Source organism: Drosophila navojoa, chromosome 2 (genome assembly GCF_054131105.1).
Source record: "Drosophila navojoa isolate 15081-1374.11 chromosome 2, UAZ_NAV_1.0, whole genome shotgun sequence".
NCBI classification, from domain to species: Eukaryota; Metazoa; Arthropoda; class Insecta; order Diptera; family Drosophilidae; genus Drosophila; species Drosophila navojoa.
Genome location: NC_142890.1, coordinates 14,884,802 through 15,009,202, shown reverse-complemented (window position 1 = coordinate 15,009,202; position 124,401 = coordinate 14,884,802). Strand labels below are relative to the sequence as shown.

General features: G+C 41.4%; 9 protein-coding genes across 22 annotated transcripts; 5 read left to right on the top strand and 4 right to left on the bottom strand.

Annotated features, from left to right (window-relative positions):
* Positions 1 to 6,292: 6,292 nt before the first annotated feature.
* Octbeta2R (Octopamine beta2 receptor) lies at positions 6,293 to 53,442 on the top strand. Its single transcript, XM_018113653.3, has 7 exons — positions 6,293 to 6,591; positions 40,980 to 42,592; positions 46,852 to 46,950; positions 49,567 to 49,665; positions 49,784 to 50,142; positions 50,275 to 50,452; positions 50,627 to 53,442. The coding sequence occupies exons 2-7, from the start codon at positions 41,961 to 41,963 to the stop codon at positions 50,946 to 50,948; spliced, it is 1,689 nt and encodes a 562-aa protein (XP_017969142.1). The 5' UTR covers positions 6,293 to 6,591; positions 40,980 to 41,960; the 3' UTR covers positions 50,949 to 53,442.
* Positions 53,443 to 57,040: 3,598 nt separating this feature from the next.
* Positions 57,041 to 101,549, top strand: Octbeta3R (Octopamine beta3 receptor). Of its 6 annotated transcripts, XM_030383220.2 has the most exons (9): positions 57,043 to 58,148; positions 87,298 to 88,239; positions 90,263 to 90,463; positions 91,564 to 91,839; positions 91,918 to 92,095; positions 92,872 to 94,717; positions 96,940 to 97,413; positions 99,586 to 99,694; positions 99,791 to 101,549. In XM_030383220.2, exons 2-9 carry the CDS (start codon positions 87,650 to 87,652, stop codon positions 99,999 to 100,001), a joined length of 3,885 nt encoding a protein of 1,294 aa, XP_030239080.2. In that variant the 5' UTR covers positions 57,043 to 58,148; positions 87,298 to 87,649; the 3' UTR covers positions 100,002 to 101,549. The 6 variants fall into 6 exon arrangements, with proteins under 6 accessions (XP_089119711.1, XP_030239080.2, XP_017968504.2 ...); XM_089263585.1 differs by lacking the exons at positions 99,586 to 99,694; positions 99,791 to 101,549 and having other exon boundaries at positions 57,041 to 57,140; positions 57,667 to 58,148; positions 96,940 to 97,856; XM_018113015.3 differs by lacking the exon at positions 96,940 to 97,413.
* On the bottom strand, positions 77,812 to 81,121 carry Hug (protein hugin). The gene is made up of 3 exons (XM_018098090.3): positions 80,866 to 81,121; positions 78,713 to 78,977; positions 77,812 to 78,335 (listed from the first exon to the last, which is right to left on the bottom strand). The coding sequence occupies exons 1-3, from the start codon at positions 80,947 to 80,949 to the stop codon at positions 78,133 to 78,135; spliced, it is 552 nt and encodes a 183-aa protein (XP_017953579.1). The 5' UTR covers positions 80,950 to 81,121; the 3' UTR covers positions 77,812 to 78,132.
* A 124-nt stretch (positions 101,550 to 101,673) lies between the features above and the next one.
* LOC108659878 (uncharacterized) lies at positions 101,674 to 102,745 on the top strand. Its single transcript, XM_018113024.3, has 3 exons — positions 101,674 to 101,832; positions 101,903 to 102,451; positions 102,509 to 102,745. Exons 1-3 carry the CDS (start codon positions 101,719 to 101,721, stop codon positions 102,734 to 102,736), a joined length of 891 nt encoding a protein of 296 aa, XP_017968513.3. The 5' UTR covers positions 101,674 to 101,718; the 3' UTR covers positions 102,737 to 102,745.
* Positions 102,746 to 102,922: 177 nt separating this feature from the next.
* Positions 102,923 to 104,074, top strand: LOC108659877 (tRNA-uridine aminocarboxypropyltransferase 1). The gene has a single exon (XM_018113022.3). It carries the CDS (start codon positions 103,035 to 103,037, stop codon positions 103,998 to 104,000), a length of 966 nt encoding a protein of 321 aa, XP_017968511.1. The 5' UTR covers positions 102,923 to 103,034; the 3' UTR covers positions 104,001 to 104,074.
* Positions 104,060 to 104,656, bottom strand: Spase12 (Signal peptidase complex subunit Spase12). Its single transcript, XM_018113028.3, has 3 exons — positions 104,501 to 104,656; positions 104,298 to 104,444; positions 104,060 to 104,233 (listed from the first exon to the last, which is right to left on the bottom strand). Exons 1-3 carry the CDS (start codon positions 104,522 to 104,524, stop codon positions 104,111 to 104,113), a joined length of 294 nt encoding a protein of 97 aa, XP_017968517.1. The 5' UTR covers positions 104,525 to 104,656; the 3' UTR covers positions 104,060 to 104,110.
* A 249-nt stretch (positions 104,657 to 104,905) lies between these two features.
* On the bottom strand, positions 104,906 to 106,726 carry LOC108659879 (uncharacterized). Of its 4 annotated transcripts, none has more exons than XM_018113025.3 (4): positions 106,569 to 106,726; positions 105,803 to 106,150; positions 105,511 to 105,578; positions 104,906 to 105,452 (listed from the first exon to the last, which is right to left on the bottom strand). In XM_018113025.3, the coding sequence occupies exons 2-4, from the start codon at positions 106,126 to 106,128 to the stop codon at positions 105,091 to 105,093; spliced, it is 756 nt and encodes a 251-aa protein (XP_017968514.1). In that variant the 5' UTR covers positions 106,129 to 106,150; positions 106,569 to 106,726; the 3' UTR covers positions 104,906 to 105,090. The 4 variants fall into 4 exon arrangements, with proteins under 4 accessions (XP_017968514.1, XP_017968516.1, XP_017968515.1 ...); XM_018113027.3 differs by having other exon boundaries at positions 105,803 to 106,153; positions 106,569 to 106,712; XM_018113026.3 differs by having other exon boundaries at positions 106,563 to 106,707.
* A 362-nt stretch (positions 106,727 to 107,088) lies between these two features.
* FipoQ (F-box/LRR-repeat protein FipoQ) lies at positions 107,089 to 113,219 on the top strand. Of its 4 annotated transcripts, none has more exons than XM_089265658.1 (7): positions 107,089 to 107,218; positions 108,303 to 108,520; positions 109,234 to 109,558; positions 109,614 to 110,232; positions 110,289 to 110,456; positions 110,524 to 110,727; positions 110,784 to 113,219. In XM_089265658.1, exons 2-7 carry the CDS (start codon positions 108,440 to 108,442, stop codon positions 110,917 to 110,919), a joined length of 1,533 nt encoding a protein of 510 aa, XP_089121784.1. In that variant the 5' UTR covers positions 107,089 to 107,218; positions 108,303 to 108,439; the 3' UTR covers positions 110,920 to 113,219. The 4 variants fall into 4 exon arrangements, with proteins under 4 accessions (XP_089121784.1, XP_017968510.1, XP_089121786.1 ...); XM_018113021.3 differs by having other exon boundaries at positions 107,113 to 107,418; XM_089265660.1 differs by lacking the exon at positions 107,089 to 107,218 and adding an exon at positions 107,617 to 107,635.
* Trc8 (TRC8 ring finger protein) lies at positions 111,389 to 115,993 on the bottom strand. 3 transcript variants are annotated; one of them, XM_018113017.3, is made up of 8 exons: positions 115,723 to 115,993; positions 114,860 to 115,579; positions 114,195 to 114,765; positions 113,334 to 113,874; positions 113,092 to 113,266; positions 112,658 to 112,854; positions 112,396 to 112,596; positions 111,389 to 112,311 (listed from the first exon to the last, which is right to left on the bottom strand). In XM_018113017.3, exons 2-8 carry the CDS (start codon positions 115,287 to 115,289, stop codon positions 111,991 to 111,993), a joined length of 2,436 nt encoding a protein of 811 aa, XP_017968506.1. In that variant the 5' UTR covers positions 115,290 to 115,579; positions 115,723 to 115,993; the 3' UTR covers positions 111,389 to 111,990. The 3 variants fall into 3 exon arrangements, with proteins under 3 accessions (XP_017968506.1, XP_017968507.1, XP_017968508.1); XM_018113018.3 differs by having other exon boundaries at positions 114,860 to 115,520; XM_018113019.3 differs by having other exon boundaries at positions 112,658 to 112,839; positions 114,860 to 115,992.
* Positions 115,994 to 124,401: the final 8,408 nt, after the last annotated feature.

Here is a 124,401-nt window from a genome sequence, read left to right as displayed (position 1 = left end):
CACAGGCAAACATAATTGTGAGCTCTTTATGTGGCGTTGCCGACAACAGCATTTTCTCTGGCTGTCATTTTGGCATTACATGGATTGTAAGCTGCCATCCAGTTGGCCCAGCCAGCCCCAGCCCCCGACTCGTGCTCCCACTCAGCCTCCACTCGACGCACAGCTGAGCATTTTTATTTTATTATGCTGCCTGCATATTGGCACACCCACCACGGTCCACTCGCAGACGGAGCCCAGTTTTATCTGCTGGCTCATAAAAATAAAGCGCTGCGCATTCTTTCACGCCATTTGCAGTTACTCTGATAAGAGCTAGTCACTTTTTTGTCTCTTTGTGCGCCAAGCAAGGCAGCTGGCAAAACAGAGCAGGGCGGGGCAGGTTCAAAGGTCAGAACGCAAATGCCTTTGTTTTGATATGTGGCTGTCAATGCCACTGTATCTGGCTATGCTCTCGATGCTCTCGATGCTCCCGATGCGTCATTATCAAGAGCAAATAATAAATCATGACGAGCTCTGGGCGTATTAAGCAAACTCATGCACAATAGGGCAAAGGGGGAACGGGGTACAGGAAGCACTTTGGCCCAAGCAGCCCTACATATAATGTAATGCCATTGTCTGACACATACATTTGCATAAATATAAGTATGTGCGTGTGCCCCTAGCTACAATGTGCCATAATTAATCACAATTTGTGTGAGTTTTGCGGCAATTAATAATTTATACGGCATTTATGCGCTGCGATTATATTCGAGTTAAAAGTTGTCACATAGTTTGGCATCCTCGTCACGTGCTTAAAAATTGCCAATCGAGTTATTCGAGTCTCCAATTAGTTGACCATTAATTAATAACAACAACAGAGCTAACGAGCAATTACTGAGGCGTGCTCGACGCTCAATCAGGAAGCAGCCAGCAGAGACCTGAGAGTCGCATGTGAGGTGCTTCTGCCAAGTGCCCGAACTTTCGAGGAGTTGCGTATCAAAGCGTTTTACCCATAATTAGTTCAGAATGTATGAAATTTGTGTTGAGTAGGCTTCTGCTGGGGTGCAACTTGGTTAGGCACATCAAAAAGGCGAGTAAGAGGCGCAGTGCCCTAATTACATTTGTTGTTGGCTGAGTTTTGAATGAATGCGGTGCTCGAGTGTAGCTTGTGCGAGGATTAAAGATATTTATGCTTGCAAGTCAAATCAAATCACTTAGCTTAAGTATATCTCGTAGCTAAATCATATTTCGCCTGCTCTCGAATGGCAAATGGCATTCGGTTTCAGGCTTGTGGAAATTAGCTTTCGGTATTCGGTATCGTGGCAACCATCTCGCAAGTTCAGTGCTGATTAACGACGGGCCCCCGGCAAATCTGAGGGCCGCAGCAGATGCTCGTGTCTGTGCACGCATGTGTCTATGTGGCAGAGGAATTCCGTATTTGCAGAGCTCTCAGATTGCTGGCAATATGAGAGCTGTCAGGTGACACGTCGGCAAAGGAAGTGCTTGACAAAGTTTATTAATTAATTTTATTGATTTTGTCACGTGCTGGTAGCTTCGAGAGAGAATCCGCAAAATCACATAGACTCACACTGCCAGCCACAATGATTATTGGACAGGAAGGAGTCCAGCTGAGCTGGGCGGCACCACACGGGCCGACGTTGATGTGTAAATCTAAACCAAAGTCGTGGCTAAGAGTTACTGAAAGCCAACCAGAGTCTCAAACAGCCGCAAACTTGGTCCTCAGACAAGGCAGCTCAAATGGACAGTTACAGCCGCAGCAGGAGGAGGAGGAACAACAGCAGCAGCATCCATTAGTCAAATGGCTTCGTGTTCGGCCCAGTCGGCGAGGTGTCCTGGCCATGGCCCACCCGCAGCTGTATTGTGTTTATGTTTATGGCGATTATTGTTATTATTTGATTTTCCTCCGCACACGCAGCTCGAGCTTCGCAGATGTTTAGCACAAAAGTCAATAAAACGCCTTTGTGGCCCACATTTGCTCTTAATTGGATTGTGGGACCGTTTCCGTGCAGAGCCGAGCGACATATGCGTCAACTTAATGCAACTATCAAATATTTACCATTTACTTGCCATCCGAGTGCTGGCAGACAATAAGCAGCTTATGCCACAGCTGCATTTGTCAATTGTTATAGACTGGCTTTTATTTTAATTTCAATTAATAATCAATACGTTTCATAATTAGTAATTTAAATTGTTGTCCTTATACAGTAAATATAAATGGCTAAATATTGAATGTATTTAAAGCCAAGCTTTGGTTCTGAATAGGCAGATATGAATGTGTAGATGAGAGAGTGAGAGAGAGAGAGAGAGGGAGAGATGGATTATATATTATCTTTTCTGAATAAATTATGAATTATGTGGAATGTTAATTTCGGTTTAGCTGATTCTATATGCATTAAATTCTGGCTTTTAAAATGTTGCAAATTATGCTGAAATTATATTTGTTAATAATAACTGTGAATATAGATCAAGGAAAACAACTCTTACGACTATAATTTCTATGCGGCTGCCAGCTCAACTTTCTGAACTCATCTTACTATATAGGTTATCGAGTATTGCAGCTGATGCTATACCATTTCTATTATTATTCACATTCTTCCTTCAAATTTCGCCCACCAGGGTATCAAGAGTGCTGGCAAACTCAGTTTGTCTCACTTTCAGCTTAACTTGAAATCATTTTGTTGACTCGCTGGCACATTGTTGGATCAATGCTGTGTGCATTGGCCGGCGATGCTGTTTAACTAATGGACTGTAGTCATCATTAGCGAGCCTGTGGCAGGGCCTGGCAAACACTTTGTTGACATCAATTGGTGAATGATGTCGTTTGGCCAATGCCGAATTGCGGGCTGCCCTTAGTATTGCAATCGCGTGGCCATTGAACTGTGCAAATGTGCGCTGTTATGTATACATATATAAATATGTGTGTGTGTGTGTGTGGTTGAATTGAAGCTGGGGCACTTTGGTACTTTTGTGTATTTTGTATTTCGTGGGTTGATGTCCTCAGAGCAGCAGCCCAGGCAACTGTTGCAGGCATGCGCATGACTGCGGCAGGAGTCTGCCAAGCGAACAATGGCATAATCAACCGCAAATACTGAGAACAAACGAATAAATTCCTTGCCAGCTCCAGCCAAGAAAACTGCAAGCTCCTCACATTTTTCCCCTTCGCTACTCCTCAGAGCAAATAACGGTATTATAAGCACAGCACACATGCTGTGCTGCAGCACTCTTGTCATTTAAACAAACTCGAAAATTATGCTGACTCATTTAAATTGCAATAAAAATGAACGCCCACGCATGTGTGTGTGTGTGTGTGTGTGTGGGTGTGTGTGTGTGAGTGAAGCAATTTATGCTTGTCGTGCAGAATGTCAAACATGTCAATCAAAAGTCATTTGCGAGCAAAACCGCGTACCACGGGGCGTATGAATTGGCTGCGCAGCTTCGCTTTCGCGCTTCACGCGTTGCCACAGATCGCAATGCATATGCACGCGGACGACACACGGACGACAGACGACTGACGACTGACTGCAGTGTCTGTGGCAGCTGCAGCCAAAGGATGCTGCTGCGATTCGAACTGTGCCACGGGCTGTGCCACCGGGGAACGCCTGACAGCAGCCGTCAATTGCATAGCAATTTCGACCAACGCCTCGTTGGCTCTCTAATAGTAATCCGCTTTGCGCCTTGCTATTTGCTGTCGGGCTGTCTCCGCTTCTAGCTGGCATACTCGATATCTGGACTTTCGATTTGTTCAGCCAGCCTATCACTGACTGATGCATGCCAACTGAATCGGCTGGCTGCTGTTGCAATTTATGCAGCTCTCATTCAACAAACAAGTTGATGCGTGCAGCCGAATTACTGGTTTCAGCTCAGCTCCACACGAGTACATGGCATTATAATATTTAATGAAAATATTAAATATATATATGGGCATCAATAAAATTAATAAGTACTTATTAAGTGGAAAAGAACTACTAATTGCCGAAGGGCTTAACAAATATAAAAAAAAGGGCGATAAATCAATTTTCAATTTAATTTTATAAACGAATAATAAAAGATGAACAAATAAACAAAAAATAAATAAAATAAAGTGAAAATTATTTCTGTAGATTTCCATGAAAATTGTGTTAATAGCCAGTTCATTGGAATGATTTTTTCTGCAATATTAAAGTCAAATTGGCATTACAATGAACATTCTAAGCATATAAAACACTTCTTATCAATGCTCCAATTACATGCAATGGGACATATATAGATGTATGTTATATTTATTTAGAGCAAAACAGTATAAATCGTCCCCCTTTAGAAGGCGATGAGCTCTAATAAAAATGTAATTCACATAAGTAAACATTTTTTAAATTTATATTTATGTTTCAGAATGTTTTAGATTTTCTTAATAATCTAGTTCTTTATATGAACAGTTTCTACCTAAATGAGATGGTAAGGGATATAAATTAATAAAAAAGTTTTTATTTTATTTTGTAAATTTTTTTTTAGAGTTTTAAAATGAATTTATAATTTTTATTGATTTATTTATTTATTATTTTATACACAGAATATAACTTTTTTATTTATTTTATTTATTATTTATTTATTTCTATTAATATTATATCAGTGAACTCAATGCCTTAAGAGTAAACTGTTGTAAGAGAATATAAGCAGAAAAATATAAAAGATTGAAATATATATTTTTAGATTTATTTTGCTATCTAATTTATTGTCTACAACTAAATAAAACACTAAAATATTAAATAAATATATTACAATATGTATGTATATGAATATACTTATAAATATTATCATATTCAGTTGATTTAAATTTGTTCTCTAATTATTAAATTGTCAATAATAAACATTTCATTAAAATATATATTGTATCATATTTTTTAAATAATATTAAAATTATTTTCTACTACTAATGAGTATTACAAGTATCACATTCATGGAATATTTCACAGCATTAATTTAATTTAAATATAAAACAAGGAAACCTTTTCGAGCTTCCCTTAGCTCCTTCAAGAGTATCAACTCGTCGGCGTATGCACAGTCGTTCCTTTTTTTTTTATTTCCTTGACTTTAATACGTATCTTGTTTGATTTGTTTGTGGATGCAAGTTGCGTATGCTGCGGGCGTAACATTTCTTTATTTCGGGGGCTGGGCGAGTTGTGGGATTTGAAATTTGTGCAAATTCAATTTATTGAAGTCTAATAGTCCCATGTGTAGCCGCTATTGGTTCGAAACGCCCATCATGGCTGACAGTCGCAAGTGTGTGCGTGTGGATGTAGGTGTGTGTGTGAGTCGTTGACGTTTGATGTCAAAATTGCTTGTTTTAGAGTTGGGTGAAGGCGGCGATTCGAATATTTGTGTGGGTGTGTGTGTGCGTGTGTGTGTGTGTGTGTGTGCTTATCAATTTGTACAATGCATGCTGCCTGGTTTGCCAGTGTGCTGGAATATTTATGGTATCCTTAAAGGATTCCGCAGCGTGAGCTTCAAGACAATTCCAGTACCTTGACAGCCAAGACTCACCCGGAGTCGGTGTCGGAGTTGGAATCCGATTCGGACAAGGCATCCTCTTGAACATTTCGTTGGCAGCGCTGTCTGTCTGACAGGATTTGTGAGCGACCGTGCGCGTCAGCTAAAAGCAAACATTGCGACACAAAGCCAAAGAGGGTTATTGTGCGCTTTATGTTTGTAAATGTGTGTTTGTGTGTGTGCAGTAGGTGGGTATGTGCGAGTGTGTGGGTGTTGACAGGCAGCACACCGCAACCGCAGCAGGAAAAACGCTGCCGACAGACGGCACCGCTGCCAACGCGGACGACTTCATTACGCATAATTTACATTTTGTGGCATTTACGTTGAAATTTTAATTGGAATTTACTTTTGGGCAACTTTTTTAAGGGGCTCGTTGTGAAAAGTTTTTGCTGTTTTCCGCCTGTTGACAGCCAAATTTGCCATGTATTTAATGGCTTAGACAGAAGGCTTATTTGTCTGATAATATTTGGCAACGATGCCATAAAAAGTTCCCACCCAATTCGCCCCGCCAGCCCGCGCGACGTCCCACGCCTCGTATGCGCAAACAGACTGTAAAGGTGAGCGTTCATGTAAATGTAAATGCAAATGTAAATTACATTGCGAGCGCTGTTAGGCGTTAACAGAGCAGGCAGAGCACGCCATTCATTGAGTGACTGAGCGAACTTTGAGTGAAACCTGCGCGCCATTCTAAAACGACTCTCAACCGATGCCGATGCCGTTGCCCATGCCGAGGCCGAGGCAGCTCGTCACTCAACTCGCTTGGTTCTGTGCACATTCTGAGCGCGAGTGGCCCTGTTCCGGGCTTCGTGCGGCGCTCACACAAATTCGGCAGTTCATTCGTCTGTTAACCGTCTGCAGTGCTGCCACGTCGTTGTCGTTGTCGTAGTTACGTTCTCATTCGCTTTCGTATGTTGAGAGGAACTGGGCGCGCGACAGCGGCAGCAGCAACAGCATCAACAGCAACATCAGCAATAGCAACAGCAGCAATAGCAGCAGCAGCAGCGTCGACACCCACATTATCGACAGTTAGGCTAAACGAATGCACATTGTTGCATTTGACACACTGCAACGGTAAATCGACGCTATATTTACGTATGTATAAGACGCGCGCGCGTGCCGTTGCGTATACGCAGCGACGGTCATCGGGCGACGCTTGGCTTTCGCGTTCCGCTTCCGCTGCGGGGCCCTGAATTCACGGCGATTCACGGCGCGCCGATTCGCTAAGTGCAATAAGAAAACGCAGCTAGTATGCGGTGCAAATCAAATGCAATGAATACAGCCGAAGAGCAGCCGCCGCGAGCAGCCTTCAAAAGAGGAAACAACAACAACAACAAAAGCGAAACAGAAAAAATACGAGTGAAATAAGTACGCTAGTTTTAATGGCATACAAAACGTACATAGAAACAAACATGTGCAATTGTTGTGCTGTGTGTGTGTGTGTGTGAGTGTGTGCGTGTGTGTGAATATTTTATATTTTGTGCAATTGCATTTTTGTTGTCATTTAGTTTTGAATAATTTCTGTGTGTGAATTCGACATAAAATGTGTTTGCATGTTTTTGTCGCGTAAATATCGAAAAAGCGCACGTTCGAACGATCGCAAAGTTCTAATTACCTAATACTGAATATATGTGTGTGTATGTGTGTGTATGTGTGTATATGTCAAATACAACAGAATGTGGTAGAAGCGCAAGTGTTTAAGTGATTGCAACAAACAAGCTCACACACACACACACCGACACACACACACACACACTGTCATCAACACCCACTGATGGCATCAGGTCCAAGCTGCCAGCCAAATATCAGCGACGCGTCGGTAACTGAGCCAACTCATAAAGCCGAGCCACGACGACTGCCATGAAAGCCATAAGGCACTCAGGCCTGCTCTAGTCATAAGCCAAGTCACATTGCTCTGCACACATTTGTAACGCCGAGCGCCCCGGGCGATGCAATCAAAGTTGCTTCGACTAAACGACAAAGCGGAAGTGTTGATATTGCCGCTGCCTCAGCCTGGCAGCGACTGCGACTGCGACTGAGGCTGAGGCAGCGCCGTTCAAACTGTTGTCGCATAACGACTTAAGCTGTTCAGCACGCAGCGTCAGCGATTCCGGCTGCTTTGCTTTGTACGCCTGGGGCCACACTTCAAGTCACACACACGCACACGCGCGCACACTCGCACACACACACACTCGCAGCCTTAAAGGTCCTTCGCCTTGGTCTTGCTGCTGCCTGTGTGTGTGCCTCGAAAGACTTTGTTTACTTATGCTTTCTATTTATTTTCTATTTATTCGATTTGCATTTCAATCTGGCAGCGTCTGCGCTTTGAAGCGTGGCCAAAGCTCTGAAGATTTCACATTCAAATTTGTCATCCATTTTGTGTATGTGTGTGTGCGTTTGCTGGTGTATTTGCTCACAATTCCATTAAAGCTTTTTCAGCTCGCCTGTCATTTAAAATGGGCTTGTGTGTGTGAATATTATGGCAATCAAATGATTTGTCAGCTCTTGACTTGGCTTAAGGCGACGCGCTGTGACAGCGCCACAAAAGTCGGCAGCATCGCGAACCAGAATCCGACTCAATGGTAAGCAATATAAACTAAAAATAAGTGCTCGATTTTATACTATTTATAAGCCGACTGCAGAGGTCATTCCATCAACTCTTTTCAATTGGCATTAATGTACTCTTTGATATCATTGAATAATTCACTGAATTGAATCAATTGATAAGGCTTGACCAATTGAAATAGATTCCTAGACCAGTTATATTATATACAGCTAAATCATTTAACCTTTTCGTGTATGTATGTGAGAAACACATTTTTAATTCAGAGTTTGTAGAATCAAAAACGTTGCGTTGATGAGGAAGCCGAGTGAAGCTAAACATTTTTAGCTCTTCAGAAATCAATTTTATTTTTATTTTATATTATTATTATTTTTTTTTTTAATTATTATTAATTATACTCTGCTGAATTTGATTCGCTGCCTGATAAGATGCTCCAGAGAGCATTTAACATTTTAGAGAGTGTAAATTGAATTGAATTTAATAATGTATGTGAACACCATTTGAAAGCACTTGGGAATTATTATCTGGATAGAGCACTGGTAGGGGAGCTTTAGGATATAATGGTTTGATTGAAATGTATGTAACAGGAAGCAGAAGGCGTGGCAGACTGGCTAGAGTAAATATATATATATTCCCGTCTAGGATGACTGGTGGAGTCTTTAGAGCTACGTCCATCCATATGACTTCATTTAGAGATTGGAAATTTATATATTAAAAACTTAGTTTCACTTGAATACCTTAGATTAAGCAGCTGCAGATTTTAGATTTATTGCATTGGCTGTCAGCTCTTGATAGTGTGCGGGGTATCTCATTGTCGAGCAGTTGTGTAAAGCTACAACATAATGATAAAACAAATGATTAGAGTCTCTTATATATATGAGCATAATATTATTATTATATAGTACTCATATATCGCATTATATAGTACTCTATGCTCAGTCATGACCTTCTCTCCATGCAGCTATATTTATATATTTTAAAAAAGTATTTTGTTTTAGAGAAACCATTTAAAATTTCAGCAGCTGCATAGCCACAAGCTGAATCGTAAAATGTATTCCTAATTTCATGGCAGTGAGATATAAAATGTTGTGCAGCCATTGCCATTGGCATTGGGCGGGCGGAAACGGAAGTACGCACGGCTCAGTTCGCATAAAATGTCGTCAGCATGGAATAAGCGCAATTAATGCAATTGATTTTTCAGCATAGTAATTTGCATTTTGTGCAATGCGACAGAAAGAGAGAGAGAGAGAGAGAGAGAGAGAGAGAGAGAGAGTGAATGAGAGAGCTCGTAAACTTTTATTGGAAATGCAATTTAAATGGGATTACGAGCACGCAGCGCCACGCCCCCACACGCACCGTTTACAGCTAGGCCAGACCGCATTGTTGGCTCATTAATTATGTTAGTTTGAGTCGCCGTGAGCTAAGTTGTGGCGACCGGGGGCGGGGTGGGCGTCGGGTGTGAGCTGTGGCGTGGCGACATGCATGTATCGGAAATTGAAGCTAAAACAGATCCAGCCACAAGCCGCACGCGCCTCAAGCTGCCGACGAGACGGCGACAAGTGTTGAGCAACGCTTTAAAATGCACGCACGGCACATTGGTGAGCCGGAGCCGGAGCTGGAGCCGGAGAGCGGCAGCACGGGCCAGCGTCTGCCAGGGCGTTGTCGGCAATTTCTTGCTCAATCAACATCAATGGCCCAGGAATTTCCAATGTAATTTACGAGTACGTTCTCAAAGCAATGCCGCCGTAGACACAGAGGATGTCGTCGTCGTTGACATTGTTGTTGTTGTTGGTTGTTTTTCACCGCTGCTGCTTCTGTTGTCGTCAAAGCCAGCTATCAAATGTGTAGTAAGGCAGAAAATTGTCGACAAAAAACCACAGGCGAAGGCGGGCATTGCTCACCGAAATGAGGTTGAGCTTGAAAATCCAGCGGCAGGGCGAGCATTTTCCTTCCACTTGATTTCGTGGCCCTCGGGCAGCCTTTGCACAACTTCAAGACACTCAGAGCCAAAGGAAATGCCCCGACAAAAGCCTCGTTCGCCCGCTTGTTCGCTTGATTAGAAAAGCTGCAAGCGATAAGAACGAACGAACGAAGGCGAATCGCACAAAATAGAATTCTAATTGAATTCGATGTACCGTCGTTGTCTTATGCGCTCCACATGCCACGCGCTGTGCTTTCATTTTCAGTTCACACTCTTTCCATGGCCGGCAGCCAATTGCCTGTCCTCTGTTCCGCTCTGGCCATTTGATGTCCTTGTCCTGTCGGCCAGCGCTGATTTATTGGCCGACTTCAGGGCGGCTCTTTTGGGGGCCACTGCGTCTTATGCTTTTAATTGCCTGTCATCTGAGCAGCCCACCCCAGCACCCGGCTGCTCAGCATATGAAACATAGTCGCCCCCACTGAAGCTCTTCCTCTTCGTGCTTTTCGAAATATTTGGCGCTAACTTCGGTTACAACGTTTTCGAAACTTGTCAATGACAATTATGCTAAGCTAAGCTGTGTGCGTATACATACAGCACTCAGTGTGGTGGCCCGTTGTGTGGTGCTGTTTCAGATTACACAGCAGGCAACCGCAGAAACCGTAGACAGACCCTGCCCCGCCTAAAGAGAGTATATTGCTATGCGTGTGTGTGTGTGTGTGGGTGTATATGTGAAAAACAAATCAAATATTTAAAGCTCAATGAAGCGCACACTTTGACACATGTTAAAGGCGGACGAGGCGGCATTTCAAGTGGATGTCAGGGCCAAGCGCTTGCAGCAGTTGTTTAGAAAAACTTTCATTGATTTGGCTTATCGAAGCAGCTGGCAGCTGGCATGTGGCATGTGGCATGTGGCAAATGCGGTTTCTTTGCAACAGACACCGCATAGATAAGATCGATGAGATATTTCACATAGCTGCATTCGCCTTTGAGTCGCTTGCGGTTTGCATCTGCAGTGCAATTAATTGAATTGAATTAGTTTTAGTTTTGGAATTTTCCATTCAGCTGCCTTATTGCTCGTGTCGAAATTTATGGGATTAATTGAACGTTAATTGGGCCGCACAATTGTCGCATCTAGCGCAGTGAAGCCTCAGCTGAATGGCACTCGCACTGGCCTTGAATGCAGATAGGCAAATCATCATCGATTGGCAAGCGACTGCATTAATTATTCAATTCATAATGCGCAGCCCGCCCGCATAGGTCAAAGGTCGCATGGTAATTGAAACCAGCCAGCTAAAGACTACACACATATTGTTAGCACTGTGACACTAGGAATTCATTAAATCCAATCGAAACGGCGGGAATAAAAGTGTTTGCCTTAATGGGAACGTTGTCAATAGGCAGATAAGCCGCTTAATGTGCTTGATTTCATTGGCTTTCATATGCGATGCAAGTTTTACAAGCCGGTTAGAACGGCCCTAGCGAGTAGCGGACGACCTGAAGATACCCTGTAGCGGTAAGGCCATAAATGGAATGGGAGTCGGTGTTGCTTTTATTTGCTCATTATTGACTTCCAACTTTTGTTTACAGTCAAAGTTTATGTCTGTTACCTAAAAGCCCAGAAGCAATGAGTGTAAATAGTTATGGCCTATAAAACAGTTATGCAAGTTTACTGCTTATAGAGCTAGAGTAAGTTATAAACAAATACTAAAAATTGAACCAGTTTGGCTATAAACAACAGCCGAGATACAACTCGAATACCCTTTAAATTAGAGTTGCATTGCACTCACATTAAAGCTCTCCAAGTTTAGACTCTCCTTGCGAATACTGAGCTGCCATAAGAAGCAAGAAATTTAATTCGGAAAACTATATCTTTGGATGCGGTTGTGGTCTCTGCAGCAGCGTCGAGCGTTTGTTGTGGTTTGTCTGTCCCATTTTGTGGTTCGCATTGAATGCATTGCAAACAATATTAAAGTGGGTCGCCTCGCCGCGTAGACGAGGGTTGGCCTCAGATACGGGCCTGGGCGATTGCTCGCTTATGCCGAGAGTCTGTTGGAGCGTGGCATTTAACCCTTTTTATGAGGCTCATCCAAAATTCGAAAATTCGGGCTGCCAGCACTCAGTGGGAGATAAACAGAAGCAGCGCCTCACTAAAAATTGAATGAAAAACAGAAAAAAAAACCCGTAAAAAAATGCAAAATAGTTGAAAAGTATGCAAATGAGAAAAAGCTGCCAGGCGGCTGAAAGAGTCCTTTGCTATATCTGTTGTTCTGGCCGGGCCAGGAAGGGTGTGAACAAAAAATAAAACAAGAACTAACTGAGTGAGTTTAACACCTGAGCATTGAGCAGAAAATGCGCTTTGCCTGCCGAAAAAAAAGAAGATGAAGAAGATGTGAAAACACAGAAAGAGCTGCAAAGCATAATATAAAAAGCCAAGTTGAAAACACTCTGCAGCAAAGGATTTGGAAATGAAAAGCAAACAAAAGGCCACAAACTTTGCAGAGTGACTTCTGCCAAAGCCAGATTAAAGGCAGATGGACAGATTTCGGAAAATGCGTAACAGGTTTGCAGCTTACGGCTCAAAGCCAGCCAGCCAGCGGCCTGATTAATCGAGAAAACGAAAACAGCGACAAGCAGTGCTAACTGTTCCGGCTATTCCATATTTCGCACACTTGCCACTGCAGCATTTAAATTAAAATAACTTCCCAGGCCACCCAAGCGTGCAGCGCATTAAAAACATACAGAAGCAAGCTGAACTGAAAAATAAAATAAGAAAGAAAACAAAATCTGACAACAACAAGTGCTGAAAACAAATCGCGCAGTGCCACAGCGAAATGAAAATTTAAAGCCCAGACTGCAGCAGAACTTGGCAATGCAAATGAATTAAAAAACTTTAATGAAACCTATCTGCAGTCAAAGAAAATCGCTCAACTTTTAATTAGTTTGCCATGCAACCAGCGAGCCTCAGCCGGGTCGGCTGAAAGGTGAGCTGAGGGCTGTGGCCGGGGGCAGGTGGGATTGGGTCACTTGCTAGACAGGCTTATAGCTTAAGGTTCTGCTTCAAATTACCCCACTCTCTCTCTCACTCTCTCTCTCTCTCACTCTCTATTGCTCTCTCTCGATTCGAGTCTGCTCTTGCCAGCACAATTCGACGCAGCTGCTGTCAAAGTTCAAGAAGCCAGCCGAGTAGCACAACAAATTTGAGTTTGTTTTCACAGTGAGCACATCGAACACAAGTACAGAAACAAAAGCAAATACAAAAGTGAATATGAATATCCGACTCTTAATTGACTTTGCCCAGCAGCTGTGCGGCTGCAACAGCCAAAACACGACAGAACACGATAAACGCCAAGTCAAATTAATTGAATATTGTGCAAACGTCATTCTCGCAATGCAATGCAACAAAAAGAAAAAAAAAAAAAACAAAAATCTCCTAGATGGAAGGGATGCAAGTTGTAAAGTGAGAAGCCAGGAGGAGGGGGGAATAATCAATAATGAACATAATACCTTCTCGCAAATCAGTTAAATTACTCTTGCTCATTAGCAAAAAATAAATAAGAAAAGGCTTGATTACTTGCAAGCGAGACTTTCAATTTAAATTTATTTAATAGACAGGGAATGTGATTTACGGTAGAGAGTATAAATATATCTCTTGATTTTAAGCTTTTTCTCAGAGAATAATCTTGAAAATCTGCCTTTTAATTTGCACTGAAATTAAAAGTATTAGCTGATAATTTCGATTTAATCACACTTAATTGAACTTAATTTTGAATAATTGTGATTGGCATGCATGAGATGATAGCGCTGCAACTTAACAATTCCACTCCATCATCAGAGCATATTTCACATCGATTTGTGTAAGTTTTCCCATTTTAATTATCATTCATGATTTGTTCACCCCACAGCCACAGGCCGGCATATCAGCTGTGAAAAATCTTCTTATCAAACTTGTTTGACAGGTATTATTCGGCTGGCTCGTACAAGATCTGATAGGGGCAGCTGAGCTGCAGTCGCTCCCAGCTCATTCAATTGCCTTGCTCGCCCCTCCGATACCCTGTAATTGTCATGCGCATGCCAAATAGCATGTTCATAGATAAGAGAACTCGCTGGGTAGCTGGCAGTCGAGCTGCCTGTGTATTCTCGCACTTGTGTATTCATTCACATGCTCGAACATTGTTGTTGGCCTCACGTTTATCTGGCCCGACATGGGCTTCATTCATGCTAAGCCGCATTGTGTTTATTTGTTTTCATTAAGCCGCAATGCGTTGCCAAAACGCCTGAGCACAGCACAACAACTCATTAGAAGCACTGGCGCGGCTCGTACGAGTGTGTAGCAAATGGTTCAGCTGTTGTTGTTGTTGTTGTGGCAATCGCCGCAAACAAATATAGCCTCGCAAACGAATATGACATCGCCTTTGGCAGCGGCAAACCATATTTTAATATGCCTGGCCAGCTGCAGCCGTAGACGAGCTTTATGGCCAATTATCTATTCTATGGGCCCATTAATGGCTGAATCGAATTTTGAATGGTTTCTGGGAAAAGACGAGCCAGCGACAGGGCGACGACTATCGGAGGTTTGGCTGGCCGTGTCAAGTGCTTTGGGGAATACATTGTAAAGTTGGGCGTGCGCATCGTAATGCGTAGATAATACGCCACTTCCAGGCCCCTATATCCCGCATAGTTATCGGCCGTAATTGGCCGACTGTGCAGTTGTGGATGGAGGTCCCTCCTTCCTGGTCAGCCAGCCAGACCGAACACTTTGCCTCTTTACGACGACAACATATTACATTTAATTGACAATGGCGGCAGCTGAAGCCAGCGCCAAGTTTATGGAGCTCAAATGTCCCCTGGGCACTTCCAATGAGAGTTGCCGCGCATAATATTTGGCAATAATGCTGGAAATATACCTGAAACACAGCCGAAAAGCATTTGACATCTGTTGCAGATGATTTTTTATGCACTCGTAATTGAAACAGTTGTTGCCCAGCCTTTAGCATTGCGAGTTTATTCACACAAACCGCAAATATTTTTGAAATTGACTCTGCACAATAAACAACTGTTAATAGTGTTGATAAACAATTAAGAAGGCTTGAATTTTGCGTGCCCAGCTCCGAGATACCTTGTACTTTACGTTTGAATATTTTGCCAACATTTTTGAAAATTTTTAATTTTTTTTTTATATAGCATCCCATCTCCCATAAGTAAAAAGTTTATTTTCTATTTTGTATTTTTTTTTTCTTAATTTTCAATTTAATACAGAAAAAACAGGGTATTTTCTTTGAATACTTAAATAATCTTAATATGTAAAATAACAATTTACGTCTACATTAAAGAATTCATTTTTATTATTCAATAAAATATTGTGCAAGTGCTTTATATTATTTATTATTATTATGAATTCAAGTGTAAGGTAACTTGATAGCTGGGAATTTGTTGTTCTGTTTGACCATGTGTTAAGTAATGCAGTTCTACATAGATAATATATACATATATAGATAATATATGCATGAGCAGAAATTGTATGCAATTGCAGCTAAGGTCAAGTTTTTACGACACTTTTTCCTAATAATAATAAATTTGTTATGTGTATTTAATAATCAACTCAATCACAGATAGCTGCCATATATAAACCTATAAATATATATATTTATATATATTTATTTATTTCTGCTGATGCGCTCTGGCTACACATGATTTCATATGCCGTTCGCCAAATCGCAGCGACTTGTTGTTGTCATTATTGTCATCATTATTGCTGTCGTTGTTGTTGTTACTGTTGTTGTTGCTGCTGTTGTTGCTTTAGCTGTTGCCATCGGAGCGCGCCCTGGGTGTCGTTTTGCATCAAGTGCAACGGCGATGGCCGCCGGCAGCCTCCGTGTTTGCTGCTGTTGCTTTCCGTTTGACTGGCTGCAAATGTAATTAAGACGTGATGGAATTTTCATCAATTAATTTTATTTTAATTGCCGTGCCACATGAGTCATTTGCAACGCCCTATTAACCGGGCGTTTATACATTCAAATATTTGCCGCCATCCGAGCGGCATTTATGAATTGTCCAAGCAAGAAGCTGAACAATATTGAATTCAATTTGAGCTACGCATGTTAACTTATTTAATGAAATTATGCATACGCCCTGTGGCCAATTGGCTGCAAAACTCCTCATTCGATCCGACATTACACGCTTGTTCTTGCAGTGTGTGACATCAATAGCCGCTGCATCAGACCTTCATCTGCTGCCAGAGCTTCTTGCATGCGGCATTCATTCACAAAAGCAATTGCTGACTGCGGGCTTAGCTTATTATGAGTGATGTATGGGCGCCGCAGCTTGAATTTCCGAGTCGCTCTATTTATAAGTGCATGTGTAATCAGCAGACATTGACAGCAACTGAGACTCTGACGGCGACTGCGACTGCGACTGCGACAGCGACTACGTGCGGTCCGTCGAACGCGAGCCACATATGAACACGTACCGCAATTGAAATTCATAGATGCCAGTCTCATACACACACACACACACATACGTGTGTGCAGATGTAGATATACATACATTATTTTATTCACTCATCGCATATAATAAGTATATAATAATGCTTTTGTGTTCGTTTTATACAAATTTATACATATTAAGTTCTTAAGCATTTGGTATGCAAAGTGCGAGTGCGTTTCATTACTAGTTTCATAGTATATATGTGTGTGTGTGTGTGTGTGTTTGTGGGTGTGAGAGCGTAACGAAATGCTTAACCGACATCTCTATTATCAACGCAACAGAAATCGAGGCTGCTGCTGTTATCAGCTCTCACTCAGTCAACTTTTGTAGTTCGACAACTATTTCTGGTTCGAGCTTGATTTAGTTTTGCTTTGCTCGGCTGAGCAGCAGCGAATTGTTTCGAGGATAGTTTCAGATATATAAAGCGTGCTAACTGCTCTTCAGCTTGTCTGCACTTATAAAACTTGAGACTTGGCAATAAGTGCTTCAAGTCTAAGAGCAGTTGCTTAAAGTGTTTGATAAACAATTGGATAACAAGTTTGTTTTTTGTTTTCATTAGTGAATAAACAATTTTTATATGAAATTAAATGTTTTCATATATTGATCATAATTTAATGTATTTTTGATTTCCCCTCTAATTGAACATTTTATATTTGAATTCGATTTAAAAGTTTTGCTTGATTTCACTCAAAAAATTCAAACTAAATTTATATTTTTACAGAAAAGAAAAATACCATTAGATTGGATTGGTTTGAAAAGTTTTTGATACTCTTATTTCTTATTTCTTATGCATATTTCATATGTAGATATATTTTCCGATTTATTTTGTTATGTATTTTTAAAAAAAAATTTTATTTAATTTTATGTATTCTAATCCATAATAAATTAATAAATTTACCCATTTTGGCATTCCTTTATGCAGTGCATTCGGCAGTCGTTGTGCGGCTGTACGCGCAGCTCTTCAATGATTTATTCGAGACAAAATGCACATGAAAATGCCAGAAGAGGTCTCTGCCAGCGGCGCAGTCGACGCTGCACTAAAAATACTCAGTGGCGTTCACTTACGTTTGGTATTTTTATTTGATTTCATTTAATTGCTCTGCTCAGTTGTTGTTGTTGTTATTGTTGCTGTTGTTGTTGTTGACTGCTGCCGTTGCTGCCTTGTTAAAGTGTTTTCATTTAATTTTGTGTGGCTCAAGTTCATGGCCCCAAACACATATAAAGCGCTTCCTCAGTTGAACGGGGCAGCAAGCGTTGCCGTTGTTGTCATTATGCTGCGTTCAATTAACCAAAAATGTATTTCGGCTCTTGGGCTTTACGTCACATTGGCAACAATAATTCAAAACAGAAACATAAACAGAAGCTGAAGCAGAAGCAGAAGCAGTAACAATGCCATCAATTTGCTGGCCCATTTATTGAGCACTGTGCGTTCGGCTTGGTAATTGATTTTGACTGCCCTTTGTTAATGCGATAAGCGGCCCACAAAGCTCGATGAGAAATTGATTGCACCTTCAGGCTGAAATGAAGCGCTCATATGTCGCTCGTTTCTGAATCTGGCTCGGGCTCTGACATTGAGACTGCAGCGGCATGTGCAATGCGGCGTATGAGCGATGCCAATGCTCGCTCTCTCTCACCCTCTCTCTCTTTGTGTGTCTGTAAATTTGACTGACGATTGTGCATCATTTAGTCATGATGTCCATGTAAATCTGACGCCACTAGTGCCCATCCTCCTCTCCGCCCCCTCTCCCACAATTGAATGCACCCACGTGCCAGTGTGCAAGCGCTGCTCGATTCATGCCAGCACAGTTCACATGCTGGCGATTGCCCAGGAGCACGGCGACACGATTATCTTTCCTCTTTTGTGGCTCATCAGTCAGCCAATCAATTCTGTTGCCGCAAACAAGTCAAGCCCCTCTCTCAGTCAGCGGCAAACATTCGCTGACTGCTACGTCATCAGCAACAACAACAACAACAACAACAAGAGGAAGAGCGACTGACCGACAGTCGCTGCTCTTGGCAGTTGCAGTGATTTTTATGTCTCCGGTTCTAATTAGAAATTGTACATTGGCTGACATTGAGCGTTGATTTATATGAAATGCGAACAGATTTTTTGCCTGGGTTCCCACAGACAATCTCACAGTCTCTCCCCCCCCCCCCTCTCTCTCTCTGTGTGTGTAGACGTGTATTAGGGGCTGGTTTATCATTCGTCAAGCCAATGACTGATGACTGCTTTCCTAATTGTTCGCAGCGTAATTTTTGCTACGTTCGTTAGACCTGCAATGCAATTAGCATACAAAGCACGTAGCGTATTCAGAGTGAAATGAAATTTGTATTAACACAATTGTCGTTGTTGTTGTTGCCAGATTTAGTAACTGTTTTTGCCTTACGCCATTTAGTGTCAGCAGTTAACTCTCGGTGTTTTTGTCACTTCCACCACCACCCACCAGCCATCCATTGTCTAGCAGCGAGAGATTCACATTTAGTCGCCGGCTTCGACTCCACGCTGCTGTCTTTCCAAATGAGTCGAGGGGCTTTTTACAGCCGAGGCGAACCTTTTTATGGCCATTAAATGCGATTCATCAGCGATGTGGCTAAATTTTCACAGTCAATGCCCAGGCCACACGGCATCAATTGACAGCTTATGAGCTTCCCGACTGGCCTCAGCAGCAGCGGGGGCAGCAGCAGCGGCAGTTGTTCACGTTCATTGCTTTCGATATAAATAACAAAATATAATCAAAATAAACATGTACAAAATATACGGAAAATATTTTCAATTTAGCTTAAAGCTTCATTTTATAAATATATATAGAAATAGATGTACTATGCATATGATGCATATATGAAAAATAAACCTATATTTGTATTTCAGCTCAATTTAAGCCACTCATTACAGGTGAATGCGATTCAAGAGAATATGGCTCGATTGATTTTTAATAATTCAAATTTAATCCAGCTGCAACAATTGCTTTTTGCTGCAAATCAAATGTTGGGAGTCATAGCTGGATGCCTCAAATATGAATCAAATCTAAGCCGTTATTGCAAAGATAGATCATGCATTCATATTTAAATTTTATTTAAAATGGATTGATTAGTCGGCATGAGATGGTTGTCAGGATTGCCTTGAGTCATCTTCATAGGATTGAAATGCTTGGATAAGCCTTCTTTGAACCTAGGGCATTAAACGGCCTTCGTCTGCTTGTACTTAGGAGATTAGGTTTTTAATATTTGTATAGATAATATTAATATAATAATAAAATAATATATATGTATATTAATTTATATAATAATTAATACAAATTTCGACTAGATATACTAGATTCTTACTCAATAACGAAAGTTTTCCGCCTTCAATAAATGCAGACAATCAATATACTCTATTCATTTGCCTATTGAGCATTCATATATTTAAGATTACTTTTCAAATTTCACTTGTTAATAAGCATTACTGAGCAATGAATTACAAAGCGAAATACACTTCAATTACCGAGCACAGTTTGCTTTGTAGCGGGAGTTGAAAATGAAATGAATTTGCATATGTTTATATATGTTTATACGTATTTAATGGGACTTGCCTGCTTTGTCTGGAGCTGTTTAGTAAAAGTAGTTTCTTGTGAGCCTTAAGGTTCCAGCTATCACACTAGGGCCTAACAGCTGCTGTTGTCGACCTCTGACACGAAAAACTCATTAGGAATGTGACCCGTGCCGTTGCGGCCCTGGATGGCGAAATGCTCACAGATGTAAATTATGAAAATTGTGCAAATTTGACAAGTCGTAAATGTTGGCCTGCCAGCTGACAGATTCTCGCCAGCAGCCGCAAGTGTGGGCGTGTGTGTGGCTTAATCAAATTATAGTTGCATTGCTCCAATCACTTGAATAGACAAAGGCAGCAAATTGCGAAATGAATATTGAATTATGTTCTGCTTTTCATATTATGTACTTTGCTGCATTATAAAGTCGACACCAATGAGGCCCATTTAAGTTTAATTATGGCATTAACATGCACACATTGTGTGGGCATTGACACGGCGCTTACAGTCTCCAATTAATGAGGTTTCCCATTCAGATCAATTGAATTAGTGTCGAAAAGAAAAATAAAGGAGGAAAACTATTGCACGTCAGCTGGTTGATGCGTAACAGGGCAGACCGCAAACGAAAATTAAATGTGAGCAAACAGAAGCCTCTTTGACCGCAGGCCAGACAGCCAGACCCTCTCCATATGCTGCAGGATATCAAATTAATTCAATAAAGCAAACAATCTGGCAACAAAAACTGTAATTTCATTAGGTAAACATTGCAATGCATTTGTTCGAGTCCCCTGCGCCAATTTACCTGATCCAAATGCTAGCTAGCCCCAGTTCAAAAGGTTCCAAAGTTCAAGTTTGCTAATTAATGTTACGCCTCTGGCTACACACTATATATACATATATATATACATGTATGTATATACACATGTTCAGCTATGCATAACATTTATATTTCGTGATGCGGCCTCCATTGCAAATGTGCCGAAAACCAAAATCAATAAATATTATTGCCCGACTCGAAAACGTTCGGGCGTTGAGCACAAATGCGATTTTAAAGATAGCCAAAATTAATAAAAATCGCATCCAATTGGGTAGCCAAAGGCGCGTAAACATGTCCAAATACGTGTAATTTATGTTCAAATATATATTTTTTGATTTTTCTGTATTTATGCTTAAGAGAGCATATATCAGAGCTAAATGAATTGCCTGAGAGACTTTTGTTCCTATGCAGTTAATGGAACTACGACTCTCTGTACCCTAAATTTTTTTGCAATTGAATATACAGAGTATAAATATGTTGTATTTATATACAGAATAGTATAGAAATAAAATCCTTATAGCTATAGCTCGCAAACTATGGGTATTTCCGACTGAATAATACTCATTCATGGCTCAAACATACAAATCGTCAGTTAATGACGCTTCATTTTATGCTTTATGTCTATAGATTGTATACTATATTATATAATATCATCATATAACAATTTACACAGCATTTTGCTATGCTATTTTCCCAGGCTTTGTAATGTATGTTCGTTTAAAGAAACAAAAGTTACATGTATAATATATATATGTATGTATATAACAACTTTTCGACCTCGGCTCAAACGCTATTCGGAAAATCGTATCGCTATTGTGATGAATGCTCATTATTATTCATGCGCTATTATAACTCAAGCGGCTATTCAAAATATTCTATTTCACACGTACTATAAATAATTTATTATATTTTTATGTCGTAAATACAGCTTGCTTAATTTAATATAAGACGTAAAATATATTATGCGTACATTATATTATATTATAAAGTTAAAAATAAACACAGTACAAGCACATTCCATATATGTATATATATAAAAGTAAAACCGACTTTTTAGCTAGTTTTTAATAAAAGCTGTCATAAAACAAAAATCCATAAATTACATGAATATTTTTGACAGCTCTGAATTGAAGCTTTTATTACATGCATTTAAATTTTCAAATTGTTGTTGTAGCTGCCTTTTTTTTTTTTGCTTATCGTGGTTTTTAATATCGTAGACTAAATTTGACACATTAAATTATCGCATAAGCGTTTTGTGGTCGCATAATTAACGCCCACAAATTTCGGGCCAAATGCAATTAGCTCTGCTGCTCGACAATATCGAGTTTGACACTTTTGTCGGCTGGCCGCAGCGTGCGAAAACTGTGTCGCGATATTTAGCGATGATAAATTGTTTGATATTATGATGGCCCATTGCTCTCTGACTGTTACACAGTTCAACTGCCGCTGCGGCAGCTGCTGTTGACCTGTTTATTTGCAGTAGGGGTGTTCACAGCAAATATGAAAAGCGGAATTGTGTGTTCCATTCCTTCACTTAAATATATGATTTATATATATTGAGCTGCGTCAGTCGGTGCCTGGACATATCAATTTCTTCCCAAAGAGAGAATACTCTCAATTTGCGCATTGTTCGAGCAGCTGAAATGGAAAATGCAGAGTATATACATATATGTTGATTTAAATTGGGTTCCACAGCCATTACAGCTGCTTGTGCTGCCCTGCATATTTGTCTGCCCTTAGCTGATGCATTTACTCAACGTTGCATGACGCAGTCGACGACTGCCAACAGGTATTTTCCTGCCCGATTGCAGTCACCCTGAGCACTTTGCTCAAATTGAAAAGAAATTAAAAGCAAATAAAACGCAGCACAGCTACAGCTACCAAGCGACTATTTGTTGGCTGTCTGAGCTGTCCATAAATAGGAGCTGGCTTGCAACGAGCTGAGTGAGTGATGGAAGAAACAAAATGCTTTAAGTCAGAGCCTTCAGAATGCCAACGATAGCCAGGCAGAACAGGTGGGGCTGGGTCGGCCGATGTTGATGCTCTTTTATGAATGTTATCTACTTTGTTTCTTACCCATTTCTCTGCCACCTGTCTCGCCTCCTCTCTCTCTCTCTCTCTCCCTCTCTCTCTCCCTCTCTCTCTCTCGCTGAGGACTTGGACGCTTGACTTTTATTTTTTTTCATCATCCAGCCTGTCTGAGCTGGCGTCAGCTCGAAACGCCACTTGCGTCAACTTTACTGTTAACTGCTCTAGCAACACCCACAGCACCCATAAAAGCCACAAAACAACAGCAGCAACACCAGCAACACCAGCAACAACAACAACATTGCTGCATCTAATACACGGAGATTGTCTGTCACTTGCGGCTTGACGTCGCATTTCACGCGCTTTTCACTTGAGCATCGCGCAGCAGCCAAGCATTAGACTAGAACTATTTCGCTTGGTAAATGCGGTTTTGTTCAGATGGCAGATATTTTCGCGAATGCCACCATAGACCATAGACTGTAGCCATATATCCTAAGTCTAAGCCTAAGCTCAGGCAGTTATTTCATACATTTTACGCTCAAAGAAATATGAATGCAGCTTGCTTGGCTTCATTTCTGATAGGGCTGGCTAAAAGGAAGCTCTAACAAGAAGAAGGATAAGTTTGTATTATATTTTAGAGCATATTGAAAACATTTAAAGACATTTGAATTTAAGCTCAAATTAATATTTGTCTGCCTGAAAGACTTAATGATCAAAATAATTCCATTTTAATGTTAAAAATTTGTCTTTGCGTTTTACAGACGCAACTAGATGAAATTGATGTGAACAGCATTTGATTTGATGGGAAAGTGTTTAAATGAATTTGTGACAAATTCCCACATTGGATAAATCCATTTCTTAAATGCTCTGCCAGTCTGCAACGTAACCAAACCGCATTCATTTGTGTCGCCGCAATAGTCGAGATGAGAGACATTTTCCAAAGCCGAGCTAGGCGAATGCAAGGCGCAGCCATTGAATGTGCAACGCTTTTCACTGAAATTGAATGCAGCTATTGCCAGCTCGCTCACTCTCTCTCTCTCTCTCTCTCTCTCTCTCTCTCCCTCTCTCTCTTCTTTGCAAAGGAGAACCCAACTGACAACGTCCATGTGGCTGGGTAGGGGAGGGAGCATCGACTGTATCTTTTTGTGCATAAATTGTAAAGCGGCAAAATGTGAATACACGTGCAGCTGTACCTGTCCCACTGTAACTGGTTCCACTGTACGGCTCTATCTCACAGCGAGGTGTTGCTGAATGCGTAATGCTGTCGCTTCACGTTTCGGCTCCTGCACACTTTTATGTGCAACACGGCGTGCTCGACAACATTTTATGTTTGTGGCACAAATTCCCAGCACTACTCTCGGCAACAGCACTCAAATGCCTCGCGGTCTTTCTAACTGGGCGTGGTCCATGGCAGGTGTGTGGTGCGTGATGTGTGCGCCGGAGTACGCTTTAATCGCATGCGCCCTGTTCTCTCGCACTGTACTTAGCCTCGTTTGGGTCTAATTAAAATTAAAATTTGTTCCTTTAATGAAAAACTTGTGTGCAGCAAGCCTCAGATACCATTTGGAATAACTCGGGCGCCGCGACTCTGTTATGCGGCATCTCGCCCGACTCGCTTGACAAATGGCACAGGCGAAAAAGTCACGTAGCCGCACTGTGTGCTCGTGATAGCAGCGATATTCGCAATTCTGGCCTTAGTCACAACATCAGTCGACTAACCGATTTTCCACGCGCACACCAAAAGCTGTTTGGGTATTTAAGGGTTCTAGAAATTTCACAGATTTCTAAAAGCTTCCAAGAATGCAACGGTAGTAGATATAAATATTTATAATATAAAATATATAAAAATATATAATATATAAATATTTATAATATTAAAAAAAATAGTACTAAATAAAAAGAAGACAAAAATATAAAATATATATTAAAAATTTAGGAATTTTACAAAAAATATTTTCATTGAATTTTTTATATAAAATAAATAATATATAAAAAGAAAAAAAAAAAAATAATTTTAATTATTTATAATATTAATATTATTATTATACAAATTGAATAAAATATTAATATAATGATATATTTCTTTCTTATATTTTTATTATTTTCTGCTAATTTTATACAACATAATCAATGAGTAACACACCTAGAAATTTTACAACATATGTTCAGCAATATTCCCAGCTCTGCTGCTTAGCTGGGCCCATCTACGTCAACTGCTGGCCATTTTGGCTTTGCCAACATTTTGTGCTGTCGCATGTCCTTTTCGCTTGTTGATAGCGCCTGCCAAATATGAGCGCAAGGCTGACAGCCGTCGCACTGTTTAAGGCACAAATCAGCGAAACGAGTTTCCTCAATAAACTCGAAACATTGCTCGGCAAACAGGCTGAAGGCAAGGGTACCATGACAGGCGACAGCCATAACGGTGACAGCGATAAATTAAATGTTAATTTGAATTTACCGTTCAGTGACACGAACAGGCAACACACACACACACACACACACACCCATAGTTAGACAAAAACTCAGACTCAGACTGATGGGGCGCAAAGAGCGCCAACTGCCAGGCTAAATGAAACGTACAAGAATCGAAATCGAAACCGAAACGAGAATAAAACTTTATGCACGAAAATTGCCGTTAACGCGACAATAAACAGCAACAAGAACGAAACTAAAGGGAAAACAAAACGAACATAAACTCGTAAGGACATTGAGCACATGGCCTTCAGAGGATATGTGCTCGGATATACATACATACATACATACATATATGGAGGGCTGTCTGTGTCAGTGTGCAGAATGGCGGTGCCTTCAAATTTAAGTTAGTTGCTCGAAATTTCATTGTTAATGCGTCCGGCGGGCTCCCTCGAGTCGGGCAAAAGGGGCGACAGTCACTCTTGTGCCGCGCTGCACAATGGCCAACCCGAAAAAGTTTCGGCCAGACCTAGACTTAAAATTTATTGCCAAAGTTGGCCCAAGAAAATATATGCAGCTTGTAAACTTGGCCACATTGCCGCCATTGGCGGCCCATTTGAAATGCTAAATGTGCTCCAAAGTGTTACACTGACCGCATTCCAGGAGCCCGAAACGCCGCATATTTGTCAAACGGTGCCGTCGCCCCGATAAACAGGAAATGATACCCAAAAGCCAAAGCCAAAGCCAAAGCCAAAGCGAAAGCGAAAGTGGCCCAACGATCGCATCATAAAGCCTGCGAAATTGCCTTACCCTGTCCTGGCTGTCCGGGCTGAAAAGTTCAACGCAGACAGACAAAAAGCAAATAAAGCTAGCCGAATCTGACAAAAGCCGGGCCAAAAAACTTGTAAGCCCCTGTAATAAATACCGAGGCTCAAACGTCACCAGCAACTCGTCCTGTTTCGTCCTGCGCTCGCACAGCCCGGGCTGAAGTTTGGCTTGTTCATGTTGGACCTACGATTTCAGTTGAAATCTGTTGTTGTTTCTCTCTCTCTCTCTCTCTCTCTCTCTCTCTGTGTCTTTCTATCTCCCTCCTTTTTTTTTGCTAAAGCTTGCCTTGATCTACTTTGCTGCTGCAGGGCCGTCAGACGGCACTCAGCGTTCCAACTCAGCAAGCAAATGGGCCGATTTCGCTTTGGCCTGACTTTCGCAAGGATACACACAAATTAATAAATGTGCTTGTGTGTGTGGGCGTGTGCTTAACTTTGATGTGAAACGATTTGTTGGCTTGTGCTGAAATTAAAAATTGCCCAGCTGGCAATTGTAATCACAATAGATGAATTAATGAAATACCAAAAAAAGAAAGAACAAAAAAAAATTGTTTTTAATCAATATTCAGAACTAAAAAGCCTTTGTTAGTTTCGAGCATGTCAAACATTTGGTATGCAGACGAAAATTGAATTTTCCACAGGCTTCCGGCTAGCAGAAAAAGTCCCTTTGAATTCATAATCATATGCAAACAAGGCTTGACCAGCGCTCGGCGCTTGGCGCTCTGCGGCAATTGTCAGGGGAGCTGCCGCAGGCCATTGCATATTTGATTTTTTGGTTTGCAACAATTTTTGCACCTTTTGGGCTTTGTGGCAGCAGCAAATGGCATTAGCCAGTTGTCGAGCTGTGTTGGCTATCCATTAGCCGCAGTCGGGCGAACAAATGCAAATGCCACACTGATTGACAGAAGGCAGCAGCAGCAGCAGCAGGAGCAGCAGTTCGTATTGATACATCAGTTATTTTTGTTGTTTCCTGCGTCAGTTACTCTGTCAGTGATTCTCTTTGTGTATGTGTGTGTGTGTGTGTGTGTGTACGTGCGTCTGTCAATTCAACTAGAATACGCCGTCGCCTTTTTTCGGAACATCTAACTTACTTGCGCTGCCAAAATCGGCTCTGACAACTGAAATAGACTCTTGTGGAGCATGAAATATGGTAATAGCCTGGCACACACACACACACACGCAGCTAGAGAGTGAGAGTGAGAGTGAAACACATTTTGGTGCTTACTGAATGAGACTTCAGGCATCTTGAAGTCACAAACGAAGCGTGAAAGTTCATACATATGCAGCAGCAGCGGGAGCAGGAGCAGGAGCAGGAGCGGGAGCTGAAGGTGCGTGCGAAACTGTTCAAGTGGATGGGTGGAAAGGGCTGCCAGCCTATAAGATCTGACATTTAATGCACACACCCACATAAAACATACCCGCACACACACACACACACACACATAGCTAGAGAGATATATGTAAGCATGCACTTACAAAAATATCTTGCGCACAAAAGTAGGCAAAGGCTTTGGGTATCTGCTGCTGTCTGAGGCAATCTGCCCACGCCGCATGCCCATTAGCACTTTTATTGTTGTAGTGGCTGCTGCCTCCTGCCTCTAATGCTGCTATATACATGTGTGTATATATTATATGTCTATATGTCTGTCTCTTCAGCTAAGCAATATGCTTGATTAAGTTGAGCGACAGAGCAGCTTGTTCGCTTAAATGCCTTGTATGCTATTCAAATTGAATTTAATTGACAACTGGACAATGAACTCTCCGTTTTAGGTCACTTGGCCAGCATTTGCACTTATAATTGCAGCTCGGCATTCGCCTCAGTTATCACGCCTCAGTGGCTCTGCCTCGCGCTGTAATTAATGCACATAATAAACTAACAATTAAATAACTGTGGCAAATAGACAAACAGTCTACAAACTCACTTGAAGTTCGCCGATGTGTGTGTGTGTGTGTGTGTGCGTGTGATTGCTGGTGGCAGGAGGCGGGCAGGCTGCCTGCTGCAGGTGCTCAACTTAACCACGACCGCAACACTGGCATCCAGCCGACGTCCAACCAGGGGGCTTATCGATTCTAAGCCGCTTAACGTGCACTAAGTGCGCAATTAATGTGTCAGCCAGCTAGCCAGCCTGAGCTTCAATGCGATTCCTTTTCTGCTCCATGCAATTCCATTTCCATAATCTTTCTGGATTCGCTCGATTATGATATATCGCTGATGTAAACTCTTATCCAGCTAAATAGTTCGTTTCTCTGTTTTTTGCTTTACTTTTTACTCTGTCTTTTCTCTCTGGCTTTGCTCCGCTTTAAGCTGCGGATTTTTGGCAGCTAATTTGTCAAAAGTCTCGTCGTGTGCTCAGCGAAGATAAGCCCTGCAGGGCGGCTACTTGAGGCAGCTTCGGAAGCTGCTCCAATGGCTCATAAACATTTATGGTCAAGATCTTAAACTGAAGGTGGATGGAACATAAAAGATGCCGCAGCGGATCTTAGTATAACAATTATGGTCCTTCGCATGTGAAGCCCATGAAATTCGCTTTTGGCATGCACGAAACAATAAGCCAACATTGTTGGCCAATAGTCGAGTATCACATAAGTCCCATTTCGTGCCTACATTTTTGGCCTAGGCTTCTGGCCAAGAGAGCAACCCGGGCAACCCAAGCAACCCTTGCTGAGTCAGCAGGCCGCATAAAAAACTGGAGTGCTGCTGCTGTTTTGCTTGGCTGCAGTAGTCGGGCACATACGTTGTCCATTTGGCAGACGTGCCTCCGCCTGATAAGGCTCTGTGCAGTGTTGCCATAAAAAAGTGGCCACAGTGGCAGCTTAAAGTGGGTGCCCCACATGAGCAGCATCCGCAGCAGGATCCGCATCAGCATCACAAGTTGCGGTAGCGGCCAAATTGAATAAGCACATAACGAGCCCGTTGCACAGAACAAGGAGCGAAGCGGTGATAAAACTCTTAGCCAGCCAGGCGGCAGAAGGCAAAGCAAAGCAGAACAAAATACGAAATGAACAAAAAAGGAAGAAAAAAAAAACAGAAAAGGAGAATTTAACTGATCTAAGTTCGTTATTCGCTTGCCACATATTCGCATATTACATGTGTGGCCGGGAGGCCAATAAAATGTTTTGGGGCAGGGCCAGGAGCAAGGTGCTCGACGCCAATAAGTATGCTACGCTTTCTATGTGCGTGCATCAGGTTTTGGGCTCTTTCGAATTGTTTCGCCAAATGAATTTAAATGTGCTGACGGCAGCAGGAGACGGCATCGAGCGTTTATATGTTTTCCGATATGTTTGCTCCTTTATTGTTGAGCATCGCACGTGTGTGTGTGTTTGTGTGTGTGTGTGTGTGCCATGCTGATTGCTCCCCTAAGCCACATACATTTTATTCCCCGAATTTCTCCAAATTGCAATTCGAGAATGGAATGGAGAATCGAATTCTGTTGCGGGCATTTTTGATTTGCTGCCCGTTTTATGGTCCAGCCTGATTATGTGACGGCATTTGATGGCTTTGGAATAAGCTGATTATCCACAGTTTGCCGGCGACACAATCAATTGTGGCCTAATTGGAATTTACTGATGATTGTGCTGCAGCGCTGTCAATTAGTGTTTAGAGTATGTTAAATCATCAATAAGAGCTTTTGGCCAACCCTGCCAGCCCCGACATTGCCCCGACACATCGTCAGCGTCGCTTCCGTTTTTGGCACATGGCCAAAAGGCCAGAGACCACATAAGCCGCCACGTTCGCCAACAGCATTAGGCCAGGTGAGCGAGAGGCGGCGAGCCTTTGTGTTGTTCCATTTCCATTTGCATTCGTTTGCCGCGTGTGTCGGCCTGCTGCAACGTTGTTTAACTTTTCATTTGCAATATTGCGTTCGAAAAAAGAATGAACAGGAGAATGGGAGAATGGGAGAATAGGAAATGGCAAATGGCAAATAGTTGACACGCATTTCGTTTACAGCCCCGCAGGGGCACTGTTATGAGGAGATGACGAGATGAAAGTGTGCAAACTGCACTCGAAATCACTTTTAGCCACGTGTTGTACACGAATTCAGGCTGTTGTTTTAGCCATCTCGCTGCATAGGCTCAGGGACATGTCGTGTGCATGTGTGTGTGTGTGTGTATGTGCAGATTTGAGAGTGCAATAGGGGGCCCAGATAAAGTCATCATTCAAGGGACTCGACTACAGTGCTTTACCCTCGCGTGGGTAAACACGAGTTGCTTTCACTGCCAGCAAATTCAAGTTTAAAGAACTGTCTGCTGTGGTTCTATTTGTATGTACAGCAACATTGTGTGCAGCTGCAGCATCCCCGTTGCTCAGCCAAGGCATTTTCTCGCTTCACTTCGCATTGCATTCTGTTGAAATACTTTTAAAATGATTTGTCGGCCAACAACGCTTAGCAGCGTCTCTCTCTGTGTGTGTGTGATGGCTAATGCCTGTCTGCTGTTTCACTGTAATTGGAATGTCCCTTTGTGGCTTCGTCATTGTCCTTCGCTCTGTCTGCCGCAGCACAAGACCTTAAACTAATTTTGTGGCATGTCTATTAGATAATTGTTTAAGCTTTTAATTTACTGTCCTTTCGCTTCACATAACGCGCATATAAAATGCACACACACACACACGCATGCCTCCATGAAAGTTTAGCAACAGCTTAACTTTTAAATTGAGTTTCAGTCAATTCTCATTAGCCCCATTCGAGTTATTTGCTCGCCCGTTTGCCAACAATGTGAATGGAGTAACTGTTCTCTATTTTAAGCTGATTTGGCCAACGTTCACCTTGCCAAGGCTCTGGCTGGCTGGTTACAGTAATATTTTGGTATTTATGAGCCGAAGCTAAGCTCTGCCCGCCTTCAATCAGCTTCGTTTGTATGCAGCCCGTGCCTCGGCTGCCTATATTATTGTTTGGCTCCAACCAATCCGCTTAAGGGGAAACTATGACTACCTCGGCTTCAGAAGAAGTTCGCAAGCAACTTTAACAAAGTAAGCCGAGCTATGCACACGCACACGCACACACACATATATATATATATATATATATATATATATATATATATATATATTTCAGTTGACTGTGTATTTGTGCTCTTGTGGTCCGCAGTTTTAAGCTGCTTAAAATTCAAAGTTCTCGGTGATTACAATCACTCAGCTGTGCCGAAAACACTCCTGGTCCATTAACAAACCCTAAGCGCTTCGAGGAACGCTCTGGGATGCAAAGCAAAACAAGTTGAAACTTTTCTGGGGTTAGGATTAAATATTATAAAACTCCATCATTAAATTGAAAACTGTATGATGTGCCATCACACCATATACCATATATATGGCATGAGATAAGTTGAAGAAGGAGAAACATATATGTAATGGATTGTAATGTGAATTCGTCACAGAAGCTGACGGCATTAGTTGAAATTATTATCATGATTCAACATGAACCTAAGCATCATTCGATCGTCTTTAAGAGGGGTTGAAGAGTTTCATCTGTATGTTGCTGAAATAGAGCTTTAATACATCTATCGAAATGTTAAATACTTCAATATATATTCCACAAATATTGATTTATTTAAAAACTCAAGAGCCGACCAATATTAATAACAACGCTGGCTGCAGCTGGTGGGGCCATGACGGCCCTCAGTTGAAATTAAAAAGTTGTATTATGCCAACTCCATATTGTATATATTTTATATATACATAAGTATATTTATTGAAATATTTTTCACATTTCATTTTCATTTTCATTTTCATACTTATTTCTATATACGTATATTATTCTACATTATTCCTTTCACAAACTACAATAAATAATTCATGTAAAAAACTTTAAAATACTTTCATTTAAAATTTTTACTAGAAGTTTAATCACAAACTGAAAAAACTCATAATTCAAAATTTGCTTGTATTACAGCTTTTGCTACATATTTGTAGCTCGTTAAATTTACTGAATGCATTTCATTTTTTAGAACAGTTTTTCTATTGTGATCGATTGAGTCTGAGCGAATACAATGAATATTCAATTTGAGTCCCAAATACGCATCTGAATGTGCGATGGCCACCCGCTGCTGCAGCATGAGCCGGGCGACCCACCAAAGAGAAGAGAAAAAACTGTGTTTATGTGCTTCTGGTTAAATATAAAACCGAACTCGATTCAAAGCCCGCTGCCAGCTCAGGGTTTGTCAACAGCAGGAGGCTGGGCTGTGCAAGGCCGCCAGCGCTAAGCTATTTGTATGCCAGTTCTTTTTTATGATACGAACAAAATTGGACAGCGAAATGCCAAAATAAAACAGAGTGAGAGAGGGATAGTGACAGAGAGAGAGAGAGAGAGAGAGAGAGAGAGTGGGATAAACAACGACCCAATGAACGCAATGAAAATGCCAGCGCAAACAAATTTTAATAATCAAACATTGAGCGAGGCGGCAGCCACGCGTGGAATGTGAAAAGCCGGCGTGTCTATATGTGTGTGTGTGTGTGTGTGTGTGTATGGGTGTGTGCGTGCGTGTTGTGTGGCCTTCGCTGACGAGGCGACTGGTGCTGGCCCAGAGCTTTAGCGAAAATACCCGCCATAAATTATAAAGTCTAAAACAAAAATTCATTGCATTTGATATACATATTTACGATGACGAATTTATTTGATATCTGTTTTTTATTTTTATTGCGCTGCGCGGCCGCTTACGAGTGCCTCGAGATTTGTTTGACTACTGTTTTAGTGTTCCTGATCTGCATAAGAACTCACTAAAACTGGCCGTAACTAGGACAAGAAACGTTTATGTTGTCGTCGTTGTTGTTGTTGTTCTCTCACTGGAGGAAGCAAAACCAAAACAAGAGAACAAAAAAGAGAAGAAGAAACCAAATGCCAGCCATACTTTGAGGCCGTTTAGGCAACTCCTTGGCCTGGCCTATTCAGGCATTCCTCAAGTTGATGAACTTTTTGTGGAGCGCGTTATTCGGCTGCCCTCACTGCCATGGCTCATAATTTAATGGCATCACATCGACATTCGCATCCTGATGTCAAGGCTCAAGAATTTCGAGCAGCTCAACGATGTTTCATATTTGCGTTTTCATTTCACTTACATGCCCAAAGTCGACAGCAAGACTGACAGCCAACAGCCTCGACCTGGTCGCCTCTCCACCGACTGCAGCCAACTGCCAGACTGGGCTTGTCATATGCTTTTCCCTTTCAGTGCGGCTCTTGCGAAACTTTTGCCACTTTGCGCTGAGTGCAATTTGGTGCAACCGAAAACTCAAGCCTCAGCGCTGCATGCCCAAAAATCGAATCGAAATTGTTTCAATTTTCGCAAAATGGCGTACAATTTAAGCGGGCCATGTGTAATGCATGAAGACCGCACACACTCTGGCTGCAATAGGAGCAGGTGCTGGCCGGAAGCGGATTTTACACAGAGAGACAGAGAGAGGGAGAGAGAGAGAGAGAGAGACGCACACACTCGCACACGGGTTAGCTGCATGAATATGCATGAGCAACAACTGCAGATCCCTTCAAGAAATGCAAGCACAGAGTCCTGCATACGATGTACGTGCACGAAGGATGAAGCATATGCCTCCCTCTCGCTCCCCTCGCTCCATCTGGCCCTCTCCAGGTGCCATTAAGCACAGCTGGTGCATCTGTAGCCGTTGTTACCAACGACTGCCGCTGCATACGTAAACTATAAAATGCTTTCTCCGGGGTTTATTAATTTGTTGTGCATAAATGCTCGCTCTCTTTATCTCTCTCTCTCTCTCTCTCTCTCTCTCTCTAGGCTTTTATGCGAGACCATCATCAATTTCTCTGATATCGGCCAGCACACATGCCATACACGAGGGCTTTAGACTCCACTCTAGCTCCCTTGGGCCACCTGGGCACCTGGCCAGCTGTTGCTGCTAATGGCACCGCCTCCTTGCCGTGCGCACGGCCCAGATTAATGGCCGTTCGAGCGAGTTTATGGCTTGCAGCGATTGCCAGCCACTTTGCCGAACAATTGACATTTAGCTGAATGCCCAGTAATTTTCAATGGATGCAGGAAACTTTCGAACAATCTTGAATCACATCTCGTGTAATTGATACTTAAGTCAGTGTGGGCTATAAAATGAAAGCCAAAACAGCTGCAGCTCATAGATTGCGGAAAAGTGAGTTGGTCTCGCAGGTATAGCTAAATAAATATCTATAAATATCAAGCATGGATAAATAGCACACATATAAGCGACCCAAATGAGATTCAGCAAGAGCTTATAGAAAATGTTATATATAAAGACAAATCTAATCTAGCGACTCCATAATCCATTTCCATGTGAGATCTACTTTTTATGGAAGACAAAACCGAACTAATCGCTTTCTTTTAATGTCAACTAAAATTATTTACTTTCTTCAAAGTATTCAGGATGAGTGGAAAAGAGAAAATCGATTAAGTGCTGCTGACTCAGTCAACACAGAATTTTGAGCAGATTTTAGCAGGACTTAGGAATGCTCGACTGACCTGTGGCAGGAAATTGTATAGACAGGGCATGGAAAATCAATTTCATGCCCTCTTTGGAATGATACAAATGAATTAGAGCCAAAGCCAACAAATGAAAACGACTTAGCTCGGCTGTCACTGCTAGACAAGCGCTCATTAAGCTTTGAACCATGGCATTCGAGTGATAAGGACAGAGTGCCAAGTGCCGGCAAACACATTGAATCATCTTGGGCGGCGAAGGGGTGTACACATCTTCCTAGTGGCTTCAAGTCAAGCGTGCGTTCGTCAATCAGGTTGGCGCGCTCGCCAAACTTCTGGCAGCTGGCTGTCAGAAGCAGCAAATGCTCAAATGACAAACGGAATCGGGCCAAGTGGCAGCTCTTTCCTGGCAACAGATGTTGCTGTCTCTGCCAGGGGCTGGGCTAGCTTGGCTTGCTTGGCTTGCTGTCACTGTTTGCGCTTTCATTTTACTCCACTGATTGCCAGACACACACACACACAGAGCCATAAGAGCTCCCCTGATGCCGCGCAGTCTGCGCTAATCAATTAGCAGTATATCTATGTGAGTGTGCGTGTGTGTGTGTGGGTGTATTGTGTGCCCATCACTTGGGACGATCAACTCTTTTGTTGTTTGGTGGAAGAAGAACAAAGCCAACAAACGGCGACTTTGTTGGACTTGGCAGCAGTAAATGCTACAAAGGCCACAACAACAACAACAGCAGCAACAGCAACGGCAAGAGAAGGAACAATATTGTCCCTAAGCTCGTACACTTCGGGTTTCTCTAAATAATTTAATGCCAGCGAGAAGATAATAATGCTGATTAAGCAATTTTCATTAATCGTTGCGCTACTTGGCGTTCATTACAATCTCAAGCAGTTGCCCAGCAACGAAGCTGAGGCTAGTCCAATGTCAAGAGCAGCAGCAGCAACAGCAACAACAGCAGCAACAGCAATAAAAATCTTTGACAGACTTTGTATACCCTTCAAGGCTTTAGATACATGGGACAGCTGATCTGTAGGCAAGCAGGTGACAGTTGAGCATTTCAATGGAAATAGGGAGGGGCTCAACAAATGTAAGGGAAATACTTGATGAGATTGCGGCATTCGTGGAAAAGTTCAGAGGAATACAAATTTAAGAATAAAGACAAAGTATGGGTTAGATAATAAGTATATATTACTAAGGAGCAACAGCTGAATATACATATATTAATAGAATACAAACGAATGTGGTCTGATCTTAAGCTGAAATTCAAATGAAATCGTAAGCAGAGATTTAAATGTTTTATAAAATGAAATTAAATTATTTTCCATATTCTCTTGTTAGATTTTAATGTGTTATTTATGTGTATTTATTTATTTTATTATTATAATTTATTCACAAAATAATGAGAAATATAAATGTATAAAATAATTATAAATAATACATTCAATTAAATATTTATTTTTTTAAATTATTTTTACATTTCTCATAACTTATTAAATAATATACAATAAATATAAAAAATATTTTAAAACAAATAATTTATTCACAAAATTATGCGAAATATACAAATATAAATAATTATAAATAATACATTTATTTCAAAAAATTTTTTAAATTAATTTTTATTTTTATAAATCATTTTTACATTTCTCATAACTTATTAAATAATATATAAAAAATAATTTAAAACAAATATATTTTATTAAATATTTTTGTAAATTAGTTTTTATTATTTATTAAATTTTTTAAAATTAGTTTTTATTTTTAAAAATAATTATTATATTTATCGTAATTTTTTTTTTAGTTTTTTATTTCTAATATATATTTTATATTTATATATTTTAATCGCGTTCATTTTGGAGGGTAATATCTGCCCAGAGCTCAGCTGACCGCAATAATCGAACCGTACATCCTTACTAACTATGACTAGGCACACACACATCCCCACGCACACACACACACAAACACATACATGATTGTACTCAATACGTGCTCTTCCTTTATTGCTTTTTATGCTTATTCTGTCGTGTTTTTCAGACAGCAGCTTAAGTGTCTGCCCATGTAGTTCTCTCATTCTCTCTATAATAGATATTACTTGCCTCGCTCTCACTTGCCTCGCTCTCACTTGCCTCGCTCTCACTTGCCTCGCTCTCTCTCTCTCTCACTCTGCCTCTCTGCCTCTGTCTCGTTCTCATTGTGGTTTGGGTGTTGACTTTGACATTTGTTTTGTGCGGCTTATCCTTCACACTGTGCACCACAATAGCATCAATCGCCGCGTATTTTTTGTCATCTGTTTAGCCAAGTTTTCGCTTTCATTGTGTCTGCCAGCACAATGGCTTTTAAATGGACGCTTCCGCTGCTGGTCCTGCTGCTGAGGCTGATGCTGGTGTTGGTTGGGCTTCAGCGTCTCAGCGTCTGGCTTTCGACTGCTACTCCGATTTCATGGCCGTCTACTTTACGGCCAATAAAATCTGAACGCCTTAGGCATACGCTCCACTTTCAATTCGCCCCCCACCCCTTCTCCCCTCGCCCCCCTCGCTCGCACCACTTACGTGCCGCCCAAATCTCTTGCCCTAATCGTTTACAGTTGGCAGCCCGGCATCTTTATCTATGCTGTTGAAATTGAAAAGCTCTCTGGATCTCTCCGGCTGGCCTTTGTGTGTGTCTGTGCGCTGGGCTTGCAGTCGAGAAAGCGAAAATTAAATACAATCATATCTAAATATACATGTACACAGATACATACATATATATATATTTATAGAAAGAGATGTACATATATATATATATATATGTTGTATATATAGCATGGAAGGAGATATGGCACAGTCTGTCTGTAAGCGCCTTTAGTCGGGTGATTTATTTGCAGACTCCGTGCGTAAATTGAACTGGGAATCGATTTAAAGTTCAAGTGTGCCATTGCATCTAGCAGACGGCTGCCGTTGATGATGCTCCCTCCCCTCGTCAATTGACATGTATGAAATAACAATAAAAATAAATTGATATTATTCGCGCCGCAATTTGTGTGTTTAAAAAGAGAAAATCCAACAAAAATTCTGCCGCCGGCAAATTTACTGTGACACATCAATGTTTGTTCGGTATTCTTTTATTTTATTTTTTATATTTACTAAGCTCTTAATGCCCAGCAGTAGGAGGGGTGAGAGAAAATTATATGAATTCGTTTGATATATGCAGAAGTGCTCTCTCATGTAGAAATTCTAAACGGGCTTAAAGTGAACAGATTTTTATTAAAGATATTCTCAAAAATATGAAATATTAATTTAATCTATAAATAAAAAATAAAATATTAATTCAATAAACAATTCAAGAAATTCCAACTATAGAAAATCTAATAAATTGCTATAAATTTACTCAAATTCCGCTTTAAGATGTTTTCAAAAATTTCATGAATGTGCTTGAAGAATCGAAGGCAAAGAATAGAGAATTTTTTGTTGTTGAAATAACAGAAATTTTATCGTCAGAAATAATATTTGGTAGCAACTGCTTGGGGGTGGAAATTCACAGAGATAGGCTGAGAATTTGTGAATTCAAATTGCAGAGAGTGAAATTTAATGAATGAAGCTTTCACAGCAGTTTGCAAAGAAACACAAAACCAATTTAGTTGAGCTGAGAGCTCAGGTGTAATGCCTGGCATACGGTCGGGGCGGGGCGGGGCGGTGCGGTGCTGGAGTGAACACAAACACCGTTACCGAAACGAACTTCAGCAGGCATCCATACAAGTGCAGAGGGGATCGGGGAGCAGCATGCGGGCTGCGGCAATGTTTCTCTGTTGAATTAAAAGTTTTGTTTATTAAATAAAAATAAATGCTAGTTAATTAATTTAAAACTGAAGCAAGATAAAGCATGCACAATGCTTGCATGCAGATGTGGGCGTGGCAGCAGTATACATACGCCCCTTGGGTGCCCTGGAAAGTATGTTAAGCTTAATTAGCAGCGTCTCCAGCCGCCGCATAGCATATCTCAGCCAAGTGCAGCTGTTCCACTCAGACTCGCCGCTGAGGGCCTGAATACGCCCAGTCTTGCCATCTTGCCTATCCGGGCCATAAGTTGCTCTGCCTCTGCCGCTGCTGCTGCTGCTGCTGCTGCTGCTGCTTCAGCTCTTACTATCGCCTTTTTGTTTTCTCGTTTCTGTTTTGGCATGTGCGCCATAATTTGGCAACAAGACGAGACAGAGGCAACAAACTAAATACAAAAACCGCCAACGAGGACGCACAATGCCAAGAGCAAAAACGTCGTCCACGTCAACAGCCAAAACGAGGGCAACAGCAACAACAACAACAAAGCACTACAAATGTGCACGGTGAAATTGAATTTGAAACAGCAACAACAAAACTTATATATATAAATATGTATATATAAATAAATATATATATATATATATATATATATATATGTGCGTGTATGTATGCAGATATATAATAATTTTCATGACATTAACATTGGAATCTGCGTATTCAAAGGCGTTGACTGAACGATGGAAGCAAGCAAACACAAGTGCATAACCACACACACACACACACACACACACACACACACACACATGCCAAAGCAATTGGCAGCTGACTGTTTTGTAGATTTTGGAGGTCTGCTTTTGGTGGATCCATGTTTGAGTCTTCCGCTTTCTGGCCTGTCGACAATTGTCAGTCAAGGGGGCTTCGCTCATGGATTTCCGCTAAGAGCCAAAGCAATCAGCAATCAGCAATCGAAATGTGAGGCGTGGCAGCTTCTCTTGTCTTCTGTTGTTCGCTTTTACAATTTGAGTTCAGATTAATGGAAATTAGCTTGGCCACAAAAATTAATCAAACACCCACGACTCGAGCCGCATGGCGAAAGGCGTCGCCCGTTGGGTGCAAAATTATAAATTTGAAAATTAATAAAAATATAAATTTCAAAATGCCGCTGAGGCAGAGCGCTTTGATCGCCGCTGACAAACATCTATAAGAAGCGCATGTATATATATATTTTGAAAATTATTATACCCCTTTCATTCGAGTGTGTGTGTGTGTGTGTGTGTGTGTTTGTGTCGGGTTGGTTTTCGAATATTTATGCGCACTTAATTTATATTTTATAGAATTTAATATAAATTTATTTATATAACTTTGGCTGAATTTCTATTTCCATTTCATTGCAGTTGCTTGATTTGGACTTGCGCCAGGGCGTGGCGACATCGCCAACGGCAACGGCAACGGCAACAGAAGAATCTTTTTGGCCATATGCTGCGGCTCAATGCGAGCAACTTCCTTTGCTGACAGTTGCCTTAATTAACAGTATTCTCGCTGCTCTGCGCTAAAAGCCAACCAGTAGAAAATAATATACGAAACGCAAAGTGCTCAAAAATGTGTCATGCAAACGAGTAAATCCAAAACGAAATAAACCTACGCAACTGGGCGTCTAATTTAAAGCTCGTGGCCGCCAAAATGCGAGTGGCCAATTTGTTGTGGGCTACAACAGCAACAACAACAACAACAACAACAACAACATACACATACAATAACATCAAAAAGGCGGCCACGTTGCCAGAGCTAAAAGCGTGTGCGAACATGAAAATAAAACATCATCAGGAAATTAATTCAGAAAAAAAAAAAATGAGAGAATATTTTAAATAGAAATACACAGAACATACAAGAGTCGCATACAGTTATAGCCTAGACTATACTTAGTATATATACACGTACATCTACATAAATATAGATAAAGTGACTAAAAGCAACAGAACTCGAAGAGCACAATAATAATAGCATTAGGATTTCATTTTATGTTGTTTATTTTCTTTTAACTTTTTTTTTTTTTTTTGCAACAAAGTTGCTAGAACGCTGCAAAGGGAGCATAGAAGTGGGCTAACGAAAATATCTTTGGAGCGAGCAGCAAAAAGCGTCAAGAGAGTGACATTCCTAGGCGCAGCTGTCGTCACATAAATCATTTGCAGCATACAGGGTGTTCGAAGGGATGAGTTAACTATGATGGTTAGTTATAGTTAGTTATATAGCAGTTATGTTAGACAAGTTATTAGATATATTGCGATGCGCAATTTGTGCTGCTTCAATATTTCCATTCAGCTTGCCTTGGGTGGGGCACCCTGTATTTGCCAAAAACTCAAAGTTTGATATTTGGCATAGAAATAGAACAGCAATTATTTAAGAGCTGCAGGCAATGAAAAGAAAAATAATATAAATAATATCTGGCATGTCGTGTTAGCTGTTTAACAGGCACCCTGTATGCCCCACGCCACTCAAGCAAAAAACCAAATCCATTTCAAATCATATTTCTACGTCAGCGAATAAACAAATATTGACTAAAATCAATACAAATGCGATAGCAAATTATACAACTTAATTCCAATACACGAAAAGCATAAGTACAACAACAACAACAACAACAACAACAATTATGAATAGCAAACGCATGAGATTTTTATGTATTTCCAACAATATTTTCTTTCTTTTTGTTTTATGGCAGAACGGCGAAAGCGTGGAAACTTTGCGAGTTGGTGCACTATATGTATGTAAATGTGAAAACCACTTGCACGAACAGTGCTGAAAATAGATGGAAGACAAGAAATGTTAAAAATAAATACAACAAATATTAAATCTAGTGGCAGTAGCCGCACTACCAGCGGCAGCAGCAGCTAAGCGACACGCTCGCCGCAGCAATCAAAACGAAAAAAAAAAAACATATATAATAATATATATTCCTACATATATATAAAAAAGAAAAATAAATTTTAGAAAAAGAAAGAACGAACAAAAAAATGAACAAAATTAAAACGCAGTCGCTTGAAGCAAGCAAAAACCAATCAGCGAGCAGAGGCTGCTACAACAACAAATAGAATCAAGTAAAGTGAAAACAGAAGCCGCATAGCCAAAACGCGAGCGAGTCCAGCAGCAACAGCGACGTCTCCATAATAATATTATCTTTAACAACAACAACAGCAACAACAACAACAGTCGAGCTGAGTGGGCGTCGGCTGGCGTTGGCAAGGACAGCCACCAAGAGCGACACGAACGCTGAACGCTGAACGTTGGCGTTGACGTTGACGTCTCCCTCTCCCTCTCCCTCGCCATCTGCGTCTCTCTGTCCCCGCTGCCGTGTGCGTCGCCTCTGCCATCGCACGGTCCGCGAATCAATTTCCGTTGCGGTGGCCGTTTCAGTTTTGATTTCAACGTCGCTAGCGCCACGCGTGTCGCGAATCCCTAATGGCGCAGCTGCTCGCCCAGCGAATTAACGCAAGTGCAAGAGATTGAGACCAAGAACAAGACCAAGTCCGAGTCCCAGTTCGAGTCCGAGCAGCCGCAACAGCTGCAAGTGAAACCAAACAAAAAGTGACAAAAGGAATATTTGAGAAAGCGAGTGAAAAAAGCACAAGCAGCCGCACGGTTCCGTATTCCTGACCGTGCCGTATCCGTGTCTGTGTCTGTGACTGTGACTGTGTCTGTGTCTATGCTAAACTCAAGTGAAATGCCAGCTAGTCCGTGCCTGGAGCTGGGCCACCTGCCCGCGCCATCCAGCGCAGCGGCGACAACAACAACAACGACGATGCGGCATAGAAGCAGCGCCACAAGGATACGCAAAAGACTTTGCCGCTGCAGTGGCCAGCGGCCAGAGCTGAAACCAGAGCCGGCGGCACAGCTCGAGCTGCCACTGGCAACGGCAACAGCAACAGCAACAGCAACAACAGCTGCAACCACAATACGACGCACCACAACGAGCCCAAGGAGCAGCGCCGGCCTCAGTCTGGGGCTGATCGGCGCCGCCGTGCTGCACACAACGAACGCGCTGACCGCCACGGTTGGCGCCCTCGATGCCGTCGCACTGCCGCTGCAAGGCACTGCCACGCCCCTGCCCGCCACACACGACCTGAACGCCACGCTGCTGAGCAGCACGTCCGGCGCGCTCTACAACGACAGCAGAGCCACGCTGGATGCGGGCCTTGCCGCAGCCGAGGGGGCCGAGGACTGGTTCGACGATCTGTTCTGGCTGCTGAAGGCATCCGTCATGCTGTTAATCATCATTGCGGCCATCTGCGGCAATCTGCTTGTTATTATTTCTGTGATGCGTGTTAGAAAATTAAGGTGCGTATACGCAATGTGCTCAGCTCGTGCCGAGCCCAGCTCCGCGCTCATTCCATTCTAATTATCTGTGAAAAGCAATTAGCGTTACATTCCCTTTCTCTCTCTCATTCTCTCTTCTTCTCTCTGCGTTTTTCTTTTACTTATTTTGTAATTGCGTAAAATTTACACAAAGCTGCGCCGCCCTCCGCCCTCCCCCCTGGAGCTGCCTTGATTGCCAATTTGCGCCCAGCCTCTGACTCTGCCTCGCCCACTCGCCCGCACCTGCACACGCTGCCTTAACACTTTCTAATTATTCCGTTCTCTCTGCTCAATTTTTGTCAGCTTCGCATAAAATTCATGCACGTCCAAAACTCGTTCCCCACGTCCGCCTCCGCCTCCGCCACCCCCACACTTTGCTACTCCCATTTTTTCTGCCCGACATTTCAGGAATTGTCCGCTTGTGCTTTATGTAGCCATTTGCTGTCCTTATTTATTTAGCTAATAATTAAGCAAGTCCCGACTAGCATCCATTTGCATTTCTCTTCCCCCACTGCCCCGAATTAGATTGGAATAGCTGTGCTGAGACCAGTGGACCGGCACATAGTTACTGTATCAGCACAAATATTAATTAGCAGATTCACGTTCTTTGATTAGAGCATATCTGGCATTCAAGACAGCAAACTCATCTCTCATATTAAATGCCAAGTTAGATGTCTTTAACTGCATAAATGTTTGCTTATTGCATTATTTAATTAGTTTACTCGCTTTTCGCCTACTCAGAAACATTTCTTCATTATGAATTAGGAGATTCGCGCTTTTGTATTAGAATATATGATGTATATGGCATATAAGAGGGAAAATTTTCATTGTTTATACAGGACAGTTCATATTCTATGTCTACGTCTGGCAACACTACAAGGTTGCCCATATTCGACAGGCCCATATTATTATTATTATTTTTATTTAATCAAAGATATACAGAAGTTTTTATGTTGAAAATTCAAGTAGATATTTTTACATCACTTTTTGAATATTATATCTCTCAAACAGGAGCCTTAAACCTGTACGGCGTATTGGGGCTGCCAGATGGGCCGTTGTCGAGTAACGACAACCCTGTATACAGTCCTCATAAAGGCCAACTCCTCCAGCTCTTTACCTGTTATATTAGCTTTAATGAACTACAGAAATGATTTTTCATGAAGTATTTACTAAATTATCTTAATTTTCGCCCACTCATAAATATTTCTGGCATCATGCACATCTATGCAATAATTATTGATCATTATAATCTATATAATTATTGATCTCTAGATTAAACAAACAGTATGATCTGACAAGCACAATAGACCTAATGGATATTTCTCCAGCTCGCAGTGAACTGCATAAACAATGAATGCATTCAAATGTTGTTTATAGTTCTCATTTGTTTTGGCTATTCATAGTCGTGCATACAAATTGACGGCGAGCGCATCATTTGTCCCCAATGGCAAGCCAATAAACCTTCGCATTATCAATTTGCAACGGAAATAGAAATATGGCGACACACACACACGCACACACACACAGACACTAAGGCGCACACATACACACATGTGTGAGAATTGATACTTGTCAACATCTCAGCGAGACGACCTCGTTAGATGCGCTGTCAACTCATGGCACGGAGAATGGCGGTGTCGCCGTCCTTCGCTCAACATTTATATAGAGAGAGACAGAGACAGGGGCGGTGACAGTAAGAGAGACAGAGTGCGCGACATTACCATAAAAAAGTTTTCTAGTGATAAATGATGGGTCGTCAGCTTGGCTCGGTTCGTTAATATTTTTAGTTATGCCTTAATAACAGGCAGGCAAATCAATTTAGCGCATCATAAAATCCACGGGCTCTCCCAGGCCCGGTCCGACGGGTTCACATAATCAAAGTTAACGTCGTCGCCTCGTCCTACGGGCGTGTAATCAAAAGTTGTACTCTAACCACCAAGATTTTGCCACACCCCCTTTGGGTACTCTATTTTTCGCTCGCTCTCCCTCTCTAGTTTTCTTTTCTTTTATTTTTGTTTCCGCGCACGCTTTTCTTAATGCAAATTTCTTCGGTGTAATGAAAACTTTAAGTGGAGCTCGAGAAAGGACACTGAAAATGAGGCAAACAAACTTTGGCAAAGAGAAAGAATAACAAGAGGTCCAAATCGAGCTGGCCTTGGCAAGAGGTTGGCGTAATTAAGGTTGAACGTCGCTTAATTTCTCCCTCTCTCTACCACTCTCTCTCTATGTCTCTCTCTCTCTCTTTCTCTCTCTGACTTGCCTAATGAGCAGCATTTTATTTTTTAAGTGACTAGCTGCCCGAGTCTCAGTCGCAGTCCCAAGGCCCAACTAATAATGTGCCGATGATGATGATGTTGCTGCTGCTGATGATGATGCTGAGGTTGCTTGGGCTCTTGTGTGTGAATTTAGTCGTGGTTTAGCCAGGAGCATGTGCCTCTCTCGCATATAATTCTTATATCTCTATCCAAAATAATTGCCAGTCAGGCGCAAAAGATTAGAAAAAAGAATCCAAACGTGTGCCTGATAAATCGGCAGCTGCTGCTGCCCACCAGCTGCAAATCCATCTATTGTTCTATTTTTTCCAAATGGAACGCATGGATGCGGCGCTCCTTGAAACAATGCCACAAAGAATGGAATGTGAAACTGACAAAAAAAAAAAAAAAACGAGAATATTGGATATAGCGGCAAGAATGAAAAGAGAGAAAAAATAATAATAAAGCGTGACAGTTAAACTTTTCAAAAATTCAACAAAAAACACCATGCAGTCCACAAAATTGCGAGCAAATAATTTGTATTCAATGGGTATACGCGACTAGTAGATACCCAGCATATGAATATTTATATAAATGCTACAAATATTTAAATAAATCCATAGGCATAATTAAGAGTTGAATATATATTTATTTCAATTAAATTCGCGGGCAAACAAAAGACCAAAATTTTCATAGTAACAACAGCAAGAGTGTCATGCTCAATGCCAGTCATTTTGCAGGGTATCTGAGCAACCTAGGTGACACCACAGACACAGAAGCCCCTCGACCAAAACTTTGGCAATTAAGGCGGCTTATGGTTTTTATGGCTGCATAAATTTTAAATTTTCTATGCGACGCACAATAAAAACGTTTGCCGCGCTGTCTGAATTTATTTTCACATTTTTTGCTCTCTTAAAGATGAGCCACGAGCCGCGGCTCTAGTCTACGAGTGCTCTTTGTGCGTATGCGTGTGCGTGTGTGTGTGTGAGTGTGAGTGGCATCCAATATGTCGCATCCATTTGGCATTACATGGAGGCTACTAATTAACGTCGCGGCGCCGCCTTCAGCTGAAGGATGCTTGGCAACTGCTTCCGGCTTTTAGCAGCGCCGGCCGCCAAAGTGTTGAAATGAGATTTTCTTTATTTTGCTAGCTGTTGGAAAATTTAACGCTGCCAGCAGCAGATTAAAGTGTGCGAGCGAGGCAGGAAGCAGCTAGAGAGAGGGAGAGGGAGAGGGAGAGCGCTGACTGAATAATGGCAACGCATTTACAAAATGGCGGCTATTTGTTGCAATTAACGGCTTCAGCTACGGACAGTTATTCAAGAGCAGCGCTAGAGAATAGACAAAAGTCTCTGCTGCTGACAGCTGAGGCATAAACATTGGATTTGCATAAAAGCTCAATCATAATCAGAAACTGCTTTAGGCTGCATAAATTACGTATACGTCACGTAAACTGTTTAACAAGAATTGAATAGCTTCGATTACTCAACAGTTCCACATGCGGCATGCCGCATGCCGCATGCCGCATGCCGCATGCCACACGCCGCATTGCCAGTCACTCATTATGCAGTAGAGATTAAATGCCATATGCGAGAGCCAGGCGGCCGGGTAAGCCTGGTTAAGCCAAAAGACCACATTTTCCATCACGATGCCGGGCTTGGCTTTCAATTACGTCCCATGCTGACAGCAGAATGCAGGCAGAAGTCATTTGCCGTCCCTCACTGAGACCCATCAGTACAGTAGTAACAGTTCGCCCCTCGGGGGCAATGGCACACACACACACACACACACACCACAAGCATGTGCAAGATGGAGAGGTGCAGCAAATACTGATTAGTCATCTAAGGATATGCCATATCGCACAGCCCGTTACAGCCATTGTTCATATTGTTGTTATTGTTGCTGGGCTGCTGTCATGATTTGTAATATTTTCGTTTACTGATTGTGCTCTCACTCACTCACTCACTCTCTCTCTCTTTCTCTTTGCAGAGTTATAACGAATTACTTTGTAGTTTCCTTAGCCATGGCTGATATAATGGTCGCTATTATGGCCATGACATTTAACTTTAGTGTGCAAGTAACTGGGCGGTAAGTACAACAACAACAAAAACAAAAACCATACAAACACACTCTCACACACACACACACATAGATACATTACAACTGCAACTGAGCGCTGTAGCAACTAAAATGTCAGTCTACCGTAAAGGGGCGGCTGCAGCTCTGTTGGGGCAGTGAAAGTGTCCGAGCAAACAGCCAAACAAGTCCCTGAAAAGTGAAGGTAACATTTATTCTAGCTACCTCTATCTCTCTCTCTCTCTCTCTATCTCTCTCTCTCCCGCTGCGTGGGTGGCTTTGCATATGTGATTGTATGTGCGAATGCAAATGCACAAAGTCATCTCGCTTTGTGTTTCAGCTCATGTGCGTGCGCCTCTGTTTGAGTATTAAAATGTGCGAATAAAAAAACTAAAAAATTCCCCTGCATATACACATATTTTATTTTATGTGAATTAAATACACGCTGCCAGCGAATTCCCCAACAAATGAAATAAAAATGAATATACATGCATTTAGCTCCACAGCAATGAAAATAAATATATATATATGTGTTTAGTTCTTTTTTAAGTAAAAAAAAAAAAAAAAAAAAAAATCATACAAAAATATAAAAGTTCATTGAAGCAAATCCTGTTTTTAATGAAATACATTTAATTAAAAACTTGTAGTTAAAATATGAAAAAACAAGCTTTATTTGAAGTTCAAGTAAATAAAAAAATTGCTAGAGAGTAGATCAAAATTTCGCTTGTAAAATATTTGAATAGCATTTTTTTTTTTTTTAATATTAAAAAAAAACCTTGTAATGCAGAATTAAAAAAAAAAAAGAGAAAATAATTATTACTTTATTAGAACTACAAACAACTGCTAGAGTTTAGGTCATAATTTGGTTAGTCTATCATTTGGAAAATAATTAAAAAAATAATTCATTCCATTTTATATTTTACCAAAAAATGTTTAATTGAAAACGAAACGAAAAAATTGTTTTATTGGAGCTTCAAGACAGTGCACATCTAACTTATATAGTAAAAAGTCTAAAAATAAAATAAGTAAATTGATAGTTTACTTAAAACAACAATAGTAATAGAAAAAAAATTTAACATAAATAAAATATATAAAAATATAACTCCCACTCTCTCATTCTCTCTATAAGCTTTTTCACATATATAAAAGTAGCAAACGGCATCCCTTAGTTGTGTGTCTTCCAGTGGGTGAGGGTGTGCAGGCATAACAGAGAATGACGGCACACACAAACACGCTCTTTCAACTGCTATTCTTGGGCACAAAAACCCGTCAGAGTGTGACATGGTCACATCCTTCACACAGCTGTCCATGTGTGCATGCGTGTGTGTGTGTGTGCGTGTTTGTGCAATTGTAATGCGATGTGTGCATGTGATGCCAAGCGCAGAGACATAGCCCAGTTAATTATGCACAGGCTGCAGCTGGAGCTGCCGCTGTAGACTTGAGGCTCGCCGGCTTTAAGCTCGACTCGGGGCCAAGGATCAGCGAAAATGTTTGCAATGTCATCGCCAGCCACATCGCTTCATTGCTCCCACGAGAGTGCGGCGCATAATGTCGCAGCTTGCACTCTGTGTGGGCTGCTGCTGGGGATCGGAGTTGGAAACGGAATTGGAATTGGGCCAGGCCTTTCGGAAAACTTTCGACCAGCCACTTGTCCACGAAAGTTGCATATAAATTGGCAGCTGAGCTCGTTACCAGCCAGAGCCCACTTGGCATTCATTAGCAATTTTACCTTCACTGTCGCTGGCTGCATAATTGACACTGGCCCGCGGCGTCGACATCGCAATCGAGCCACCGAGCCACCGAGCCACCTTCTGTGTGGGCCGGCTTAAGCGCCAATTCATGGCAGCGCATAACGGAACAAGGCGAAAACAAAAATGTGGGAGGAAAAAACAAAAAAAAAGAAACTTGCAAAACGCTGAAAAGGCAAACACGAGCAGGGCCACGCCTACGCCCAAGCCCATGCCCATGGCCACATCTACGCCTGTGCCTATGCCTTCATTCCCCGATCCTGGCATTACTGCAGGCGTGCGCACACACAGTTTCTGAATAGTCGAAAAGTTTTTGAAACTGATGCCAAGCCGGTCGTCTGATAATAAATTTTCCTGCCCGTTGGCGAAACCAAGCAGAGAGAGCGAGAGAGAGAGAGAAAGAGAGAGAGCGAACAAATGGGTCGGGTCGATTGGGGGACGATTAGGGCGGAGTAGGCGCTACTCAGCAGGGACAACAGCGCGACTTTTAATGAGTTTTTCATGCAACCAGCTCATTCGCGTGTAGAAGTTCCTCTTTCTCTCTGTGTGTGTGTGTGTGTGTGCCTACGGCAACATCACAGCTATTGTAACTGGCCGAGCAGTGCATTAAAGCAAAGTGGCTGGCAAAGTGTGCCAGTTCATGGGCAATGTCACCTGCCAGCCGGCCAAAACTAACGGGAGATGAAATCGATAAACACATAAATCAGACACGCTGATAAGAGGAGACAGGCACAGCCTTTGCAGTTCGGACGGGGAACTTTAAGCTTTTCATAGCATACTTTGTGGGGCAAATATTTGCACATCGAGCCGTTGTTACATAATATTCAGTTAATAGCTCAATTACTGACCCGCCCTCATTTTTGCTCTCTCACATATTCAGCTGGAACTTCAGCCCCTTCCTGTGCGACCTGTGGAACAGCTTGGACGTCTACTTCTCAACTGCAAGCATTTTGCATTTATGCTGCATATCAGTGGATAGGTACGTACTTCACATGATATATGTATATGTATGTATGTGTGTGCGGGCTCACTTGAAATACTAATAACCATGGCACTCTGCTTCTGCTGCCTCTGCTTCTGCTTTTTTATTTTTGCAGATACTATGCCATTGTGAAGCCGCTCAAGTATCCGATTAGCATGACAAAACGCGTGGTTGGCATTATGCTGTTGAACACATGGATATCGCCGGCGCTGCTCTCGTTCCTGCCCATTTTCATCGGCTGGTATACGACAGACAAGCACAAGGTATTCGTGAAGGAGCATCCCGAGCAGTGCTCGTTTGTGGTGAACACTTACTATGCCATCATATCGAGCTCGATTTCATTCTGGATACCCTGCACCATCATGATTTTCACTTATCTGGCCATTTTCCGTGAGGCCAACCGGCAGGAGAAGCAGCTGATGATGCGCCACGGCAATGCGATGCTCATGCATCGCCCATCGATGCAGCCATCAGGTGAGAGCTGAGAGCCAAAGGCTTGAATTACCAAACGGCTGGATGAACTGTCCAACACACACACACACACACACTTAGTCGGACTAGAGCTGATGCTAATCCTTGCGCATTTATCATGTCCCCCTTTGGCAGGCGAGGCGCTGAGCGGCTCGGGCTCATCGAAAACGTTGACACTGCATGAGGTCGAGCAGGAGCACACCCCGACTAAGGACAAACATTTAATCAAAATGAAGCGGGAGCACAAGGCCGCACGCACTCTGGGCATCATCATGGGCACCTTCATCCTCTGCTGGCTGCCATTTTTCGTGTGGTAAGTGAGCGATGCGACCCGCTGGCAGCCGGCTCAAGTATAATTTATTTAATGTCGCGCATGCATAATTAAATATTACTCATACGCCACGGTGGCTCTTTGGGCTTTTGTCGCAGCAAACATTTCGCATTTCTTTTGTTATGAATGTGGCTTGAATTGTTCGTGCATTCGCAGGTACACGCTCTCCATGACCTGCGACGCGTGCCAGGTGCCAGACATTGTGGTCTCGATACTCTTCTGGATTGGCTACTTCAACTCCACGCTCAATCCGCTGATCTACGCGTACTTCAATCGCGACTTCCGGGAGGCTTTCCGCAACACGCTGCTCTGCCTGTTCTGCAACTGGTGGAAGGACCGGCACATGCCGCTGGACATTGACATACGGCGCTCGAGCCTGCGCTACGATCAGCGCGCGAAGAGCGTCTACTCGGAGAGCTATCTCAACTCGAACACGCCCTCGCATCGCCGTCAGTCCCAGATGGTGGACAACTTATAATACAGGGACGAGGCGCTGCTGACGCCCATTGCCCAGCAGCAGCAGCGGCTGGCGGCCGGCGCCGCGCCTGGCTCCCGGCTGGACAACCCCAGGCCCAAGCCCAGCCTGGGCAACCTGTCGGCCGAGGATGTGCAGGAGATACAGATCGAGATACCCATGGAGTATATCAACAAATGGAACAAGAACAACAATGCAGCAGCCGCCACGGCCTCCAGTCATGTGTAAGAGACTGACGGACAACACCAGCAGCAGCAGCAGCAGCATTACCATCAGCAACAACAACGACAACAACAACAACAGCAACAGCAGCAACCGTAGCCAAACAATGGCCCAGTTGCGTCATTCGAACAAATGCAATTACAATTTTCCATTAATTTTTAAAATTAATATGCTGCTTGCATTCGCACTGTAAATATTTAAGTCAACATTTACGGATTCATCCGTGTACGAGGTGCACTCCATAGGCGCGTTGTCTGTTCGTTTTCATTTCGTTTTTATCTGCTTTAAAAATTCGCTGCACTGATGGAGCTTCAATATGGCCGAGAATGAGTAAAGAAGAGCAAGAGTGATTTATATATGATTTTTTTTTTTTTTTTTTAATTTTCTTTGTGTATGTAAATAGTTATTTGTTCCGCCTGAGCAAAATTAAGCGCAGGTTGTAAGCCCGGCGAAAACAAAGCAGAAGTAAAACTAAACTAAATACGAAACCGGCAATCAGAAACCCAAAGCTAAGCAGCAATATATATGTATAAATGTATCGTCATATAAGCGAGCAGAAGATGAGGCAATAGAGAACAACAAATTATATATATATATATATATATATATATATATATATATATATATATCTATATATAGAGAGTTTAACTAAAATTTAAACTGTGCCAATTAACCAAATGACAAGTTATGAACTACTAAAATTAAACATTGTATTTAAATCAAGTTGAACAAATTATGGCACAATTCAATTGAACCGAGAAATTATACCCAAATATACATACATACATACATACATATATGTAAGTACACATACTAAAAATATGCATAGAATTAAAATGTTATGTTATATATATTATTGAACGACAATCGCATGCAATAAGAATGCTCAAAAAAATATGAAGAAGAAGAAAAAAATATATATATTATATAATAATACAAGTAAATAGAGAAATTTCATAGTTTAACGAATGCATAAATTAAATGGAAATTAACGAGTGTGGCAGTCAAAATCAAAAGTAATCTAGTGCAACCTAAATAAAGCCCTACTATAAATAGATCAAGTATATACAACGATATCGCTAGTTAAATTCAACTCGACGTGCAAAGTGTTCAAAGAGTGCGCGTGTGTGTGTGTGTGTGTGTGTGTGTGTGTGTATTAATTGCGTTGCAGTTCCTGGAATAAAGTTGACTGTGTCGCCTGTAAGGGGAAGGCTTTTGCATTGCTTACAAAGTCAGCAACTTGATTCCAGCAATTGCGGCCCAAGTTCAACGTGGGACTAACTCAACCGAAAGTGAAACCGAAACCGAATCAGAACTTCCATAAAAGCAACAAAAATAAAATTAAAAAAAATAAACTATGAATATGAATTTTGTTCGATGTCTTGACTATGAAAAGAGCAGTTCGTATCGCTCGCAGAGCAAACGAAGGTCCTCTGTTATTATTCAAAATAAAATAACAGTTTGCCATTGTGTTTAGTTTTCTTCCCTTGAACTGTGTGCATCCAAATGCAAACCAAGAAGCTTTTTATTTTTAGAAAACATAATAATAATAATAATATGGAAATAAGTAAAAATAACTTAAATATAATGAATGCAAAAAGAAAACAAATGCTAAAAGCCACGATTCTAGTCAGCCGATAGAAAGCAAAGCAAAAATATAAAAAATAAAATAAATTAATAAACCACAGAAATGCAAGGCAAATCAATTATGAGGAGTGCGAGCTCTTTATGTTAATATTGTATAAAATGTCATTCAAATCTGATTTTCCTTATCAATGAACGAATGATGGAAGCAAACTCCAAAGAACTTGTTATATTTTTATAAACAAAAATCAATAGCTAAACTAATTTATATGTCTAACGATGTTTATATACCTAGTATATGTATATGTAACTGTATTTGTATTTGTATTTGTATTTATATTTGTATTTGTATTTGTACTTGTACTTGTATATGGATATTAACATGTAAAACGTGAGTGTTATTTATTTTTGTGCTTAACTACAGCATTGCTATGCCGAGATCTAGAGCTAAACCAACAGAAACTGAAACTGAAACAGAAACTGAAACTAACAGAGAAACAAACAGCCTCGAGGCGTTCAGACAGCAACTAAAACCAAAAAGAAACCACAGAATCATAAGATATGATGTGAACTATTGTAAAAGCTATAGCGAAATTATTGAAATTCAATTGGACAAATTAAGTAATTTAACAAAACACAACAACAAAAGGCAAATATATGAGAATAAATATTTGAAAATACATAAACATAATGAACGCTGTTCGTTGATTGAATTGAACGAAGGGGCGGGCGTAGGGCGGGGGCGGTTGACACTTGTCAAAGTTCGCGCCACGACGAAGCTGGAAAGTAAACAAGGCCAAGACGCTGGCCAGACGCCGCACTTCAAGTACATTAACGGCATATTATCAGGCAGAGAAATAAAGCTGATTACGAGCGGCGACAGTTGTAAACATCCAAATGGCAGCTGAGATCTCGACGCGGTTGACAAGCGACGAGATTCGTTCCCTCGCACTGGCGCACACGGCGTATGAGTGATTTTTATTTGGCATATAATTTAACCGGCGTCATGGCAACGATGCCCGCCTTCCGCACCCGGGCAGCATTACTTGCGACTGAGCGAGTAATTTATCATCTTATTGCGTCGCCAATAAGCGAAAAGTTTCGACCGAATGAAGCAGCCAAAATGTGACATGGAATCAAATACTTAAATACTTTCAAACCGAAACCGTTGGCTGCTGGGTCAAAGTTCGTGTTTCACGTTAAAAATTAAATTCGTTTCCCCATACAGCTGCAACCTGTCCCAACAAAAACTTTGCCCAACCTCCTGAGCCCAAGTGCCAAGTGGAAGAACTTTTATACTTATTTTTCATCTTTATTTGTTTTTTTGTTTTTTTTTTAGCATCTTAAAAACTCATAAAACATAATATTGTAGCTATGCAAATGTGTGTAGTGTGTGTGTGTGTGTTGGAGCTATATTGGAAATGCCAAAGGAAATTATGTACCAAAAATAAACTTAAATATTTCCACGCGTGAAACGAGCACAGCTAGCCGAAAGTTGTGCACACATATATTTATATACATAGATAATTTATATATAAATATTATAAATATATACAGCTGAATGAACTCGAAGAAATTAAATGAATGCCGAGCACAGAAATGATAGAAATGCTGAGCTAATTTAGTCTACGAGATCCATCAATTTAATAATAATTTAAGCATGTAAAAGTTTTTAGCGCTGCGCCGCTGCACACTGAGAGCAACAACAACAACAATAAAAGGAAAAATAAAAAAGTAATGGACATCACAAATATGAGGGAAAATCAATGTACATTCATCAAAGTCAAAATTAAATCTTGTCACGTTTGACTTCTGCCACTTAACATGCCGCTCGAGTCAGAGTTGCCCAGATGCCGTTGCCTCTGGTTGGCGCTGGTTGTCCCTGGTTGCCTCTAGGTGCTCGGTGCATCGCCCACACTGGTAATCCATAATATCCGCCAGGCAATCATCGCTCATGAGATGCGCCAATTTGGCCATGACAAGTGACATTGACAACATCGCCCGCGTAGGTGTCAAAAGCCGAGCGCCATTTGCACGATGCCATTTCCAATACCTAGATATGTATATATATATACCTGCCTATGCCCTGCAAATGGGCATGCCCATTTGATCAATCAATTTAACTACATATTTCTTATTGATGAGCCTCCATTTGCAAGGCAGAGCAGAGATCTCTGATTGATGTAGATTTCGAATTGCATTAAAAATTGGTAATTTTTATATAAGTAATCCATTTGGTTTTCCTTAGTTAATGTTTCTTAATATGTTTACGTTTTCAAGTGGTAAGCCTATTCACGGGAACTTTTACATTTTCAGCTAAATAAGTGAGATTATATCCAAAGCGCTTTAGTTGATGCAGACTAAGAGCTTGAAATATTTATATTTGGGACAGCTTAGAGCAGCTCTGCAGAATATGCTCTTAACTAGGGCTGCTGCTACAAGGTCAAGGGCATATAGCTCTTTTTCTGTGTATATATAATTCTGTGTAATATATAAAAGTAAGTATAACTTAGTCTTAGGTCTTGGTAAATTGGAAATAATACATAATTATTATTATTATTATTATTATTATTATTATTATTATTATTATTATTATTATTATTATTATTATTATTATTATTATTATTATTATTATTATTATTATTATTATTATTATTATTATTATTATTATTATTATTATTATTATTATTATTATTATTATTATTATTAAAATATTATTTTTATATATTACTATTATTTAATTATTATTATTTTTTATATATTTTATTGTTATTATTGCAGCCTTAATATTATATCATTCAGGTAAAATGACTTGGTTGATGTCTCCCAATGACATTTATATATAATATTTATATATATTCATTTTTAGCTCTCATATAAATATGTCTACCACTATAAGTAGCCTAAGTTCTCACTCTGTGGAAGAAAGAGCGAGGGAGAGAGAGAGGGAGGCTGTTCAGTAAATACAAGAGACAATAAATCAATGATATATCAAGATCATTTTGAATTGATTGATGATTTCCATTGAATTGATGTTAACAGATAGAAGAAATAATAATTATAATAGATAAATAAATACAAAAGAATATATAAAAGAAAAGATAAGAATATAACTAAAAGATATGAATCGATCGCTGTTGTTGATATGAGTATAATCTGATGCATGATTAGTTAAAGTTATTGCTATGTATATTATTTGTAATAAAAACTATTTTTTGTCAACTCTAGTCTAACTCCTCTACAACTAAAGCCCTTTAATTGTCAGAGCATAAAAGTTTTCATTTTGTGAGATGGCTGACTAAATATTTAAATGCAAAAGAGATGTCAAATAGGACGGGGAAGCTGCATATTTTCAATCAGCAAGACAGACAGAGAAAGAGACAGTGAGAAGGAAGGAGGGGGAATGGGTAGTCGGGACAGAGGATTGACAACTGTCAGTGACATGGGACTCGGGCGACAATCGAGAAATCAGATGTGTTGTCGTTTCATATATGTGCAGCTTTTTCATATTTTATGAAATTTTAATAACTTCCAGAGAGAGCGACATCAAGCTGCCCAAGCTGACTCCGGCATGTTGCCATCGAGTGTTGCTAGTGTTGTTGTTGCTGTTGTTGTATCTATGCTGCTTTGCCCTTCAACGATTGTTGTGTAGCCGCGCAAACATGGAACACGGAACGGAACAGCACGGAGCGTAACGCAGCGCAACACAAACTCGAGCCAGCAATAACAAATCTTTTTTAGATTTACGCACACATTTGGGGTATGCCATCAAAATATTGTTATTACAAATGCAAATATTGACGCCCTGCACACCGATGGGGGCGTACGGCATGTGGCATGCGGCTGTCAGACAGCAGCAGGCAACTGAGTAGAGAAATGGATATGTAAATTCGCAAGTAGCATTGGCTCTGCCTCCGGCTGCCCTGGGCGAAAGCTTGGCAACTTGATTATGCGGCTCGACTCAGGGGAGACTCCAGCCCAAGCTCGACTCCACGGCAATCAAATTGGTATTTCTCTACAAGTAAACTTATTAAAAGCAATGCAGGAGACAGTTCGACTTGCTGCTTGCAAGTTCAACTTATTTCGCTTAGCCTCGCTCAGCTCGAGTCTTAACCCACTGAAACTCTGCTTTCTACTCCGCTTTTGCATCTGCTACGTTCGCATGCGACTCTGCGCCCATTTCAAATTCGCCCAGCGCGCCAAAAGTGAGTGCGCCGACGCGCTCTCGCCGCCCCAATTCGCCGCAGCTGCTGTTGTCTGTTTGACCGGCAAAGGATTTAACCTGCCGTGGCCGGATTCAGTTGCTGTTCAGTACTCGACGCAGGCACCAGCTACAGCGCAGCAGCGGCCCATGCGACGGCCCGTTGGTCAAATAAAAACAATAACATCGCCAGCATCATCATCAGCATCATTATCAGCGCAGCAGCAGCGCCGTAGCAGCGCAGCAGCAGCAGCAACAATAATTGAAACCTGTGACCACTTGTCACACACGTTGCTACAAAAAGGGAACTAAAGTGGCACTGACAGTTGCCGGCACCGTTATCGTTGCTGTTGCTGTTGCCGTTGTCGATGTTGCCGTTGTCGATGTGAGTGTCGGCCGCGTCTAGCTCAAGTGCCACTTGAGCTTCAGGCGACAGGACATCGGCCATATATTAAGCGCCAACATGTGCGTGCGTGTTTCGATTTTGGCCCGCAAAGCCCGCTAAACAACAAAAGCCCGATACAGAAGAAGTCTATCGTGAGTTGTGTGCAAGTGTTTGTGTCTCTATCCGTGTATCCGTGTGCGTGTGTGTGTGTGTGCGTGTGTTTATATTGCTTTGCTTGCCAAAACGTGCCGCGTGCGGCGGACAGTCGTGTGAATCAAATAGAAATATCGTTCGAACAAATCGATTTCGCGTTTTTTGTTTGTGCACAGCAATAAAAATAACACAAACTTTGCTCTAATGACAAATTAAATATAGCACAAAGAGAGTGAGTGAAAGAGAAAGAGAGAGAGAGAGAGGAAGAGTAAGCAGTAAAAATCGTTAAAGACCAAATGGTGAGCCGCATGTAAGAAGTTTCTGCCCGATAGCAGCAACAACAACAACAACAATCACAACAACAACAATAATAACAACAATCAGAACAACAACAACAACAACAGTAATCAAGAGCGATAAAAGCAACAGTCAAAGAAAAAGTTTCATTGCTCGTGTTGCAAACGCCGCAAGCAACAGCCCCGCCCACAGCACCGAAGCCATCGACGCTCAGCCGGCCCCTGTCCCCGACGCGAGACCAAAAGGCAGCATAGCCAAACGCAAATCAACAACGACAATGACGGCGTCAAGACCTTCAGGCTCATCCAGATCCCTCGCCACCTCCAGCACCCGAATCGGACAGCCGACACGCGTTCAGCAAGTAAGCGAACAATAAAAAAACTTTTCTGCCCACCTACCCGAATCCACGCAAACAAAAAGTAATGGGAAAAGCACACAAACAAAAAAACCAATTCGACTGGTTACGTAAATTACAACGGCAGACTGGCCAATCGCTGCTGTGTGAGTCCTGGCTAAGCTTAGGATTTTTCGGGTTTCCATTTAATAAACTTTAAAATGCTAGTGGTTATATATTCCAAATATGCCTGTGACCCCTGTTGGCCTGCGACAAAACCACACACACACACACACACACAGACACACACACACACAGCTGGGATTGGCCATTGGCAGCAAAAGGTGTTCAGCATACCTTGGTTATAGGTGCGCCAACATGCTATGAAAATATAGTCCCAGCTTGAGGCTGAGAGTGTGGGAGGGAGAGGGAGAGAAAGAGTGAGAGAGAGAGAGAGAGCAAGTGATTTAGACAAGCCAACATGCTTGCAAAACGCTTTACAAATATTTCAGAGGAAGGCAAAAATGCATAAAAAAATGTGCCACAAATATTTAAGATGAAGAGAGAGAGAGGGAGAGAGAGAGAGGGAGAGAGAGAGAGATATGTGTATATACAAGAAACAAGCAACAAATGCTGCAAAAATATTTAGAATTTATATGTTATGTTCTATATACTACTACTGGCATTCTAAAAGAATTTTACGGAAAAGAGAATTAGAGTTGGAATTTTACACATAAAAAGTTTATTAAAAAAAAAAAAAAAAAAACAATAAAATGCCAGAATATTTAGATTTATTTCACAATAAATTATAATATTTGAGAGTGAGATAAATAAAAATAAAATTAAATAAAATTTAACTTGATTTACAACTCTCTCTCACGAGAGTGAGAGCTCTTTCTCTCTCTCTCTCTCTCTCTCTCTCTCTCTCTCTCATTCATAACTCCCCATCAATCATAATTGTTACTTCTCCTGCTTAGTCTCGCCATTGGCACCACTGTGCAGGTTCAGTGGACCCACCCTCTGGCCTTCGCTGTAGGCTCTGCTCGCTGCGCCTGAACATAGCATTTGCCAGGGGATTCTCTATGGAGAACACTCACTGCCACACCTCTGCACCTCGCTTAGCACTCACAGCCGTGCGAGTCGCCTCAGCCTCCTGACATTTGCTTTTACTCTGTTGCTGAGGTTTTTTTTTCTCCTTTATAATAATTTTTCTTTTTTTTTTTTTTTTGCTTTTTTAATAGAGCCTTCTGTGCTGAGTGAGCACTGGGGGAAATCGATTTTGTTGGCATAGGACATTGGGGGTGAATTGCAACTACCTTTCAATAAACTGGGTTTATTTGTCTGGCTTTTAGAATCAAATTTACCATAAGCTCAGGAACTACACACACACGCACACAGCACTATTTGGAATTCATTGAAAGTCTGTGCCCAAGCAGTGCAAACTTTTTGCATAAATTGCAGAGCTGCATCGTCAACAGAATAGTCAAGCACGCACCTAAATAAACACACGCACACACCCACACACACCCACCAACACACATACACTCAAACACATTTTATAGAAAATTCCATGTACGAATTGAAACTTTTGGAGCTGCGCTCGAAAAAGTTTGTATCTGTGAGATACAGTTAGGATTTAGCTAGTTAGAACTGTCAATGTTGCATTTGTCAAGCTGTGTAAAGTTGCGACAATCAGAAAGTTCATTGTGCGCCGTTAGCCGATAGTAAAATATCTATACACATATATTCCTTATACAGCTTAGAAATAATAGAAATCCAGTTATTTTCAGTGGCTAATGCCAGCTAATGCTTGAAGCGAGCAAATATTTGCACAGAAATGTTTCCAGTGTAAATGGCATTATTCATTCCGGCGATACTTCAGGCAGCGTCTCGGATGTCTTTCGATAAATGGCTGGATAAATGATAAATAGAATAAATGCCTTTAGGCATTTTTGGTTGCTATTCTCATAGCTGTCGCTGTGCGGGTGTCTGCAGTGGGTGTTAGCTGGGTTGGGGGGCGATGGTGGGGTTTAGCTTGATTGGCGTCTCCGTTTTGGATTTAGCTGTAAGCTTATCAGATTCATTGCCAGCATAATGATGCGATGCTGCTGGAAATCGTTGAGGATGCCAGCGCCAATTCCATAGCTCAGATTGAAAATTAAATTAATGAACTTGTCATGCTTGGCCCAGTCTGAAGAGGCCCAAAGAAAGAGTTTTTAAAGCACTGATTTATTTATTAAACAAAATATTACAGAGCAAACTCGAGCATGCTTTACTTTATATGAGAAACTTTATTTAAGATCATGCATTTGGCTGTCATATGTATAAATTAGCTCTGCATAGTAATTGGCATATACAAATCATTCATCATATTTCCCACAATAATCGATTGCTTGTCCAAGCATAAGAATCATAAGTTTCAGAGTTTTATACAAATCCATTTTCATATACTTCATGCAGGATTTTCATCAATCAATTCAATTGCTATCTCAATTTATGTAGGAAAATATTTTTGAGCATTTCCACACAATTCTGTATATGCTTTAATTGAGGCTCTTACGCATAGTGCGCATGATTCTCGATATCAATGCACAATGCCGAGGTACGCAGAATGGGAATCAAAGCCTCAAGTGCTACATGAAATCGATTTTAATTGCCAAAAATCGTTTGCTCTCTTGGCTGCACTTCGCAATAATTACAGATCCGGAAAAGCATTTGAAGCAGTTTTGCATTTTCATTGCGCACTCAAGTGCGAATGGAAACGCCTTTTGCTGTTCACGTTTTATTGGCCAATAAATAGCTGAAATAACTTGGCTATATAAATGTTTATTTACACACTTCAGTGTGAAGCTGACAGGCAGACGGACAGACGGACGAAACAAAAGCAGATATGCAAATGAATATTCCGCGCATCTGACATATTTGAGCAGAGCTAAGGCGACGCGAATAACGCAAACAATCATTGGGTGGCTCTCATTATAATGACTTCCGCTTCCGGCTCAGTCGTTTGCGTTGACTATATCATTAACTGGAGCTCAAGTCATTCACAGTAAATAAATAATAAATGATTTATACTCCCGTTACACAAGTTCCCTAAGCACACAATTATAAAACAAATAGAAACTTACCTTCCGCGCTGTAACAATCGAAAGCGACGCGAAAGGATTCAGTGTGCTTTGGATATGATCGACTACGAGATACTCTGAGACTTAAAAAATATGAATTGTAATTACCCCAAAGAAGAGGAGGAAAATAAATATAGGTAATATTTACTTTATGTGATAAAAATAGAAAAAAAAATATAAATTAAAAATTTCTTTATGAATATTAAATTTAAGTTATTAATATATAATATAATATAATATAATATAATATAATATATATAATAAAATATAATACAATAAATTAAAACAAAATAGATAATTAAAAAATAAATAAAATAATACAAAATGTATAATTTGTTGGGCTGCTTAAAAAAACAACTTGAACTGGTTTTTAAATTAAATATAAAATGTAAATTTAATTGAAATGCTCAGCCTTGACGAGGAAACTTTTACACGAACTTCAGGTCAATTGAATAACAATTTCAATTTTCAGCCGAACTAAATAATTCCCCTAACTTAAGTTGAGAGTAGATCAAAAACATTTGCCATCCGTGCGCATTTATCTCCACCGTCTGCAGTTCAATTTATATGCAAATAAAAACTCAACGATGAAATATTTATATAGAGTACAAGAAATTTGCGCTCAGCCGAGGAGGCGCGCGGCCTTTGACGCTGTCAAGGTGGCAGCGCGACAGCCATTACTGCTGAGGCAGCCCTCGCAGGCCGTCTGACATCTCAGCATCCTTCAGCCCAGTTCTGTTTGCTTTGCACTCGTCGCATTGTGGTCCGGCGTTGCTTAGTTTCAAACTTTAGAAGCCATTGAGCTATTCTATTGTGTGCTGGTTAACTGTCCGCCGAGCGTGTCTCTCTCTCCCTCTCTCTCTCTCTGCCTCTCTCTCTCTCTTTGCCCAGCAAACACACATATTCATTTCACATTCATATATATGTGTGCTTCTTTTTTTTTGGGATCAGTGTTGTTTCAGTCCGATGCGAGCATGGTAGATGAGCCCCTGTGTTTTCCTTTGTCCTTTCGCTCACCCATGGGCCTATGCTATTGTCTCTACGCTCGCGTTTTTTCTGTATATTTTGTTACGGTATGCGAGCCTTGCTACCGGCGTCGTGTATGCATTATTTATGCTATTATTGATTTTGTGTAGCCCAGCCCCCCCGCACCAGAGGGGCCATTCCGAAGCCCGGCGTCAAAGTATCCGTCGCCTGTCGAAATTAAATCATTCTTCACAACGAAGTTTCTCAGCTCATCAGCATTAATTTGAGGCTTAGCATTTGTCTGGCAGCAGCAGCAGCAGCAGCGACAGCTACAGCTTATGCCTACCTGCTTCTCTTTGCATTTGACGGTCCACGCTGCGTATACGCAACGGAAACTTAGTTAAGCCGGCAAAGGGCCACAATGTGGTCGACACTTCTGACTTTCTGGCTGATTTTCATTTTGGACTTTTTAACAAAGTTAACCAAATGCTCGGAATTGAATTTCGGGACAATGTCAATGTCACAAATGACCAAGCGACCAGCGCACTCCTAAGTACACAAAACTCTGTTCGTGTTCGCTGGACCCGGCTTGAGTTGACTTTCTTGCACTTGCCCAATCTGCTTCTGGGTCCGGCTGATTTTGTTTATTTACATGGCCCAAGCCCAAATTAAATTTTAAGCTGTTGATTAGCATTTTCAGCCAGTTCGCAGAAGGTTCGGATACGCTGTTTATTGAACTCTCATTGGATTCAGCGACCGCCGCGACCGAAGCCGAACTTTGAATAAAACGAGCCCGAAACAAAATCAAGTGAAGGCTCATTAGAGAAACTTTATTTACAGGACGAGCTGCGATGCGATGCGATGCGATGCGATGAAAGCGGCTCTTAATTAAGCAACTCAGACTGACGCATCTGTGCTTTATATACATACATACAGAGTATACATAAGTATGTTTGCTAGGAACTGGGGCTTTTAAAAGAAAAAAAAGGTTAAGGTTCATAAAAGTTTTAAAATGAGTTGGGCTTCCAGTTGCGACTTATTTTTATTCCATTAATTTTGTTGTTCTTGCAAAATCTGTTAAACATATAAATTTTTGCCTGGGCTTTTAATGAAATTAGTCGATGGCGCGATGGGCGTGTCGAAGGAGGCCGGCTGCTACATCACTCGGCATTGCCATGTCGCGGCCTGGCTGAAATGAAATTAACCGTCCTCAACAAAAAACCATAATCAAATTTTTTTAGTACAAAGCAAATGAAAAATAAGCATGGTGTACGTACGCAAACGGGGAGCACTTGAAATTGTGTTGCCAGTGCCACTCGCATATAGGAATGGGCTGACTCTGCACACTGGAGTGACGTCTTTCAATGCCGGCTGCTTAATTTACGCGACGAAGTAATTGGATGCGAACGCAGCACTGCCTCAGTCAACAGCAACAGCAACAACAACAATCGGAAAATGTGCCTGAATGACAGCTATGACAGCAGCAGCAGCAGCAGCGAGCAACCGAAGAGAGAATTGACTTGAAGCCAAATACCCAAGCATTTCGTTGCGAAAAACCAATTTGCAAAGAAGTCAACAATGCCAGTCTCTGGAATAGCAAAGCTCGCACAGTTAATAAGGCAAAGTGCAGACTCGACTAACAAACATACATGCATACGTACATACACACATAAATACCACAGCTGCATACCCAATAATACCATATAAAGCATATAGTCAAGGAGATCCGCCACGACCAAGGAGCTTAACTTCACTTGAAATACATATATCAAACATATTGAATTTGAGCATCTGTCGTACTCATTTAGAGTGTATGAAAAATAACTGTATTTATTATTTCATAATCTAACTTCACCTTGTATACCTCAAGCAAATATTCCTTGAATATACTCAATCAATCAAAGGTATCTCCTACTTTTTTAGACATTGCTAGTGCAAGCCTTATATATCTTTCTAGTATATCTAATACATGTTTTATCAAAATAGTTTACGCACATATATCCCTTAATTATTAGTACCCGATCAATCAGATGGCTCTTATTGCTACATGATATATTATATTATATTAAATATATATACGTGGTACAATTTTTTATTTACTTATTTCATATATATATCTTTCGTTAAATCGGTTTAAGCACTTTCGATACATGTATATATACAACTCTATTACTATATAAATTAGAATCCAGCTATGGCAACGCTCAAGGAACCGCCGTAATATGCGTAATACCATATAACCTTAAAAGTTTACTCATAAATGTTTGCCTAGAGTACGTATAAACGGCAACGCTATAAGCGGATTATACTCTGACTCCAATTCCATTTGCATATACATATATTCTGCGCCCACTCATCATATTTAGACTAACTGCAATCGATAACTTCGCATACATATCTAAGCTAACCATATTGGTGCACGTATATACCCCTATAAGCTCCCATCAATTGGTAAATTTGATTGCAAATGCTTAAGATCTAAATATATATTTCTATATAAGCACAACCATCGCATATGCCACACCCATCAGCTTGATCTGCTTAGCTTGTTTGGGGCATTGCAAATGCCCCTAAACATAAAATATTCATGCTACGCACACACGCACACACACACAGACACACTCATACAGTCACACATCAAACAATTAACACTGTTATTTGAGCTCATTAAATTTTAATGAATCTCATTGGACTAAATGCCATTGATTCAAGAGTTTTGCTAGCATCCAGACGAACTTATTTCTGACAGCCAAACAACATAAACAACGAGCAACATAAACAAAGCAATTAGTCAATTGAATTAGTTTAGTAAACCGAATCAAGTCTTAATTGCTTTGCCAAGTGACTTTAAGTTAAACACCCTCAAATGCTTGCAATGCAATTAGAAAAGGTTTCGCAAAGGATGCCCAATTACACTTGCTGTGCTGCGTTAATTCAAGTCACTTACCACTCGCTGCTAGTCACAGTTATAATTGCTCGAAATGCGTTCAACGAGATATTTCACACTTCCGGTTGCCCGGGACAACAAATTGAGTCTATTCGAGTTCAGCGTAAAACATTTTGCTGCGGAAATTACATATAAGCTCTACAAAATATTATAAAATAAAAACACACACAACAAAGTTGAGCCAACAAAAAAAAAATACAGAAAGGATTTAGTCGAGTTGCGCAAATATATTTTAAAATATATTTTTATTATTTTTGCCTGTCAATATATACAATTTTTAATGGAGAGCCTTCGCTCTCTGCAGGGTAAAATTGAAGCTGGTTTTAATTATACATATGAAATTTCTTATAAATGATATCAAGCTAAACAGGTGTTTAAACGAAATGTTCTACATTGTGGATGGCAGCTAATTTGTTGGTAAATATTTACTTATAATTTGGCCGACAGAGCTTTTGTTCAACATGCTCGCAATAGCACTTTACTTTAATTGAGAAACAACATGTAGCTGCGCAGCCAGGAGGCGTGGCTGCTGTGGCCGCCCCAGCCCGTTCGCTTGTAAGCCAAGAGTTGGATGCGAGCGCACACACTTACGTTAATAGCCATTTGTTGTTACTGCTTACTGCTTACCGGTGTTGCTGCTGCTGCTGCTGTTGGCGCAATTGTTTGCACAAATCGTTAAAACGTTAATCAAACAGTAAAGAGCGCAAATGATGCGCCTGCGGCTGCTGCGGCCGTCACTGCCGGCGCCGCCCGCGCACCTGCTGCTGCTCTAGCTGCGGCAAACAAAGACCACACCTGAGCCAGCCGTTGTTGACGTGTTGTGTTCTCTGCTGGTTACCTAAAGCCGACAAGCAAACACACACACACACACACGCACACACGCACAGTACAGTGCCATCAACAACTGCAATTCTGGAGAGAAATGGCAACAATAGCTGCCGCGCGATTTTCCACATTTCATTTCATCACTCGTTTTACGCGTCTCGTTTCCTTTTTTTTTTCCCTTTCGCCACAGTCCCACAGAGCAAATGGTAGGGCAACAGCAGAAAGTTTTGCTCACGTGTTGGGCAGGGTAAAAATAGCTGGATATTCGGACATGCAAAGTCACTCAATTGATTTTTAGCTCGTTCACAATGGCCAGAGAGAACTAGAACTAGAGCCGGCCTGGCTCGGGCTGGGTTAGACAAACAACCCCAAGCCCAAAAACCCGAGTCAGCCCCCCACCCCACACGTTTGGTAGTGCCTAATGACATTGCCCGACTATAACGAGCCTTAGTATAGCTGGCGACCTTCGATGCGGCCTGGACACACAAATGCACAATGAGACACTTGGCGCACTTGATGGTCGTACTTGAATCGTATCAAGGACACCAATCGTTGCCAGCACACGCATTTTCCAAGTGCAGGGCCGACAGTGTATGTGTGTGTATGTGTGTGTGTGTGTGTGAGTGTGCTCATAAATATAAATCAGCTGTTGTCCATGATTCATTGAGTAAATTGTTGAAGTGCAATACAGTTGCAGGGGGCAGCACACGCGCTTGTTCAGGCATGGCTTCTCCCTACCTCTTTCTCTCTCTCTCTCTCTCTCTCTCTCTCTCGCACACAATTACATCACTTGCTTTCTCTGTCTGGCCTAACTGCTCACGTTGTCCGCTTGGCATGCGTGAAATTTCATTGTTGGCCTGTTCCGAGTAAAAACTTTTCAATTGCACAAATGTCGCCGCTGGCAGCGCTGCCCGCCGACTGACTACCTTGGCAAAGTGCCAGCCATTGTACTCTGCTCGGAAATTTGTTGCACCACCCGGCGACGTCATGCGTTCTGCTCCTCAAATATCCTGAAATACATTTCAAAGAGAAAATACAAAAGTGCAACATGCGAGAATATTAAGGGAAAGTAAATATTTATCAACAGAAAAATAAATAAATAAGTAAATAAATAAATAAAACTAAAAAAGATGTATTTAATAAATATATACATACATATATATGTATATATAAAAAAAAAAAAAGTAATCAATAAATATTTTGATGATCCTAAAAAACAGTTGAAAAAAAAAATACAGCATTCAAGAATATTAGAGTAAAAAAATATTGGAATATTAATAAAATTGTTAAATTAATAAAAACTCAACAAATTTTTATAAAGTATTAAATTAAAAAAATATTAAGGCAACATAAATATTAAAATATTAAATAAATAAAAAACTAAACCAAATTTCACAAATATTTATTATTAAATTAATTAATTAAGATATAATTAAATATGAACAATATATAGAACATATACTTATTTGCAAAAATATTCAGGACAAGTAAATATTAAAATTAAATGTCTGAATAACATTTTTTAAATATATATATATATTTTTTATAGTAATAAAAAATATATATTTATAAAATAAAAAAAAAATATACACTAAAAAGAATTTTATAATGAATATCTAACATTTTCCGTAAATGATAATTCCCCATAATGAATCGTTTCGAGGAGTAGAACACACCATTTGTCCTTCTTCCGCTCCCCCCGGCCCCACGTCAGCTCGAACAGAACATTCGTGTTGCCGCTAAATATAACCGTTGGAAAGGACGACAAAGGCGGCAGCAAGAGTAAGGACATTGCAGCGCACTTGCGAGCCAATTAAAGGTCGTTTCGCTGACCTACATAAATAATGCATAGGCCTTAATCAACGGCATAATGCGTTCGCCAAACGGCCCGGCGGCAGCTGGCGGGCAACAAAGGGCTGAGCGACATTCCTTTGACGATTTACTCGTCATGTTTCAGGACTTCAGCCTCAACAGGCAGATAAATCGAGGCGGCATTAAATTGGACAGCAGTGCTAAAGGTGAAATAAGGCAGAAATGAAATTAGAATACGTGACTCTGGCCGTCCTCCCAGTTGGTTGAACTTGGCGGCTAACGACCCGTCATTAGCTTTGATTCGTTCAAAGGACGGGCCAACACGTGACTTCGACTGGACTTTTGTGGCTCACACTCGTACGCCTCATAATTCTACAAATAATTGCTCAAATCTGACAATATGTACACTTCTTGGCTTGCGCAAATACACAAGTAGAGCACCCGAGGGGCCCCAAGGCCTTGATGTTGCTCTTAACGCTTGGCTGCCTACACTGGAAATAGAGTGGGGGGGAGGGGTGAATGCTCATATGGATATATATGCGTGGGAGTAGATACTCAGCCAACGCATTAATACTTGACCCAACAAATGGCTTTAATGCAGAGTGCTTGAAGGACATTGCGTGAAAACTTTCATGTTTTCATGTCAACTTATCAAAAGAGCCAGCCAGCAAGGACACTCCTCCGTTGTATCTCCTTTACTGTACATTAGTATAAATGCTTTTCCAAGTATTTACACAAGAGCTTGACGACGCTAAACTTGATTACAAAATAGTTACTGCCCTCATAAAAGAGCAACAATAATTGCAATTTTCCGCTCAACGATAGTCGAGCGGCCGTTCTCGGCTCGTCCTTCGGTGCCTTTGTACTGATTATGTAGTTAGGGTCCATTCATCTCAGCAATCCAGGTTCCCTCTATAGCTTCACGTTTAATTATGAACTCTGGTTGCTTGGCAGAGCGCGGACTGCGCTTTTCGGGGCCAGGAATCTAATTGCTTTCATTTTTGACTGGTGCACGGCCATAGTGAACTATTGTGAACTGGTCGCAATCAGGGCGCCTTCTATAGGCAAAAGGCCACGAAAATTCATTAAAAGCAATTAACGCGTCACGCACACGCCTTTAAAGCGCCACATGGCGTATACGCGATTCTCTTAATTATTTTCTCTCGCCTCGCCTCGCCTCGCCTCGGCTTTTATTATTTGCTTTTCGTTTTTGTTGTTTGCTGATTTTGTTTAGCTCTGCTATTCGTGCATCGGCTTAGTGCAGCAGCCATTTGTTGTCGCATTTCTGTTCGGCTTGTTATTTCTTTTAATTAGCGCTTGCGGTTTGCACCAAACTTTTCATAGCATATTTTTTTGCACCGTCCGCTGAGCACGCTGAAAAAGCGTTTTATGCTAATGCCAGCCTCCATTAGTATTCCCGGCACAAATTCAAATATGACTCTATATGAACATTAAATGCGAAAGCCAGCAAAAAAGCAGCGCAAACAGAGAATAAATAACAAAGTGTCTGGCAAGTAAATGGGCGTGTACCGTTTAAATTTGCTGCTCGGCATTTTTGCGGTGCCCTCCAAAATTAAATCGTGTACATACATACATACATAAATATATATATATATATATTTTTTTTTTTTATGTATATTTGTGTGTGAAAAATAAAATAAATTTGGTCTGCGCATGCAAATTTTTGGCGCTGCTTTCAGGGTCGTGTTTCAGCTGTTGTTGTTGTTGTTGGATTCGCTGTTGTTAGCCCCATAAATTGAAGCCGTGCATTGCAAAAGTTTGCAACAACAAATCAATAAAACTGCCATCAAAAGTGCCTGCGGCCCAAACTAACAAAGCGCCGCAAGCATCTGCTATTACAAAACTCAAATGCCGTATTATAGCCGCGAAAGAATTTAACAAAATGTAATTTTTTTATTGGTTATACATAGTATATGCATGCATGTATGTGCATAAGTATAGTACCACATAATGTGTAGTACACATAGTTATAATTAAGTAATTCCGTTTAACTTTAACTTGCTCTATACTCGTTCAGAGGGCGTTAGGGGTATATTTATTATGAAGATTGTTGCTGTATATCAGATAACATATATATATATATATAATTTACAGTTGTCAAAGTGCACTTATTTTATAGCTAGTTCAGTTGAGTTAAGCTTTTAAATTGCCATTTCATTCAGTCTTAGCAGTGTGGTCTGATTTAATATTATCTATCTATATATATATATTATATATCTATTCTATATCAACTCTACACAATCTGTATTCATACTATCGCAATTCTCGATAACAGTTCACATACTCAAACTCTAAGCGAGTATTGGGCAGTCAGTTCGACTCGTTTTGCTCTGCCTTATGCTCACTTCTGGCTTCGAGTTGCGCCCAATTTGTGCAAACAGCTCGGAGGACAGTTCATTTAACTTCAATCGGCGGGCAATTATGCTCAAGTGTTGTTGTCAATTGCTTCGTTAGCGAGAGGCGCTGAATAATTGTGACTCTGAAATTGTCGCATCTTTAAAGCGGCAATTTGCACCGCTTAGCAGCAAACCACAGCTTGCCCTAAACTGTGAAAAGTGGCCAATCAGAGCCTCCCACACACACACACACTCACAGAGAGAGAGGGAGACAGACAGATGTCGCACACAAAAGCAATTAAAACTTGCAAAATGCTCCCACAGCAATCAGCGAATCGCACGTTAATTCGCATCAAATAAGCGTCATAATTGCCATGCATCAGCGCCAACAACAACAAATTAGGGAAAAAAGAAAAACAACAAAAAGAATCGACCAGCGTTGGGCTAATTGGCAGCTGCATAGAATTGAGCATGTGCATGCCATTGAGTGCCCACTGTGGCTGTTTATGATTTTATAAAATTATCGATGCATTTTGCACGCAACCGAATTACGTATACGCCACATCGGCCCGTCAGACTGCACTTGGCACTAAAAATAGAATGGCTCGCTGAAGAGGGGGAGGGTGAACGGTGAACGGTGAACGGTGAACAGCACAAATAAATGTCCATCGGAAGAGTCAACCAAATGGCAGGGCCACTTACTTATAAATAATTCCAGTGCAAACTCATTGTTGATGGACAGCGAATGGCGAAGTTCAATGTTATGGCCGCAGATGTGTGTGTGTGTGTGTGTGCTTGTGCTCATGGGTGTGGGTGTGCGTGTATTTACTTTCCACAAATGCGAGCGCACATGTGGGCGTGTGTGTGTGTGTGTGTGTGTGTGTGTGTGTGTGTGTGTGTGTGTATGTGGGTACGCCATTAGCCCCATCAGCAATAATTCAGTGGCAGAACCCCAGGCAACAATGTGCCATTGTCACGCAGTGTTCGAGCCGCTTTGGCCGTTGCCGCTGGCTTTAAGATATTTTTCGTTGAAAATTTTCATTCATGAAATGTTCATTATTAGCTGTGATTAAATTTGACATTTGACCCGCCCGCTCGCCCTCCACGGCAGTCACGTAACCTGAATATCGAAGAACGTCCAACAGTGAAGAATTGCCTTGGCCCGGGCAGTCTTAAAATATATGCCAATATAATTGACTGTCCGAGCAGGCAGAGACTATAATTAAAGCTCACAGCTGACTTAAACATGTCGAACACCTTAATTAGCAGTCGCTGCTGTAGTTGAAAATTACTTTTTGAATTGAGTTAGCAGCATTTCTAAATAGGATTTACAATTTATGTTCTGGCTCGCAAACAAATTTATTGCTGGCATAGCTGAAACTAAAACTCAACAGAGTTCAGTTTGACTTGAGCTGAGCTAGAGCAACATTCCTGGAATTTATTTTAGCTAAGCAAAGAGATTTTTGCTTTTCTGCTGGAATTTTTCTCTCAATTTTCGTAAGCAGCTCTCATTAAAGAGCTTGTCAGAGCTGCTCGGCTCAAAGACAATGCGCCCTCAAGAAACTAGCTGAGATTACTACGGATTTCTGAAGAACGAGGACACTTGCTGGATTCGCTTTGCCTTATTTGATGAGAAATCAAGTGGTGCCAGTTCCCGAGTGGCTTCTGAGTTTGTTTTGAAATCCCAAAAATATAAAAATAATAAAATCAACTATTGAGGCAAAAATGTGGGACTAGGGCGTGCCATGAATTTTAATGCAAGACAATACATATTTCTATGGAAAACTTTCTTAAGTTGCTTTAAACTGCGTAATTTTTTGGTTTTTTTAATTTATTTATCAGGTTTTCACAAACAAAAATAATATATAAATAAATAAACAATAATAATTATAATTATCATTAAACAATATAAACAATAATTATCATTACACAATTTAAACAATGAATATATAAATTCATAATAAAATAATATAAATAAATGAAAAATAAATAAACAAATTATAATATTAATTAAAATAATTGAATAAAAAATAAATAAGTAAAATTCAAAATGAAAATGATTAAAAATATAAAAAATAACAATAAAATATATGTATATATATTTTTTAATAGAAATAAACAAAAACTAAGAAATAAATAAATTTCTTCTAATATAATAAAAAAAGAATAAATAAATAACTTAAAATTAAACAAATAACATAATTAAATAAAAAATAAAAATTCAAAATTATAATGATTAAAAATATAAAACAAAAATAAACAGATATTTTTTTTAAAGAAATAACCAAAAACTAAATAAATAATTGAATTTCCTCTAATAAAATAATAAAAGAATAAATAAAAAAGCTTCTGCATTAAAAAATATAATGAAAACATCTTCAAAGGATTTTAATGCAAATGCTATTTATGCCCTAATGTCTAATAAATGATTATATATTTTTAAAAGCGTTAATCTAGCACCTCTTTATATTCGACTATTAGATCGCTACGACTCATGCTGACGTAATTAGAGTACACCCACTTTAGCGCAGTGATATATAAATTAGCTTGGTTAAAATATCAAAGCCCTCTCTTGTTTTTCCCGGAGTAATCTATCAAGTCCTTACAGATGTAATGCATGGTAAATAGTTTGGTATTTGTGTGTAGCATGGTGCTGCTTACATCATCTGGCTGTTTGCGTGCGAGTTTATTTAATTGTTTCATTACCAGCCAGCTCTTAACGTGTTTAGCATGCAATGTTAATGCCTTTTGGGCGCAACTCTCGGGAGAGCGGCGCACGATACTGACTGATACAATTAATGGTCTTTGGGGTCGTCACAACGAATGATTTGATTTACAAGCGCTTTATTACACACATCGCACACAGCGCAGCGACGTCAAACTGATTTCTGCAGAGGCAGCAGTTGGCCAATGAAATCGAATAAATATTTATTTATAAGCCCAATTGTTGGCTTCGGCCGGCTGACGGCCCCACTGCTGTCACTCACACTGCTGACAGGGCAAGGGCATGCCGGAATAGTTGCCAGAGCAGCAGCAGTGCCGTAATTGAAAACGATTTCCTTGAGAGAACTTCAAGGGCAGCCAGCTATAGCTGAATGTCTGACTCTCTGACTCTCTTACACCCTGGCTGGCTGTCTGGCTGTCTGGCTGGCATCCCGACTGAACTGGCGCCAACTTATTGATATCCATTGGCATTGAATCCGCACTCTGTCTGTGGTTGCACAAGGCTCATCTGATTGCTGGCACAGCGCTAGTTTAGGTGCTGCATGTGATTTGCTTATTTGCCCAGGCCGCAAACTGTTTGCCCTAATTGGCACAAATTAAACAAAGTCCTGTCTGGCCCCCTCGATGATTGATGGCCGAGCCGAAAGAGACTGTCACGCACCTTAATGTGCAGCCTCTGATTTCGCCCATTTACGGCGCACAGCCAAAATCTGCAGAGTCATTGGCTGTGGTGCAAAGTGTTGCATGCTCTGGTGCCATGCTGACGCAATGCCGTGCCATGTCGCTGACAACTACAGCAACGTCGAGGACAAGAGCTGCCGGCATTGCTGCTGCTGCTGCTGCTGCTGCTGCTGCTGCTGCTGCTGCTGCTGCTGCTGCTGCTGCTGCTGCTGCTGCTGCTGCTGCTGCTGCTCTGCTGCTCTGCTGCTGCCAATGTCAAAGCCATGGCTATTGTGCGCATTGGCCAAAATTCGAATTTCGATCGGTTTAGCCCGCCTCTGCAACAGCCGGAAGTGCAACTAACGGGGCCAACAGCAGCAATTGTGTTTTCAATGTGTGTATGTGTGTGTGTGTGCGTTATACAAGTGCTGAATTTGCAATTTCAAAACCAGCCAGGCCACACACTGCAATCGCACAGCCATGGGAAGCCACTTGTGCATAGAGCCCAAAAGAGTTTGTTAAAGTTTCATAAAGCTAAGCGCCAAAGGCCTCTTACTCTCACTCTCCCTCTCTCTCCCTCTCTCTCTGCCAGCTATTGTTGACTGTTTCATCAGTTGCACTTGCCGAAATCTTTGACAGCAGCTAAACTCTTGTTATTCCCGGCAAGCCAAACAGACTCTGGTGAAGAATGGCTTGCCAACTGGAGTAAATCAATATGGGCTGAAGGCAGCGATAACCACAAGTGCTTGATAATTCCACCTTTTACATCTTTCATCATGCAACTCTAAAGTTACCTCCTAAAGGAACTGACTGTAGGTGCTCCAGCCATACCAAATTTAACCAAATTTATTTATAGCCCACATGCGTGTGGTTTACCTCCACTTCAGTAACAACTTTTTTAATTAATTATAATTGAATTAAATAAAATTCCCTCGAATTTAAAATGATTTATTGCAGATGAAAGCATTTTCGCAACTATTTTTCGCTTGCCAGCTCAACACATTCGCTTGGCTTCAGCTCGACATGAAATGGTTTTCAAACCAGCAAAGGAGACCGTAGAAAATCTTGTTTAGAACAATTAATTGTTGTGCTTATGGCCTTAGGGCACTTTACGATTATAACGGATTTGCTTGAATGCGCTGTGCCTTGAGTGTGCTAATAGTAAATAAGCCAAATTATTTATGAGTATCTGGCGCATGCCAGGCTTAGCTGTGTGGCTGTAAATAAAACGGACTTGGCTTTGATTTGTGTCTGGCCAAGGGGAACTCAAACGGAGCACACATCTCGCCTAATCGCCTGACATGGATCTGCAGCAGGGCCGGCAATTACATGCTGATGCGAGATACCGATAAGCTCCTTCACGCCGACAGTCATCAAACTGGCCGCAAAAGGTGTGGCCAATGAAATAAATAAGCCACGTTTACGCATGTGGCCAATTGGCCAGCTCTTTGCATGGCTGAAATTTGATTAAGTGAGTGCCAAGCCACTGGCTGGCTGGCGGGCCTCGGCCAAATGTGGCCATCAATTTAAATCAGCTGCTTAAATACAATAAATAAGGGTCGAAGCTGGAGCCGGAGCTGGAGCTGGAGCCGGGCTGTCTTATATTAGCCAGGCATTTTTAACAATTCACCGTAATGGCTGGCATTCATTTTGGCAAGGTGCATGCTAACTGGATATCTGCCTCGGGCACTTTGGCTGTCTCCTCTGCTCTGGCTGCTGGCTTGCGTCATTTAATCAGGCAAAGTGATTTCACACACACACACACACAGAGAGACAGAGACACTCGTATATGTATATTTGCAAAACTTATCATGTTACAGCTGTATGCCTATGCGAATGAGTGAGAGTGTGTGCGTGTGTGTGTGCGTTTTGTGTGTGTGTGAGAGACCACACGTAGCAGACAGGAAGCCGGCACAGTAGCAGCTGATGTTTGGGGCCTGCTTAACCTTACGCAACAATCCAGTTGTAAATTTACGGCCCTCATGCAAAGTTCCTGCCAGAGTGTGTGTCTCTCGCTCTCTCTCTCTCTCTCTTTCTCTCGCTCCCAGTAGGCAGTCCCAAGTTTATTACCATTTTGCAGTTGTAATGCTTCAATATCTCGGGCGAGCGTACGTGTGTGTTTGGTTTTTGGCATGTTTCTGTGCGAATAGCGTGCCCATTAGCGCCATTTTAGAAGCAATTCAACAAAATATACGTTAATCTATATATATGTATATACAAATACTATTAGGTGCTCTCATTTATCGAGGAGCGACAACTACTACGTGACGTCTGCGCCATTTGTCATAAATTTGTCTTGGACAGAGTGGATATAATTTGAGCCGTTGTTGGCCTTTAATGCCCGCATTTCGGGCCAAATGGCCGCCCATAATTGAGCCAGACATCAACTTGCAATGGCTTTGCCTTTAACTGATTGTAACTTGAAGGCTTGGCATCCGACTAATTGGCACGTGCGGAGCCATCTCTAGTTCCTCTAGTTCCTCTAGTCCCTCAAGTCTCAAGCTCAGGCCAAGTTTTACATTCGCCCATTTAAATGCGCAACTCAAGCAGCTGCCCCTGCCTTTGCCCCTGCCCCTGCCCCTGCCCCTGGCCGCGCACCAGCAGGTGAGTCTGTCCCGCCTCCACGCCTCCACACCTCCCACCAGCACATCCGATGCACTGTCAAGTCGAGCTACTAAATTCGCTGTGCAGTCATACTTAGTCGACTGTGCAGGTACTTGAGCTACACTTTTCTTGGGCATCATTATGTTATATAACGGCGCACTATGCATATATGTGTATGTGTGGGCCAAAATCGATATATTCATTCAGCAGCTTGCAGCTTAACATAATCAGTTTGTCATTTAATTGGGCATAGGCCAACGATTTTTTTTTCTTATCTACTATTTATTACGAGCTGAATCTGTGTTAAGCACAATTTTAATTTAAGCTCATAATGAGATTAATTTAATAATTAAGCAATTAGTGAATTCAATTATATTACAAGCGTGTATACCCATTCCCTCTGACAAAAATTTCTATAATTAGAGGTTTTCAAGTGCCTTACCTCTCATATACTTTCCCCGATTGCATGAGCTGTGTTTCAATATTAATTTAAGCCTCTTAAATTCTATTTATAGTGTATAATATATATAGAGTATTTTTTATCAGTATGCATTATTAATGAATGCATAAAATTCTCTTTGCCAGCAATCATTTAGTATTCCAATTGTGAATATACACGGCTGTCAGTCGTATATGGGCAGCCTTTTGGCGTTGCCAGATGGGTGCGTTCAATATGGACAGCCCTGTACTGACAGGAGTAATAATCATAACAGAACATTTAACAGCACTTTATGTTACTCCATTTTCGCACTAATTGAGTGAATTTCCTCTATTTCCGGCAATGATATATACAATAAATATTTTCTATAATTATCTGTGAGAGGATTATTAAGCTGGCAATCAAATATTTTTGCAATTTTTCATGAATCCTCTTATGCAGGCCAAATGAAGCGAAATAATTACCAAGAATTGACATGATTGATAGAGGACCTGCCCAATAATTCGAAGGAAACATGAGCATGATGGGTTTCAAAGCTAAAATCAAAATAAAAATTCTTATAAATTTAATATAATTTTCCTTGGTATTTCTATTCTTCAATCTACCGAAATAAAATGAATAATTAAGTATTTTTTAGTTTTTGTTCCCTTTTTTTTTTACTAATATGTATATCTCATATGTAATTAAATCAACTTGCATACCAATTAGCTGCTTTAATGTGAATGCAATTAATAATAATGATAATCAGAGCTGGCAAATTTATATGTATTTATACAGTGTATGCAAACACGTACAATCTGCACACAACTTGTGTGTGTGTGTGTATGTGTGTGTGTGCTTGATCAGGCTGAAATAAAGCCACCAGCTTTTGGTTAACGAAAAAGCACGAATTATGGAAACGTCATAAGCCCCCACATGACTGGCTGTATGGCTGGATGGTTGGATGGTTCGATGCTGGGCGTTGCAGATGTCGCCGCAGCAGCTGTTGCCCCATTTCTCACTTCGTATAATGAATTTTTCATTAATTTACTTTTGCCAAACCGAAAATAAAACACATATAACGAAAATTCTCGAAAATTCACAGTTTGAGGTCAATTATTGACAGCTCTACCTCTCTCGCTCACTCTCTAACGCTCTCTGTCTCTTTCACTCGGTGCTGCTCACAGCTTTTACTTCAGTTTTTTTTTTTGAATTTTTGATGTTCGATGCGAGAGATGAAGCAACACAGATATCAGGTTTTCTATGGTCTGCACTTTATTTTAACACATAGTTGTGGCGAATACGAATTTCTCTCAACATCTCTGGGCCTAGCTATACAAATACAAATATACATATACATACACATATATATCTACATATATATATATGTGTGTATGTGTGAGGATATAGAGAGTGTTGTAGGAGTAAGTAGATTATTTGCTTTAGCGTTTTCGGGGACGTTGTGTGAGTAGTTTAATTTGAGCTGGCTGAGCGCCAATGGCTGGCCTCAACCTTGTCCGTGGCTTCGTCCTTGCCGTTCGTCCACTGTTGCTGCTGCTGCTGCTGCCATGGCCTAATCCCCGCCGCTGCCGCACACTTGAGCACGTTTGCCCAGGCGCGGCTTGAACGGCACCGATTTCTTCATCATGCGCGACACAAACTGCCCGCCAGACGCCTCCTCGTTGCCCCCGCGGCTGTCCAGCAGCTGCTGAAAGTCAATGCTGCGTCCCAGGCGTGGCGTGCGCGGGCGATAAGCTGGCTCGCTGTTGCTCTGCACTGCAGGACCAAAGAGACCAAGCGAGAGAATTAATAAATAATAGTACATGTTACACTAACACACACACACACACACATAATATCGTGATAATTCTCGTATGAGCTGCAGTTTCAGTTTCAATAAAAATTTGAAAAAACTCTTATATAAGCATAATATTGAATGAATAAAAATAATAAGAATTTCAGTTAAATTTCAGTCAGATAGCATGCGAATGTTTTTGCCATTAAGCCTTTGAGTCGCATGTGAAATTCTTGTAGAAGAAATCAATTTTCTCGAGCGAGTACGCGTAATGCCTAGCTGAGCATGCTTGAGATGCGCTCATAGCCGCTTGTCATAAGGCCGCATTACTCATACGCCGCGTGCGCCCGTTACTTACACTGGCGAAGTTTTTGCAGCAGCAGGTAGTACGCCAACGGCGGCATGCTATCCAGGTCGAATTCCTGCGCCTGGCCCTGCGAGGCTGTCACAGCGGCGCCGCCCTTCTGCACCAGGCCGTTCTCCTCCAGGTCGTCAATGATGTCGTTTAGCTCTTTGTATTCGCCCATTGCGCGCTTGTGGCGTGCTTCCGCCGCGGCCGCGCCGCCGTCAGAGCCAACGTTGATGCCGCTGATGCGATTTGGCAAATCCAGTTTGTTTGTGCCCTGCGCAAATGAAGTGCCACAAAGCGGCACGAGAGCCGCAACGCCGAAAAGAAAACAACAAAAATATTTGAAATATTTGATTCGAGGCCCAGGCGCCTGTGGCAACGGCAGCAGCAAGGCTTTCAATATCGTCCCTCTCTCTCTCACACTCCCTCTCTCTCTCTCTCTCTCTCGCTCTGTGAAACTGTCGACACGTGTTAAGTTATTTTTATGCCGCCTATTTATGCGCATACGTGAGCTGCACACACACAACGCACTCAAAGTCTCAACGGGTGTGCCTAAGTGTGCGTGTGTGCGTGTGTGTGCGTGAGTGGGTATTATGTGTGAGTCGAGCACTTTATTGTTTCAATTTACAGCATGACAGGCAGCGGCGCGCTGCGCTTGATTAGACAGCTCAATGTGAATTGAAATGCCAACACCTTAAATCGGCTTGTAAATCGCATCTTGGCCATAAACGCAAACACAATAAGATGTATTACCCACCAGCTGATGCTGCCCGGAACATAAACTAAACTGGAATTGAATTTAGTCAACAGCTAAATATTTTGGCAATCCTTAGACAGCCAAGTCGACTGAAATAATATATGATATGCAAGCATACCTTCAAATGTTTCTATACAAATGGTTATTGGTGTTTCAATGTGCACAAAATTAGAGGTATTTCAGCTAAATGCAAAGCACACAGACAACCTTCCACAGATGTGTTAGTACTACTGCACTAACTAAAATTATCGGAGTATTGTTGACCGCAGACGACAGACAACTGAAGAAGACTTGGCAGACAAGCAATCGCCAGAGTAATCGATCCTTGACTTAATGAAAGTTTATTATTTTTTCTCAGCTCTCATCTCAATATAGAAGTAATATCTCATCTCGACCAATAAGCAAGTCTAGCTGTTCTATACGAAAGTCGAAAGTTGTTGAGCTCCAACTTGAGGCGTCTTTTGCTGCTGAATCAACTACTCAAACCCAATCACCTTATTTTACTTTAAGTGATTTATTGCTCGACTTTTTCACTGCTCAACTGCAGTGAGCGTAGCTAGGGCGAGAGAGTGAGGGCTGGTACAGCGCAGCAACGCTTCCGCTCCTACAAATTGACTCTTTAGGATATACACCACACTCTGATAATTTGTTATGGTTATTAAAATCGGAGCTCATTCAGTTTTCTTTTGATAGTCCCTGAAGTGAGTTTACTGTAAATTTAATGATCTGTTAATATGAAATGAATACATATATACATATTCTACTTTATAACTCTATGATAGTAGTAAAAATCACGACACTCATGAGTCTTAGCTAAATTATTACCCAATAAGCAAAAATTTTAATGCCATAACTTTATATCACATAAATTTTCCAACTTATTTCCAAGAATCAATCACGAATTTACATATACTTAAATGAATTCATATATATTTGAGAATTTTGGCAAATAGTTTGATCGAATCATGCAATCTATAACTACTTTATGAAATCATTGAAATTGATGTCAGAAAGTTTGAAATATAATTACGCTTGAAATTGATTGCCAATTATGAGATATTAATTAATGGCAATAGCTCGACTCGACTCAAACGGCATTGACATTGCCGCGGCGCACAATTAGCGATGCGGAAATTCGGCACTGACAGGTGGGGAAATTGGCTGAAGAAGCAACTGCATAACTAGCCGAAATTCAGCCACAGAAACGCATTCGACCACAGAGAAAGAGAGGGAGAGAGAGAGAGGGAGAGAGATAGATTGAATGTTTCTTTTGCATTGAGTTTGGATGCTTGGGGCGAGTCTATTTTCGCTTTGTTTGCGTGTTTCGGCGGCAAATAAAACTTATCAAGTGGTGCTTGTCGAGCTTCGGTGGTTCAGCCTTTTGGCGAGCCCGCTGCACACTCACCTGCACGGCCTTCGCTTGGCTGGAGTAGGCCAGGTAACAGGATACTGCGATTAGCAGCAATGTGCAATTACTTAGTCTGAACATGGCTGGAGCGTTGCGGACTGCTCGAGGGGGGGTCACAGACTGCTTCCTTATTATGAGCGCCACAAGGGACACACGATGTGGCACTTGGACAACTAGTTGCTGGACTGGAGCTAGAGTCGAATGCGCGACGCGTTACGGCTGCCGGTTCACTGATGCGTTCAGCAAGAAGCTCTGGAATTTTTATAGCCAATCGCCAGAGGGCTGAATGACAGCCGTTAAATGATTTGTTATGCACCCCTAGTGCCAAAGCTCACACTCGTTAGCCACTGCCCGCTGCTTGGCCGTAAACAAGCTGGACGCCCAAAGCCTAAACGGAAGTGCCAACAATTTGTGCCGCACAATCGCACAGCAGCAGCCAGCCAAACCCACAGTGGCCAAAATCTTCGTTCCTCGGCTCAGTCAGCTCTGGCTGTAACAAATGGCACAAAAGGCTGTAGGTTATATGTGTGGGACAGGTTAAATCGCCCATCGCCCAAGTCCTGTGACAGCTTATTGTTTACCTAATTGAAAGAGTTAACACACGGACAGAAGACCACGCCTCCAAATTGAAATTTAACTAAGAGTTGCTTTTAGCTCGACTTCCATTGTTCAATTTGTTGCTTCGCTTTTTATTTGGATTTGGATTGTGATAAATGTAGCGTGGACTAAGCTATTAGCCTAAGGATTTGCCAGTAATGAAAGAGGTTCAAGTTTAATCAAATAAGTATATAATTGTGACAAACAAGGGCTAAGCAAAAATGGATTGTGAAGAGTTTCAAGGCATTGTTAAAGACACAAAGTTCTGTTTCTGAATATCATATAAAATTTATGAATTCCACATGAATTACTCAATTTCAGTTAGCCATTTAGCTTAATAAGTAAATCTGTTAAATAAATTATGAAATCTTCTTTTCGAATTATTATCAAGAGCTATAAAATTCCTTAAATAATTATTCAGCTGATTTATGATTAAAAAATTGAATAAAAAAATTATTTAAAAATTTTATAAAGAGTCATACAATTTTTAAAAATGAATTGAGCTTGATTTAGCATTAGTTTGAATCTAAGAAGTTCTTTACGAATTATTATTAAGAGCTATAAAATTCTTATAAATGTATTTAACATAATTTACTATTAATTAGGAGTTTTTATTTAAGAATTATCAACAATAGCTATCCTGATATAATTATCAAGAGATGTGAGAATTATCTATCAAATTGTTGTATATAAATCGCCATTTAAAGACTATATATTCTATATATCTACACACATTATATACATTTACCATATCTAGATACAATCTGAACTGAGATTTCTATTTAAGCTTAAATATTAATTAGACATATATACAAAGGTATATTTATTTGAACCTAGATAAAACACTGATTGCTCTAGATAAATAGATAAATAAAACATTCCGTCTGCTGGAGTATTTATTTTGAAGCCAGTTAGAGCTTTCCGTAGCACTGTGCACTGTCCACAGCTGGTGGCAGAATCTGTTCTATGCAAATGAAAGTACGTGAAAATCAACAGCTTCCCGCAGCAGCAGCAATAAAAAAGTAACAAAAAAAGGGAAAACAACGTTAGCAACAATCACAATGACAATGCCAATCGATCAATCTTATTTAAACGCTGACAGTTGTCGTCACATTGAGTCTAAGCAGGGGATTGGCGCTTGTTTGTCGCCGCCATTTGGCTGGAAAGGATTGGAGTGGTGCCTGGCAGGAGGACTTATTGCTGAGCCGCATTAACTTTAATTTGTTGAGCAAACAACAACAACAACAACAACTGTGCACCTGGCCAAATGCCAGCTTATGCCCCGCCTGCTCCACTGTCAGCTGTCAGCTGCCAATCTCAATGGCATGCAAATTATTTATGCCAATCGAGATGCCGGCACACCGATGAACCGAAAAACTGGACATTAAGCGATATCTCGCCAACAGCATAAAAGTCGCGAATTTCCTCCATCAATCCATCAATTAGGGCTGCGCATGAGATAGCATTTTGAAGACACTATTTTCTTGCACTCCCCACTTTGACGTGATCTTGATTGATGGCACTATGCGCAGATTTTTAGCTGCTGTCTAAGATGAGTTACCTGATTTTTATAGCTTTATGCTTAACATAGCAACAGTAATGATATTGTTGCTTTAGTATATCTTTATGATAAATCAGTGAGTTTCCTTTGGTTTTCTCTGACCCCGACTCTTGCTCGAAATATATTCACAGATTTTTATTAAAGTATTCTCAATTCTCAATTAAATTATTCATAGACCTTAATGAGTATTCTTTTCTTGTATTTGCTGAAGTATTTATTGCCGACACTCTATGATTTCATCGAACGACTTAACAGCTCTACTGCTGCTAGTCAAATTTAAATTCATTTTATATTAAGCTCTAAGAGATTTCCACAACAAATATATGAAAAGAGTGTCTAATGGACCCATTTAAAATACACACAATGTATGTAGCTTGCAAACCACATTTGACCATTTGATTCTATGCACTCTGCATGCGAAGTCAACCAAAAAATCATATTCAGTCGCCCTCGCTCTGAGCAAACAATTTTCATTCTTTACGTTTTTCTTTTCTGCTGAGCGCCTTCAGTTCAGCTACTCGTCTGACGCTCATCGTCTTGGAAGCGATGCGATTGACGTTCACACAATGCGACTCAGTAGGTGAGCAAATGCGTAAGTCAAAGACTCAATGCAAACGGTCTTCGTATTCACATGCACAACTCAACCTCGAAACGGTGAGGAAGAAGCGAGAGTGGATAAATACAGAGAGAAGAAGAAAGCTTCTGTTAGATCGTGAACGAACTCGTTAAGGATCCGATGCAATCGGATGGTCTCTGAGTTTTTTCTCCGAGAAATGGCCGATAGCTATGGGCGGGCTATGAAAGAATAAAAGAAAATCAGATAAGTGAGTCAATATATCAACATCAAACCAACTTCATAAGTCTATCGTATATCGTAATACTATCGATAGGGCTATCGATGGCCTTAACAACTCTAATACATGTATTTTCCCTCATGCCCTTCCCATTTACTCATCCCCTCACTGTTAACCAAAGCACAGCTCACCAAACTTGTACCTTTGTTTAGTTCCATATTCTTCCATACCTTCCGCTATTTTAGAATTAGAACTAAATCACATTGGTTTCAGTTTGAAGTTGTCGGGGACACTCTCATTTGCTTCCCTCTACACCAACTCACGTCCGCCAAAAACTTCATCTATTTCGGACTCTGGACTCTATTCATTTCTAATTTAAGCGAAACTAAATTATTCGACATGTTTTCTGTACATCAAATTGATGTTTGTTCAAAAGGCTGTAATTTGTAGCAAGGCAATTACAAAATAAATCCCTTCTTTTTTTTTTTTTTTTTGACCCAAATGCAATCAAACATGACACGAACTAAACCAGCAATAGTGGTCCTTCGTCCTTGTCCTTTGCCTGTGACATGTGTATATTTAGTAACTCAATAAAATACCCAGCCCGTGACGTCCGTTGGCCGCTCTTATTTATTGATGCAGCGCTGTAAATTGTCTGTACGATTTTCATTAAACATAAAATAAACAACGTAGACTTGTACGGCAGAACTAGTTCGATAGCTAATTAAATGCTGCCGTCCTAGTCCTTGACACAACTTGCAGTAGTTGTGGATAAATGCATTGTCAACATCCACTCAATATAATAAGAATTTAGTTGAAATACTTTGCAGTTTCTTCTTCAATCTGGAGATTGATCAGTTGTCGCCGCAGACAGTGCTCCGGGTTGAGCTCAGAGCTCACATTGAATTCCCAGAATTGGCCGTGGTGAAAGTTGCTACAATATTTACAATTAGTATTTGCCCTATGACTTGCTCTCGGGCGGTTTATCAATTTGTGTTTGCGAAACAGCAGCAGTTAAGCCTCTTATGTGGGGCCGGGGCGGACAGAGTTTAGTAGGTCCCAGATGGCCACACGAACTGCAAAGCTCTTCGTGGAGTCGACTGCTTGCTCAATGGCTGCTACGGGCACGGACTTAATTGAATTAGTAGTGTCCTTTGCGCGTCACTTTGAAGTTTGCACTTTGCATCCGCCTACGGCGTGGGCTTGGGACTGACCCGTGCGCGACGCTTGTTGACCAACGCGTCGAGTGAAGGACCCAACCGGCCGGCCGGAGCTTGTTGACGTTTGCGCTTAAGCGTAAACTCGACGGCCGGAAGAGGAGCGGCTTTATTGAATTTCCGGCAGCACAACGCACTTACAACGTCAGCCGTTCGAGGGCATTAATTATGCCACAACGACAAGAGGAATTGTGAGCGAAAGGATATTAAAAGCGGGCCACTAAGTCCAGCCCTTCAGCTGCAAACTTTAACCCGCTTTATATATGTCCTGCGCTTTGGCTTGAGTGCTGACTGATCTGTTATCGTCGCGAAATCCGTACATTAAGTTATTTAGCTGACAATCCTGGCAATCCTGGCATTCTGGCTATCTGGCTGTATGGCTCCCAGCCTGAGTGGGTTCACTAAGCACAACGAACAAGTCAATTTAAGCTGCTGACTGAAGGACGAGCAAGGATAATCGCACTGTAAAACACTTTACTTTGTACTGTATGTATGTGTGTGTGTGTGTGTGTGTGTGTGTGTGTGTGTGCGTCTCATCTGTTCCGACTCCAACATGTCCATAAAAGGCATCGAAATTGAAAAGCCTGAAGGACAGCAAAAACTCACTTCCTCTTTCTGACAAGCTGACTAAAACTTATAGCCAACAATTTATGTTGCATTTGAGCTTTAATATCTCAAAGTAATAACAGTGGATAATAGAGATAGTTGATGCAGAAAGAACGGGAATGGGAGAGAGAGGGATGGGAGAGATAGAGACGGGCAGCAAAAGTAAATATTTCGATATAGATTCAGTAAATGGCATGCTTTAAATCAATATTGTTCTCAGCTGCAGATTTATATTGATATTACTTTAGATTTTTGCTATGAAAAGGCTACAGCTCTCATTGGCTTTGTTTTAGTTATATTGAAAACTTTTAGGACAGCACTTTACTGAGATTTGGCAGGTGCGATAATGGGGTTCATTCTCATTGCCAAATTAACTCGTATATTTACGTAATTGTATATGAATGTATTTTATTTTTCATTTTTCATTTCATTATCTTTTCCCTCATATGGGTTCTATGAAGAAGAAACTGCAAAATTCTATAAAAAAATATTAAAAATAAAAATGAAATAAAAAATAATAAGAGAATATTCATTTGAAGCTCTCTCTATCCAAAAGATTTACTTTTACATGATAATGAGTCTATCCCATTCTAAAGTATATAAAATATATATAAAAATAGATTAAAATCATGTATGCAAAACACAATTTCATTGAGTTAAAAGACATTATTTGAGCATAATAAAGAACATTTTAAGGCCACACAAATATAAATCGTAAGAGAAAAAAAAAATAATTTCGTACCCAGTTTGTCAAATTCCGCAAAAGCTGCAAAATCCTTTTATCGCCGGAGAAGCTTAACAATCAAATATTCTTGGTAATCTTGAATATTTATGTGACACTCAGAGCACTTGAGCACATGCCTATCTGACTGTACACAAAAATTAAATAATATTTAATTCCCCGACAATGGCATCAAAGCACACACAATGCAGACGATGATTCTGTGGAATTGTCTTGTGCCTGCTCTGCTTTCTTCTCTGCAGCCTTGTTGTATTTATTTGGAAATTCGAAACTTGTTTCGCACTCACAAACGAGCAAATATATGCACAAATAATCGAAATATATATAGGGGGATTTCCGCATCTATCGCCGCTTGGGAGAGTGAATGGCAAAAGGCAACTAATCAAAAATAGAACCGAGCACACAGCAAAAGGTTAGGCATGACAGTGAAGGATGCTGAGCTGCCATAAGACTAAGAGCAGCTATTAAAAAATAATATCCAGCTGCTGGCAAATGTGGATGCAGCTGCAAGGCGAGTTTTTGTCTGCTTGGAATCTATGCAAATTAGAAGGTAATACCTTGGGCAGTCCCTGAGCACAGAGTGTCTGCTGTCGACTGTCTGCTGTCGTCGAGGATATGCAGATGTACATTTTATTTTATGTTTTCTCGTTCTTCAATAAAACGCATGCCAAGTACGCACAGAGCGTGCATGCGATGCACTTGCTTCATTCGCAAGGACATCGGGGCAGGGATGGAGTGGGCGAGGCACTTCTAAATTGAATCGATGCGCATACAAATACATGCATATCTAGGACGGGCCGCTCAGTGTATGCTATGGCTCTTAAATTTCGCCCGATTGTATATTTTGTTTGCAATTTTCTATTGTCTTACTTATGCGCTCATTCGGCCCATTATTTATTTATGCATTTGCAGACGCCTGGACGCTGGCTGTTGAGCGCTTGAAAGCGCGGCCAAGTTTTCCGTTAAGCTGCTAGCAACTCAAACAAAGACCAAAACCGGAACGAGAAGTGAGAAGGAGCAGGAGCAGGAGCAGGAGCAGCTGGCAGGCGATGGCATCGCGTCCTCTCAGCGCGCTGGGCAAACACTCGACGTCGAGCACTGCCAGTTGATGGGGCGGCCGATGATTATGAACTTTGACCCGTTGCCTGTTTGCGTTGCAAATTGCAATTATGTGAGCGAACGAAAAATGATTATCTACTACTCTTCAGCGAGCAGGACAGCAAGTGCGCAGACATTTTAATCAACGCAACAGTGAGTCGAAATAATGTCAATGCCTAAGGCAGTGCACGGCCCAGGCGCATTGCCCACTTCAGCTACGCGACGGCCTAGCACATCGATGGCTATGCTGGCAGCTGGTGGTGCAGCTGCAACAACGACAACAACAACTGCAGCAGCCATCGCCAATGGTCGTGGTGGCAACTTTCTGCTAACTGCAGCTGCAGCAGCTGCAGCGACTACAACAGCCACAACAACAACAACAACGACGACGACGACAATGGGAACATCAACAACTACAACTACTTTGCAAACAACAACACGATTTGTGGACGCCTCGTTGACTTCGCTGTCATTAACGGCATCATCGACTTCATCTCCGGGCGGTGCATCTTCGGCGCTGCCATCCCCGCCGGCCACCGCCCTGGAGCTCTTCTCCACGGTCGCCAGCAATCTGACAGCGAACACGAATGCCAGCCTCGGCAGCGCGGCGGAAGTCGGCGAGCAGCTGGAGGGGGACAGCTGGGTGGACGTGTCGCTGTTGCTGCTCAAGGGCTTCATCTTTTCGTCAATTATCCTGGCCGCAGTGCTGGGCAATGCGCTGGTCATCATCTCGGTGCAGCGCAACAGGAAACTGCGGTAAGCCAATCGCTCCACAGAGAATGCACTAGAGCTTGAGTGGGAGGTCGTAATTGCTCGAGGGAAATGGAATATCGTAAGCAAATGTAAATAGCATTGCAAATACACAAAGGCAGGGGGGGGGGGGGGGGGGTGCTGGGGGAAAAGGGGAATAGCGAATCGAGAAGCATGGCGAGAAGAAATGTTGGAAAGTGAAATCCTACTTTCATCACATCTCCTACATACATATATGGCATCTGATGTGGTATATGATTTAATTTATTATCGGCCCAGCCGTCAGAGCAACACGCCCATTACAATGCTCACCTCTCGGCCTTCGAGTTAATTACAATTGCGACAGCACAGCATAAATAAGATAAACAACAACAGTGAAGCCCTTTATAAACTGTTTACATACTCGTAAATGCAATTTAAATGAGCGGCAAGTGGAATAATGGAACACAAAGTGAACAAAAATGTCGCACACGTTACGTTGCCAATGACAGGGCGCCCCAGAGAGCGAGAGAGCACAAGCGTGTGTGTGTGTGTGTGACAGAGAGAGAGACAGAGAGGCGAATGCACAAAAGTGTAGCATACTATTGGGGGCAACTTAGTTATGTATGCACATGTGTGTGTGTGTGTGTGTGTGTGTGTGTGTGTGTGTGTGTGTGTGTGTGTGTGTGTGTGTGTGCGTGTGTGTGTGCGTGTGTGTGTGTGTGCGTGCGAGCGGTTGTGTGAGCTCCTGTGCTGCAACATTTATGCGAGCCACACTGAATTTTGGCAAATGTCTTGCCTTTATTATTACACGGCCTTAAAAAAAAAAAAAAAAACCAAAAGGAAAACTCCCGTCAGAGAGAGTAAAATTTTTAAAGTGCGTGTGATAAAATGAATAAGCACTTAAGGCTGAGCTCACAAGAGCAGACGAAAATTAAACTAGTAAAACCAGTAAAATTCTCAAGTGGAAATAAATATATGCCATTTATATATATGTGCATACATACATATATAGCAGACAGTGTTATATTGCAAGGACTTGGTGGCTGTCATTTTTGACAAATAATCAGGAAAACTATACTAAATACGCCCATTGACGGGTTGTCAAATCGAGAAAAACTTTAAGACCTAAAGTCTAAAGTTCAAAACTCAACAAGTGATATTGATATCCTCTATATATATACATCTATGCTCCTGAGCTAAACAAGATTGTAGTAATGGTAGTAGTACTCTTGAGCAGAAGAAACTTAATGATAATCTTCATATTTTCAAAGCAATTTGATATGAATTTATATATCAATATCGAGTGACTTAGTTACTTATTACTTATTAAATAACGATCAACTAAGTTGAATAAATTAAATATATATTTACAGTAGTTAACTCAAACACATTTCAGAAAGTGCAGCATACTTCAAATTAGATTCAATAAGATAAAAACTAAATTAAATTAACTCCATACTAAATAGCCACATTAGCAGCACAGAAACATAGACTCCGAGCTGCATTTGTCTCTAGTCAAAGCATTTACAATTAATTAGTGCTGCAATGTCCTTTGTCAAAGACAATAAAACTTGCAAGAGACGAGTGCCCGTCTTTAAAAATGTATAAATTAAATAAGTAAGAGGAAACAGGCAATCAAGCTCTGAGTAACTGAAATAGTTTCATCAATACTGAAGAGAATATTTGCCGCTGTCTGAGCAGGAGAATTTCGCATTCGTGGCATGAGTTGGCGCCTGAGCGCGACACGTGGGGCAACTTGGCTAGCATAGTGCATAGCTAGTCAAGCGAATGACTTATGGCAGTCAAGGATGTAGAGAAATTGCTGCATAGAGGTGAGCCGGCGGCTCCTGCTGCAGCTGGGAGGGAGCGAATGCGAGTCGGGCGAGATGGGCCTGCTCCACTGCAAGCAAATGCAATGTCATTTGCTTGACATGGCCTTTACTGTGTGGGCGGCTTGTGGCTCGGTGGTTTAGCGGCTGGTGGCTGCTGTGAAACGCAAACCGCAATGTCCATTTAATGTAGCGGTTTCTTTTGTCTCGCTTTGCAGCGTTATAACAAATTACTTCGTTGTCTCGCTGGCAATGGCCGACATGTTGGTCGCCCTCTGTGCGATGACGTTCAACGCATCCGTGGAGCTGTCTGGCGGCAAGTGGATGTTCGGGCCGTTCATGTGCAACGTCTACAACAGTCTGGATGTCTACTTTTCCACAGCGAGCATACTGCATCTGTGCTGCATATCCGTGGACAGGTAAGTAACACCCCCCTCCCCCCCCCTCCGGGCAGCATTTAACGCAAAATAAGCACATTTGGGCGTGCGACTGAAGGCGCCTTAAATGGCGTCTCCATTAATCTTGCGGCCAGAATCTCGCTCTGGCTGCAAGAAACGATTAATTACCGTGAAAGGCGCGCACATCAAAAGCAAACATCGAGCCAGGCCGTATGATGAATGCGGCCCAAATGATTTGCACACCATTCGAATACGCCCCTAAGTCGAGTCTCCGGCCCGCCCCCCAGCACAGGCGGCAACCGTTAATTGGAGCTGTGGGCTAAGAGGAAGACGCAGCAGCTGGGACCCACAACTGGGCAACAAGAAAAAAAAAAGAAGCAACAGCAGTAGCGAATGCCCAGTGGCCAAGGAGCCTTTGTTTGTCTGCTTTAATTAATTTATATTTCGCACACCTTTCGAAGGCCCTGGCAAAACACGCAAACCCCACAAAACCCACAGAGCAGCAGGAATAACAAAAAGAACGTGCAAGAAATTGAAGCAAATTAATTAATACTTCTTCCCATCGAAATTCCTGTGAAACTTCAATAAACAAACGATTCTTATGAGTATAAATATGAGTGTGAGTGGGAGTGGGAATGTGAGTGTGAATGTGAGTGTAAGTGTGAGTGCTTCAACTGATTTTTCTCTGCCGATAAGCACAAGGCTCGAGCTGCAGCCTCTCCATCTGAGATAAGCTATTTGTATTACACGACGAATGTCTGCCCTTTGAATTGTTACATCTGATGGATTATTTTTAATTAATTATTGCCAGAGCATAAAGCTCACAATGTCTGAACATTTCCATAGGTTCATATATAAGACATTCATATAAAATCAGTGGCAAGTTTTATAAATATTATATTAATTGTGCATGAATACAGAATTAATCATTTGAATTATTTTTTTTAAGTGTATAAACTGTGTAAAAAGATGAACAACATTTATATCAAATGAGAATGCATTCAAATAAATGCACATAAAGCAATCACGCGCTGCATTGCTCTTAATATTCTCATACGCCCTGTGCAACATTGCAGTGAAAAATTTTCTTTTTTTCTTTTTTCTGTGCCACCCCACTGCAGATACTATGCGATAGTGCGCCCGTTGGAGTATCCGCTGAATATGACACATCGAACAGTGTGCTTTATGCTGGCCAATGTCTGGATACTGCCCGCCCTCATCTCGTTCACGCCCATTTTCCTGGGCTGGTACACGACGGCGGAGCATCTGCGCGAGGTCTCGCTCCATCCGGACCAATGCTCGTTTGTGGTCAACAAGGCCTACGCTCTCATCTCCAGTTCAGTGAGCTTCTGGATACCAGGCATCGTCATGCTGGTTATGTACTGGCGCATCTTTAAGTAGGTCTCCCCCCACCCGGCTGTGTGTATTGAAATTGTTTTATAACTCGAACCATTTGTGGTTCCGTCTGTTTCCAGGGAGGCTGTGCGTCAGCGCAAGGCTTTGAGCCGCACCAGCTCCAACATCCTGCTGAACAGCGTCCACATGGGCCAGACCCAGCAGCCCACCAACCTGAGCTATTTGCATCCCAGCGACTGCGACATCAGCGCCAAGGCGGCTCGCGAGGAGACCAACAGTGCCCTCAGCAATCTGGAGGTATGTTTGTAATTGTAACCGAGCCATCGATTCCAATAACTAGTGATAACAAAGGTAAAGAGAACTCGGCTCACGATTCCACTGAAGTCCCATAATATTTGTATTGTACTTCGCCATGCTCCACAAATTTTGAAAGGTATTCTTTAGGAGTTTCGCCCACAACAGTTGTGCATAGATTTGCATATAATTTTTGGAAAAATTTATTGAACACGTCTGCAACAGTCCATCGAGCCATGGCAAAGGTCAAATGCTGACTTTGCTCAAGTTTATTCTCTGCCTTTAGCGCTTTTTTATAGCTCCGCGCGAGAAAAATAAGGAAAAACGTATCGAAATTCTGTTCGCTTATTAAATTGTATTTCTAAGAACTCGAAAAAGAATATTTCGAGCAGTGTACTTAAAAGTCGCTTAAGTAGCTCTCGATACTGAAAGCGAAAAAGGCTTAAATAATTTAAGGTAGAGAACTGTTCGCCCCACAAATAACATTTTTTTATTCCTTTGATAGGCCAAGGGAATAATTTTTAAAGTCAAAGAAAAAACTTAAAATTTATTTAAATTAAATATATTTAATAAATAAATAAATATATTTAAATTAAATATATTTTTATCATTGCAAAAAATGCAAAATAAATCTATAGATTTTTAAATATATATAGAGTAAATTGAGACATCATTTGGGTGTGCTTTACATACGAGTAAATATAAATGTGGCGTTATTTTTGGTCTAACATGAGCTCATAATTCACTGGCCTTTAATGTGCTTTCATGGGCTTTCGCAGGACATGCTGCAGACAGGCACTGATGAGGACGACGATAAGGACGAGTGCGATGAACTGCGAGTGCCGTCGCCGCCACCACGCCGTCTCAGCCGCAGCAGCATCGATCTGCGTGACCTCGAGCAGGAGCGCTACGAGAAGGTCACGCACACGGACAGCGCGCCCTCGATGATGGCGCTGCAGCAGCAGCAGCTGCCTGGAGGCAGCCAGCTGCAGGCGCCGGTGCCAGTGCTCGATCCGCAAATATGGGGTGAGACGCTGGCAAAGAAGCCGCTGCCACAGCCAGCCGTGACCGCGGCAGTTGCCGCCGAGGCAGCGACGGTGCAGCAGCAGCAGAGCCTGACCAGCGGCAGCGGCAACAGCGAGCCAGAGCCGGAGTCAATGGCCTATCGCATGTTCGGGCTGAACAGCGATGAGAGCGAGACGACGGACCACTACGACACGCACCTGCCGCTGGCCGAGGACAACAAGGAGCTGAAGCGACTCATCGAGGACAACTACTTGTACTTCAAGCGGCAGACGGGCGCCGCGGGCGGCAAGTATGCCGCGCTGAGCGAGTCGGACTTCATTCGCCTCAAGTCGGGCGCCGCGGCCAGCGGGCGGAAGGCGCTGGCTGCCAGCGACTCGGAGTTTGTGCGCAGCATCGGCGAGGCGAAGGCGCCCGATCTGCCCAGCAAGGACAGGGGCTTCAATCTGATGTCGCTGCTGGCCAAGACGAAGCGCTCCAGCGCGGAGTGCTTCGCCATCGAAAAGAAGCGCCAGCAGGCCAACTCCGAGGGCTCCGGCTTCTTTCGGCGATCCCGCAATCGCAAGCTCTCGCACAGCTACAATGGCGGCGCCGGCGGCAGCGGCGGCGCCAAGGAACGCAAACTTGAGCAGCGGGCGCGGCAGCACAGCGACACCGACTCGACGCCCAACAAGCCGGACATACTGCTGGACATAAACGTGCTCAGCGAGCAGAGCGCGGCGGCAACTGCTGCGGATGGCCATGGCCTGCAGCTGATTGACTTTGGCAACGATGCAATCGTGGGCAACATGAGTGGCATCAGCGGCATCAGTGGCATCAGCGGCGATGAGCTTGCCCAGCTGGCCGATTGCTTCGCCGAGTCACCCAAGCAGCCGGCCACGCCGCCGCCGTCGCTGTCGCCGCCCGAGCTGCCCGAGCAGAGCGGCATGCTGATCGCGAGCAGCTCGGAGCTGGCCGAGATCTTTCGCTCGCTGAGCTTTCCCATGGGCGAGCAGTGCAGGTCCAGGCGTCAGGCGGCGCCGCAGCGCATGAGCACGCTGAGCGATCAGGTGTGCTCCAACTACATGATGTCCCCACCGAATACGCCGGCCGCAGCCAGCGCAGCAGCTGCCAATGCTCCCCCATCGGCGTCCATCAACGTGTACTTCCTGTCGCCGCCGCCGCACGCCGCCAACGGCTATACGCCAAGTGACACGTCCACCATATCACTGGACGTGGTCACCAATCTGGCGGTGCCGCAGCCGCAGCTGCAGCTGCAGCCGCATCCACAGCCATCCAACATCAACATATCACCCAAGCCCGAAATCATACTCGACTCGACGCTCTCGCCCGTGGACGGCGGCGATGGCCATGTCCTGGGCGAGCACAAGGACATCACGTCGCCGCTGCTGAAGCGCAAAGATAGCAACGCCGAGGCGGATGTTGGCGCTTCCGCCGGCCGACAGCGCTGCAGCATGCTCACGGGCTACGAGGGCATTCAGACAATGCGGAAGCGGCAGGCGTCCGTGGTCACTTACGATGTCAACGTTATCAACTTCACCCAGGAGCACGGCGACAGTCGCAGCTACATACCCATGGGACGCGTCTCCACCAGCTCGGCAAGTAAGTACAGGCCAGCCCATCCACGCCCCCAAATAAATATTACAATGGAGCGCCATTCAAGCGACTCGGGCATGGGCAACACTTCAGAATGGTCAGCAAAGGTCATGGTCAAGGTCATTGCGCCTGAGTGCTTATCGGAACTTGAGAACGCTTTCTCGTGCATTTCCATTGAATTATATGCGTAATTTATGTTTGACTTTATTTATGGGCGCTATCTCTTACATTTTGCCAAATTTGAAGCCCTATCTGAATGAGAATTCAGATTTTAATTCCTCATTTGCAGTTGGATTTCAGATAGCTCTATTCGAATTTAGGGTCAGTTTTACTATTATTTATATTTTAATAAATTTATAATTGAATAACTTGAAGTCGCATCTAAATTAGAATTAAAATTTATTAATTTTTGATTTTCTGTTTTATTTTTATTAAGTTACAAATTTTAGTTTAATATTTTTAATCAAGTCATTTATGTTTAAACTTATTACAAAATTTGTTTTGTTTCTGTTTTTAAGGCACTTATGTTTATACTTATTTATTATCTATAATTTACAAAATTTGAGGCCATATCAAAATAAAAATTTTAATTGTTTTAAATGTTTTTGTCATTTGCTGTTTGACTTGGAATTCGTCTATTCGGAATTGAAATTACTTTAAAGTCAGTTTGTTTATGTTTTTAACTTAATTTATTTTTAAATTATTTTTATTTTATTAAATTTTATAGACATAAATATAATTTGCATATCTGAATTAAAATTTTATTTTACTAAATCTCTTTTAATCTGCTCTTTCAATCTGCTGTTTGATTTGGGTTTTATCTATTTTATTTATTTATACAATATTTATTTTCATATTATTTAACATTTGTTGCTTTATTTATTTAATTTTCTGTTATACATATGTATATACATATACATATAATTTTTTTTATAATTTATTTTATTTTTAATAATTTAACATTTGTTTGTTATTTATTTAGTTTTTTGTTATACATATATACAAATATATATATAATTTTTTTTATAATTTTTTTTTTTAATTATTTTTTTTTTTTAATATATATTTTTTTAAATATTTTTTTAATATATATTTATTTTTTTTAATATATATTTATTTTTTTATATTTTTTTTTTATTTATTTATTTATTTATTTTTTTTTTTTTTTGTTAAATTGATCTAAATTTGCATTGTTTGTGTTTATTGCAATTGAATTTACTATAAAATAATTCACTGAGTCTATAACAATTAAAACAGGTTATTTGAAATAATCGATTTATATCATTTCAAATTACCAAACTTAACTTTAATTAGTATTACAAATTATTCACAATTTGGTATCTTCATTTGTTTACGAGTTTCTCTTATCTGCATGACAAGACAGAGACCAATTAGAAAATCCAATCGACTAGGATAAAGTTGCTTAACCGTTAATTAATTATATCTAGAAACTTGCCTCAAATTTTATTGCCAGCCGTCGCTAAGTGCTGGCAGCTTTTGAATAATTGAAATTTTAATTGTGTTAGCTTGAATATTGAAGAGTTCCTCTTCGGCGCTCTAGTGATTATTTTTGGTTAATTGCGGCCTTTGCCATGACCTGACCTAGGCCAAATATTGCCCATGCCTCACATAGAAAATACTTAGTTTGTGTGTTAGCAAATCGCTTTCTAGATCGTTAGCTGCGCGTAGCCCTAGGCGCTAATAGAAAAGGTTTGCCTACTGCCCGCCCGTACAGCACTTAATTAATTCCTAGTTTTGCACATTCGTAAATCATAAATCGCCTGGTTGACCGAGTGAGAGGCAAATGTGGCAGCTGACTTGCATTGAGTCTGAATACTTGACTTTTCGGTGGTGTTGACAGATATTCTCTCTATATGCTCTTGCTCTTCTACTATCTGTGTTACGTATGTATGTACTATTAAATCTTTCACCTCTCTTGTCCCATTTACTGTTGCATGGCACGCATGCGTCGTGTTCCTTGGCCCACAAGAATGTGTATATAACAATTACATGCTATCTATATCTATATATATGTTCCTGTCTCTTTCTCTCTCTTTCTCTCTCTCTTTCTCTTTTGTATTTACATATATATATGTGTGTGTATGTGTGTATATATATATGTTAATGAAATCATCAAATTGTGTTCAATATCCAATGTCAAAAACTCTTCCAACTCAACTTCAATTGTGAACGTCCTTCAAAATAAAAAAAAAAAAACTTCGAAACAGAGCGCGAATTTTCGAATAAATCTTCGCTAATACGACGCGGCGGCATCTGCATCTTTGTGGATGAAGACGAGGCCGAACATATTGAGCAAAAGCCGCGCGGCATTACCTTTGCCCCGGCCGCCAGCCCGCTGCCAAAGTGTCCGCTCTGTGGTGCCGACATCACCGTCGATGCCAACACCACCGCCACCGCTACCGCTAATGCTACCGCCACCACCACAACCACCACCACTACCACCACCACCAATACCACCAACGACACCAACACCTCAATCAGAGCAAGTAGTAAACGTAGTTGTCACGATCCGGCCTCAGCTACGGCTACGGCTACGGCTACGGCTTCGGCTTCGGCTCCGGGTACGCCCACGCGATCACGCTTCTGGCACAAACAATTGGCGGCGCTCACAGCGTGTTGGCAGCAGAGCAAGAACCGGAAGCAGCGCTTCAAAACCGGATGTAGTCACTGTGGTGCAGCCGGTGAGTTGTTTTGTCATCTCCGCAACACATACTGCTCATTCGTACTCCCAACCGAACCACCCTCCCATCCGCTTTCTTTCTCTCTCTCTCTCTCTCTCTCTCTCGCTCTTTCCAACTCTGCTGCTGTTGATAACTCTGTCATGCTTAATCGCCATGTATATCCTCAGCCAACACCCATTATCTATATATGTATATGTGTCATTCATTCAGCTTCTCCCCACAAACCAAGAGTCGCACAGCCACCACAACTCGGCCACACTTGTAAATACAGATCACTCTTACTCTATAAAATGTTGTACAGTCCCAATCGTTACGGTCCTTATGAAAAGGTTTCTTTCTACAATTTATTATATTATTATATTAAATGAAAAAGTCTTAGGAATAGGAGCAAGCAAATGTATAAAACAGTAAACTTGTTCGCATCTAATATCTACAGATCTAAGCTTAGCTTTAAGCAAAATCCAAATGGAACTCAAGCTCTCCCATGGCAGATAGGAATACCATAAATGGTGTTGGCAACCTGTATACAATTATTTAAGCCAATAATGCAAACTCTGAGTTCATGTAATTTCTGTCGAGCTTACTAATATTTTGTATTTCGCCTTTTGAAAAATACATTAATATTGAGCATTTAAACCTCATTATTTTGAGTATTCAGAAATACTCAATGTTGTGCAGTTAAAGCAATGTAATGCATAATCAAAGACAACGTTTACCTATATAGAATTGAACAGAAATATTGTTAAAAAAAAAAAATTAAATTAAAAATAAATAAAAACGTTCTAGTCGGGGATTCGAATTTAGCGTGACATTCTGAATAGCCCAATGGACGTAATTAGCACAATAAGTCTATGCAAAGAGCTTGCTGATCTCAGCTCCAGAGCTATAAGGACTACGACTATAAAGACAACCTAAATACGATGTATATGGAATCTGTAAAGAATATGTAAATCCAATGTTTACACACAACATCAGCTTACATTCTATATAGTTGTGCTTCGAAATATACACATATACATATATCTAAATATATGCTATTCATTATATTTCATTCAAATACCAAGTCTTTAGTTTGAGTTAATGACGCTAGCAGGTGAAGAACTCGTTGTACAAAGCTTCCATAGTCTGTGCACCCTGTGTATAATTTTAAAATATTGTCATAGATAACTAAGAGCGGTGCTTTGTATATAAGTAAGAAAATATATACTTTATACTTTTACAAAATTTAAATATCAACAGCTAAAATGAAACTAAATTCTTATACATTTAACACAAACTGGCAAATGCCGTCTTTTTCTATATTTTTTGCTTGAGGTCCTTTTCGGCGCTGCCTGATGCTGTACATAATTGCCACCGTTATGCACGTGCATTTTCTTTTGCTTTCCCGGCCAGCGTCTGCCTATTTCTTTACATTATCATTTCGGGCGATAAGGTCGTCAGCTTGTTTGCCATTTCCTGTTGCTTACCGTTTGTCTGTTTGTCCGACGGATTTTGTTTCATTTTGTTTATGTACTTTCACTTTTCAATGCTGTTTTTGTTTATGTTTCGTACGTGTGCGAATCTGTGTGTGGGTATGTGTGTGTGTGTGTGTGTATTGGTGTTTGCCTGTGTGGGTTCTTGTATCTATTCAAGCACTGTAGGATTTCAATTGTTTGCTTCGCTTTTATTACTTATTCTACACACACACACACACACACACACACACACACACATACGTAAAAACTCGATTACTCTCGTCTGGTTAAATGGCGCCGAACCAAAGTTGCCTCGCATCACTTGGGGTAAAAACTCAGTGCTGGATTGTGTTTATCATCGATACAACAACAACAAGAATAACAATAACAATAACAACAACAACAACAACAACAACAACAACGATGACAGCAACTGCGACAAGCAACTACAGCAGCAATATTAATGTCAAAGTTAAACATGAACCGTCACACATGGCACAACACGCCTTGGCATATGAGGCATTCAAAGTATTCACACACACACATACACACACACACACACGTGTAGCTAGTGAAACAACATTGAACAGAATTTGTGCAGCTGCAGCAACGGTCCCAATTCTGTGCCAAAGTTCAAATTTAGCTTATCAGCTTTGTAACTCTCATCGAAATCTCATCATCTCATCTCGACTCATCTCTCTTTATCTGACCCGAACAGGCGGCTCGGTGCGACCCGCGAAAGGTTGGAAGGCCGAGCACAAGGCCGCTCGCACTCTGGGCATCATCATGGGCGTCTTTCTGCTGTGCTGGCTGCCCTTTTTCCTATGGTAAGCAATGTCCAAGGCATTACAACTCTCCCCCTCTTCCTCTCCCTCTCACACACACACACACACAATATGTATGCGTGTTTATGTTTATATCAGGTATGTTATCACATCGCTGTGTGGCGCCGCTTGCCCCTGCCCGGATGTGGTTGTCGTGGTGCTCTTCTGGATTGGCTACTTCAACTCCACACTCAATCCGCTCATCTATGCCTATTTCAATCGGGACTTTCGCGACGCCTTCCGCAATACGCTCGAGTGCGTGCTGCCCTGCTTGGAGAAGCGCAATCCCTATAATGCCTACTATGTCTAATGCCTGGAGTCTATAAGTATCTCCGTATGCTGAATGCGGATGCCGGTGTAAGTGATATTCAATACGCTCGAAGCTAATACCAGATTAAGGCTCTACTCAAGCGCAAAAACATCTTAGTTAAGGCCCGAGAGCTAAGCAATACTCGAATGTGTGTTTATTCTGTATACGTATTTTATTTATTGTGTGTATTATACATAGTTAAGTAAGCTCTGGCTAGCTATATATCAATGACGAATGTGTGTCTATTAGCTGTATACACATAAATATATTTCTAAATATATACACATACATATATTTACGTAAATCCATGTCCCTAGCCTAAGTAAAAACGATTCTACAAATCTAAACGAAGCGAACTTCACAAGCCACTAGAAAATACGCAAGATAGAGAGAACTATAACTAAGACACGAAGCCAACAGGTCTGGTCCAGAATCGAGCTCTATAATACCTTCCCCTATAAATGCTTATGTCTATGATAAATACATATACAATATAAAACTAAGCATTCAACAATGTGTTACATTTTAAACAAACTATCAAAAAACCTAATGAAATTGCAGATCAATATTATTAATAAAAGTTCTTTGTGAAATTGAAATAGAATATAAAATGCGCAGGGTGACCATAGATAAATCAATTGTAATAAATCAAAAGCCAAGTAAGATATTACGCGAATTTCGATTCTCTTTTAAGAAGACATCCATGTTACTATTAACGGAATATCATATCATTAAAAGGCCTATCGCTGCTATCGCTTGCAGTGCTTCAAGCGTAAGGCTGAATTTCGAATGATTCTATTCTATGTGGGAGATGTTATTCTCGAATGTTCAACTTTAGCTTTGATAAAGTAGTAAACCTGTTAGCGTATAATAAGGACAACTGTTATCGATCACTTAGTCAACTGCTGAAATAAATTGATCGAAAGTAGTATTACTCTTGCTTGGTCACTTTATGGAATACCTTGTGAAAATTCGAAATAAGAAATAAGTTATGCATAATCAAACAGCTAAAAGAGAAAACAAGATCACTTTGTGTTAGACGCGTAAATGGAATAAATAAATGGAAATCGATTTCGTCATGAAACTAAAATTAGAATAAAAGTTCTTAATTTAATTGTCTGCTTAATGACAATCTGCAAAAAACAAAAAATAATAAATAAAAAATGAAAATAATAAATGAGTTATAAAGAAAATTCGAGAAAGTCAAACGTAGAGAATTGCATAATGAATATATAGCGAAAACACGTATTAAGTTAAGTTTCGTACGTATATATGGTTTCCATGTGTTTGAGTTAAAGCTACTTTTGTGATACCTGGTCAAAGGGAATTGAATCCAGTTTTTTAGTTCCATTAGTTAACAGTTAATTGCGACCTTTGGTTTAAGGCAATGCGAAAGAAATGCAATCTCGACTAATATTATATATACATATATATATATAAATATACATAAATGTACTTATTTCTATGTATTTACTTGCTGAAAACTAAATAATTGCAAATTCAATTGTGAAACTAAAGTGTTTTAAAAATATATGTATAAAAATGGAACTTGGTGCGTTTACTTCTCACAGGCAGTGTACGATTTTCATATATTTATAAATAGCCGCCAGAGAGCGCTGTCTATATAGATACATATATATAGAGTTTGCTATTTTGTTGGGTCGTGCTAATCGTGCTGGCTCATGCTAGGACAGTTTTGTTTCGAATCGCTCGCCAGATGCCGGACGCTCGCATCGAGTTCACCTCCTCGGAGCCACACGAAGGCGACGCCACCTGCGTGGCGTACTTCAACAATCAGCTCTTCTCCGGCGGAGCTGATGGCAAAATACGTGTAATTACTCAATTACTCCCCCCTGGTTAGGTTTAGTGCGTTCATCCACTCAGCTGTCGCCCCTCCGCAGGTTTGGTCAGCGTCGCTGCAGCTGCTGCGCACTCTGAACGCCCACGAAGCGTACATTTATTGCATGGCCGTAAATGAGCAGGGCAAGCTGTACTCGAGCAGCTGTGATGGCCAAGTTAAGTACACTTTGCCGCCGTATGAGGATGCTTCCGTGCAGGAGCTATTCCGCTGCGACGACGCCATTCAGGCCATGTACTGTGCCGGGCCAGTGCTCTATACGGGCGACGACAAGGGCGTGGTGACCACCTGGAGTAACGATCGCATGCTCTTCAAGTACAACCTGGTTGAGGAGGTCAAATCACTGGCCGGGGAGCAGCAGCTCATTTACACAGTGCGCGACTTGGATGTGGTTATCTCAGTCATAGTCGAGGGCAAATCGGGTAAGTATAGCAACAAGATGGTCATACCGGGCAAGTCGCCTCTCACGCTGCTCGGCCCACTGGTTGAGGAGAAAAGAACCTATTTGGCATTTCCCGATCGCACTGGCATGGGCTTGCAGCTGTTCAATAATCTGCCACAGCACAAGTTCTCCAAAGTTTGGCATTTGCCGGTAAGTCCAGCACCTCTCAAGTTCTTTGGACCGCTCTAATTGTTATCCGAATCGCAGCAATGCCATGACATGATTGTGAATAGTATATGCGGGGATGAGGATCACCTGTACTCCGGTGGCTATGATAATAAAGTCAAAGGCTGGACCGACTTGGCGGCAAAGCAGCCAACGCCACTCGGTGAAGTGGATGTGGGCAGTTGTGTGAATTCAATTTGTTGTGGCGCCGACAATTGTGTGTATATTGCAAGCAGCGATGGTTTTATACGCTGTGCCAAATTTGTTTAAATAATAATGAAAAACTATTCAGTTTGCAAATAAAATAAAATATAAAATACAATTATTTTCTGATTCAATTTAAATTAGTATTTTAACGCTCCATTGAGTGATATTGCAAGCAGCTTTTACCTGAATGCATATATTTGGCACTTTTAGTGCTGCCAGACTCTTTTAAAAAGATGTGGACACAAACGCACTAGTATTCATTTCATCATGTGGCAGCACCAGCACAATTTCTTCTGCTTCTGAAGAATTCCTTTGGGTACGGCTTTAAGCGTTGTTGTGCAGGGATCACCCGACTGCGACGATGACACATCCCGTCGCTGCAAAGGGACAACCGCGCAAGTATCCGTTCATCAACATGCGCATCGCGGATAACTCTGTGCTGGACACAATCGAGGGCCGTCACAGTTGCCGCCACTGCAATCGGTCCCGCAAATTCTTTTGCTACAATTGCTACGTCCCAGTTGGCAAATTGGTTAATCTGCTGCCAGTGGTCGAGCTGCCTTTGCAAATAGACATCATCAAGCACAAGAAGGAGATTGATGGCAAAAGCACAGCAGCGCATGCAGCAGTGTTGGCACCCCACAATGTGCGCATCCACACCTATCCCGATATACCCGATTACAGGCAGGAGGATGGAGTGGTGCTCATCTTCCCCAGTGCCACGAGTCTCACGGTGCCGCAGCTCTTCGAGCGTGACGTCCGCCTAAACATCGATGACAATTACGGCCTGCCCAAGGGCCATCACATGGGCACAATGCTGCGACGCCGCATGGATGAGGTTGTGGGTGAAACGGAAGTGATACAAAACTCCAGGTGTTATACGTTCGGCAATCTCCCCGTACGCCGTGCCGTATTCATTGACAGCACCTGGAACCAGAGTCGCAGCATCTATGCGGACGAGCGTGTGCGAGCTTTGCGCACTGTGGTACTCCAAAATCGCTTGTCCCAGTTCTGGCGGCATCAGCGTGGAAGTCCTCGTTGGTATCTCGCTACCATCGAGGCCATTCATCAGTTTGTGCTGGAGATGCACGTGAATGCATGGGGCCTCAATGCGGCATATCGAGGCTTGGACAATCTGGAGATAACCGAGGGTTTCCATCAGCTGGCAGCGCCGCTCACGGTGGTGGCGTCCACGGATTGTGAAGAACCCGAATCGCCATATAACGGGCAGTACGACAATCTGTTGTATTTCTTTGCCAATATGTATGATCTCATACACAAGTACTACGATCACAACGATCTGATATCGTATCGTCGTCCAATTTAAGCAAAAATGTATGCCAATATTTATTAAAATGGAATTTCGGTTTACTAAAGTTACTTCCATTCATATGTCTACAACTGAAGTTAGATTTATTTATTTAGCTATTGCTACAACTATTTCTTTTTCTTTTTGCCTTCTTCACTGGAATCACTTGTCACTTGCTTCTGCTCAGTGTTTACCGGCTTCTGCCACTTGAGCGGATTTTTGCGATAGATGGGCCATGGGGGAATCGTAATCTAAGCGAGTGAGAGAAAATAAGTTAGTAATTAACATAAATGGTAAGCTTGGGAGACCACTGACCAGTGAAGATATCAGGAATCCAACACCCAGTATGTAAACAGTTTGGGAGAACTGCTGCACCACGGCACCATAAATGAGACCAATTACTCCAAAGAGTGTTATGATGATACGGGACCAGCGTTCAGCTTTGGCCTGGCCAACAAAGTCCTGAGAATATTAAATGGTTTACATGACAGGAGCCGACAGAGCTATATTTCACTTACCATATGTGTTTGTATATCAAGCATTTTGAGATTTCTGACAATTTTGCACTTTATATGCGTAAACAAATTCGGTTGCGGCACGTCAGCAGTAGAATCGAAGATGTGTTCGATATAAATATGCTATCGATGTATACACGGTGCTGCCAGCTATCGAGTACAAAATATTTCTGCTTTGAATACTTAACGTACCCTACATTCATGAATTTGTTATTCATTTTAATAGGCTTGTATAGGCTTTTGGCTGTTAATTATAATCTAGTAATTTAATTATAAATATATTACTTTCATTTGCTTTGTATATGAAAAAATTCGTTAATATTCAAAGTAACCAGACTTCATGTAAAATTATTTTAAATGTATCGATTAAAATAGCGCGCCCAACAATCCCAAATAACACAAAATCGCTTATTTTAAAATGTAAATTGTTCATACTTTTATTTGTACAATGCGTAAATGGCGGCTAAAGCCGTGGACGTTATATATTAAGATCTAATAAATAAGTGGCGCGGAATGTGCTTTGTATGTATAAAATGTTAAAATAATCGTGCTGAGAAATGGTGTCTCGTTTCGTTGTCATCTTCTTCGCATTTTTAAACTCGAGCCGAGCGTGTGCGGCGCAAGTTTACAATATTGATTACACTTATTATTATCCAACCAAATAGGGTAAGCCAGGCTAGAACGAGGGTGAAGTACAAACAGGCAGCCGTGTTGATTCGTCCATAGCGACGACGCTCATATGAGATACTCTCCACCAGAAAGTCCATAAAATCAAACACAGCTGCACAGGATAAACGGGCCTTGATCACGGGCACAATGTTGCCAACGCCTTGAATTTCCTTCAGCAAGGACTCGCGATACTGTTTGCAGGTGACTTCGAATCCATCGGTAAAAATCGCTGCATAGATCAACTGGTAAATGGCCATAATGACCGATATAACCGTTGCAGGTAGCCCTAGATAAGAAAGCACGTCAATTAAACCAATCGGTGACTGGGCAGAGAGAATACCTACAGTAGTAAGGGGAGAGGCCGTCTGAAGATAGTTCGGACTCAGTGGTTACCACAACCATGTCGCCGGATCTGCAAGAGACGGAAGAGCGGAAACAAAGCAACGCATGAGTAATAAACACTTTAAAAAGTTTAATTGAATTGGTGCAAAGTCGCGCATTTGCTTCGGTCATCTTCCATTTGTGGCACCCATTAGCATAAGGCTTAATTAGGCCAGCCTTGCGAGTGTCGCAAGAAGCTGTGTCTGCCGATTAACCCGCATGACCTCCGTCTGCTTAGAATTGCGCGGCACTTACCGCTGTCTTATTGTTGTGGTGCCTGCCTTCGGTTGTCCCTTGCCGATGCACATGCGATAGCAATGATAGATGCCTAGCACCACGGCAAAGACCAGGGGCAGAAGCAATCCATAGGTGGCATAGTGGCAATATGCAATATTGCCACCTTCGAAGCTGTTGTAGGTGGTGCGGCCGTGCAGCACACAGCCGCAGTTGGTATCTGGGCAAGCGTTGAGCACATAGCGCCAATGCGTCCAGGCCACTGCTGAGGTAATGCAGCAGATCAGCGACGCCCCAATGATAAAGGGATATAAATAGGAGAGCGCTCGTTCCGCTCCGTACGACATCTTTTTAAGGAATGGGTGGGGGCTGCTAAGAAATTTAATATTAATTAAATAATTACTCTTTCAATCGCGCACACATGAAATAATTTCTTGAAATTTGTTTATTGTTTGCATTTGGTCTTTGGGCGAACTGCGCGGCTAGCTGCGAAGTCGGCGTCGCTGAGCAACGCACATCAGTGCAGGTCTTATTGCACTCTCTCTCACGCACTCCCTCTCTCACGCGCTCTTGGGGCGTCACACACAAATACAAGTGCATTTGCTGCACTGTACCAAATATAAACAAACATTTGTAATGCCGTTGCAGCCGCTGCTCAGTGTTTAATAAATTAGAAATTGTTTTTATTTTCATCAATGAAAGTATAAATAACCAAAGGCGAAACTAACAAACTTTAGCAGAAATGTAAGCTTATCGGCAGGAACAGTTTGCTGACACATACACTTACACAAGCGCACTAAGCTGACACACCTACGTCGACAGACACTATACGTTTACCGAACGACCAACCGTCTGCGCGCGCAGCAATAAAACAACTGAATCTAGTCTTGTTTTGGCTCCGATCAGAACGAGCGCTGGAACACAGAGAGAGAGAGAGAGAGAAAAAGTGAGAGTGAGCAGACACATGGCAAGAGCGCGAGAGCGGGTGAGCGTTTCTATGTATGGAGCTGCCTCATGCGTTATGAGTGAAAACCAACTTGGCAGTTCTGTTCGTTACTATTTGAAATGACGCGACATGACTAAGAAAACACCGTGTAAGAATTTGTATTTGCATAATATGAATGAAAGGTGTATGACAACAACAAAGATGCCTGATTCTTGGCCAGGCGCCATCACTTAGCCCGCCTGCCAAGCATCTGCCGGCCACAACAAATGACGCGCACATACCAGCGGCCCGTCCCATGCTGTTTCATCCTGCTCCGTACCATACATACACTGTACTGGCTGGCCGCCATGACTGGGCCATGTTCATTTTGGCAAAAACCATTTTTCGCGGACGCCTGATCTCAGTTGCATGAGCGCTGTAGAACTCTCAACTACGCGGAACAAATTCGAGTGCAAAACACCAAGCGATACAAGTAAAGCGAAATACCTAAAGTATTTGTCTAACATATAGACAAACAACTAGTCGGTAGTACTAGGACCATCCCTAGTGAAAACAAAAGTGACAATTATCCAATAAAGAGTGCTTTCAACTGTGGACGTTACCAAAGTGCATGCAATTGCTGAAATTGCAAAATTGCAGCCGCAAATAATTTTCATTGCAGACCAACAATTGCCTATAAATAGCCCATAAGGTAGAACAAATCCGTCTGCCTTCTTCCCAGAACATTATAAAATTATAAGTACTAACAAATTTCGTCTAATTTTCTACTGTACGTAAGACATGTACATGATGTCATTGTAGGAGACATCAACTATATGCTGATCTTAATTAACATAATTAATTTATAAACATCTTTAAATTCAAAGATTGTACTAAAACAACCATTAATAAATTCTAACACAAAATGGGTAAATACTATATAATATATTTAAAATCCATGCTTTGCATAGTTTTAGTACCATAGTGATGTCTAGCGATAGTTATGCACTTTGTTTTATAAATAAATCAATTTTAGAGCCATTAGAGATTATGCTTATAGTTTGTAGGGAAATCATTAATCCTATGAGTGCAATCAAGCGAAACTCATGGGGTTCAAGTTTATTTTTCATTCCTATAAATATAGTATAATAAGCACAATAAAAACGGCAGAATTCATTGAAGAATCTATTATGTTCGATTTTAATGGAAAAACTTGAAATTTATATTATCATAGGAATAATTATTTAAAGAAATTAAATTTACAAAAAATAATAATAATAATAATAATAATAATAATAATAATATATACATCTGTAAACTAAATCAATTAATTGAAAACCATTTTTTTTTATTTAAATGTATGCTAAATCATGAAAAGATAGTACTTCAGTCTACAAATTATTTTGTTTGTTCTAGCACTGCTTTTTAGTAACTCCATGTATGTTAGTTTTAGTATAATGCAATATCGAGAAGCATGTATGGCCCAGGCTATATCGAAACCAAAGAGCCATTAAGTTAAGTGTATGTTACTAGATTATATACTTAGTGTAATGATAAAATAATTGATGAATGAATGAATTCCTTGGCTTCTTATAGCAACAATAAATACACCGACACGAGCCGATGCCTGCCCATACACACGCCCATAGACAATAGATCTTAGAGTGCAAGCCCCGCAACAATCAGCCAGATTAGCGCACACACAAGTCTTTTTTAAGTATTAGAAAATCATTATGGATAATTGGAACGTTTTGGCAGCGCAAACCTCATCCCAGGCGATTGGACGAGATGAGACGGTGGTCAAGACGCGTCTGGTGAGTAACGCTGAGAAATTCCCCTCTCAACGAAAAAACATGCAGTAAACAAAACAAATTAAAACGATTGCGTAGTATGAGATGCATATAAACTTTGTATAGATTTTATGTACACAGTATATACACATATATACACACATATGTATGTGTGTTATATACAAGACTAAAGAGCTAAGTATATGGTCTACTGCCTACCCCATCAGCTGTTCATCTAGCCCAGAGTTTTTCGCTCTTCTGACCACCAAAACGCAATGATCTGCTCTAGAAATTCTTGGCATTTTGTTGTTTTGGTTGCTCTGAACATTACTAGCGCTCATCTATAAATAGGATCTCGATCGATAGTGCTTCTCTTTAGCTGCCTGGCTGCCTAGCAGCGAGTTTGTCAAATGTTTGGGGGCTTTTTGGAGATTCCTCGCAGTAGCGGCAAGTAGCCACAGCTAATTCAGAAATTCAGATAGACAGACGTTGAAGGTGCTCGGCACAAGGCGCGTTTCGCTCGCACTCGCATATTTCTTTTATATAAGCATCTATACTATATAGAGCAATGGATATTTCGACCGATATTTGGGGCCAGCTGGCCGTAGAGGCCTCCCAGGTGTACCTGTCCGATGGCACCATGCGTAGTCCCTTTGCAGATACGGTAGTTAACAGATTGGTAGAATCGATTGATCGATCAGGTTAATATATACATATGTGATTTGTCTCTCCCGCAGACAATTGAGAAGCTGCCCGACAAGGTGCTGTTGCATATATTTTCGTATCTGTCGCATCGGGAGATTTGTCGTCTGGCCCGCATCTGTCGTCGCTGGCGGAAGATCGCCTACGATACGCGTCTGTGGAAGAATGTTTCGCTGCGGCCGGAGGTCTCGGGGCTGCACGTTGGCTCTCTGGAGATGCTGCTCTCACTCATTTCGGTGCGATTTGGGCCAACGCTGCGCTACATCGAGCTGCCCATTGAGCTGATCACGCATACGGTGCTCCACGAGCTGTCGGCCAAATGCCCCAATCTAACCCACATGCTGCTGGACTTTTCAACGGGTGAGTTATGGAGTTGATTAGACAAATTTAAATTATCCTTTAATTACGTGTGTAGCCATGCAGTTGCACGACTTCAGCGAGATGCAGGCGTTTCCTACCAAGCTGCGCTACATGTGCATCTGCCTGTCGGAGGTGATCTTCATGGAGGGCTTTATGCGCAAGATCTACAACTTTATCAACGGCCTGGAAGTGCTCCACTTGGTTGGCACCTACGAGAAGTGCGAGGAGGAGGAAGAGGAAATCTATGAGGTCATCAATGTGCACAAACTTAAATCGGCTACGCCCAATTTGCGCGTGATCAATTTGTATGGCATCAATTTCATAGACGACTCGCACATTGATGCCTTCAGCTCCAATTGCATTCAGCTGGAGTGCCTGGCGGTTAACTTCTGCAACAAGGTGACCGGGTCCACGCTGAAGACTTTGGTGCAGCGCTCGAAGCGCTTGACCTGCCTGCTGATGAATGGCACCAGCTTGAAGTCAGAGTTTGTGATGCAAGTGGAATGGGATAAGTGCGCGCTGCAGGAGCTGGATATAACGGCCACCGACTTGACCACCGAGTGCCTGGTGGACATGCTGACTCGTATACCCAGTCTGAAGTTCCTCTCGGCAGGCCAAATCAATGGCTTCAATGATACCGTACTAAAGCAATGGATGGAGCAGGGCAATACCAGGTGAAAGTCATAATGCCACTTGTCACATTCAATGACTTATCAATTTACCCCATCAGATCCCTCAGCTCCTTGGACTTGGACTCCTCGGACAACATCACAGACGAGGGTATGCTCAAGTTTCTGCAGCGCCACGGTCACCAGCTGAGCGCTTGCTGTCTATCCGGCATGCCACACATTACGGATCAGCTCTGGATGAGCATACTCCCCATGTTGGGCAACTGCAAGTGAGTAGGATATTATATATTATATCGCAAATGATCAGTCAACATACTAAGATTTGATGCTACATAGAATTATCGTAATGGGTACGGCTGAGAAGCTGGGCGTCAATATACACGTGGATCAGCTGATGGACACAATTGCCACCAACTGCGGCAATCTGGAGCGTCTGGAGCTGCGCTGGGATCCGGACAACTTGCGATTCTCCGACAAGAGCCAGAAGGCAATCGATATACTGCGAGTCAAGTGTCTCAAGCTGCGCTGCATGGTCTTGAGGTATGAATGAAATCAAGCTGAAAGAATTTTGTTAATTGACCCAAATTATCTCGCAGCGATGGCCGTTACTATGAAACCGTGAAGGCCAACTTTGAGCGTGCCGATCGCACCACAGTGGTGCGCACCACCACCTGCTGTCGGGTCTCGCCATATCATCTGTTGCGTAACTACAACGACTTGATTTTCAACTAAAGACCCAGTCATAAACTCCCTGCTCAAGTATCTAATCGTTGTCAATTGTTAAACTGTTGGTATCCTAGTTATCCGTGCCAAGCAGCTATCCCCAAGGAAACAGTTGTTCCTATTGCAAATATAAGAAACAATTTTGTTCGATTTAAGGCAATTTGTATTTTGGTTAACATGTTGCATTACAAAATACTTGACATTAAGTTACATATGCATATGTTTTATATACAAATTTGATACAAATCGCTGACTTTTTATACATAATCTGCCTAACAAGTTTTGATCCAATTAGTCACTTTCACAGTGTGCCATGGCTTCACCGAAAGCAAAATCTAGGATGTTTAAATTAACTAAAAAGGTATGGGAACCCCGCTGGCCTATTTCGAGAACAACTCAAATTTCCATAGGCATTGTTGTCTAGTCAAATTAAGCTGCAATTGTTTATTGCTTACATATTGTACTGTATTTTATCCGCTTTTTCGTTTGATTAAATTAAATTAAGATAGATAGATTTGCTAATTTTAATTTCGTGTAAATTACAAAATTATTTCGCGTTTTGTTAACTAGTTTTGTTTGTATTTTTTACTTGGTACTTGATTAAATCATTTTCAGACTTCACCGCATTTATTTTTTTTCTGCTGTTTTTGATTTTCTTCTTTTTTTCTTATTTCGTTTTTGTTTAACACCATTTCACTGTTAACTTAAAACTAGCCGTTCAACATATTTGGGTCAACTTTTTACCATAAACTTAATGTACAAAGATCTGTGATTGAGTTCACGTTTCATTCGGCGTATTCATATACAAGGGTATGAACTTATATGCATTATGATTATAATTTAATTTTGTGTTGAATTGAAGCCAAACATCTTAATGCGCTTTCTAATGTATGCGTGTGCGTGTGGGTGATCAGGTGAGATGACGAGGTGTTGGTGTAGTGTATATAGAAATAGGTTCATCGAAGCAATTAATAAGCACGTTTTAGTTATGCTTAAGACTTTCGCATTCTTACATAAGTACACTAACACATAGAACAGTTTAAATCAGTAAAGATTACAAATAGTGAAAAAAAAAGTTATTCACTGCTGCTCCTGCGATAACCGAAATATGTGCGTCGTATTGCTTGCCGCAGCAGTAGCCACAGCGGCCGCCGAAGTAGCCGTTGGTGGCGGCGGCTGACCAGAAGCTGAAATATAGCTGCTGTTGCTGCTGCTGCTATGGCTGCCGCTATTGACCGCAACAGGTCGTGTCTCTGCGGCTGTTTCATTCGTCGAATTGGCTGCCGCATCATCGACATTTGACGAGGCTGAAGTTGCACTGCTCCCCGCTGCACCGTTTTCTGGAGCAGCTTCGGCTGCACGTTCGGGCGAATGCCGCGCCCCTCCAGCATTATTTGCATCCTATGGTAAATATTACAATTATCAGAACATTGAGTATAATGGTTTAAATAAGAAAGAACTTTCAGCTCCCGCCGTTGCACTCACGTCTCTAGGGTATAAGTGTATGGGCTGCTCTGCTTGCTGAGCTGCTGCTATGTCCGCTTCGCGCGTATTCTCCTCGGCTTTGTCGGTATACATCATTATTTCGTGACACAGCGGACAGCGGTCCTGTACGTAGAGCCACTTGCGCAGGCAAACGCCGTGGAAGAAGTGACGGCAACGCGTTATTTTTGCCGAGTACATTTCCTGAAAGAAGCCAATTATTTATAGATGTTGCTGAGAAACGAAACACAACCTTTGAGCTCACCTGATAACAGATGGCACAGACATCGTCAAAGGCCTGCAGCTGGGCAGGAGTTGCCTCCGGCAATGCAGATATCTTGTGGACCGCTGAGCGCCTCTTCATGAACACCGACCAGCCAGCACGTGCCTCGCACCAGATATTGAAGTACGCATGAATGCACATCATGATCGCCCTAATGGCGCCGCCTGTAGCATTTTGGGCTATCAAGTTATAATTATCGATACACAAAATCAACCAAATAATAAAATTACATGCACACGAAACAAAAAACTCTGCCACAAGCATTCGCAACTCACAGAGTAAACTTATACAATATGCATACATATATTTGCATAAACATATACATATATACATTTATATAAATTTGAATGCTTTATGTCGCTGATTGTGTTAATGTAATTTGACGGCAAGGCCAATCTGTGCGACAGAGCACTTACCCGATTCAAAGATCAGGATCCAGGCACCATTGATGAAGAGCAAAATGCCAAAGCAAAACTCCACCGAATTGCCAAAGGCGCGCACATAGTATAGATAATCGTCCAGTTTCTCCCAGAAGAACTGACGCCGGGCGTCTAGCAAAAAGAGCGTATAGGTGGCGAGTGAAACAAGCACCTGTCAAAGGATATAGGATTTAAGCTTTATATAATTGTAAATGTATGTGTAAATAACCTTCACGCACCTTTACTATGACCTCCACGGAGAAGGCCGTCACCGCCAGTAGCCAAGTGGAAGGAGAATGATGCGTCCATAAATAGTACAGAAGCCCGAGGGGCATTAGTATGAGAAATGCGCAGACGGACAAAGCGCGCACGTGTCGTTTGCGTGATGGGTTCCGTGCTGCACTCAGCGACATCAGAATGGGCGACACAATGTTATGGAGGAAGTGCAGGAGCGCTGTGACCAAAAGGCACAAATTGCGACACAAACGAACAAAGCGCTTGTCCGGCGCGAGCGATGTGAGACCAGTCTGCAGGGCGAGTATATAAAAGAGTACCGCCGATACAGTGCCCAGCGATTTCTCCTCGTCGTTGTCATACGTCAGCAGATACCATTGAAAGGTTCGCCCTATGTAGTGGCAAATCATCGAGATGACGCCAGTCATGCCCAGCACAGCTGTTAGGGTTTCACAGCCATCAACCAGAAGCTTCTCCATTGCGGGAAATAGCTGCAAAGGCACGTCCGACTCGGCTGTAATCAATGTATAGCCACCTTTCAAGATTCTGCAAAGAAAGTGGGTTGCACGAGAATATTACAAATAGATAGTAAAATTATCTGTATTTAAAGATATCTATATCTGAGATAACAACTTTTATCCGAACATCAGTAATCAATGTTATTTAATAACGTTTATATGTTTGTTGATACAATTTGATTCGAATGTCTCATATGCAACCAAAGTTATTCGCTTATTTATATGATAAGAAGTTATTAAATAAAATAAATAATACGATATATGTATAAAATATAATATATAATTACAATATACCAATACAATAATATATACCTATGTACTTAACATATTTTGTATTCAGCTACATACCTGAGAGCCCAAAATACTCGCAAGACATTGGGCACATTAAGTCGCTGCCACTCGTTCTCAATGAGAGCCGAAAGTCCAAAGTTGGATACAAAATTCATTGCGTATTGGTATCCATTGTATACTGTTCTGCTTGCTTCCATAGCACTTTGCATAAGCGTGATTTTGGTTAGTATAATGGGCGTGAGGCCCGCAACCACGGGAAGTTTCTCCACTATGCTCGGTGGAAGCGGCAGCATGGCAAGCAGGATTGGACTAGTAAATATGATGGGCATGGACTTCTGGAGTAGCCCGAACCGTGGGCCTAAATGAATATAGGCGAAGAGCATGCCCATAACCCATTGAGCGATCAAATGTGGCGCCAGAGACATTATAACTCCGCCCGAATCCAGCAGTCTTGTTGTGTTCAGGGATAACAGATCTTCCAATATGCACGGACTGCGCGCCATCAGCTCCAGTGCGCTCACATTGGACCAGTACGAGAGAAAGGTGAGTCCCAGCGACGTTAGAAACATGTATACCATCACCAAGTGCCGCGTCCACAACATAAAGATGCAAGTCGCACATAAGAAACCTGCAAATGCCAGACAGGGTGTAAAGTACAATCAATTCAAAACAGTTGTGGGGTGATAAGCGACGGCGGTGAACGCCCCATTAAGCACACTCACCTAATAAACAGACGACGAATTTCACTGTCGTTATGCTCAGCATATTGGCCAGAAGACTGTCGTTGGCCAGCTCATCCATTATATTGTTGAAATTATTGCTAAGCATGCCGCTGGTTTGCGCTGACTTGGATGCATTCTCTATGGAGTGTTCGAGGATCGCTTGATTTCTGTGGCTGATGGGGCTGGAGGTGCTGAATGAGTCTTCGCTGCCAATGCCAAAGAATGCCTTGATGGTGGCGAATGTGTCTGCGCTGTGGCTGGAATCGGAGTGGCTGGATTTGATAGCCTCGCTTTCCACTGTGTAGGTTTTGCTCGCGCCGAGCTGTATGGGCACTCCCATTCCAATTTTGAGTATCTCATCGATGACTATGATGGGCGGGACACGCATCATGACGTCCACTAACCCGAGCACCTGCGTCCTTATGGACATCGTTAGGCTGTAACTATAGCTGACGCGGCGTGACTTGACAAATTGCGTTTGCTATTGCTTGCGGCTCACTAATTTAATATCAACTTCTAAGCGTCGCACGCATTTGTTGTTCTTGTTAATATCGTTGTTGCTGTTGTTTTTATTATTGTTATTGCTGCTGTGCTTTTTGCGATTTTTGTGTTTTGGTTGCTCGCTCGGCTGCTTGGTTAATCGGCTGGCGTTGGCCTTCGTCTTGGATTTCGCAAAGCGAAAAGAATCGTGTGCAAGTGTTATTGGTGTGTTTTTGTAAGCTGTTGGTGTGCGTCAAAATTATATTTTATATTGGAAGGAGGGGTAGGGCGGCAATTGGTAGTGAAGGTGAACGTTGAGGGCTTACAGCGATTGCACTAATCCACATTCATTACGGCTTCCGTTGATCTGGAGCACTATTTACGATTGTTTTGTACACCAAAAGAATCGATTTAATCGCAGTAGTAAAGTTTTTTTCACAATTAAATTGAGATTTTTGTTTTTCCTTTGCTTTGCTTCTTTAGTGCAATTCGCGAGCGTTTCTTCCGATATCAGTGTTGATATCGTTTGCTTTATCGATAGTTATCCGGCGACCTGCAGCACTGCTACCACGCAATATAGCGTTGCCAGAGTGATAACCAGCTGATTGTTTCATTTGGCGCGTACGTTATCAAATTTCAAAAAATATCCTGCAAGACAATTATATATGTACTTAATCATTAACAGCAATTGATTTAAATTATATTAAATATTATTGTGTTGTCTGTTTGTACTTAAAATTTTACAATCCTTTACTATTGTAATTATGGTATGTAGGGCATACGTCGCCTACTAGATGTGTAACTTTAACGACAACATTTTGAGAAAATTCTTGTAGCTCACCAGCGATTAGTTTCCATTCGTACACACATTCCTCGAGACTCGCCATAAAAAGCACTTTTTATTATGAGCTTCGCAAAGCATTCTTATGCAACAATGCCATGCGCATGCATTGATGTTCCTGTGCGCTGCTAAACGTATTTGTTAAATGGGTAAAGTGGTATGCCAAAGTTGAGAATATCTAAATCTATTTTCACTGTACATAGTAACAACAATTTGCTTACATTAAAAGCAATATACTATATAGGGTTGTCATGTCCGATAACGTAATTAAATTCAGGTAATTGTATTGGCATTTTTTTGTAATTATAATTAATTTGAACCGTTTATTCAATGCGTGTTGTGTGTTCGCTTTTGCATTTTATAGTATTCGATTTGAATATGAAGAAGTGCATTAGACTGTATTTCTTTGACTTACACCAAGCTACATTTTGTGTAAACAATCGAAGCGAATTCTTCATCATTAGAAATATGTTATATCTACGCTGAAAAGTAATTAGCTAACATAATGTATTTATTCCAACTGCCTTAAATATAAGTTAAGTAAAATAATATAGCTAAGCAGTTACATACATATGTTTGCTCACGTGACTCCCATAAATCGTAAATACTGCATTTCGTGGACTTTACTTGGCTCAGCTCGTTAGTCAGCAAACATTCTAGAGAATTTGTTTGCTGGACGGCGGGGTCATTCACTTCTTGGCATTACGACTCGATTTGCTATTCATGTTCTGGTTGCCCACTTCTATGCAAATGCACAAATTGAGGCAATGCAGTCGCAGCTGAGCCGCCGTTCGTAATTATGCGCAATTGTTTAGCGCTCAGCTCAAAGGTTCAACTGCAACTTAATTGATTTTTCGCTGCAACAAAGAAATATGTAGGGCTCGTTTTATACGTATGTCTAAATATTTGTGTATTTTTTATTTGCCATTTGTTCGGGGTGCCCAGGTAAGCAACGGTAACTAATTTGCATAGTTTTGCGTTTGGCTCTTGGCTTTTTCTTCGTGTAGCATAGTTGGCGGCGCAGCAAATTGCATTACAGCAAATTAGATTTTCCTTATGGCCATGGCTGGCAAACAGTTAACACTCCCATGGCAGCATGGCTGTGGCCCATATATGGTCCTCATATATTCAATATAATCAGTGTAATTGTCAGAGGCGATGAGCTGGGGACCTGTTCCCGTGTCTCTTCGCCTGAAGGCAGCCAGCGCTCAGGTCTCACGCATGGCAATTGTATAATTTATCGCTCCAGTTCTAATCGCCAGCTGTCAATAGCTGCCAGCCTGGCCTCGCTAGCCAGTCGCTGATCTCGAGGGAACGATTTAATTCGCTGGCCATATAAGTAGGAAATTTGTACGTTGATTAACGCGCCAATCGGTTTACACAACTGCAAAAGTAACGTACAAAGTGTCGATTGTGGCCCCCCAGCCTCAGCCCCAGTCCCAGCCTCTGCACCTGCAGCTGCCTCTTCAACTGTCCCCCCCCCTTCCACCTTCTGTTCAGCATCTCTTGCCTTCTATCTCCGCATCCATATCGCATGCTCTCGGCCTGTCCATGTGTGATTTCATTACACTTGAAGCTATGTGCTGCGTTCGCTGACTGCACTTCGCCGAATTGCCAGGACTATCAACTCATACTCTTCTACACTCACACACATACACACACAGCTCGAACCATATGCGCATGTGAACGTGAACGTGAACGTGAACGAGTGCAACGCGTTCTCAGCGTGATTACCACTCATAGATAGCAACGACGACTGGCAACCTGCTGGGATGCCAAATGAATTAGCTGCTCCAGCTTCTGTGGCTGTGGCTGTGGCTGGCTGGCGTATTAACTTTATGATAATGTTTGCGCTAAAATGAATAAGGGGCTTTATTCGCTCGACTAATGTGGGTATGAGTATGCTAGAGGCACTCAGCGCTGACTGGAATGGAAAATGGTACATCATGAGAATCGTGATCAGAATGGACAGAGCAGCTCAACAATAATCGGATGAGTTTCAAATTAAATAATTATAGTGGGTCACAGATAACATATAATAATTAAATTGAAAATGGTATTATACCTTATATTCAAGTAGATTGCTATACTAAGCTTTACAGTTACTAAATCGTTGTTTAAAAATGAATGAAAAGCATTTCCTGAAACTGTTTGGTTAGGTTTCCGATAAAGTCGAATCTGCCAATCTCTCTCTTTGATAAATAAATTCATTTTATTGTTTACTTCCAGCTCAGCAAAACTATAAGATTTAATGGTTTACACCAATATTAATGCTTGTTCTTTAAATTAAATTCCATAACATTTGTTGGTCAGCCTGTCTATAGTTCGTCTTTAGCTTATCTTTTAAGAATCCAAATATTAAAAATTCCATATTATTGAAAATTCAAATTATAAAAAATTCCACTTTTTAATCTAAAATGAGAACTGTATAACAAATATCATTTAAATTCCATATTATAAAAAATTTAAATTATTAAAAATTCAATTTTTAGCTCTAAAATGAACGCTGTATAATTTATATCATTTCAAATGCACAATATATATTTTCAAAGTGCAAATCCATAGTTTAAAATACATGTGTGTGTTCTCATAAATTGAATGAGTCCTACTCCACGCATATCAAGAAAACCCGAACACTTCAACTGACATCTATTGCGACTGTCGTGTGTGCAGCCTCAAGCGTACAATAAATATACGTTATCAAGCTTATATACCCACTTCACTTGTGGAACGAGTATGATAGAGCTATGATCATAATATCTCAGGAATTATGAATACGTAACTCAACTAGCATCTCTCTTGGCCCGACACTTGGCAGTAAGTTGTCAGAGTTATTGAGGCAGTTGGCTTCTTTCTGGTTGTTCTGGCTGCTCTTCATTGACTTAATTGGATTTTAGCTGTGTTGATTAAGCATCCGTCAGAGCCGCAGAGGCTACTGCTCCACTGGGTCTCGTTGTTTGTCATAATTGCCAAAAAAGAAAAGGAGAGAAAAGAATAACTGTCGCAGGTCCTAGGGATCAGTCGGCTTTGTGTGTTGTTGTTGTTGTTGTTGTATATTGAAATTGATATCGTCGACCGTGGCCGTGGCAAGCGAATCGCCAATTATCTTTTGCATTCAAAGAATAATTAGGAGCTTGATTGACATGCGGGATAAGGAGACATACACTTGGAATGCCGTAGCAAATTATCGAACGGCTACTGTGCTGTGTGTGCTCGGCCGAACAGAGAGGCTGATCCACAAAAATCAAAGGCCCAAACAACGAGGAGGACGACAATGTCGCGACGCCTTCCACTTATTGATTGCCGAGCTGCTGCGCCGTTGCCGTTGCCGTTGCCAGTGACTGTGACTGTGACTGTGCCTTTGTCTGCACATAGAGTGGTAATCTGATGGTGAGCCAGCGATACAGTGGCCAGGGCAAACAATGACCAGGCTGTGGGCCCCTCGGCTCTGGCTCCACTCTGAAACCCGTTTTGGCAAACGGCAGCAGCAGCAGCATCAACAGATCGCAGCTCAGCAATTACAATATGTTTAACTACGTCAGCGCGTTATCTGGGGCTCAGCGCGGAGTCCATGGAGTCCATGGCCCATGTCAGCGATTAATCCAGCGGGCCGCTGCCTCGTCACCGTCGCCGTGGCAAGCGCTTGTTAGGCAGCCTCTTTTTGGGGCAATTGCAGCAGCGGCCTCATCATCGATTGTGTTATCGATGGCGTTGCCAGTCTCTGTCTCACTCACTCTCTCTCTCTCTCTCTCTCGCTCTCGCTCTCTCTCAGTGGCTGCTCCTTCCTCGCTGAATCTCATTTGCGATTAAGTTCTTATGGGCAACTGGGCACAGTTCGTGGAAAGTTGGCCAGCAGATCTTTATTGTTCGATTGGTTTATTTATAATAATTAGGTGCGCTGTCCAAGCGACTTTGTTTTTCGTGCTGTTGCGGCTATGGCTGCCGCGAGCACGCCCCTTGCGCCTCTCACGCCGGCTTATCGACGTCCCATAAATTCTTTAAGCTCGCACCTTTTCATTGTGCGCACTCACACACTTAGTGGAGCGATCGGTCTTGGCCACAGCCACAGCCGCAGCCTGTCCTTTGCCTGGCTACTGCTGATTGCAATCGCGCTTTGCGCATGCGCGAGGACGGCCCGCAGTTTAGACCAGACACAGACCAAGACCCAAAGCCAGAGCCAGAGCCAGGCTGATGCATGTGCATGTGCATGCGGCTGGCTACGGTAGCTGGCGCAGCGCGTTCCTTTGGTAAATTGCTCACATTAGCAGGTTGTACGACTTATTAAGTAAGCACAATTTGCGTGGCCGCCGCCCCAAAATAATGGCCAGCCGTTAAGGTGGCGACCGGGAGCCGCCTAGCCGGACAAGTGATTGTTTTATAATTGCAATCGCAATTGCAGTTCGATGCGATGCAATGCGATGCAATGCGATGCGATGTTGCTAAATTGGCTCTGGCATTGGGGCCGGCCCCGTCGTGCACCAGGTAGGCTGGCCAGCGAAATTGGCCATCCATTTGAATGAATAATTGCTCAATTATTGAAGCCGACGCCGCGGCCGAGTGGGAGCGTAGCGCTTGCTGGGCGGAAAATTGAACGAAATTTGTCTGGCATCATGGATCAACAAGACTTGGCTAGAGGAATGCATATAAAATATATGTATGTATATAAATATGTATGTATGTATAGTTATAAAATGCATGCAATTAAAAACAAAATTTTGAGAGTGGAAAAATCAGTGGAAATTCTTCTATATAAGTATATTTTTATTATTTATTTAATTGTTTTTATTTTTATTTTTATTTATTTATTTTTTTTTTTTTTTAGCATTATTTTCCATAAATATTTTTTAATATGTACATATCTTTTTTATTTTATTAATTATTGAATTATTTTTTTTATTATTTATTTAGTTTTGTTAATTTATTGAGCTTTATTTTCCATAAATATTTTTTAATAATCATATGAAGCTTTTGCTAAAAATTTACTATTATACAAACATATGTACATATATTTTTTATTTTATTAATTATTTAATTTTGTTTTTATTTATTTAATTATTTTTTTTTTAACATTTTATTGAGTTTTTTCTATAAATATTTTTTTAATAATCATATGCAAAAATTTACTTTTATACAGAGATTTATATTATTATTTTATTATTTTAATTATTTTTATTTTATTTATTATTTTTATTCTAATTTTGAGGGCTGCAAATTTAAGAAGCTTTGTATATTTTTTGCTGTAAAGAAAAAAAATATATATTTAGAGAAATATTTTATTATTGCTAATTTTTTAATATATTTATTTTATTTTATTTATTTATTTTAATAAAAAATTCAATTGTTTAATTTTGGGTTTCATTTCAACTTTTAAAACCTCTTAAGCACTAAAATTTACAATGATGTTACGAAATCGACTTTAAATGATATTATAAAAGATGAGACTGTAGACTATGAGCTATGATTTATTACTATAAAATCATAGACAGTTCATTGTTTTCATGTAGTGAGCCCACTTCACAAGGTCGACCCCAGCAAATTAAAAACAAAATATTTTCAGCTTGACTTGATTTGAGCACGCTGATTAGGCCAAGTTAGTTGGCAGCGGGCAGCGGGCAGCGGGCAGCAGGGAGAAGCGCCAAGCGACAAAGCGCGACAAAAATGGCGCTAAGGCCACTTGGGCAGAGACAATGTCGCTGAGCAGCAGGAGTTATCGTATTAGGGTGAAATCGTGAAATGGAACTGGACCAGTTTTAGCGGAAGCACTGCCAGCAGCTCAAGAAGAGAAGAAGAAGAAGACGAAGAAGCTGAAGAGCAGACAACAGCAGCTGAGCTGGAGCTGGAGCTGGAGTTGGAGTTGGAGTTGGAGCTGTGCTGTCTGCAGGCACGTAAGAAATTTCATACTAATTGGCATAAATACCAAGTGTCGCAGAGAGGAGAGTCTGCAGCTATTGCTGCCTGGGACTGGCCAGCGGCGACGCTGACAGACTGACGAACTGACTGCATGACTGACATTGAGCACTGAGAGAAAAAAAGAGTCACAATACCAATATATATATATATATATGAGTGTATATAGATATGTGTGAGTGCAGCTCTGCTCGCCGATGAGATCTTCACCTTGGCAATCATTAATCGTCTGCCTCTCGACATAATATCAATGTTGGAGCTGTGCTGCGACGTTGTCGCTGCTCGTCTAAGCTTGTTTTTTTTTCTTTTTTTTTTTTTTTTTTTGCTTTCTTTTTATTATTTATTTATTGCTGGCTTTTTGTTGTTATTTTTCTTTTTTTTTTTTGTTAGCATGGTTCTCTCCGCTAGTTGGCCGCGTGCAATGCTGGAATGCTCATCGAACCAATTGAAATTGCTGTGACAACAATAAAAATTCAAGTTTGGAGCCTCTTTTTGCTGGCTGGGTCCGGCCAGCGGAGTTGACGTTGCCAGCTCAACTGACTGACAATTAGACGTGGCTAAAACGTTCGACTGATCAAGCGATTTGTAGCTGTAAATTCATCTCTATTTCGTTTTGCTGCCATGGCCAACAAGAGTTCATGTTCGATGTGGCTGCTGCTGGGGAATGTCGAGATTCTGTTAGCTGGTTTTTCTTCGCTCCTCTCCTTCCCTTTTCTTTTCTTTTCTCTGTTTTTGTTGTTGTCCTGATCATTGGCTGTTCCTCACTGTCCTGGCCTGGCGACTACTTGTCGCTGTTAAAATCCAATTAATCGAACAATTTACTTTGCTGCGTTTAGCGATGGTGTTGGACTGCTGCGGCCGGCTGCTGCGCCCGTTTAGCGTCTCGCTGTGGAATTGATAGCTCACCGAGCCAGGCCTTGGTTTATGGCTTATGAGCGAAGTTTCAACACAATTCGCACAGCGTTCAGAGACTTGATATTGAAATGCATTGGGATTAGCATAAATATTTAAATAATATTCAAATTATTTAATGAATTTTCCGATTTGTATAGCAAAGATCGAAAGTCCCATTTTCTCTGCTTAATTTTTTCAATTCATTATAATAATTTTGGATATTTAATTATATAAATCTTTATCTTATATTCATACAAATGTTTTATATATTATATTATGTTATATTTTATTATAAAAAATTAAAAAAATAATACGAAAAATTACAAAAAAAAAATTAAAATTAAAATTAAATAAATGACACAATTTTCAATTAATTTTTATTTTAATATTAATGAAATATAGCTTAACTTAAGATAATTCTCTTAAATATATTTATTAAAATATTAAATGAAATTTATAAAGAAAATTAAATAATTTTTATAAGAAAACTCCTTTTATGTTTTTTGTATGTATAGGAAAAATCTTAAATATCCCCATCTTAAGCAGACTTCAACAATTAAGCTCTCACTGCCTATGTCTGTCTTTTGTCCCTCAAATGAGAAACACTTATAGTCTGAGTCTGTGCTAAGCACAAACGATCTGCGGGCTGTTGATACATAAATTATGGCCAGGACTGATACATGACAGCATTACAAAACGACGCTGCAGCCCCCGGTGCACGCCCACCAAGAAACGGGCGGCCACCCTTTGGGTGCTGGCAGCCGAGCATGATTAGTGTCAATTTTTGTCACTTTAATAGCGTCGTTTATGTGTTTGGCTAAGCGAGTCGCTTCGAGTGCATTAAAAAAGGAACCGTGGCCTATAAAACACGAGTAGGCCAACTCAGGCCAGCATCGATCGATGGCCGGGGGGCAGGAAGACTGCGCGCGACACTTGGAAACGTTTTCATTAATAGACGCTCGAATATCAAAGTGAAACTTCAGAGTCATGCCGACGTCGCAGCAGCTCCCAATTTCACTACCGCTCCTGCTGCCGCTGCTGCTCCTGCCACTGCCATTTGCTGCTGACGTCGACAAACGCCCGCCCCATTAAACCACAAAATTTATTACACCAACTAAAACGAAATCTCAGCGAGACGCAGCCGAGGCAGCGGGCGCGGAATGGCAATGGCAATGCCATGAAGTGACATCTGAAAGGCGACTAGCAGCAGCCGCAGCAGCAGCAGCAGCAGCCGTTGCTGCATCAAGTAGGGGCTGCCGGGAGCTGAACAACTTAATTCAAGTGTTGTCACTTTGTCGTGTTCCATAAATGTTGCCTTAAAACGCTGCTCATTAATTTTCAAGTGTAACTTTTATTAGGTATTTAAATGCGTGCGAGAACTTGCCACCAAGCGGCAAGCCAATGGCAACATGCCGCTGCA

Coding starts and splice junctions, on each gene's coding strand:
- Octbeta2R (XM_018113653.3), top strand. CDS start 41,961: ATGCTAAACTCAAGTGAAATGCCAGCTAGTCCGTGCCTGGAGCTGGGC. Junction 46,951..49,566: donor AGTGTGCAAGTAACTGGGCG/GTAAGTACAACA, acceptor TCACATATTCAG/CTGGAACTTCAGCCCCTTCC. Junction 49,666..49,783: donor TGCTGCATATCAGTGGATAG/GTACGTACTTCA, acceptor TTATTTTTGCAG/ATACTATGCCATTGTGAAGC.
- Hug (XM_018098090.3), bottom strand. CDS start 80,949: ATGTTCAGACTAAGTAATTGCACATTGCTGCTAATCGCAGTATCCTGT. Junction 78,978..80,865: donor GCCAAGCGAAGGCCGTGCAG/GTGAGTGTGCAG, acceptor TCATTTGCGCAG/GGCACAAACAAACTGGATTT. Junction 78,336..78,712: donor GCTGCAAAAACTTCGCCAGT/GTAAGTAACGGG, acceptor TTGGTCCTGCAG/TGCAGAGCAACAGCGAGCCA.
- Octbeta3R (XM_089263585.1), top strand. CDS start 87,650: ATGTCAATGCCTAAGGCAGTGCACGGCCCAGGCGCATTGCCCACTTCA. Junction 91,840..91,917: donor ATGTACTGGCGCATCTTTAA/GTAGGTCTCCCC, acceptor GTCTGTTTCCAG/GGAGGCTGTGCGTCAGCGCA. Junction 94,718..96,939: donor CGTCTCCACCAGCTCGGCAA/GTAAGTACAGGC, acceptor ACTTCGAAACAG/AGCGCGAATTTTCGAATAAA.
- LOC108659878 (XM_018113024.3), top strand. CDS start 101,719: ATGCCGGACGCTCGCATCGAGTTCACCTCCTCGGAGCCACACGAAGGC. Junction 101,833..101,902: donor GAGCTGATGGCAAAATACGT/GTAATTACTCAA, acceptor GCCCCTCCGCAG/GTTTGGTCAGCGTCGCTGCA. Junction 102,452..102,508: donor CCAAAGTTTGGCATTTGCCG/GTAAGTCCAGCA, acceptor TCCGAATCGCAG/CAATGCCATGACATGATTGT.
- LOC108659877 (XM_018113022.3), top strand. CDS start 103,035: ATGACACATCCCGTCGCTGCAAAGGGACAACCGCGCAAGTATCCGTTC.
- Spase12 (XM_018113028.3), bottom strand. CDS start 104,524: ATGCTTGATATACAAACACATATG. Junction 104,445..104,500: donor TTGATATACAAACACATATG/GTAAGTGAAATA, acceptor TAATATTCTCAG/GACTTTGTTGGCCAGGCCAA. Junction 104,234..104,297: donor GATTCCTGATATCTTCACTG/GTCAGTGGTCTC, acceptor TCACTCGCTTAG/ATTACGATTCCCCCATGGCC.
- LOC108659879 (XM_018113025.3), bottom strand. CDS start 106,128: ATGTCGTACGGAGCGGAACGAGCGCTCTCCTATTTATATCCCTTTATC. Junction 105,579..105,802: donor ACCACAACAATAAGACAGCG/GTAAGTGCCGCG, acceptor CGTCTCTTGCAG/ATCCGGCGACATGGTTGTGG. Junction 105,453..105,510: donor CGGCCTCTCCCCTTACTACT/GTAGGTATTCTC, acceptor TTTCTTATCTAG/GGCTACCTGCAACGGTTATA.
- FipoQ (XM_018113020.3), top strand. CDS start 109,065: ATGGATATTTCGACCGATATTTGGGGCCAGCTGGCCGTAGAGGCCTCC. Junction 110,457..110,523: donor CCCATGTTGGGCAACTGCAA/GTGAGTAGGATA, acceptor GATGCTACATAG/AATTATCGTAATGGGTACGG. Junction 110,728..110,783: donor CTGCGCTGCATGGTCTTGAG/GTATGAATGAAA, acceptor ATTATCTCGCAG/CGATGGCCGTTACTATGAAA.
- Trc8 (XM_018113017.3), bottom strand. CDS start 115,289: ATGTCCATAAGGACGCAGGTGCTCGGGTTAGTGGACGTCATGATGCGT. Junction 114,766..114,859: donor ATTCGTCGTCTGTTTATTAG/GTGAGTGTGCTT, acceptor TGGCATTTGCAG/GTTTCTTATGTGCGACTTGC. Junction 113,875..114,194: donor CGAGTATTTTGGGCTCTCAG/GTATGTAGCTGA, acceptor CTTTCTTTGCAG/AATCTTGAAAGGTGGCTATA.